This window comes from Limanda limanda, chromosome 12 (assembly GCF_963576545.1).
Source record: "Limanda limanda chromosome 12, fLimLim1.1, whole genome shotgun sequence".
NCBI lineage: Eukaryota > Metazoa > Chordata > Actinopteri > Pleuronectiformes > Pleuronectidae > Limanda > Limanda limanda.
This window is the reverse complement of record NC_083647.1, coordinates 24504169-24635774: the sequence shown is the minus strand read 5'-3', so window position 1 is coordinate 24635774 and position 131606 is coordinate 24504169. Positions and strand designations below refer to the sequence as shown.

At 42.9% G+C, this 131606-nt stretch overlaps 3 protein-coding genes across 3 annotated transcripts in view; all 3 read left to right on the top strand.

Moving 5' to 3' along the window:
• Window positions 1-34663: 34663 nt before the first annotated feature.
• Window positions 34664-107589, top strand: slc4a11 (solute carrier family 4 member 11). Its single transcript, XM_061083050.1, has 21 exons — window positions 34664-34735; window positions 57362-57412; window positions 62074-62190; window positions 70251-70294; window positions 74537-74765; window positions 79604-79636; window positions 83078-83159; window positions 83905-84028; window positions 87855-88064; window positions 90888-90972; window positions 91903-92028; window positions 92346-92459; window positions 94161-94293; window positions 94952-95025; window positions 97331-97592; window positions 99940-100046; window positions 101602-101767; window positions 104201-104374; window positions 105416-105611; window positions 106598-106767; window positions 107474-107589. The coding sequence occupies exons 1-21, from the start codon at window positions 34699-34701 to the stop codon at window positions 107538-107540; spliced, it is 2601 nt and encodes an 866-aa protein (XP_060939033.1). The 5' UTR covers window positions 34664-34698; the 3' UTR covers window positions 107541-107589.
• Window positions 107590-110862: 3273 nt separating this feature from the next.
• rpia (ribose 5-phosphate isomerase A (ribose 5-phosphate epimerase)) lies at window positions 110863-116011 on the top strand. The gene is made up of 9 exons (XM_061082471.1): window positions 110863-111242; window positions 111985-112045; window positions 112184-112239; window positions 112341-112400; window positions 112522-112586; window positions 113295-113363; window positions 113553-113694; window positions 114591-114690; window positions 114884-116011. Exons 1-9 carry the CDS (start codon window positions 110991-110993, stop codon window positions 114979-114981), a joined length of 903 nt encoding a protein of 300 aa, XP_060938454.1. The 5' UTR covers window positions 110863-110990; the 3' UTR covers window positions 114982-116011.
• Window positions 116012-118015: 2004 nt separating this feature from the next.
• eif2ak3 (eukaryotic translation initiation factor 2-alpha kinase 3) overlaps window positions 118016-131606 on the top strand; it is a 30933-nt gene continuing 17342 nt past the window's right edge. The window contains exons 1-2 of the mRNA XM_061082398.1: window positions 118016-118520; window positions 128560-128689. Of these exons, the coding sequence (XP_060938381.1) occupies window positions 118174-118520; window positions 128560-128689 (477 nt within the window). The 5' untranslated portion in view covers window positions 118016-118173. The remainder of the gene's footprint in view (window positions 118521-128559; window positions 128690-131606) is intronic.

Genomic DNA, 131606 nt, shown 5'->3' with positions numbered 1-131606 from the left:
CCCTTCTCCTTCACGCTATGAAATGAAAGAAGTGCAATTGTACCTTGTGCTTTTTATATATATATTCTACTTAGAGCTCCCCTCAAATCGCTCTTTAAGGACAAAGCCCAGCAAACCAAATGAGCTGCTGGATCCTCCGTCTCTCGCAGCTTGGGTTCCGTGGTCGGCCGCTCGTTCCTCAAATAACAAACATGAAGGGTCTTAACAGCAGGTGAAGGGTTTGGGTTGAGCAAATTGAGATGCTGCTGGATTGGGGTGGGGGGGGTGGGACGGGGGGACGACACACACGTTCCCTCCACTTGTGAATGACTGATGGACCAGAAAGCAAACAGCTTACTGTGCTTGTTCCTGAGAGCAGGATAACATGTAGCATAAATCCTTTGTTGACAAAATGATAACTCTTGTTGAAGCTGGATCCGTGGTTTAGTGATTCCGAGATGGCCTCTGCAAAAACCCCCCCCACCCCCCCGCTCTGAGCAACAGTTGCTGTCAGGCCCGTAGTTATGTAATACTACAGGGGCTTAGGCTGATTGACAGGCAGGCGGCTGTGAGGCGGACGTATGGACGAGTGAAGCTGCCACATGAAGAAGAGCGGAGGCAAATTATTTCTAATTGGACAAGAGACCAAAAGAATTGTCCTTAAAGAGTCGAGGGTTGTGTGAGATGTTTGTAAAGTTGAAATCAAATGACCACAAACACACACACACACACTTACACACACACACTACTACTACTACAAGTATTTCTATACTATTTTGCATGTGTTGCGATGTCATGTGACCATGATACCACGTATACTCTGAGAGAATTGCCTTTCACCAAACTGGTACAACCAAGAGAAAACTATCACATTTATTTTACATATCTGCTGCGGGAAAAAAAAATTTGAATTACCTCAAAAACGACAAAGAGTATTTTTGTAAAGACTGCGAATTGAGACGCGAGCGATAAACGTCTCTTCTCGCTACAAAGCTACAAAAAGGCAAAAAGCAGATGCAATTTTCTTTCTTTGTAAGAAGAGAATCTGATCGTTTGTGAGATGTCAGGTTTGTTTCTCTGATCCAGCAGTGCCTAAGAAACAAGAAAAGAGATTAAAAGCTGCATTCGGATCCTTCTCCTTCTCCCTGTCACAGGAGCAGCAGGAGGAGGAGGTGTTGTCAGGCATCCGTCCTTCAACAGTGTTGGTGAAAGGAATCCGTGGAGTGGTTCTCTACAGCAATGTGTTTTTTTAACTAAGCCAGAGGGTAAAGCAGAGGAGGCCACGGGGGGGGGGGGGGGGGACAGCCACTGGAGGGCTCGGGACCATTCAGGGTTTCTCGCAAAGAGAGAGAGGGAGGAACGAACCCAGTGTAGTTCTGATATTTAACAATGATTTATGTGTTTGCAACTGGTGCATTTCTTAGTGATTTATTTTGGACCAAATAGTGGATTTATTTAGCACGACTTAAAGGGAAGGTGCACTTCTGTCTGTTTTTGCTTTAAAGTCGAAAACAGGAACTCACTTCTCGTTGGGATGAGAATCCTCCGCGTTGATCAGAGTTCAGACGAGAGACTGTGAATAAATCAAGATGAACGACGCGTCTCCACTTCCTCACGTTCTACAAGAAGGAAGCTGGAATACCCAAAGGCGGCCATCTTGTGCTTTTGATGTTGTTGGAGGCATAGATATATATAAAGACTAGAGGTCTTGTCTGCGTTGCCGGCCAACGGATCTTGCTAGAGGCAGCTCGCTCACCCATAACATTGTGTTGGTAGTGGTTAATAACCATAACTTGCTCAATTTTTAAACCGATTTTTAAACGGTTTGGTTTGTTATAAACGTCAGAGATGTAGACACTGCATACTTGTGAATAATTATGTTATTTTCTAAAAAAATGAATACTTTATGCAGTGTCATAACTACATCTCTGACGTTTATAACAAACCAAACCGTTTAAAAATCGGCTGAAAATTGAGCAAGTTATGGTTATTTAAAAAGTAAGTACCACTACAACACAATGTTATTGGTGAGCAAGCTGCCTGTAGCAAGATGGCCGCCATGTGCGGACGTCCGGCTCCGTCGAGCAAGACATCTAGTCTTTATATAAATCTATGGTTTGAGGTACGGTCCCGTCACTCTCAGCCGTCAATCAAGATCAAAACCAAATGTAAAGCTCGGGTTGGTAGTAAACCTGTACTGCATCCAGCCACCAGGGGGATCGGGCGCCATCGAGTCGTTCATCTTTATTTAAAAAGTCTATGATTTAGACAAATACAAAAAAACGGGAGGATTGAGTTTGAGACTAAAGTTGGGTGACCCCCTACTCATTGCACAGGGGGGCCCCAGCGAGCCCTCCACAGGCCCCGCCCACTGTTACTGCTGCCACGCCCTCTGGCCGACCGAGCACCCGCGTGTCTTCATCCCGTGTGTGGAGGCTAACGACTTTGTAGCTGAAGTTATAGGACAAAAACAAAGTTTGGTGTTAATTGGTTTTTATGTGAAGTTCAGGAGACTTGATGATCTCGTACTGCGACGTGGAATGTACGAGCTTCTGGAAGTACGTTGGTATTCTTATGGGTTTTTTTTGTGTCCTTATTGGCGAAAGGCGGCTTGGAAAATGGATTTTTTAACTGACCAAATATTTCCCAGCCTCCAGGCGACTGTCGGGACTAATTGTTTGAGCCGTTCCGTCCCGACGAGGTTCAAGGGGAATCACCGGCTCGTCACCCGGGCGACAGGAAGCTTATTATTGCCCTTACCTGAAATTACACATTCGCCCCAATCGAGCCGAGTGTAGCCGACGGAGACGGGGGTGAAATTGTGGTTAATATCTCGCGTCTGTAGCCAGAGCCCGGCTGTCCGCTCAGCCGCGGGTAAAAATAGCACGTTGTTATTCGTGTCAAGGAACACTAACGACTGAAGTCGGGCGTGTTTGATGTCACGATGACAGAATTAGATCTGGGGGGTGGGGTGGGGGGGGGGGAGTGCTAATTTCTTCATCTGCAGGCCGTCCAAAAGCAAAAACGTCAAACTTCTCGTGGTTTATTGTGATGAGAAGCAAAAATAAACTTCTCAAGTGCCAAAATTCCACATGTTTCACAGAAAAGGAGCAAAACTGAACTGAAATGCGTTTGCACTGAACTACTGTAACTTGTGTTTTTTTCCTGTGACGGATGCTTTTATAATCTAATTGTATTTATTGCACCTGGTAATCCATTAAATATTTATATGGTTGATCCACGTGATGTGTCTGGTCTTTAAATGGATTAATGGAGTTCAAAGAAACACATTCTGTCTCTGGACTCTGGTTTGTGTGTGCGGAGTGTTTGTGAAAGTGTGTGTGTGTGTGTGTGTGTGTGTGTGTGTGTGTGTGTGTGTGTGTGTGTGTGTGTGTGTGTGTGTGTGTGTGTGTGTGTGTGTGTGTGTGTGTGTGTGTGCGGAGTGTTTGTGAAAGTGTGTGTGTGTGTGTGTGTGTGTGTGTGCGGAGTGTTTGTGAAAGTGTGTGTGGGTGTGTGTGTGTGTGTGTGTGTGTGTGCGGAGTGTTTGTGAAAGGGTGTGTGTGTGTGTGGGTGTGTTTGTGTGTGTGTGTGTGTGTGTGTGTGCGGAGTGTTTGTGAAAGTGTGTGTGTGTGTGTGCGGAGTGTTTGTGAAAGTGTGTGTGTGTGTGTGTGTGTGCGGAGTGTTTGTGAAAGTGTGTGTGTGTGTGTGTGTGTGTGCGGAGTGTTTGTGAAAGTGTGTGTGGGTGTGTGTGTGTGTGTGTGTGTGTGTGTGTGCGGAGTGTTTGTGAAAGGGTGTGTGGGTGTGTGTGTGTGTGTGTGTGGGTGTGTTTGTGTGTGTGTGTGTGTGTGTGTGTGCGGAGTGTTTGTGAAAGTGTGTGTGTGTGTGTGTGTGTGCGGAGTGTTTGTGAAAGTGTGTGTGTGTGTGTGTGTGTGTGGTTCAGTCATTCACACACTTTGTTACATTGAATGTTAGAGATTGTGTTGAGGAATCCTGCTCCGCATACATGTGGCTCAGTTTCAGCATTTCCTCATAGTGAGTGTTTCTCTCCCGCTCTGTGTGTGTGTGTATGTGTGTGTTTGTGTCTCTGCATGTGTGTGTGTGTGTGTGTCCTCATATTGTTGCCAGGCAGATCCTGTCCCCCACATGGCTGACCTCTGACATCAGCGTTTCCTTGCCTCTCTCCTGCCATCACCCCAGCGCCGCCACTTTCTCCCCAGCGACTCAAGGCAGGACACACACACCCATGCCCCCCCCCCCCCCCCCATGCCCCCCCGCCCAGACACACTCTTACCGTTACGCCTCCCCCGCCCTGTTTCTCCTTTACCGCCAAACGATTGTCGTATTTTTACTGAGGCAGTGAGCCGGGGCTATTTGTGGGCTATTATGACAGCCTCGTGTAAACAGTCCTCACGCTCAGCGGCGTGTGCCAGAGCCGGAGAGGACCAGGGTCACGGCAACAATACTCCAGTGTGCGCTGCTGGATCGGTTCACTTTCACTCAGTGCGGCTGTGGCACGGCTTCATTCTTTCCCCGGCCTTGACCGCAACTGAAGCCGTCCTCCGGGTCCGACTGTTTCCAGCTGCGTGAGACAATGACTTTGATTCTGTAGCCGATGTAAAGAAGGTTGTGTTTTCATCCCGGTTCCATGGTTTGTCCGTCGGTTGGTTTGTTTATTGTCGGAGTTACTCAAAAAATACGGATTTCCACAAAACTTGGTGGACCGATGAGACAGGGTTTAATTTAATGGGACTGTTGATAGTGTTCTGGCACTTTTAAGCCACATTTTCTATTGAAGTTATTGGAAAAGATATTAAAAGTTAATATAACGAGTTGAATAATGTTGTGGAAAACAGTTAAAAAAAGAAGTCTTTCATATTTTGATATTCTCAAAGTATTTCTTTAATAGCATGCTGACAAACTGAACATCATGATGCATATTTACTCGCTTATAACGTGAAAAACCACAAATACACCCGTCAGTCTGATATTTAGCACCACAGCTGAGCACCTCTGTCGATCTTAATAAATCCTGGATCAGATCACAGCTCTCTAAAGATCCAGAAACAGAAAAAGTTTAGTGTCACATTTCTACAAAATTACACACATACAAAGAATCAGAGATCATATCCATACTGTACACATCAGTGAGTGGCAGTGAAACCTGAAAGATTGTGTCTCTCCATATCAGAGTCTCCATAAGGCAGTGAACAGCTAGAATCACAAACGTGTCCATCTGGTTTCCTCCGGCCTCTCCCTTCACGCCTCTCTCTCCAGCTGCTTGATGTCAAAGGTCATCAGAACGGCCATGTCGCTGGACTCGCCCGTGGACGCCGCCAGCTTCAGTTGCTGGAGACCGTTCCCGCTGGAGACCTCGCCCTCCCAGACTCTGCTCTTGTTCAGCTTCAGATCAGTCCTGGTCTCTCCTCCCACCACGCTCACCCTCTGGGCCCCCGGGACCCTCACCCTGAAGCGCACCCAGGAGAGCGGCTCCAGCAGGCCCACGCGCGGCTCAAAGAGCACGCAGCCTTTCCTCCAGGCGGAGAACACGCAGGGGAACGGAGGCCCCGGCCGATCGCAGCTGTTCCTCAGAACAAAGTCACACATGGGGTTGAAGTCTCCACCGGGGGCGCTCCTGGCGTACAGGCCCAGCCGGTACACGCCGGCCTCGGGGAGGCTGGCGCTCACCGTCACCTTGCTGTCTGTGTACGTGCAGAACAGGTGGCGTGACAGTGGAATAGCTGCTGTTTGCTGCTCGTCTCGGCTGAGCACAGTGTGAAGCTCCAGGTCCCGCTGGTTGTGGAAGGTGACGTTGCACTTGCCTTGCTGCGTGCTCACCAGCGCCGTGGTGTGGCTGAACTTGGACAGCCCCGCCTCCGCCGTGCGGGTCCCGGGGCCGCACGCCGAGCCCAGGTTCGGAGGGAAGAGCTCCTCCGGTCCGACCACCTTCCCTTTGCAGTGCAGCAGGATGTTGGCGGCGTTCTGGAACTTGACCTCGGTTTTCTCGTAGTCCCGCACAAACACCGACAGGCGGTAGAAGCCGCGTAACGAGCACAGGACGTGGCAGGTCAGAGCGTCCGGCTGGATCTGAGTGGCCAGGCAGCGCTTGGCTCCGGCGGCTTCCAGCTCCGGATGAACCAGTTCACACAGCAGCACCAGAGGCCTGGACGTCTTCAGCACCAGCTCAAAGACGCCGTCCTCCACCTGCGCCACCTCGCTGCCCTGGCTGCTGCCGGTGATGCCCAGAGACCCGGCCACAGGCTGCAGGCCCCACGACAGGAAGGGGTTCTCCGGGATCTCCTCCCTGGCCCGGGGGGTCCGACACTCCAGCGTGAAGGAGCACACCCACGTCAGAGCGGTGACGGCTGCTTCAGGTCGGGCAAACACCTTCAGGTCGTACGTGCCGCTGGCAGGAGGCAGGAGCTGCAGCTTCATGTTCCGATGGGAGACGGTCAGGAGGCCGAAGGACGAGGTGCCGGAGTCTTTCTGCTCCGACGCTCCACGGTGGAGGAGGTCCTGGTGCTGGGTGATCTCATAGGTGAAGGTAGCAGGTCTGGAGAAGCCGAGGGACACGTTCGCCTCGCCTCCGTCTGCAGAGGAAGACAAAAGGAGAAAGATGATTCAAATCAGTTCACTGGAAAGACAGAAACAGAGGATTTGGTTTTGAGAACCTCGACAGAACTGAGGCCGACCTGTGACCAGGTGGAAGTGATGAGGCTGAATCAGCCTGAGGCCCATGGTGAAGAAGGCCGAGGTCTTGAAGACCCTCCTCTCAAACTCCTCCAGGGGGACGGGCGTCTCCAGGAGCTGCCACCTCTCCTCATCGGGGAAGTGCGACTCGATGAACTCCTCTGGGTCCGTGAGGAAATAGAACTCGTCGAACCTTGGGGGGGGGGGGGGGAACAGATGGAGAGAGAGAGAGAGAGCTGGTTTCAGGGGCATGAAAATAAACAAAAGGTCGAGCTGACAAACTTCTGCATCGATGTGATGCTTCTAACTTTGCAAGAAGAGGAAGGGAAGGTCAGGCTGGGAAATCTCAGTTTAGATTTAATAAGACACAGAAATATTTTCGTGATGAAGAGGGTTTGAATCTCTCCTCCTCCTCCTCCTCTTCCTCTTCTTTCCCAACCTTTTGACGAAGCTTTCATGTTCCATGTCCACGCGTCCTGCTCCCCAACAGGCGTCCAACAGGAACCACTGTCCTCCGAGGAGCACGGCGTTCCACAGGTGATCCGATTTCACATTGCTGAGGCTCTGGCCCTGGCGGTACCCGATGCCCTTGCTGTGGCCGGGCACTTCTTGGCACTCGATGCCCACCTCTCTGGAAACACAACCACAACAGAGCAATCACCACCGGTGGCCTTCAACTCCACGGATCTGAGAGCTCAACTCAATCCAGTGATTAGTATTTGTACGGTTGTAGTCCCTGTCTATTATCTTTATCTCCACTCAACCTCTCACCATAGCTGTATTTGTATTTTTATTTTTCTTATTTATTTTTTATTTTTTTACTCAGATCACTACCATGCACAATAATATTCAACACTTTACATCTATATTTATATCATGGTCACTTATAATGGTTACATTGCAATATTTATATTTTCCTTTATACTATCTTGTAGTATTATTTATATTATGGTCACTTACTTTTAATTATTTTTTCTGTATCATGGTCACTACTGTTGCAATATTACTTATAATACTTTTGTTTTCATTACAATAACACTCACATCACTCCACTTTCTCCCCAGTACCTGCTTTTGCACAGTGTCTGTTTTGCAGGTTGTTTTTGTTTTCTGTATATTTTTACTCTCATTATGTTTAGTTTAGTAGTGTATATATTTTGATCTTTCTTTTTTATTGTTGCTTCGGCACTGTTATTTAAATTCTGTTTTTCTCTTTTTGCTGTAACAAGTGAATTTCCCCGTTGTGTGGATAAATAAAGAAATCTAATCTAATCTAATCTTGTTTGGGCAGATGAACCAGTGATATGATCTGTGGAAAGTTGATTTATCTTGTCGTATATTCGTTGGAATAGATCGTTTTGACGTGTGTTTAAAACATAATGAACCGGCTTAGATTATGATGCCTGCCTTCTGGACTCTCAGACATTCTCAGAGAGCAGAGGTGTCAAAAGTATTCACATTCATTACTCAAGTAGAAGTATAGATACTAGGGTTTAAAAATACTTTTGTAGAAGTTGAAGCATCAACTCAAGGTTTTTACTTTAGTAAAAGTGTAAAAGTACTGGTTTCAAAACTACTTAAAGTATAAAAGTAATGTAAGGGAAAAAATATGTCCATTAAGGACAAACTCTTAAGCCCCTCCTCCAAAAAACACATTTTTCTAAAGGCCATTATGACTATAAAGTTATATTAAAATGTTATGTTGAAAAATGTGGGATGCACTAGGCTACCCGTTTGAACTGCAAATATGCCCATTGAAAATTATAACATTTTATTACAATACAAATACATATATTGTTGGAAGAGACCTTTGGACTCAACACTACCAATAATCAAACCTGACTATCTAGAGGAAGTAAAAGTCGTAACAAGGTCGTGTTGCCTTTTTTTGTGTGTGTTTTTGAACGATGACAAACCGGAATGAAAACAAGCCAAAATTAAATAGGAGTAACGAGGCTGTTTTTTAAATGTAAGGAGTAGAAAGTACAGATATTTGCGTGAAAATGTAAGAAGTAGAAGTAAAAAGTCGTCTGAAAAATAAATACTCCAGTAAAGTATAGATACCCAACATTTCTACTTAAGTAAGGTAACAAAGTATTTGTACTTCGTTACTTGACACCTCTGTCAGAGAGTCCTCCAGATGTTTGTCGTAGAAGTTCTCTCCCTTTTTGAAATGATCCTTGACTTTGGGAATGACCTCTGACCAGCTAATGGACGGCTGTAGAAGGAATGATCTTGACCAATGTGTCTTCATCTTCAGACACAAAAACATGTCCTTCTCAAGTCAGATTTCCCATGGGAGACGGCATTTACCTGAAGTCATGGGCGGAACCAATCTCTCTATATATATTGTGTGTTCAACCCCTGGAAGTCAGACTTTCACTATCTGGCTTGTGATTGTCTCCGGGTCGAACCATGGTGCCCGTCCTGCAGATCTTCTCTATAATAAACATATTATACAAACAAGAACGAGGTCCACTGAGATTCCTTCATCATCGTAAGATGAGATAAGATACACTTTATTTGTCCCACACACATGCACAACATGCAGAAACACGCTCATGCAATGAAGGGAAATTTGTCCTCTGCTTTTTTCCCATCTGGTGAAGGACACACAGAGCACTGAGCAGCCATGTACAGCGCCCAGGGAGCAGATGTTTGGGGAGTAAGGTGCCTTGCTCAGGGACACTAGGCAGGGTAAGGAGAATAGTCTTTTTGATTTTTGGACAAATCCAGGTTCGTTGTTAGTCGTTGTTAATCCATCCAGGTAAGTTTTTGTAGAACCTCCGTGGAGTCGAACCAGCATCGAACCAGAGACCTTTTCTGCCAGAAGACCAGATCTCGGCTGCCCAGAATATACCATAATCTAAAGAGGTTTTTTAGTTTCTCTGTGTTTACCTGCACATCTCGGAGCAGAGGCTGGAGTAGCCGCAGCAGACCCCCCGCCCGGCCGCGATCACTTCCTCGGGGGAGCTCAACTTCTCCGAGCGGCCGAGGTACCCGCTCACGTCGTACTCTGCAAAACACACAACGTTCCCCCAAGGTTTATAAATCTGCTCTGACACAGAAAGGACGACCATTATAGTCCAGGCAAAGTAGCGTTTTACGACCGACTAATTGTAAAAGAATTTTTTTCAGCAAAGATAATTTCTATGAGGTGTCCAGAACAACATACTAAAAGTCCTAAGAAATCCTAGTTGAGGAAATATGTTTAATTCTCATCAATGTGTGCCAATAAGGCAACAATACACCCCAAAAAGACTATTTTTTTCCTTTACTCCAATCAAAATGAAACTTTACACAATGAAAGTAACCATGAAACGTAACATTTTTTGTATTACAAGTTTCTTTGATAACGAATTTGAATATGCAAATGAGCTATACACTAATCGAATATGCCCCTAATACACCCAAATAGGCTTAATTTTTTCCTTTACTCCAATCAAAATAAAACTTTACACAATGAAAGTAGCCATGAAACGTAACATTTTTTGTATTACAAGTTTCTTTTGAAATTAATTTGACAAGCACATGAGCTCCACACTTATTGAATATGTCCTAATTTGCATAGGCAGAAACACCGTTCATATGTATGACAAATACATACATGAATTCATTTTCAAAGAAACTTGTAATACAAAAAATGTTACGTTTCATGGGTACTTTCATTGTGTAAAGTTTCATTTTGATAGGAGTAAAGGAAAAAAATAGTCTTTTTGGGGTGTATTGTTGCCGAGCCTTATTGGCACACATTGATGAGAATTAAACATATTTTCCTCAACTACGATTTCTTAGGACTTTTAGTATGTTGTTCTGGACACCTCATAGAAATAATCTATGCTGAAAAAAATTATTTTACAATTACTTCTATTTTTGGCTCCAAAATGGGCTACTTTGCGTGGACTATTACGGAATGATGGGATTCACATCCGTGTTTACGTAGCTCAGTAAACGCACCGATGTTGTGGCACAGCCAGACCCAGATGGCCCGGAGCCGCTCCAGCTCGGTCCGGACTCCCTGTGTGATGCTCTGCACGATGGTCTTCACATCAAACACACACTTATCCTTCAGCTGCAACACAAACACACAACAAAAGATATGCTGTTAGATAACATGTTGTTTTTTTTATTACGCTCATCAACCTATTTCCCAGAGTTCCTCAGTGTCATTCTCTGTATTGATCGACCCCCCCCCCCCCCCCCCCCCATACTCAAGGATGTGAGCTGTGCTGTTTGTTGTGGTTTTATTTATTTACCCTGCAGAGCTGAGCACAAAGAAGCGAGTCTGTTGTGGTTTGGTTTTGTTCGGCTCATGAGGCTTTGTGTGTCTTGAGGAGTGCTCGGGCCAAACATGAGGAACAAATGAACGGAGGAAGATTTTCTTTTCCTTTGGCGTTTAGAGCATTAGGTGAAAATGTTGAGAATTATGTGAGATGAGATTTGTTTCCTAGCGTCTCTGGTTTCTCCCTTATTCCACACAAGACCCACCACAGTTATAACACTCTTAACTAAATCTTACTAATTAAGTCACATTTAAAATATATTTCAAGGTTATTTTGACTTTGATCTCGACATTTAAAGTTAAATAAAATACATATTTTCATAGTTTTACTCTGCTGCAGATATTCTCTTATTTAGGTCACCTGGCCCTTTTCTTCAGTGTCTTCTTACATCGAAATCTCAAGTGTGGACTAATCGAGAATTGACCGTAACAGTTGTTTGAAGAGAAAGAGGTATTAGTCCCTGTTGGAGTGAAGATATAGTTTTGATAATAAGCAGGTGAATGTTGTGTTGAAGCGTCCTCACCTCTGCTCCGGCTCTTATAACATGAGCATCGACTCTGTGGAAAGCCTCTGTGTTGGTGAAGAGATCTTTCCGACGCTTCCTCCTTCCTGGTGCTGCAACGTGCGGCGTCACCTTCTGTCCCGGGTGGGTTTTCGGCTTCAGGAGTCTCTGCTCCTCGGCCTCCTTCCTCACCGCGCTCTTCTTCACCACGCTGATGGTCTTGGCCGCGCTCTCACACGACAGTTGTCTCTTGGCCGCAGGACGTTGATCCTCATTCTCCACAGTCAGTTTCTCAAAGACGCTTCGCCCGGAGAGCAGTGCACTCTGGGAAGCTTTGGCGCAGACCAGGACCTGGGCAGCGGCCACGCCTCCTCCAGGAGAAGCCGCTGGACGCTCCTGATGCTTCTTGTGCACGGGACCTACTATAACTGGACCAGAGCTTGGTTTGCTTAACGCTGGACTCTCCTGGAGGTCATGAAGCTCCAGGGCCTTCACCCGCACACATCCCTTCTGGGTCACCTCATCTTGCTGAGACAGACGCACAGCACAGGAGAAGGGGAAGGAGAACTTCTGAATCGCAACTTCCGCCGACATTATGCTGGAAGCATGGCGTCCTACAGCCAGAGGAAAGACAAACTATTCAAAACACAGTATCCACTTTCTCTCTGCTATTTTTAGCTCAATCCTGTGAGCAGGTACGGCTTCGGTGCTTTGTTCGGTAGCTTAACATGAGACACGTGGCTGCTGCGCCAACCCATCACAAAGAACCACGGCCCCCGATGCACAGGCTCCACTGAGGGAGGAGGAGAGGATATTCCATACAGTACGTTCAGTGTGAGACAGTGATGAAGAGGCAATTATATCATTTCTATTCATGACCCTAATGAACGCAAAGGTTGGACTCGTTAGTCACTGTCTCAGCGCAGAGAAAGTCAAAGCCTCCACTGCATTCATTTGACCTCACGGCTTCCTGTGTGTGATGAACTTGTGTATCGAGGATCATATTCAACACGTCTCGGAACTAAGCAACACGTGTAAACACATATTCTGGACTGAAACTTAGTAACCTGTTGAAAAATCAGAGCGGAGACACGAACCGTCCTTCCACCACATGACCCCATGGCCGCTGACAAGTATTCACCCAGCTCAAGTGTCCTTCAGCAGACCACTAGGTGCTATCAGCTCGGCCCTGCAGCTGACCCTGACCTCTGACCTTCCTAGAGTGCAACTCAAGTGACGGCCACGAAGGAGACGAGAAGGTATGATGGAGCACGTCCAAGACAAACGACAAAATATCAGAATAATACTTGTTTCCCTAAAAACATCATCACAAATTCATCCTTCAGTGTTTGTAATAACTTAACGCACTTCTAAATGATGATTTACCAGATTTAAACTGTGAAGAAAGAGGCGGGTAAAGTCTGCGGAGGTCGTTTGAAGCGTCTCCACATCCCTAAAAGTCGCCGAGGCTTCACTTACCCTGAGAGGATTGGAAATGCCTGCTGGATGTTTGCTGGAGTGTCGGACGGAGATGTTTCCACTGTGTGTTCTCAGTGGTCCCCACATGCAGGGGGAGCTTATATACTCTCCTAGTGGCCTGCCAGGACAGGCCCCAGAATATCAGACCTAAAAATACTACAAAGCAGTTAAGACCAGCCAATAGAGTAAGCCCCAACTGAGGAGCGTGACGTGTCTGTGTGTGTCTGTGTGTGTGTGTGTGTGTGTGCGTGTGTGTGTGGCTCACAGATGTATGGTATGATGTTTATTCTCTACATGCATTTGCTAATCAGTGCCGCGGCATATCAGGGCACAAGAGTGAGTGTGAACGTGTCATGTGGTGCTGGGCGGGCGGTGGGGGGGGGGGGGGGGGGGGGCTGGTTTCCACGTGTCGGCTGCGACGGGGGGGACGGATTCAGCGAAGAGTTGTTGGTCATTCGAAGAAAGCGACAGAAGGGTTTATGAAAAGAGGGCTGGCAGAGGATAACGTGCACGCTCACGTCCAACACACACTTCACCTTTGCCCCTGTCTCACACACACACACACACACACACATACAAACACACAAAGATATCATTTACCCTACTTTTGTGGATCAATAGACACATGTAGGTGAGCAAGTGACAATAGTATTTGCACCTTTTGAGTTCAAAGTAAAACCAAGTGTGAACAGGCCAGAATCTCCTGCATTGTCACAGTCAGACACGATCACCAGCTGGGGTTACAGATCCTAAACCCTCTCTCCACCATGTTAGTGGGCGGGACATGGATGGGACCTGAATACCACCGAAGGAAGCGAGCGCACCAGTCTGTGGCGAGCGGCTGCAGATCCTAACCAACACTCAAATAAAGAAAACACACAATCAATTACCGGTGATGTCAGCAGCCACAAGGTTTTGACAAGGAATTTGATTATGTGAAATTAGGGCTGGGCAACGATTAAAAGTTTTAATCGCGATTAATCGCATGATTTCCCTGATTAATCACGATTAATCGCATTTGTATACGTAAAATCCAATAATGAATTAAAAAGTAGTGTATAGCGCAATTTTACGAAAGTGCCATAACATTTGTTGTGCAAACACTTTTAACATCAGCATTTAATACAGTAGCAGTTAAATCAAATATTCATTGTAAATCTCAACTTAACAATGTTATCAAAGCAAATACAAAATTAAAGCTCAATGCCACTGCCAGGGCATTAATGTTATCCTCTTCGTTATGAAAAATCTATCCTCCTCCCTGCGTCTAACGTAGTCTGCCGAAGCCTCGCTCCACTCGCTGTTTCGTTGAGTGATTTGCTGATATCAACTGTGTGTTTTGCATTCAGGTGATATTTTAGACTGGAAGTGCTCCGGTGATAAGAAAATTCACCTTGGCAGTGGTTACAAATTACTTTGGTTCTGTCGACTCCGCCGTCTGGAAGAACTTTAAAATGAAAATGGCCACGTAAAAGCTCCGTACCCTTATCCACGGTTGTTTATCCACCAATTATTTTCTTTTTTCCGGTTCCACAGCAGTCAGCAATAGACATTTACAAAATAAAAGCCTGACTTTCACAATAAAACAATAAATAATCAAACCTGAGTTAATGCGAGATAAAATAATTGTCTGAGTTAAATAAGTGATGAGTTTACTCGAAATTAACTAGTTAACTTGCCCAGCCCTATGTGAAATACAACATGTGACGATATCTGTGCCGAACTGTTATTGATACTTTTTAAGCTGCTAAATGTTGCATTGCACACAATCTAAACTACTTGTGATTTAAAACTCTAGATCTCATTTTGTTTTAAACAAGTAAATAATGATTAGTTCAATTGAGTAAAAGCAAGAAAGACGAGAGTCAAGACATTGAAATAGTCATAAATGTGCACTTTAACTTTAAGAACGATCTCCTCTACTCTCCTCTGCCCACATTCACCACAGGTGCTTTGAACTTTAAGCATCAACCTGTTCCGTTTGCCTTTCAAGTTATTTCTTGAGGCTGTTTCCATCCAGCGGGAGCTGAGAGCATCAAGGTTTTCTCACCGTTACTGTCGACTCAACACTGGATCTGTCAGCTCAGCTCTGAATGTACACACTCCACATTAATACTGCAGGAAGCCAAGCAGCCTGAACCCAGCGTTTGTCAAAGGGCATCACCATAAAAAGCTGAGGCGAGAGGAGAAGAAGTTGTTGTTGGATGATCACTGCAGCACATCAGCCAACAGATTCCCCATTACATAACACTGTCATCTGCTGGAGTTGATACTGAAGCCTGGGCATGGCGAGGGGGCAGCCTCCTCCGCTGGTGGTGGGTCCTCAGCCAAGTGCCAGGGAGAGCGTGGAGGAATAATGCCATCTGGAACAGCTGTCGGGGCACAGAGAACTGGCCCTGGCTTATTAGGGAGAGCAGAGGGGGGGATTCTCTCCAAAGAGAGGTGAGACACATGGAGGAAGAGGGATGTGCAGCTCTGATGGCAGAGAGTGAAATGGAAATCACTTGAGGCCGAGGGGGGAGGATGTTCATCTGCTGCCAGGAGCCAGTGAGAAGATTGAAAGGGAGAAAGTATAGGTTTTTTCGATTTTTCTATTATATTTAGAAAACCATATAACTGTAGAGGAAACATCAACATACTATGTAATTTATTTTCACCACAGATTGAGATGATTGAAAGTGAGAAAATGTAGGTTTTTTGATTTTTCTATTGTATTTAGAAAACCATATAACTATAGAGGAAACATCAACATACTGCATCGTTTATTTTCACCACAGACACAAAAGAGCTTCGTCCCAAAGTCCTGTTTCCAAGGCCAAATAGGAACCTTCAGTCTGAGCTGACGCTGTATTATTAAAGTGTTTCCAATAAAAATTACAAAATGAGGGTTAAAAGTGGCCAAAGTTTGAATGGATCATCAGGTTGTTCTTGGTGTTTGTAGCATTTAAGGTAAATAAACCTTTACGGTGTTTGCTTGCGATTGGAGGCATGAGAAACTGTTTCCTGGAGATCTGAGGGAGCCACTGGGTTTAGATTCTACAAGCATTTCAAACATGTTTTGGCCTTTGGCTGTTATGCGATTTATAAAAACCCCAGTAGAAGCACTTTAAAATCTAATTTTATAACTATACCTCGGAGCTGGTGTGATGTGCTCCGTCTCCTGCTCATTACTGCAGCTACACAGTTGTCACAGTGCAGTTGTCTTTTGGGGGAGATGAAGAAGAGGAGAGCGTTGCACCCTGCTGGAGATGAGACATGAATAAGTTTTCTTTAAATCTCATGTGGACACCACACCTCTGATTCTAGATATTTTTAGACCATGAAAAGCTCGTAGTCTCTCGCTGTGGCAGCTACAGTCTGAGAGTCCATTAAAACGAAAACATTTCTAACCTGAGCCGTATAGCAGCGGTGAGAAGGAATGAGAAAGTGTCAGAGTACAGTTCGACTGATTTGATCAAAGGTTTGACTCCCACTTACAGATACCAAGAAAAACTTTGGGGGTCTCTGACACACAACCTCTGTAATAACGTGCTAACAAGGGTGTGCTGTATAAATCTCAGCTACCTGCAGGTTTCGCAGTAGGAAATAATGAAAGAACGCCTGAGAACTTTCATGTGCACCAACTTCCAGCTCTGAGATGAAGGCAGCTTTGTTCTCCTTTTAAAATCTGCTCAATGCAGCTTTAAAAAAAAGAGCATAATCTGGACAGCTGGAGTCTAAAAATAACTCTAATAACGGGTTATGCATTATAATTTGCACAGATAATAATCCATTCTTAAAAACCACCAATGGTAAAAATGCCCTGTGGTGATAATGAACTACTGGTACCCGGAGAATCACTATTCTGTAATAAAGAAAGTATTCATGTATGAAAGTTTGGTTACCTCCCCAAAGCTGTAGTTTTACCAGTTGAAAATAGAAAATGATTTCTGACATAGTAATAATGATAAGGATACTACTCCTACTACTACTAATAATAATAATAATAATAGTGACAATGATACTACTACTACTACAACTACTAATAATAATTATACCACTGCTACTCCCATCACTGCTACTACTACTGCTACTGCTAATTATTATACTACTAATACTACTACTACTATTACTGCTACACTACTACTACTACTGCTACAACTACTACTACTTCTACAAATAATAACAATAATTATACTCCTACTACTACTACCGCTGCTACAATACTGCTACTGCTACTAATACTACAAATAATAACAATAATGATACTATTACTACTACCACCACTGCTACTAATACTGCCACTTCTACTACTACTACTACTACTAATAATAATAATATTGACAATGATACTAGTACTACTGCAACTACTACTAATAATAATGATACCACTGCTACTAACATCACTTCTACTACTAATAATAATACTACTCATACTACTACTACAATTACTACTACTACTGCTACACTACTACTACTACTACTAATAATAATAATAAATTGATAGATGTACACATCTTGTAAATAATATCCTTGAACTAAACTAACTTATATTGGATCCAGTTCCTATTGGTTGTTCACTTCTCAGCAGGTGTCTCTTTATCCAATGAGAGAGCAGCATCCTGCCGGCTCGTACTCGTGTGGGTCGGCTTCCCGCCTTGTGGAACTTTATGGAAACTGCTAAAGACGATGGAGGAGGTGAATTTAAACCAACTCACTGCAGGTAAGAGTCATTTCACTTTTTAAAAACATGTCTGTTCACTGTTTCTTTACAAAAGCTGGAAACTCTCCTGACTTTTAATTACTAACTACTGAGCTAACTTGTGCTAAACGGCTAAGTTAGCTAGCTAGCTAGTTAGCTGGAGGGTGGTGCTAGCTAGTTGCTGCTGGTTCAACGTTAACTGGGTGAAAGATGGAGACTGAGGGTGAGTCTGAAACTAAACAAGACACGAGCTGCACCAGAGCGGAAGTAAAGTGTGGAAACAGATTTCATCTTTGACAAAACAGCCTCACTTATCTAATTTAGCTTAGCTTAAATTAGCCTTGTGTTTGTTAACGGTTTAAAAATAGTGGCTCTCAAACTTTAGCCCCTCAAGGAGCCAGGTACTGACACAAACTAGACCCTGGTCCTCCTTCAGGAAGGATCTTAGGTTTTAGATGAACTGTAGGAAATCCAGGACCACTGTAGTCACACATGAAATTATAGGATTTTCCATTTCTTTTGCTTGGGGACGACCTGGAACCCCTCAAGGATCCTCAGGTGCCGAGAGAGCTAAACGTACTTCAAATCAAAAAAACACTTGCAAATAGAACAAACACGTGCAAATCAAGAAAACAACAAAAAGTCACAACACATGCAAATACAGAAACACGCTGCAAATTGCGAAAACGACAATGGGAATGTTTCCAGGGGAGCCAGAAAAGGGATGAACCAGCTGTAGGTCAAAGCTTTGTGAAGATCCATCACTAGTGATGAGCAGAAGACTTTAATAACTTCACAAAGCATTGAACTACAGCTGGTTCATCACTTGTCGGGTCCCCTTGAAACATTTCCTTTGTCGAGAAACAAAATTTGGCGATTCATTCCTAAGTCTTTATGACAAATTAACGTAATTCAGGCTATATCATTTACAGTTTTACCATTTAATTTATCATAAAAAGCTATAAATAAAAAGATAACACAAAACAACCTAATGCTGTGCATGTCGAATTTAAAAATATAGATAATAAACATAGATTTTCTAAAATTGGTAGCACATCTTAAATAAATCAGTGTGGGTCTAATTGTTAAGTGACATCTTCACATTTTTAACTCGAACACATGTCGTGACAGCAGAACTCATGAACACAAGGATTGAGGAAATGTCGAACACATAAGCAGAGTAAACATCGTCATCTCTGCCAAAACACGTGTAAACAAGCAGCTTTAAATCCAACAAACAGTGAAATGTGGCTGAAAACATCCGTCCCTGCCTGCAGCCTCACTTTTACTTTCGAGGCAACAAGGGCATCGCACACGGAATTGTAGAATAAGTGTGACCTGCTAGAACATCAATATTTTATAGTGCGCTGACCAAAGCGGAAGGTGGCAAAAAAAATGAATTCCCATAACCCCATTACAATTTAGAAGAGAAATACAATGCTGCATAAAAGAGGAAATGGCTGAATTCTGAAAAGAAGTTCAACAGCATCACAGAAGCAAACAATGGGACATCTAACTATACATGCAACCCATAAAATTAGAAGATTTTTATAATTACAATACTTTAATATTAGGTAAAAAGAATTAGGGCAATAATGCAGCTCTGTTTGTGGATTGTACAGTAACCCGGCGCTGGTTCTGCAGCATCTTGTATATCATCAAATAGAAAAACAGAAGAGTTTATTATTTGGTCAGTTGCTCATAAACAAAATTGATCAGCAACAAATCCAATGACTTATAAAACATTGAAGCCATTTATTGAGCAGAAAGTGTCGATACTTGCTGCCTCCACCCTTTTAAATTTAGCTCAGCTTTAACACATTACAATAATGAATGTTTACAAGTGATAAAAGACAGACTTCACACTCTGTTATTATATAAAAAATAGTATAAAATCAAGTTAAACATTTTTTTGTCTTCTCCTTCTGCTCAATGTCTTCTTTAGAAAATTAAGGCTCTTGTAATTGGAACCGTTCACAGAAAGACACTATTAGCCTTTTGAACCTCCCTCTGCCTTATCTTGTATTTTTAATTGGACCTGGTGGAGCAGAAGCTTTATAGTCCCGAATCCTTGCAAAGTTCAGAGCCTTGGTTTCAGAAGAAGCTTGTATTCCTGTGACCTTGGAATTTCCTCAAACAAGCCCCCCCCCCCCCCTATCATCCAGTGTGTATTGAGTAACAATCCGTCTTAACCAGGATTACCTCTTTGTTTTATATATAAATATATATATGCCATTTGGCTGGCACTTTCATCCTGAGCCCCTGGTGGACTTGAGAGTGCCTACATGTTGTTTAGTTACCGGTGGGAGTGGAGCCTCTATCTCTGATGCTGTTAACGCCATGCTCTACATGTGGACGTGCCCAGGAGGATACACCCCCATGACCCTGATAATACTCTACACTTCACTTGAAGAAAAAAAACATTGCAAGGTTCATAGCACATGGGTTTTTAATGGTTGATTTCAGTTCGAATGAAACTCACTGTTGCCATGATTTATATTCTGTACATGGTGCACTACGGTTACTTAAATATCTGCAACTATATTTGAAATACTCTCTCTAACTTCTACTTTCCATCGCTTTGCATCTGATGCAGAAACTTGACTTGTGCAGATGATTGGTCTTCTCGAGTCGTGAAAATTATAGAAATATTAAGACTGTGAATAGCAACATAACAACCCCTTGGTGACTGTAGGGATGTAACAATACAGTCTTTTTAGTACAGTCCATTTGGTTTGAAACCTTCCTTCAGTTCCGAATGCCTCATGAAGCCACTGAATGACCTCTGACAGACCTTCGTCACAGCTCATCCTCGCAGGAAATGTGAAAGTGTAATTGATAGCGTTTAATACTAGAAGGTTACTCGGATTGTGCATCCCTTCTCCGGGGCTAACACCATATCTCGCCATCGTTAAAGAGAGTGGGAAAATAATATATAATGGATCTGCCTGTACATTCGGATTCGCTCCAAAGTTGAATGGGATCTTCTTTCCCGCCCCTCGACATAATGAGCGTCTCCATGACAAAATCAAAATGTGTGTCTGTGTCCTTGCAGGTGTGAGATAACAGTGTGTGCGGAACCATGTTAGCCTCTAGACGGTGTTCTTCCCGATATGGCTGGTGTCGTCCATAGAGTGAATGCAAATGAGGAACCAAGTTTTTTAGATCGGTTGTTTGGGAGCTTCACGGTTTTTCTAGTAAGTTACAGGAGCACTGGACAGAGAGTAGGACTGGACATGTTGTGTCTCGGTAACACAATAAAACATGAAAACAATCACAAGTTTTATTGATCACACAAGAATGAATTTACGTAAGGCTGATATTTGCCAATTCAGTAAAATAATTGTTGCAGTATTCCTTTCGGGCCATATAGTTATTCTGCTAATTTATTTAGACCAATTCACCTTTTCATTCAACAGGTTTTTGCAATTTAAAATAATTAACTTTCACAAAATGTCGCATCTACCTTGAAAAAAACGTTTATTTATCCAAAAATCCCATTGACAAGAACATCAGTCAACTCTAACTCAAGGTCTTGAATATATTCAGTGTTATAATTTTTTTTTCTCACCGATATAAAGAACATTGATTATGTAAGAATGTTCATATTTAGTTCACCGTCTCTGCCTTCAGTATCAGCCTGAAAGAACAGTGTCCGTGGTGTGTTCATGGGCCGATGGGAAGTTGGTACACAGTGTTAATTATTTGCTAAGTGTCTTTAATTGAGTGCTGTCTCGTGGGACTGCAGTGGACTCCAGTCACTGCTGGTGAAGCCATTAATCAATCAGCTCAGACACAGCGACTCTGGACAGTTAGAGCTCCCAGCGACCTGAGACACTTCTGAGAGCACTTCATTATCGTAGTGGTAATGGAGGATCCTTTGTCGCGTTGGCATCGGACGGTGGTGGACCACGACCGAGGCGGCGGCTGATGACGGATCCTAACTGGCGCCAGTGGACAATGACTGTGGACTAGTGGATCCTATCTTGATGCTGGATCGTGATCTTGCTGGCTGCTGACCAGAGACTATGATGCAGCAGGACTACTTGACATATAGTATTGAAGTTATCCTTCAAAAATGTTTACCCTCATCGATGCTGCTAAAAATCTTTAATCCCGATGATGTTTTCTTACACTTGACATCTGATGCACTTGTGTCCGTCCTGGGAGAGGGATCCTCACATGTGTCTCTCTCTGAGGTTTCTACATATTTTTACCTGTTAAAAGGGTTTTTAGTAGTTTTTCCTGACTCTTGCTGAGGGTTAAGGACAGAGGATGTCTCACCATGTTAAAGCCCCATGAGACGAATTGTTATTTGTGAATGTGGGCTATACAAATAAAATTTGATTGATTGATTGATTGATTGATTATTCAAGATATTTAAGGCTTTATTTAAACGGGGGATATTGAATATTTATTGTTTAAATATTCAACTTATAATATCTCAAAAGATCAGTTTAAAATCCTGTGGTGACGAAAAGGGACCCCGTTACTGGCAAGCTAACTATAGTATTATATTGGATATTTGATGTGAGTGGTGTGACCCAACCATACAGTCTACTGTGTGTGTGTCCTTCCAATGTTCATAAATGAAGCCCAAATTTCCAGGATATGGTGCCGCCATCTTGCCCTAGAGAATTTGGAGCCAGAGACTGCATTAAAAAAAATCCTTCACCAGTCTATTGTGACTAAAGAGGTCACGTGTTAAATTCACGATGACACAGGAATTTTGTATTTTACGTGGCAATGTTGCAAAACGATTTAACAACAATCACTCTAATTAATGGATATCATTATTATGTGACTATTTTGAAACAGATCAATCAATTATTATCAATCAAGAGGAAATTAATTTGACTATTATTCTAATGATCAATTGTCCCATCAAGCCAAAGTTTGCTGGTCCTAGCTTCTCAAATATAAATGTGTTTTTCTGTTTTTATCCGTCTCTGGGTTTTTTGATAGATTTCAAAATTACATCCTCAAACACACATCAGGATTTTTTTCATCAATAGGATTTTAGATTAATCGAGATTCATAGATTATCTCACTGAACAGCTATCTCGCTGGTCATTGGCTTTTCCCCTCAACACTTTATAAAAACAATCGCAGGAATTACCGTGATGTTAGTTTAGAACCGCGACCCGCTAATAAATCCCATCGACGCAACCTTGGAATGTGTCTGTATGAGGGAAAGCATTATTTTCAGTTTGTGCGTGATTCCATGACGGACGTGTTTTTGTTTAATCTCCTTGGCCAAGACCTGAAACGGACAATGTCAGGCAGGAGCCAGTCAGGAGCAGAGGAAACCCCACCCTGTGTTTGTCCACTGTGTCGCTGAGTCTTCCTGCTCGCAGCACAATACAACAAGGTGCCCTTTGCAGTTTATTGCAGTGTTTTTAATGCGTCTGTAGGTGCACAGAATTTTAACGCTCTCTGCGGCGTGACGTTTTTTTTCTTCTCCAGGAGCCGATCGCTCAAAGCAAAGGGGACGCGCTCCTTTTCAAAACCAGGCAGCTTAATCTATTTCGGTAATAGTGACATGCTCTCCATGCACTCTTGGAAAAAATATTAATATCACAAAGTAGGAGCCTGTAGTCCTCGCTGATTAAATGAAACACTTCTGCAGGAGGGATCCTGAATGATGAGCATCAGGAAATTGTAAATTCCTCCAAAAGAGATGGGTAGTGATTTCAAAATTAAATCCTTAAACTCACATCAGATAATGGGAGTAGCACATGCAGTGATATTGGATTCACCATGAGTATTAATCTACAATCACTTTGTTAAGGGTGGAGTGAAATATGCCACACACACACACACAAACACACACAAACACACCACTTGATGTCTGTAGTGTCTGTCAGAAGCCATCAGTGCAGTATTTGTTAATTATTCTGCATTATAAAGAGGCGTCAGCTCTACTCTTCTTTTCTTAGAGGACACTTCACGAGGAGTTTAAACTCGTAAACCGGACTTCGCCCTCATGAAGTGTTCGTCGTGTTTTGTCCAGGTTGTTGTTGTGCGAGTGATTTACAGCGTTTCACTCGCTCACATGAAAGGCAAAAGTGTCCGTGTCAGCATTGTGTCACCATAAGGACTTTTGGAAATTTAAAGACAAACAAACATTTCCTGTGCTGTGGGTCTTTGTGTGTGTGTGTGTGTGTGTGCGTGTGTGTGTGTGTGTGTGTTTGTGTGTGTGTGTGTGTAGAGTATCACAGGGGAAACATGTAGGGGAAGCTGGGGGTCAAAGGGTACAGCTGCTGTTTTTACTCGCTGCACATTTGTGTATCTCTGAGATAAACATCTTGTCCTTCTATGAGCTTTCTCACTTTACTTTTATTGTGATTGTATAGAAATGGATAGAGATTTAAATCATCTACTTATTTTCACACACTTTTGCTCTCAACAGACCTCCAGTGTTTAGAGTCTCTGAGGTTTCCAGCAGAGGGCAGTGTGTCTGTGTCTCACTGGACAACATCATTTCTCCTGTTGAATGTGATGCTGCTCATCATCCTGCTCAGAAATCCTCAGCCACTGGGATGACTGGGAGTCCTTCATCATTATTCTTTGATTACTTATGATGCACAGGATTATTATCAAATTATATAGAGTACAAAGAGGCCTTATATAAATCTATATGTATTTATCATTGCACTTGCATTAGTGGATGTGCATTTGGAATTACTGATCACATCTGCACATCTGTTGGTTGTATTTTAGTCTGTGGTCTCTTATATTCTGCTGAAGCCAACCTGGAGAAACCCTCATAATAAATACACCATCATTTTGTATTAGTGTCCCAGTGTAAGGTTTTCCCCTTGAGGATAAATTAATTCCACCTTTGTCTCGTTTTTATTTAAATATTATTTATCTTGTTTGGCAAACTGAACTTGCGAATAGTTGCTGGTTCAAAACTAATTAGCCTCTGGGAAGACCAAGGCGAAGAAAGTCAATAGCGTCCTTGAGGCCGTTGCCTGTACCAGCTCCAGTGTTGTGGGCGCGGAGGTGCAGAGAAATGAATGTGCTCAGTCGACCTTCCTCATTTAAATGAGCGTTGAAACTTCCACACTGCTCTTGTTGCACTCGTGTGTCTCTCCAGATGAGCTTACTTCAGGCGAGCAGTGGGATTCAGTGTTGCACCTCCCTGGGGCACGTGGTTGTTATTGGACACGTGAGGATTGATTCTGTCGGGCTGCACGCCAGCCTGGTATCCATAGTTACATTAACAAAGTCAACCACTACTAGCACGTTTATTAACTGTTCAAATCACTGGTTATACTCGTGACTGAGTTGTCGGCATAGGTCAAGTAAAATAACACTTCAATATATAATTCTCCTTTCTGTTTTGTCCTGATATTAGGTCAACGTTTAATACAGAAAAAGCACTTTGATAGTGTCCTGTTTACCAGTCAGAATTGGTACTGCACACCCAGTGATAATTGAGTGAGCGATTACAGGTAGATCAATCAAGCTGAAAGGCTACTCAGATACGTTGTGTTAGGGTTGAGGAGGTGGATCAGTTTGAGCCTGACTGATTGATCTGTTAGACGATAAAAAAATCAGCCGATCTAAGACTTTCCCAGACGTATCGGTATCTGCATGTGATGCTGATATGTGCCAATGCATCAAGATTGCAATATAAAAATAACAGATAAAGATTTAAATAAACCTTTTAAAATTATAGTTTTCACAATATATGTCAAGGTCATTGTTTTGTACCACATGTAATGCACCCTGTAATGTGCTATATCAATGTAATATGACAGGCACAGCTCGAGGCTGACCTGTATGAAGACAATATGTAAATAATACAGAGTGCAGCATTGTGTGTAAAGCGGGTTTGTCATGAGATCATATGATCCAGTCACGAGTGAGTCAGTGTAGTTCTGGTCACATTTGTTTGTCGTTCTGTGAGGCGACAGATCAGCCTCACGACCAAAGTGATGTGAGTGAACTGTCTGAGTGAGTGATTTGCTGAGGCAGCCAACTTGTAAAATTATAAAACAAAAATGAACCTTCAGAGGTTTCAAATAAATTGAAATCAAAGAAGATCATATTTACCCTTACAACAAGTCTGAGGTTTTTAGAAAAACATCATCTTCTTAGCTCTTCCCAGATTGTTTGGAAACAAGCTGGTGATTGGACTTTAATTGGATAATTTAATTGAACAGGACAAATTTGGAGCTCGAATTCTCACTAGTTTTTTGGTATTGTTTGTTCTCTACTTCTTCTAACTCAGCTGGTTCACTTCAAATCTATGGTTCCCGTCAGCTGTCAAAAAAATCTCCATCACAATATTTTAATTGTTATCATCGTATACACACGTGTTGTTTGTGGTTTATCACAACACACTCGGACTCACCGATGACATAAGCGCTTTGTGCTGATGTAATCCCTCACGTGTGTGAGTGATCGCACTGTGGTCCGTACAAAATAACATTAGTAAACAATACCCATAGTGAATGGATTTGATCGGCCATTATCTTTCTCTCTCATAGTCATCGGATAATGAAACAGGCGTTTGGCAGCTTCCCTACGTTTTCTACAGACGGCTCAATGTGGCCACTAGTCACCGCGTCGAGTCAATTCATGTCTCACCCGCTTTCCCACACACAATTATTTTCTCTGACATTTATCATATTTCATGTTTTCCACAAACTCTCTTTGAGCTCGTCCTTTGTGACAGGCACATTTCTTGGCTGTTTGACAGCTCGTCTATTTCATTTCTGCAGTAAAGACGTCAGGAGGACTTGTTTTTTCACTCGCCGGGAATTTGTTTCCTCTCTGGCAGCAGCACATGTTACACCAGCCCTCAGAGAGGCTGCAGCTTAGACTGGACAAAACCAAAAATTTCCTAAGACTTAATTAACTGACAGACTCATTATAGACACATTTGAAAAAAACACTTGCTAGCCTACAGCTACATTAAGGCTACAAACAACCCATAATGCATTATGTTATTATGTTTTAATATTTGGACACTGCAATATGAGACAACTCACATTGTTTTAATCCTAAATTTCATAAAGATTATTTTAATTAGACATTATGATGTTTACATGACTCGCTAACAGAATATATCATTCATATTCCTGTTGACATGTTACCGTCTATCCTTTTTGTCATACGTGCAACATTCCTGCCACAATCTTGCTATTGTACCTATTCAAAAAACTTCAATATATATATAAATATGTATGTATATTAGGGCTGGGCAAGTTAACTCGTTTCAATCGAGTTAACTCAAGTGATGAGTTAACTCGATTAATTATTTTATCTCGCATTAACTCAGGTTTGATTATTTATTGTTTTATTGTGAAAGTCAGGCTTTTATTTTGTGAAAGTCTGTTGCTGACTGCTGCAGAACAGGAAAAAATAAAATAATTGGCGGATAAACAATCGAGTTAACTCATCAATTGAGTAAACTCGATTAAAACGAGTTAACTTGCCCAGCCCTAATGTATATATTTATCTTGTTTACACTCGAATCAAGGACATGCATCATCACACAATAAGTAATTGTCGTATGTTGATGTCGCAAAATGTTGTAAAGACTCCAAGAGGACGTACAATAAGGAATATTATAATGAGCATGACGTGAGCATGTGCTTATAATTGGACAGTGACTGTACGACAACACTAATGTCACCACTGCCTCATCCGGGTGCACAAAATATTCACACAACAAACAAACTAGCAGTGCTAAAGTGTGCAACCACCCCTCGTGCACACAGTGTGTCTGATTGCACGTGCAGCTCCATGCCTGCACTGACGTGTGTGTTCACCTGTGTCGTCTCTGTTATATTTCCCTGAGCCAATTTTTTTACCGGAGAGAACATAATCAAGTTGTTCTTCTCCAAATTAAATCTGTAGCTAGTTTGTGACCTGAAATATGCCCTCATCCCCTCGGCAATACTTACAGCTCAGAACTGAATACACACACACAAACACACGCACACACACACACACACACACACACACACACACAGCGGTACCCGTAGAGAGGGAATTGCGGGAGGCTGTACTGATGTGTGCGGGCAGCAGCGTAACAAGAACCAGCTGCTTCCCCCTCATCTTCCTCCTCCTCTTCGTCTTCGTCCCCCTGTTTCCTTAATTTCTCTTCGGTCTTTTATTCCCCAGTATTATTATGATTAACACTGTGCCCCTCTCTCCTCTTGTGCTGGCGTAAACAACAACAACAACAACAAAGACGATGCTGAAGGAAGAAATGAAGAGACAGTGCTCCCTTAACGCATGCAAACACACGCACGCACACACACACACACACACACACACACATAAAGCTGACAGCTACACATGCTTATAAGCACAGACTAACAGAAAGAAAAAAGTGACGCCTACACAAAGTCACCAAGACGAGATAGACGCCTACACGTGTAGACACCGAGGTGTAGTTAACGCCCATGAACACACAGACCTACACACACATACACACTGACACACACAGCAGCTAATGAAGGTTATTCCCAGTCAAAAGGGAAGAGCAGGATTCCCTCAGTGATTGATGACTCATTGAGGCAATGGCTGTTTCTGCATCATTACTTGCTGTGGCGTATCACCATTATTGCTCGGCTACTGCAGACACACCTCAGGATCCCCGCGGCTTCTCGACACAGGGTCGACAGGCTTTCAAATCACCACGTGAAAAGTCTTAACTCCGGTTGCAGAGGCACGTTGGCATCCTGATGAGTTGTTCCACCACATCCTGACATCTGGCACAAGGACAAAAGGACGCTACGTAGACTGCAGCAGCAGGGTCCTGTGCAATACCAGAATGCAAAGCAGCTAAATCACATCATTTCTGCAGGTCTCATCAAGGCTCTGTTAGAAGAACCACCGCAGGGATTGGGTTGGCAAGAAGGACCATGCTCCAACGACTCGTACTGGGTTAAAGATGCAGTAACAACAGGAAACAACATCAGAATTCAGTGCAAATTGTGCAAATTGATCGAATTAAATGAGTAGAACTGTAGTTTGATAATGAGACATCATCTGCAACTGTTTTAATATTGGATTATTCCAGTTTTGCTTTATTTTTCAAGGAACAACACCAACATCTGGAAGGTTCTATACGCTCTGAAATGTGAGGAGCTTGTTCTTGTCCTGATTGATGGTAGAATTGAATATCTTTGGGTTTAAAACTAACCAAACATGAGATCTTTGGGATCTAGGTCGTTGTCGGTCATTGTTTTCAAACTCATTTGTTGGCTGCAGCCGTGCTTTTTGGTGTCTATATAATTTAAATCGATATTTATAGATGTTGTACAACACTGATCCTCCAGTTAGCTTTGTTCCTCAGATCGTTCACTTCACATTGAACGTTTCCCTCTAAAACACTTCACACACTCACTATGTTGACTTACTGTGCAGCTCTGTTTGCACTGTGGGACTTGCTGTGAAAGAAGGAGACTGTCAGCTCCGGCTCTGTTGTTTAGAAAAGGTGTTACACCGCAGATACCTGGCCCATCTTAATGATTGTTGAGTTTCACTGCAAACCATTTGGTGTTCATCAATCCACAGACGTTCTCTGAATGTTCCTAGTGAGAATGAATTGTATTATTTCACCTCTGTCTGTTTGTTTAACGTGTTGGCCGCCGCTTTGTGACAAAGGGTTGATCAGGAAGTTCTCACTCAGCACATTCTCTGTGTGTTTCTTCAAGACCTGCTGAACCTTTCATGTGCAACCACCCCCCATCAGTGAGTGTTACTCCTATTGAACACAAACCCTCTTATTTTTTTTTTGTGCTTTGCTTTCTTCTTCTTCTTTTTTTTCTATTGAAACAGCAGGAGGGCGGAGAGAGGGACAGTATGGACGGTTCTGGCAGGATTCAATCTCAGGCCAGTAGGGGGGTCTATTTGGTTCCCGAGGTGGGGGTCCCAATTGCTAAACTTTCTCTGTGCACTTTATTGCTTTTTAGTGGTTAAGGCAATTCACTAGTGGTGATTCATCACTCACTAACACACACACACACACACACACACACACACACCCAGCTGTGAGGCTCCCGGAGGCCATTCCCACCTCCAGCCTCATAACACCCGCTGATGACTAGTCACAGAGTAGCTTCAGGGTCATTCCAGATGCCTCCCTGCACACTCAGTCTCATCTCAACCTGAAATTTGATCTCTTGCTTTTACACATACACAGAAACCCCCCCCCCACCCCCCCACTCCATACATGTGGTGGAACTACCTTGTTTATGGCAATTGCTCTAAGCAGAAAACTGGGGACTAACTGGGTTCAAGACCTCAGCCGAGGCACAATGGAATCATTTTTTTTTTTCTAGAGCAGGAAAAGCATTCAACCAAACCAAGAATCAAAAAACTCAACTCTGAAAAATGTGTTCCTCCCGAAGCACTTACATGTTGTGAAGTGACAGGGGACACTTGAACACAACATATGGCTCTGGCACGTTATGTGATGCCACATGGTGTGGTACTCCTCCGATGCAACTGAACTACACCACATGTGACACAAACTCCAATACCACAGTCTAGAACTTTCTATAGAAGTATATTCCAAGGTCTGAGGGGAAAGTTGGTGTGGGATAAAGGGATAGTTCACCCCCCCAAAAAATATTTTTCACTCATAATCTTCTCACCACTATGCCGATGAAGGGTTTGAGTCCAGAAATCACTTTTGGAGTTTCAGGGGTGAACAGAGTTGCAGCCAAACGCAAAACAATTGAAGTAAATAGCGACCACTTCTTCAAACATATCATAAAATGCCTCCATTCTGCTCCTGTGGTGTCAGGATTCCACTGTTTGTCCCCAGTTACTGCTCTGCTGCGTTTTTCACATAGGGTTTGACTTGGAAATGGTCATAAATAACAACATTTAGTTTGTATTCCTGACTTTCAGAGAGAAAGAGAGAGAGAGAGAGAGAGAGATCCCACTGCCCAACACCTGAAGTTCTTTAGGTGAACTTTTAATATAACGAGCCCTTGTAGCTTTAAATGTCGACCCACAGCTTAACCGCTCTGTTTCATTCTCACTGCTTTCAAATCCTCATTTCTGGCCAAAGCAGACACGCCTCTGAAAACCCACAGAACATTACCTACAACCCAATCAGCAGACGGAGCATTTAGTGGCAAAAGAGCCCAAATCTCCCCACAGGAGTTGACGGGAAAACAAAAGCTGTGAGTCACATTCATCAGGTGGCTTCACATAATGATAATGGTGATCTGTAGTTTAACTTCCCAGCATCTGCACGAGTGAACTGACGCTGGCCTGCCAGCTGCCTCTGGCTCCAGGCTCGCTCCGACAGTTGACGTCAAACAGGACCTGCGTTTGCATTTTCTTTATTTAATGGGCTGATTCCTGCACATTAGTTTTTGTTTAAACGCGATGGGATTGGCTCGTGCAACGGAGCCACAATGCAGCGTATCCGCTGAAGAGTCAAGGTCACTGCCAAACACAGGCACACAACCCTGAGGCAGTAAATGCAGTTTCTTTACATTTCCACGCTATGGAGATTACATTTGACACCAAACTCAAACAACCTCAGCTTCCCCCAGGAGCCACCATGTCAATCAGATTTAGATTTTCAGGCTTCAGTGAATGACAGAGATCAAGGCACGTGTTAATCAACCTCAAGTCTTCAACGCGTCCCTTCAACAACCCGCTAGACACCAGCGTGTCTTTCAGATTGTCAGCTCGGTTGCTTTTGTTGTCACGACATTGGTTGTAGCGTTGCGATGCCGTTCAGTGTTTAACTAGAGCGCCGCCATCATGACACCTGGGTTTGTGGTGGATGAGAAGAAGGATCCTCCAGGGAGAATGCGCCCCGGCTCAGTGAGTGACGCACTTGCTCTCTCAGTGTGCAACAGTTCTTATGCAAAGCAGACCCACTGGCCATACCACACACAGTGATGTTATATATGCAGGCGTATGCAAATGAGTGACCTTTCGCAGAGCATTTTCATCAGGGTGGGAAATTAATTTTTGGGGGGATCAAGTAGCCTCCGTGTCTGGTGGATTTATAAAGTCAGTATCAAGAGAATACAGAATATATTCAGAAGTAAATGTGATCGTCATTCAGGGAAATTTGACAGGATCATCGGAACGTTGGATTTAAAGATGCAAATTTGAAGGAATGTTAAATATTTGCTAATGACAAAGGCAATGATGTGTTGATGGTATTATTTACATTTTTTCCCCATTCATTTAACTTAGTAAATGTAATTCTGTCGCTGTTCTCGTTTGCTTTGTGTTTGCCATCATTTAACAAATGGTCCACAAAATGTAAACATTCATGCATGTGCAGTGCACAAACTTTATGGTGCAACTAAATATAGTGAACAGAACTTCAGCCATTATTGATATGTACACAAAGGTTATGGAGAAGTGAACTGGCAGAGCGAGTCTCCTGACAGCAGTGGTTTTTATTTGTATGTCGGAAATACACTTTTAGAGCCTGATCGATTTAGCTGTTTGCCAATAATATGAGCGGATATGAGTCTTTCACAGACATATTGGTGATGGCATTTGCTGATATGAAAACATTCCTAATAAAGTCTAAGTTTAAAAACAGAAGGTGTCTAACATTGTACAGATTGTTCAGCCCCATGAGCCAAATTGTGATATGGGCTATGCATAAAAATAAATTGATTGATTGATCATGATGGATATCGGCATCAGCCCTGAAGATCCATATTAAAAGAGCTCTAATGAATATTGTAAATGGGGATTTAAAGAAGAGTCAGAAACACTGAACTTGATTTTTAGTATTATTTCTGGTTGTAGTTATTATCAGCATGATATTAATCAAGAAAATAAGATGCTTATTCAACACAGCAGCGAATGTTTAGTGAAGGTATTGTTCGCGAGAGCTGCAGTCAAAGTGTCTGGGATGAGTTGAGCTTTGCTGTGGCACAGTTTGTGGTCTTGAGAGTGAACACGCGTTGTTTTCGAAATAACTGGGTCATTCTGTGTCAAGACAGAGAGAATCCAGGAGAGTGGTTACAGCACCGTCTCGAGATGTTCGATTGAAGTTTGTTCTCAAAATGTTCGGATGCCAAATCTGAAGCCTCTGGTTTGTTATTACACACTTTGAAAATACCACATCTTGAAAAGTAGGATGACATGGCTATATTCCATCCATCCATCTATTGTTGCACTTACCCAGGGTATTCCAGACGTCCCATTCCTTAGCTCTGCTTTTCAGCTCATCCTGAAACTCGATATTTAGAGTCCAGACATCCAACAATCGTAGAGATACTGAGGCCAAAATCCTTAAAGTGACGTTTTTCTGACACAAAATATATCTCAAATCTATGTATTTTTGTGGGAAGGAAAAAATGTCAGAACATTGGCTCCTTGAACTCTCAATAACTGTACACCAAACAATTTCTATGTACAAATGAATGTTGCTCCTCGTTCTATTGTGTGACCTCATACGTTGGCATAGTTGCAGCAAACAAAGTTTCATGAGGGTAGAAATAAATCATCCCAAATAAAACATTTTGAGGCTATAAAAGCGAAATCAAGTCAAGGGCTGAATGAATATGAAAACAGTAATTAGTATCGTGTTGTTTCTGGTGCCATTTCCCTATAGATGCATTTGTTGAGGATGCAAGAATAAGATCATATTTGTGTTTTGCAGTTGTCGTTATAGTACAAACCTCGGGCAGGCTCCTGTGAAGAGAGCTGCGGTTACTTGTCAACATGCAACACTGGAGATTTTGTCAACTGAACACTGAAGTGCCAACACAGACCTAATCCCAGTCCCTGTCACTTCAGCTTGGCGTGATTGACTCGTCTGTGCTCTCGGCCATAATTCTCCCTCTTTGGTGTCAGTCGAGGGAATGTAGATTTGTTAGAATTAGCACCAGTGTTGACTGTGCTTTACTTTTCAGTTATTTTGTCATGCTTTGCTTTCTCTTACTGTCTCAAAGTTATTTTTTAGCAAAAGAATTCATGGATTCATGAAGTCAAATAGATCATAAATAACTAGTACTAGCCAATGAGTGCAGGTTACAGGTGTATGTGGGTGTGTAGTGTCCAAAAGCTCTCAGTTAGGCTCCACCCCTGCTCCTCCAAATATAGTCACATACATTTGGCTTCAAAACAGCTCGTAAACCATCGGGTGATGTCACAGTGGGTTTCCTCTTGCATGCGACAAAGGCCGGCATTGAAGCCACATGGTCCTGTATGGTTCAACCTCTCGTCCTCTGGCAACTGATAGATCATAAGAACAAGCAATTGTCACATTTGAGAAGTTGGAACGAGACCAAGATCAGAGCAAGACTATAGTTGGTTTATAGCTTGTTTGTCTGTTTTTAGACATGAACTCTGAAAATCTCGGAAAGGAGTAGGAGGACACCTGCGTTGGCCCTTATCACCAAAAGCTCTAGAATGTCATTGTCTTCCGTTGCGTGTCAGAAATATCTTCAACATGCCTTCTCAGAAAAATAGCTGGAGCAACTGACTCAGACTTATCTCTGAGACAGTCCTATTTTGTAAAAATAGACAAAGAAATACGTCCAAGATAACTGAGCATGAATGCATGCATTGTGACACGAGTGCACGACCACGACACGTGACGCCCTCGCCTTCACGCCATTCATGGTTTGCCTGCGTCCTAACACAAGCACGACGAGGGATTCAGCGTAGAGATGTTCCTCAGGCCGACATAAGTCACGCTGAGCTTGGAGAAAGCCTAACAGTGACCAGTTGGGTCAGTATGGCTGACAACAACGTGACATGTTGCAGGACGGCTGGGATGTGCTCAGAGGAGACTGACGGAGGGGGTGTGTCGTGACGTGAGGTTCGCCCTGCTGCACGCCGGCCTGCCATAGGCTGCTGTCTGGTGGGCTGGAGCAGAGGAATGGATGGAGAGGCGTGAAGGCACTAGGACCCAGAGGCGAGGCGGCGTGCAGGCAGGCAGAGTGGGGCTGAGTCACTGCATGTGTCTGAGCGGCAGTCAGAACCAAGAGAGAGCCGGAGAGCAGAGGTGATCTCACACTCATCAGCACAGGATAACACAACCATGATGGGTTGACTTGGGGGGGGGGGAAGCGGTCGGAGAGAGGAAGTGTGTATTCGCCCAACACTTGCTGAGCCATGGAGACCAACAAAGTTCTTCATTTCGTGCCCTCGGGTAAGTGAAGCAGCAAAGCTCTCTGCAGATCTGCTCCTCAGCTGTGCACTGGGAGAACCTCGGGGTTCACTGGGAGAACCTCGGGGTTCACTGGGAGAACCTCGGGGTTCACTGGGAGAACCTCGGGGTTCACTGGGAGAACCTCGGGGTTCCCTGCCTCCAGTGAAACCTGAGACCCTCCCCTGTGCTGAACATGTGCAGCCCACCTCCACCTCCACCTCCACCTCCACTCGGAGGGAAGGGCAGATGTTTGTGTGTGCATGTGTTCTCCTGTACATATTAGATGTTTTTTTGTAATTTTTTTCATGTTTGCTCTTTCTGCATACTTAGGAATGTGACTGCTTGTGACAGAAATCCTGTTTTCATGTCCCTTCTCAGGGGAGGTGCGGTTGTAGAAGCGATGTTTTGCTCACAGAAATAAGACCTCTTTTTTCTTTTTTTGCATTTTAGACTGAGCACTCTTTTGCCGTTTCTCTCTCTCTCTCTCTCTCCCTCTCTCTCCTCCTCCTTCTTGTTTATGTCTGGTATGCGACACAAGAGGTTCCTGCGTCTTCAGTTTTCTCAAGCTGAACCTTGAGAACAGATTGCATTGGAAACCTTTCGGGGGAGAAGCAGCCAGTATACCTGTCGAGCAGAGCACAGCTGGAATGCAGAGAACGCCCGGGCTCATAATGCACTTTCTCATGTGTCGCCTGCTAGACAGAGCGGGATCGACACAAGAACCACTGTGTGTGTGTGTGTGTGTGAATGTGTACAGCAACATGTGCGTGTGTCTGTGGCTGTACAGTTGTGTGTATGTGTGAATGTGTTTCTGTTCATGAGAAATTGAAGAGGAAAAAAATAACATTCAGCTTGTGTGTTTGTGTGTGTTTGTGTGTGTTTGTGTGTCTGTGTGCATGAGAGGGAGACAGACGGACAGATTAGTGTTGGTGACAGCCACAGGGGAGCAGCGAGTTCTCCCCTCACTCAAAGTCCTGAGAGCCTGCAGCCCATTCGGAGGTGTGATGCGGCTGCTTTCTCACTTTCATTTTCTCTGGAAAGGCAGAGCAGGATGCTGCGTCTTGGTGTGTGCGTGTGTGTGTCTGTGTGCGTGTGTGTGTGTGTGAGAGAGACCATTATATGGAAAATGCAAATGCCGGAATATTATCTGAGACTGTGTGTACGTGCATGAGTGTGTTTTGTTTGAGAGTAAATCCCCTTCTTGTGTGTGTGTGTGTGGGTATGGCTTAATATGCACGAATATCTGCCTGTGTATTTGTGCGAATGTGTTTGTCAGAGTTCAGTCGTGCTCTGGTGAGAGATGTGTGTGTGTGTGTGTGTGTGCGTTTGTGCACCACCGTCATACACTGTGCACACTAACTACATTTCCGAGTGTGTGTCGGGGCGTAATGGACACTGCTGTGGCTCGTCCTCTGAAGAGTAATTTGCATTCATTTGCTTAGGAGCTGATCAGAGGCGGAGAGAGGGCAGGTTTGATATTCACAGCAGAACAATTGTGTTCTGTGAACAGAAAGGTATTCCACAGGATTTCCATTGAGGAAAGGTTGAGATTTGGCTTGGTTGGTGGCAGCAGAGAATGTCTAATACCGTTGATTCAGTCATACCTAATCATTTTAATCCCATTCATTCTGTAGATTTCTCCGTCTCGTAACTTAACCTTGGATTTAGATGCACATGTGAAGGTTTAAATGCCCTGCAGACCAAGATAAAAAAAAAAAGATACAGTCTACCTGCAGGACTATGATTGAGATATTGATCCCCGCCAGCAGGGGTTGGTGATCTGAAGATTATATATCGTGATCGATTTTTAAGTCGTCCACAATCTTCTTTTTCAAGTGAATCCTAGAGGTTGTGGCATTTTATTACATTTACAGTCGGTCCAGCCCGATAACATGAATCTGCGTTACATAACTACGTAGGTGGCTGCTCCGGTTGGTCCAATTAGATCATGTGTCTCTTTCATGTGGGACATGTGAAAAAACAATTCAACTTGAGCCAGCAGCATGACTATATGTGCAAAGTTGGAAAGATACAATCAACTGTAAACATTCAAGAACAACACAATGTGGGAAATACAACACATCAACCACCCACAAAGGAAGCGTCTGAGGGAATGTGTCAGTGTGTCCTATAGACTGTGCATGAAGGTGGACGACATTAAAGCTCCTGAAGCTGAAAGCATCTGCAGCGCCCTCTGGTGGCCTGCTGCTGTATTGGTCATAACCTCTGCCTCCTCCATGTTAGCAGATGGCGCATGGACCAAAAGGTCAAAGTACCTGCAATGATTTGACACAAGATGGCAGCGTTTTGTATCTGAGATATTTTGGCTTCATTTCTAGATCGTGGAGTCCATCTTTGTTTTTTACTCCATTACGTGTCCTGGGTGCTTCACTGGGGTCGGGAACAACCCTGTTCATCTGTGTCACAAACGGTTATCACTGATCTGGAGGTTTCTTTAATGTAATATTGTGTTGAGATGGAGCCAATAGATTGTGGGCTGGTGGAAGTCTGGGTATTCTCAGCGGCACATTTCAAATATGGGGAAAGGGTCACAATACAAATCGTGATTAAATGGGATTTGTTTGTTTTTACGCGAGAGATCCCCCACTTCCCAAATTCTCTTTACTCTGGATTTCATATTGTTCTCATCCCACTGTACATAACAGAGCTGAATCTCAATGAACACACACAGGCCACAGAAGCTGTCTCTCACTGGTGTTTACGTCTCTGAGCATGAGCGATGCCTTATTGCAGCATATTGTGAGTAATCCTCCAGATTGTGTCATTATCAGTGGCAAGCTGTCGACAGGTGAAGGAGCAGCCGAAGCCGTGGGAGGAGGTCAGGTGATCTGGGATTCGCTTCATGGACTTGTAAATTATAACAGAGCTTCCTCGTATAATTACTCAATGTGATAATACCCCAGTTAGTTTTTTTAATATTCAAACCTGAGGTGTTGATGGTTTTTAACGTCCTGGACGAACCAACGCCTGCAGTGTGTTAACCCACTTCCAGAATATTGTTCATTAGTGAAAATGGGGAAAGGAAATAATTGACTTCATAGTTAATTGATGTTTAGTTGATTCGTAGTTTGATCACATTTTCCTCTCAACATGTCTGTGATCAGTTTCTATTATGCAGGTGACATTTAAATCCCAGTTACTTAAATTTCTTGTTTAATTGTTTTACACATTTCATTGTAATAATGTTATAAATAATCAAACTAACATCAAGTTTTATGCATTTTTGCCATAATATGATAGTATAACAATATATTCTTATCTCAGAAGATCAACTTAATTTAACTGCAATTAAATGAATAAATAAATTAAAAAATATTAAAACGCACGATTCAAAGATGCAATTAACAATTATTTCTTTATCAGACAATTTTAATTTCTGAATAAATAAATAATCTCTTCAGGAGAATGTCTGTGAACATAAGCAGTTTATTATCACTTTTTAGATTATCACCTAAAAATCAGCAAATACAAAAATTCTTAGAACCAGAAAGAGAATGTTCTGCAATTTTCCTTGAAATACAACTTGAAATTCAATAACCCCATTTTTTATCGATATACTCTCTAGAAGCTACTTAGAGAGTACAGATCCGGTTTAGGAAACAAAATACCAATGCTGTGTGTGTGGTGCTTGTTTTACACCGTCCTGATGAACTGAAGTCATTATGACATGAAGCTGAGATCTCCAGCAGCATCGAACTTCAGGTGTGATGGACGGCCTCATAACCAGCGTCAGCGCCGTGACCCGCGGAGCCAGAACCGATCAGCATGCCGGACACATAGTGGCTGTGTGAATTAGTAGTTCGACCCTGTGGAAGTGGAGGTGTGTGTGTGAAAGATGGATGACGTGTGGCGGTGTGTGTGTGTGTGTGTGTGAGAGTGTGTGTGTGTGTGCTGTAGATGTGACAGTGATCTCTGATCAGTATTCACCACTGGCAACAGATCTCAGAAGCTCCAGCGTCTGAGCCCAGCCATCTGGGCAGAGGAAAAAACACACATCGACACATACACATATACAAATTATTATACAGTAACACACTGAGATATCACAAAAGCGCGTGTCTATGCAAGACACGACACGACGGACACACACGCACAGGTATATTCACACAGAGAAATGCACACTCACACCAACTGTCACAGATATTGTTAGTATACCGCACGTAATTACCTACACAACTCACTCTATCTCCATAATTTGTTGGTTCACACGCAAAACAAATTATGTAGATGTGTCAAGACAGACACTCATCATGCACAGTTCAAGGAACACAGAGCGATGACCACACATTCATTACAATCGACACACACACACACACACACACACACACACACATTTGTCTTTATGTCTCTACCTTGCTCCATCTTTGTTTTGTGTATTTCGGTGTCCCTCTCCCACGCACACATTTACCTACATGGACTCTTTTTTATCTCACTTTGTGTTTTCTCTCTCCTCATATTTATTTTTTAAGATGATATTTGTCACAAATGTGGAGAAATTAGGGAAAATAATAAAATAATAAAAGCCTGGTCCCGTTCAGATGCAATGTGACCTCGCTGCTGTTTATTTACTGTGTCGGGAGTTTCGGAACAAACACCTCTTCTGTGACCGGTGTTTGTTTTGCGTTGTGGTTTTAATCACTTAGTGTGTCAGTGATAAAGGATTTTATCACTCTGACTTCAATGAGGTGCAATTACCAAAACAACAACAACTGCTGCTTCAAATAGAAGTACAAGTCAAGCTAAAAGGATTTCAGCAGCAGTGGTACCATGTGGATTATTTTGAGAATTATCTTCTCAACTGAAGTAGAAAACCACTCATGTGGAAAACCACATTTATGTTTTTAAAGTCCGAATACAAGAAAGCCTTTGAGCTTTAGCTTTATGAGTTCATTTCACAAAACATGAAATACGAAATACATAAATGAAATGTAAAAGTTTGTGTGGGAGATTTGGTAGAAACCAAATTTCATCGCAAAGCTTAAAAGCTTCGGAACATTTTGGCCCAAGTTTCCATCCTTTCAAACACACATCTATTATTCTGCATGTTCTTAATGAGAATTTGAATTTCCCTTTATAAAAATGGAATGTATTTATGAATGGGGTTAATCTAGTCCAAAAGCCTGGGGTCGAACCCTTTACCTTCTGGTCAGTGGATCACCCGCTCTACCTCCTGAGCCACAGTCTGTCCTTCATTTCCATTCTGTCAGCACATTGAAATAATCTGTAATGTTTAGTTTCTATATTTCTTATCTCACCAAGTTTCTACGTTCAGCAGAAAAAAAACCATCCATGTCCCGATAAGCATGAAGCTTGTTTTAAATGTGCTTCACACCACACACCTTGATACACAGACATTTTGATTAAGGTTAGGAGAGCGTAAAAAGAAGCTTTTTACAAAACAAACAGTGAGTTTTTTATCAGAGCAGTGGTTTGATAAATGTATTTGTTCTTCCTCACCGCTGGGTTTCCTCAATTCTGCAGCAATTTTCTGGTTCCTAAGTAGCTATTTCGTTCGATGTGTCTCGCTCGTCTTGTCTCTTTTGACTTTTGATTTTTTATTTAAATCGAAAGTCCGTGCTCGGCTCTTTCTGTGCACAGTTTGTGATCTGAAGTAACACACACTCGACTTTGGTTAATTCAGTTTGGGGGGCAGTTGGGACTGGGAGTGCTTGATTAGATGCACTGGGTCTCCCTGCAAAACGGACACTTGTCAGAATCTATTGTCACATTAAAAATGAAATCGCACAGAGGCATAAATCAAGATGTTAACACGATCGATCATGCCACCCTAGAATATATCACTTAGGTCAAAACCAGTCTAGCAAAATGTGATGCTTGATTGATTAAGAAAAAAGGTCAGATTCCTTTATTAGTAATAAATGTGACTTATGAGAGAAAGCAGTGAAAACGTCTAAAACAAAAGTAAAAACCATAGAGATAAATGCAAATCAAACTTATCAAAAGGGGTTTTGAGACAAGATTTTAAAAGAATCTCTTTTAGTGTACAAGAAGGTCTAAACTTGCATGTGTCAAAGAAAAAAGTACTAAGTGGGTGATTAAGACCAGGGACACAAGCATCAGAAGGTAAAAGCCCGGAGATATAAACTCAGCCACGCGTTTATGCACCAGATGCATCATGAGTGTAATTGTTCACGACACTCGAGGAGGTTAGCCTCTGGTTACTTCTGAAATCACGACAGAAAGAGGGATTCTGGTTTCATCGTGGACGGTATGAGAGGATCTTTAAATCAACAACTGCCCCTACCTTCATGTAGTTATTGTTTTATTGCGTTAATTTCAGAGGACGTGCACAATGGACACACTAAACAGATCCGTGAGCCAGGATTCGTGAACACGTGGTCATCAGTATGTTTCTCTCCAGCAGAAGAAGGATGTGAACTCAGATCAAATCAGTAATGAACTTTGTTGATGTCAAGAAACGAGCCAAACAACCACTAACTTAGTTGTATTATTATTAATAGTTTGTATTAGTACTGTATTGTAGTACAGTAGTATTTTCACCACAATGCAGACTCTATACTGCTCTCTAACAATCAGTATTCTGGTCTTCACAGTCAGCAGAACATACAATGTGAAGAGTTTGAATCTCTTCTCTCTTCCCTTGAAAAAATCTATTCTGAATTCCAGCCTAATGTAGATTTTACAAGCTTATTAAACGGGCAATATTTACCAGAAGCGAGTACAAAAACAGCTCTGTAGTTCCAACATGGTCTTTAACATGTGACTCCCCCAACCCTCTTAATTCCACATGTCAGTGCCTCATACCCTCCAGATGTGGATGTATAAAAATAATCTATTGTTGTAGGGATGAAAGCTTCTTCAATGGTCAGATCAAAATGGGGTTTTTGGGGTTTAAATACCAGTTTGCCGCCTCCTGGAAAAACAACCAGTGATCATGAATGGAGTTAGAGCACTGCAGTTATTTTAATCCCCCGATTGTTAAGGCAGAAAGTCTCAGAAGCTATTAGAGTTCAGTTTTATTCACAAAATCATATGGAAACACTTGTTTGTCCACAGTATTTAGTTGAGTTTCCTTTGTTTTGAGGAGCAGATGTGTTTGGATCTCAGTGTTTTAGAGGCCTGTCAGTTTCAGTCTCCACTGTGGAGGATGAGAGATTTGATGTCGGTGCAGATTTGATCCACTTTCATTTGACTTCTCACAGAGTTTCTGTCTTAATCTCATTCAACATATAATATAATCGATAATAATAATAATAATAATACATTTTATTTGGAGGCGCCTTTCAGAACACCCAAGGTCACCTTACATTAAAATAATACACGATAAAAAGATAAAAGCATAAAAGATAGAAACAACATTAAAACAGAACTTCAAAAATAAAAACAAGTGAAGTGCACAGGGTCCAGTTATAGAGAGTATGCCAGTTCGATGCTTTCACTTGGTAATAAAACACATTGTTGACTAATGAAGCTACTTTTACACACACAAATGCATGTTTAGAAAATAACACACACAATGTTGGTGGTCCCCTTGCCCTTGTTGGGTCATGAAATGCTGCTCTGCTTTGCTGTTGTGTAATCAGGCTGCAGTTTACCAGCTCGTGCACTGCACACCCATCCACTGCACATGAAGGCGTCCACCACAGGTTACAGGACAGGAAGTGCTAGGTGCTTGTTTCACTTCCTTCTCGAAGTCGCTCTGCACAGAGATGTGTGCTGTGCAGTTTACTCTCTCCACCCTTTGCAGTGAATTTAATTTAGAAACCAACAAACAGAACACAACAGAGCGGTAGAGATGGCACTCGGCTGCTCGGCTCCTCAATATATACCCCCACCGCACACATACACACACACACACACATAAACACACAAACACACACACACACATTACACAAGTAATTATTCCAGGATGTCAGAGGACGTCGATGAATTCCCAAATCTTGATTGGAAAGCTGTCTCCACGTGCCTGAGAAGAAATATCAATGTGCTAAGTAGAGTGTGGCAATATGTATTAGAGGTATGTGACACTCTCACACACACACACGGGCATGCAGAGACACACACACACACACGAGCATGCAGAGACACACACATGTCTTATCATGTATGACCCACCCAATTCAGGCAAGACGCATACTGAGCTGCAGAAACAAGTAGCCTCATGTAGGACCAGTTCAGATCGGGGTTTTTCATGCCGGCCTGCTATTTTCAAACAGCTGTTGAATGCAAAACACAGACACACACACACAGACACACGCACACAGACACACGCACACTAACATGTTTGGTTTTTATCCATGAGCGCTGATCCGCTCCTCCGTTCTTTCACACTAAGTCGGACGTCCTCTTTGTCCTTGCCGCATGTCGTACCAGTGTGATTTACATCCTCCATGTGCTGCAGTGCCAGACTTGAACTCGTATTCCAGCTCACGTTCTGTAGTTGATGATCTGTAGTTAAGGTCTGTGTGAGTAACTTTGTGTTGTAGAATAAATGTTGAACAACATGTGAACACAAACAGCAAAGTCCAGACTGAGTGACGTGCGAGGGCCAAAGGATTCTCAGCTCCGGTGTAAGAGGAAGACTCACAACGTCAAACAGACAAAAGAGGACACAACCCCCCTCCACCCCCAGTGTCAGGTGGAGGATTAAACACAGAGTAGCAGTGAGACATAGATCTGTAATCTGGAGAACAGCAGGAAGCCACGGTTCCTTAATTTAAATTCTGTCAGTGGCGGAGTGGGAAACCACCGAGCCAATCACAGAGACGGCTCCTCCACGGCTGAGGTTAGAGGTTTGATTCTCACCAGGGCCCATGCATACTAACAAGGCGCAAATACTCAACAATTAATTTTTACCTCTTTTAAAAAAATGTCCTGTCCTCTGTCTGCTACCGTGGGTGAAAGTCAATTATTTCCACATGAAACAGGCAGGGACCGGGGCACATTCTAAAGGAGGACCTCACAGATGCTGGAGACTGACAGCACGTCACATCTACATTAGAGTCTTCTTCTCCGCGGCCGCCTCACATCGATCCAGTGAGAACTGCGCCTGTGTAGTTTCAGTCGGGGGAACACCACAGAATGAAAAGCAGCGGCGTGTACAGTAGAGGGGCCGTGTGGAGAGAACAGCCGACTTTAGAAAACGAGATGGTGGCCTGGCTTTAATGGAGCCGGAGGAAGACGGGAATGTGCAAGCAATTAGCAGGAATCCCCCAGCACCGACTTTCTTATTTCTCTTCCCCCCCTCCTTCTATGAAAAACAAGACAGGCAATTGCTGCAGCCAGCGGTTGGCTTGTGTGCGTGCTTGTGTGTGTGTGTGTGTGTGTGTGTGTAGTGGAACAACCCTCTCAGTCACTTGCACACACACACACACATTGTGAGCACCTGAGCAGAATCCCATACCTGTGTGTGCCATTGTGGGAATGAGAGGATGGAAAATGAGACATGAAAAGAAACACAAGCAAAAGATGCTAAAAAATGTTAAATATCTCCAAAAGAAAGCCCAGGAATGGAGAGAGGATGGAAAAGGGGAAAACAGAGGAGGTGGGGGTTTGAGTTGAGGCACGTTCCTCCGCTCACCTCCGTCACGATGCCTGGTCTCGCCACGCCGCAGACGGAGGGGACGGATTTATCTGTGAACTGGCAGTAGCCAGCTCACTATAACTATCAATCCCTCTCAGGTGAAAGGAGCAGAGGATTACTGCAGAGCTGCTCGGTGCACAGGCCTGACACCGAAAGACACTCGGCTTAAATCCACGGAGAGAGAGAGACACAGACAGGCTGGGAAAACAAAAAACGTGTTTCTTGCAGGACTGATTTTGTTCCTTTTGCTCACATGTAGATTTTTGATTAGAAAAGAAATGAATTACATGGAGGGCACACTGGAGAGTTGTGTTTTGTTCTGTGGCTGAGGCCTGCTGCCCATCCGGCTGTCAATCACAGGATGAAATATTCTCGTAGAGTTCTAGTTCCTGAAAAATAATGAATTCTGTCTTGTTGAACTAGTTTTCGGATGGAGTCTTTGACACATTTACAGACACAAACATGTACCAGTAGCACATACATGTACCAGTAGCACATACATGTACCAGTAGCACATACATGTACCAGTAGCACATACATGTACCAGTAGCACATACATGTACCAGTAGCACATACATGTACCAGTAGCACAAACATGTACCAGTAGCACATACATGAACCAATAGCACAAACATGTACCAGTAGCACATACATGTACCAGTAGCACATACATGTACCAGTAGCACATACATGTACCAGTAGCACATACATGTACCAGTAGCACAAACATGTACCAGTAGCACATACATGTAGCAGTAGCACATACATGTACCAGTAGCACAAACATGTACCAGTAGCACATACATGTACCAGTAGCACAAACATGTACCAGTAGCACATACATGTACCAGTAGCACATACATGTACCAGTAGCACATACATGTAGCAGTAGCACAAACATGTACCAGTAGCACATACATGTACCAATAGCACAAACATGTACCAGTAGCACATACATGTACCAGTAGCACATACATGTACCAGTAGCACAAACATGTACCAGTAGCACATACATTTACCAGTAGCACATACATGTACCAGTAGCACAAACATGTACCAGTAGCACATACATGTACCAGTAGCACAAACATGTACCAGTAGCACATACATGTACCAGTAGCACATACATGTACCAGTAGCACAAACATGTACCAGTAGCACATACATGTACCAATAGCACAAACATGTACCAGTAGCACATACATGTACCAGTAGCACATACATGTACCAGTAGCACATACATGTAGAGACATATGTTTGAATGCACACCCTCCTACCTCCGTCCAGCATCACTCTCGCTCTTGGCCGGCTCTGTGGTCAAGGCTCTGCCGTGACATCATCAGCGTCAGACACCAGCCTGAGGACACAGCTGTCATCATCTAAATCAAACCATGTCCGAGTTTAGGTTTTCCTCTAAAATAATTCTTACCGGTATCTCCGGTGCAAATTTTTAAATACTGGGGCAATTGCTACAGAGTAAACATTTTCTACAGTGAATCCTGAAGAAGGAGGTTTTTATAATTATCATTTTTTAGCTGGTCAATTGTCACAAAGTGGCATTCAATTTCTTTAGATTTCCTTGTCAACAGAGTAGGCGTCCCTCAATGAAAACACATGGGGGAGGGGGGGGAGATGCGTGTTTCATAATACCCTTGAGTTCGAATAAGGACTTCTCGCAATCTTTTTACAAGGAGACACAGGGACGGACAAAAGTAGATTTTCTTTTACTGCAAATGCGAGTCATTGTATTTCAAGGCTCTTCGGATAAAAGCCTCCATCAAACAATCCTCCCCCGACCGGAGGACAGTACAGCACAAGCATGTTTACTCCAATGCAAGAAAAATCTCCCTCGGAAAATCAATTTATTGATCTTCGAATTAGTTGCTTATTCTGTGTTTATCGACAAAACAATTAATTAGACATCATGGCTGTAGGGTGGATTAGTTGATCAGCCTTTAAATGTGTTCGCTGTGTCCTAAGAATACTGATTTTGTGTGATAATAATCAAATTCAGTCTCATAATCTCCAGTAAACAAATGTGTCACCCCAAGAAAGGTGAGATTTAATTGAAATTGAAGGGTTACGTCTCAATTTGTGGCTGTTGTTAAAGATTCCACGTGAATAAACCTCCAGAGGCTTGTAACCTGCAGAAGGCTTTTTGGTCGACAGCTCTGATGAAACCAATCGTGGTTTCCTCCAGCCCTGGTGGAACCACTCACTGGTGTGGTTGTGTTCGGCTCAGTGAGCACAGCATGCTACAGAAACCCTCAGAATGTCAGGGTGGCTCCTCACCTTACATTTGATATTTAATTATAACAGAGCAGCCTCTTCTCCACCGGACTCCGAGACTTTCCCAGGTCAGCGTGACGTGGATTTGACTTCAGCTGGCGATGGAGGGGATAAGATCCCAAGTACACACGCTTGCAGTTTGGGGTTGTAGGAGCGACCTGAGAGATAGAGATGATGAGCGAGATGTCGGGAGGATCCCTGTCACATGTAGAGTTATTGTTTGACATGCTGTAACTTCACGTTCCACGTCTGAAACACTTGGTTTTAGCTCCTGTTGTGATTTCGGATTCAGCTTTACTTGTCAAGTCCAAAATACACAGATCAGGTTGCAGGTCACATTTAAACATTACATTAAAGTAGGGTGACCAGACGTCCTCTTTTTCCCGGACATGTCCTCTTTTCGAGACCTAAAAAATGCGTCCGGCAGGGATTCCAAAAACGTCCGGTATTTTGCCTCGTCGCAAAAAAACTATTAATAATTTTTCTTTTTTTTTTTTTGCCTCGTCATATATTTGTGTTTCTGGGTCTTTCACATAGCCTACTAGTTATTTCGGCCTTCCAAGTTCTGGAAATGGTACCACCCTTACGTTCCACCTTCTTGCGCGAGCTGACTGTAGAGAGAGTCTGTCATTGGGCGACCGATCTCAGGGTTGCCAGAGCCACGATATTTATCCTCCAAATACGACTATTTTGAGCCTTTGGAACGTTCCACTCCACTCCGTGCGCTGTTTACAACAGCACATAATATGGCCAACCACATGAGGAGGACTGAAAAGTGTCTTAATTTTCTTATTTTAATATGTGGCCATATAAGTAATTTATTATTTGGAATATTGTATTTGTTATCATTATTGCTTTAATATATGAGGAGGACTGAAAAGTTTCTTAATTTTCTTATTTTAATATGTTAATAAAGAATTTATTATTTAGAATGTTTTATTTGTTATCATTATTGACACATTTAAATGCCACAAAAAAGATTTGTTTTACATTTGCACTTTGCAATTTTGTTAAAGTTCAATAAATAGATGTTTATATATAGTAATAGTAATTTGTGTCATTTTTGTCATTTCATTTGTGACATTTGTATGCATTCACATGGTCATGGTGCGGCATGCTATACACTACACCCCCCCCCCCCCCCCCCCCCCGCGACGAAGTGTCCTCTTTTTTACAAACTCAAATCTGGTCACCCTAATTAAAGCACATTATCCACGTTACATAAAAAAGAGAGCAGCCTTAAAAGCATCATGTATTGGTGATTATGTCAGAGAATGCCACCAGATTGGGGAATACCCTGTGAACACATTGTGCAAATTCACAACATGTGTGTAATAAGCGTGCTAACTGAAGTTTCTTAAAGATTTCCGAGGTAATAAGAAGAAAACGGATAACGGCCAAAATGCCGACGTGCTGTTTTCAAAAGTGTCCACGTGCAAAGAGCTCGCCCAGAGCCGAGCGTTGGGAGGAATTCCCTTTCTGCCTGGGATCTCTCAACGACCACAGCGCCAGAGACGACGGGTGCCAAGAAGAGCCTGTGGGCACAATTAGCCAACAAAAGGCCCGGCCTCCTCCTTGGTGCTGTCCCAGCCCTCGTAGATTCCCCTATACAAACACAGCAGGGGCGCCTTTTAATCTCTTGCCCTCTTCACTCCAGACTATCAGCCTCACCTCCCCTGTAAATTCCACGGTGTGTCCCTCCTGGGGCGTCAGGCATCTGCTTTGCATGTACCTGCAGTGCACTGGGCTGCGATGGAGAAGAAGGTCGGAGCGGTTTCAGCCTGGCTGCTTTACACACACACACCCAAGGTCGTAAGAGTTGACTTCCTGTTGTCTTGGAGTATTTAAATAACATCAAAACGCTTTATTTGTCGCCGTTAAAGCCGAGTCTGCAGTGGGTTATAGTAATGAGTGATTTTTACCTGTAAAGTCGTTCCCAGGGGTTTATAGAATGTATGAGGTCCCTGCCTCTGCGTTGATTAAATACCTGCAGCCATCAAACAGCAGCGGGGATGTTTAGGTGTATTACATCTGCAGTGTTTCAGCAACACACTAATTAAATGCAGGTCACAGACCGTGGCTGCCTGAAATGCAAGCTATCTCAATACCATCTATACCATCTATAAGCAATTATTCTCAGGATGGTGAAATTATATAGTATTCCTTTATTTCTCAGTTGAATATAGTCCCTAATAAATTCACCTTTTGCGAAAAATAAAAGCACACAGCTTATGCAGGTCCTGTTTAGAAAGCTTTACATTTTAATGCCATAGACAGACTGAAAGCATAAAGACAATAACAAAAATGTCATCGTTCTTTATGCTAAGACAACGCATTTCCTGTTGTGTGAATAATATCTCAGTTTCTGCCTCTGAATCTCCTCCCAGTATTTGCCAAAACTATTCTATTTTGGCACATGTTAAATATGTTCGGACAAGAACTGAAATTGTTTTTAATCTCTCTCACTTAACAGCACAGACTGCAAACAGTAATAAAGTGTTGTAGCCAAAATACTTTATGTTGAGATGCTTTCAGGCAGCAGCTGAGGTCCTAACGTTGTCCTGAAACTTTCCACAGGGGCTGCGTGTGTGAGGCAAACTCCGGAAAAGATGTTTTTATGGATCGCTTTGTACCAGTATTTGGTGAAGTTGTATATTTGCTTCTTGCCACTCTCTAAAATATTAAATCATCTGCTGTTTTTAAAAGGGGATTAGAGGTGATTGCAGTTATTAAAGCTCCCTCCTGACTCCCCTCTTTCAGATTGTGCCAAACTTCACCAGGACTGCGTTTGTGCCTGTGGTCACCGAAATTGCTTAAAGTTGTCTTTTGACTTTCTGTTTTCTCTCATGTTTCTCATTAAATCTGTCAGTAAATTGGAAACTGGACCTTCAGCCTGCATTTATGATATTTTCTTCTCTCACTGAGAATCCTCTCTCTCGGCTTCACTCGCTGAAACAACCTGCCTGCAAACAGTTTTCTACTTCCTGTATGAATGTGTCTAGGCTTCCTGCAGTGTTTGCTTAATGATGCTGTGGCTTAGTAAGAGAGAGGTGGTAAATCAGATTAAATGGGAGCACGTACAAACACCTACAGGTCGTCAGTGCAGTTTTTGCCTCTGGCGTCTAAATCACTAACTCTCTCTCCCTGGATGTATTTCATCAGGACTGTGGGAAGTCACTTTCTTTTTCTCCCTTGACTACACAGAGATCAAAAAGGTGAATTCAGAGCAGAAGCCAGGGGTCGGCCGCTCTTTGATTTGCAGCCCACGTGTGTGTTTGTGTTTCTAGATTCTAGAAACGTTAGGAAACATCTCAGGTAACATTCTCCTCTCGCCGCCTGTGTCTCTGTCAAGCAGCTGCTAACTCGCTCGTGTCACATCACGAGATCTGGAACTGATGCAAAAACCGCAATCGCTGCAACGGCAACAAGCAGTCGCCTGCCATCTCTTCTGCAGATAGCTGGTATCAGACGACAGTTCTGGTTTATCAGGAAGAAAGAGTTTGTCGTGTGGCGTGTTCTGACACCAAATCAAGAGAAGAACGCAGCAGCTGCCTTGCTTGTGGGTTTGGGACACGGGAACTCGACTGACTGACACATATTCCCCTCATGTATATGATGAAAGGCCTGACTCTAAGTAAGAGGCTCACATACACACACACAAACACACAAACACACACACACACACACACACACACACACAGCGGATCAGTCAACGCAATGACACATGCGTGCGATACTATTCAAACCGACTTCCTGCTTACAAGAAGACAGCTTCCTCTTTCCTGCAGAGAGTTATCATATATAACATCCTTCTCTCTTACTAGTGTGTGACTTGGGTCTATTCTACCACTGTTTGTATTTATTTCATTTCTAAAATAATGTTCAGAGAATTGGTAGCAAACAGCTGATAAAATACATTACAAAATCTTAAAATCAGTAATCACACTAATGGAATTCTCTTTTTTCTCACGTATTGTTATTTATTTCCATTTGACATAATTCACAAGTGGCTCTAAAAGCATTTCACACATTTTCACCACGCTAACTTTTTTATAAATCCCTGTTTATGTGTTGGAAAACAAATAAGAAGTCCGTGTTCATCATTTTTACATCTTGCTCCAGGTTTGGGAAGTGAGTGATAAAGGCCATAATAATTACAAATAAATTACAATATAAGTCGCCATTAAAAAACGTTTGCCCTCGTGTAATGGAACACCTTTTACAAATGGTTATAAAACAGCTCACTAATTCATGTTTAATTTGACAATGAAATGAGGGATAATTAAAGGACCCTGCAGCATTAACAAACGTGTGTGAAGAACTGGGTGAAAGTAAAAATGGAAGCGTGTGGAGTGGAGGACGGTAATTGTTTCCAGAAGGAAAAAACATCTAGAGAACAGTGATGAAACAGGAGCTTGAGCACAGATCCGGATCAGATCTTTCTCAGACTTTGAAACGCTGCGGTTGCATCGTCTGCACTGACAGTGATCTGCATAGGGTGTTCATGTGGAATGCAACAAAAAGAGAAACACACACACACACAAGCACACAACGATCTCAGGATGCAAGATTCAAGATTCAAGATTTTTATTATCACATGCACAACAATAACATTAAGCAGTCGCTGGCAATGAAATGCTTGAGTCACAGGCTCTCTTCTACCAATGCTCAAGTAATTATAACCAAAATGTAAAAATAGAATATCAAAAATTTAAAATAGAAAATAAAATGTATATATCTAAAAATATATATATACACCTCAAGAGAAAAATAGAACAACAATAGTTCAATATTGTGCAATAGTGCAAATATGCCACGGTGCTGGTTTAGTGGAGTTATTGCAGTTCAGAGGAGTTTAAAAGTCTTATGGCATTAGTCAGGTTTTCATCCAAATGTAACTGGAATTTAACCAAATTTGCAACCAAATTGGCAAAAGAAAATGAGAAATCATGCATTTTCCCCTTATGATCAACTGCAAATATGTATTTAGTTGCTTTATGAGGATAAGCTGCAGGTGACACAACATGTAAAGAACGAATACATGCTGACATGCAAGCCCAGGTGTCCTCAGACCTCGCAGTTTTCATAGTTCACCTTTTCAGATTGTTTCAATTCACAAAATCAGAATCAGAATCAGAAGGTATTTATTGCCAAGTAGGTTAACACCTACCTGGAATTTGCTCTGGTTATTGGTGCATACAATGAACATAGAAACATAAAAACACAATAAATACAACACACATAAGAAAAACAATAAAAAATAATATATATTTACTCACTGTTTACTTTTTATTTACTCACTTTTTCTTATATGTATACAAAGTAACATTTATTTAGACATAAACATATCTATATAAAAATATATAAAAGATATAAAAAGTGAAGTAAAAAGTGAAATGCAAATAGAAGCGACCCTCCTTGTGACGGCACAACAGAATAACCCTGACGACTGCTAATGAAGCTTCTGGAAAAAGACCATCGGAGCATGAAGTATGTAACGCATCCTTAATCAGCTCTGTCTTCCAATTATCTGCATGTGCGATAATAACTCATAACCAAAACAAATCGCGTGGTCACAACGTGCAGCTCGTTTAACTTCTGCAGTCCGACCTCTTCTACACCGAGGATGAAGCGACTTCCTGCCAGGAGTGAAGTTTCATTCTCTACAGTCTCACTTGTAGAAAGCCGAGCTCTTGATTCGGTGGTGAAGTGAAGCCTGGTGTATTTCCATTGATCTGGTAAAGCCGGTAACATGGATAAGGTGCATTCCCCCCCGATCCCTCTAAATCTCTCCCCTGCGCCTGTCGTTGACAAACAGCTCGGTGTGATCTCAGCTCTCGGAGTAACACGTAGTTCACAGAAACCGCTTGAACAGGAAGCTGCCACATTAATATACGAGCAGGAGCCCATACAGGATGTTTACGTTCAAATATTTGTTTACTGGTTTCTTCACATCATTGTGTACTGACAATCTTTTTTTTTGTCGTACAGTAGTCTCAGACATTACTAGATATTTATGACGAAAGAAAAAACACAATTCACATTATTTGGCATTAAGAAAGAATGTCACCAATGCTACCACGTCCCCTCCACTAACATGGGTGAGGTGGGGTTTGAGACCTGTACTGCAGCCGGCCACCAGGGGTCGATAAAGAGGAGTTTGTCCTTATTAGCATCTTTATCTCTGTTCTAAGTCAGCTGTGATCGTTCCCATGCAAAAAGTTGCGACGTGCAAATTTCACATCATCTTTGTATTTTAGGTTGAATGTGCAGTAATAATATTATTGTCTTTATCATAACATAGATTAGTAAGCAGCTGTGAGAGAGACTGTGAGTTCAGTGCAGTAGCTGCAGGTCAGCAGGCTGATCGACCTGTGTGTGTGTGTGTGTGTGTGTGTGTTGTGTAGGAAAGTGAAGGGAAAATTGATGTTTATGTGACTGACATCACAATCAAACACACTTTGTAGCACAGAGGCAGCAGAGAAATACCCCCCCGCCCATGTTTGTGTTAACATGGCAGCTCGAATGAGGAAATTGATTTGAGGAACGTGGACGGAGAACACAATACTTCCAGAAATGTATATTTTTTCTGATGGTTTCTCATCGTCGTAAATCCTCGTGAAAACAAAACTCGACATTAACTTCCCATGGTTGCATTTCTTTTTATCTTTTGTATCAACAAATGGCCGCAGTGTAAACCAGACATCTCAAGGTAACTGGGAATATTCATTCACTCGTGAGAGGCTCAACACTTCCTGAAGCTCTCTCTCTCTCTGCGAGTCGTCAATCAGACTGATGCTGAAGGTCACTCCATCCATCTAAAAATTCAATTCATTCATTTTCAACTTGATAAGATTTTTAAAAAGACGTCAAAGGTGTTTTTCTTCTTCTTCTTAGAACGATTCTGTGATTTGGAAAAGCTCCATCATATAACCTATGACATAGCAGCAGTAATACAGTACCGTGTAAGTACATCAGGTCTGTTAGTACTATTACATTTAAAGTAATAGTTAATCATTATGGGATGCCTATGTGCTTTTGTGCTGGGAGTCAGACGACAAGGTCAAAACCACTTTTAATATCCGGTAGCTCAGTATGAAGGTGGAGCCAGAGGAGAGTTAGCTTAGCTTTAGCACTGTGGGTAAAAATAACATTGAACTGTTTAAATCTCGTTGGTTTTATTCTCACAAAAACCAAAGTGTTAAAACTAAGAAGTTTTCTGTCTTGAGAGAAGTTAGATAACTGACATAAACTGATAAGTTTCTTGGCCGGTGAGGGAATGACAGTGCCAAGAGACATCCAGGCACGTGACCCCATTAAAACCATCCCCTGCTTTTACAGTCAGGTTTATGAACATATTTAATAAATATGATAAAACGTGTTCATGAATGGGCTTTTTAAGAGGGGTTGAACGCAGCCTGGCTTCCTGCCCCCGGGCTTCCTGCCCCCAGGCCCATCTTTGTGCTACGCTAAGCTAACGGCTCAAGGTTGTGTCTTCACAGGGTTTTTTTTTTTACTGTACAGACGTAATAATCTTCTCAACAAAAGAAATACGCACGTTACACTATCCCCATGCATTTTTCTGTTTTCTTTTACAGTTTCAGAGAGAAAGCTGCAACTGGTATTACTGTATTATGTGTACTTATACTTGGCTTTATCATGAAATCTCCTTAAGAGGGGAGACTTCTACATGCTGACATCTCTCCTCTTTATCGAGTTCCACAGTCGGTTAAGATTCGACGTATTAAAGAAATGGATTTTTTCAATTCTGACATCTGACAGATAGCGGTTGTGTTTCTTTTCCTTATTCTGGACGACTGCGGGAAATACGCGCAAAAAAAGACGTGTTGTCGATCTTTTGTTATAGGACAAAATTTGAAAACATATTGGCTTAACGCTGAAGAAAGAGCCTCAGTGGATTCTGGTAGTGTGACAGCCCCCCCCACCCCTCCCTCCTCCCTTTATCCTCCTTCATCCCTCTTTTCTTCCAGCGTGAGCCCACAATGTCTCAGTAACCTTCAAAGTATCCCCGCTCCATATCTGCCTCGTCTTTGTGTGTCATCCGAATGCTACACACATCCACGACAAACACTCTGCAAAATGTTGCCCTGGAAAAGTCTTTGTCTGTGCTCTTTGGAGGAGAACTGCTCACCAGATTAAGTGTAAATTCAAAATGAGATATCCTCCATAAGGCTGTATACCCGACCGTTGCCTGGAAGCAGAACTCACTATGGATTATCGCTGAATGTATTAGCACAGATGAAAACAGTATGTATTGGTTCTAATCATTGCCTGTTAGCATTTCTTCCACCTAATGAGCATGTTATTTTTCTGATAACAACTCTCACCACTCTGAAGGGAATTCTTCTGTTTGCCCTCTGGTTAAATTACAGGATTGCCCAGTTTATTAAATTTTTTGGTTTGCTATATTTGACAGCTTTGGCCCAATTAGGAGAAAAAGTTTAATTTCCAAAACCTGTATTACACCGTTTAAATAGTCTGCTCACTGTTACCACTCTGGTTTTTTTCTGTCTTTAAGGTTATTTGCTCTCGAGGGCGTCACCGTTTTACGTTGTTTTAAATGTCGGTTCAAGGTCGCATTCGTCTTAACCTTTAGTCCAAATTGGAATTGGCAAAGATAAGATTCTTGTGACTTGTGCTGTTCACACTGTCGTGAGGACAAAAAAAGATTTGGGAACCTTGAGCCTCGCTGGCGAATGAATTCACAAAATACAACTTTTTCCTTTGACTCAAGCAAAGTTTAAACCGGAACATCAGCCACATTCATTTGGTGCTGAAAAGATTGATAAGCAACAATTTCAATTTCAAGTAAATTTGTCAAGAATAAAAGATTTCCCTGAAATTTGAGGATGTTTATTCCAGTTTCATATCGAATGTAGGTTTTAGACCTTTGCTCAGACGGAGCAAGAAATCAAAAAAACTTCACCTTGGGTTTTTTTTGGGAAACTTCTACAAGTTTCCTTGTTTAGACGAGACTTTGTTTAGACTGAAGAAACGCAGTCTAAATTAAAGTTGGAAAAATGCTGAAACTATGAAATCCAAATGATTGGCGCTGATTGGATGTTTTATTTCTGGTGTTTGAGGAAACCACAGGAAGTTAAAAAACCTTGAGGAGCTTTGTTTCACTCACTCTCTCCAGAAATGTCCAAAATGTCCAATGTTTGCATTCTTCAACCAAACTCAGCCATCTGAAGCCGAACTGATAGCATTTCCTCTTGTTTTCCATAACAACAGCACTGGAAACCATTCATTAGAAATTGGAAGATATAACCTTGAGCTGTGGGTGAAAACTCTCACGAGCATTTTCTGTATTTTCCAACATTTTCGTAGACAATTAGAAAATAATTAACATATAATTTCCACTGACATGTCCACTGCCCCCCGGTTACACTTCTACGTCTCCTCTGCATCACATCATTCTCTGGTGATATTCTCATCCCATCAGGCACAAAAAAACCCCGTGACCTGCATTTATTCCTGCCAGTATAACAGCTTTGGATTTTCATCACACTGCCTCTGACCTGCGGCTCTTGTTTGGCTTCGCGAGGTTAAACACAGCGTTTTTTATGTGAGTCGGCTCCTAATCATAGGGATTCAAAATGTAAATGTACCATCGGTCTATCAGCATCATTACAAACACAGCTCCCCCCCCACCACCTCCCACCTCCTTGGATACAAGACACAGAAAAAATACACAGTGTGATTTTTGCTGGAAAATTAAATTCATCCGTCAGAACATGAGCGGGTAAAGCTGCCGAACAAGCTTTATTATTGTCAACAAATACCATTACAAGACAACAAGGACACGAGATCACTGGCCTTTCATCACCGTAATGCAAGATAATATATTTTGTTATGTTAAAAAACATAATATACCACCTTCAACCACGTTACAAGAAACGTGCTCGAGTTGTTTTTGTGTTATTCTGCTGAAATACAGACAAGCTACAGTGACCAGTCAATCACGTGAACATGTCTCTCAAGGTTTAAGAGACACGCCACTTTGAAAATCGCAAACTTTAGCTTTTGAAAAAGCATATTTTTATTACTAGAGAACGTTCCTCATATAGGACTAAGTATAAACACCTTTAAAGGAGTATTTCCAGCTGTGGATTGATTCTCTTGCCGGGCGAGTGTCTCCGGCTCGACACAGAATAAACTACCCAGTGTGTGTTCATGGTAATAAAGGAGCGCGTCTCCCAGTGCAACCGTGTGAGTCACTGATGTGTTTGTAATGGTTTCTGTGGCTCAGAGGAATAATCTAATAATCTCAAGCTTCAGATACTCGGAGAATAACGAGATCAATTCACAGTCGGATTTGGTCTTTTCATGGAATTCTATCGACGAGAAGTAAAACAGAAAGAATTCACCGCACATTAAACGCTTCTGCACGCTTCTGTTTTCAGCGTGTCATGACCCGAGTCATCATTGCCACGCCCCCTTACGGCCTTTAGGGGGCCGATACTCTCGTGAGAATTAACAATTCACTCCGTATCCACACCGTCCTTTTTACGTTTTAATCCACTTTAACTCTCATTTCTATTCATAACCATCTCTCATAACAATAATTAAACACTTACAATAAAGAATAGAGTAATTATGACAAATAATGGGTATGGGGTTTCAAAATGCAAATGGCTCCCTGCAGGGCCTGATGTCCACCCCCCACCCTCACCCTCACCCTCACTGATGACTCTCTCTCTCTCTCTCTGTTTTCCTCTCTCCTGCAGAGGCGCCTCCCTCTGGGATGTCCAAGAATGGATACTTCTTTCAAGAAATGGGTGAGTCTGAGTCACCCGTCTGATGGATGCACTTTTCAACAGGAGACAGTTTTCCTCAACGTAAAAAAAAAATAAAATAAAACATAGCAAAGCAATAATCAGGATTAGTTGCCGACGCAGCGTTGATAAAACACTGAGATCCGCCCACCATGATGGGAAAGGAGGATATCTTGTTTTTTAGTTGAATGCTTCCAGTAATGTGCGTTACAGTAGATCCATAGTGAAAGATGTGACTTAAAGATTGCGGCTGCAGCACGGAGAAGAAACACTCTCACACTCTGCTGCATTTGGATATAAATAATGAACTTTGCTCGGGCTGTTGTGATAACAGCGGCTTCATTACCTTCAAGCCAAGGAGAGGAACCCAATTAGTATGTGCAGCACAAGCAGTCAGGACAGAATATGCTTGCATTGGATCTCCCTGTCTCCCCCAGCCAATTATTACCCTCCCTGTAACACACCAATTCACAGAAGGCCCCCCCGCTGCTCCTGAACATAACCGTCTTCATTAGGCAACCCTCTATCACGACATATTACTCCAGGCAAGTAGGCATCATCATCCACCATCTTAGAGGCTCATTAATGAATCTTGCCGGACGACCAAAGGTTGTGAGCCGGGTGACGTGGACAAAATATAACTGTTGTGCCTGTGTCATCTGCGTCATAATGTTCTTTGTGACCATTAACGTGTTCATTTTCTGTGCTTGGCGACCGAATCTGATTACAGCTGCACATGTCCGGATTAAATGGTGAATAGAGGACAAACTAGAATGAAAGTCAGTAGAGCACAAACCTCCACCGAGGCCCAACAGTCCCCTGAATTTGAAATTTCACACACTCACAGAAAGCAGGAGAAGGGGTTATCGCTAATGGATGGAAGCTCAAAAAACACCCATTTAGCTTTGATAATGTATATTAAGTTTAGTGGGAATTTGTAGTTGTTGTGTTATCCTGTCGACAAAGAAACAGACAGACAGACCTGAGGTGATGGATGAGAATCAAAATGGGAAAGATACAAGAAGTGAAAAGTCAGGCCATGAATCCACCTTCAGAAACCTTAACAAATGAAAACACACATTATGATGCACATACAAAGCCGTGCCAACTATTCCCATTGTGGTCCAGAATGGTTTGACAGATCATTTAGTTTACAAGTCGTGCAGCAGAGAAGCAACAACACAAATCAGTGGTTAACAGACACACGGCTCATAGAGGAACAAGTGTGTGTGATACAGAAATAACAGCATTCATAATAACGGACTGTGGACTGAGCCACAGAGAGAAGGCAGCAAACAGAAAAAAAGAGCCTGAAGCTGAGTCCTGCGTTCGCAATCTTAAAGAAAGTGAAGAAAATAAATTCCCGGATCTGGATATGCAACAGAAATTCCAAGTATTTCCTGACTAAATTTCAATTTCATAGCAATCATATCCATTAGCTCTTGTGTACAGCGGGTTCCAGTTTGATGGAGCCAGATGCATCATGGGGGTTGCAGGGTGTCTCTTTGACTTTGAAGTCAACGTTAAATCTCGTTTTATGGTTAAATCTGTTGTTTTATGGATGGATTCAGGGTGAAAATGTGTTTCGCAGATCCTGACGCAGCCCATCATGTGATTTAAAAAAAAAAAATTAAATTAAAGAAGACGTCTAAATGCTAGACACACTCATTAAACATGAAATAGTAACTCAGCTGTTTTCCTTGGAACTTAATGTCTCGCTTTATGACTGTGATTTTTTATTTATGGAACTGCTCCTCACTTCAGGGTTGGTGTTGGCAAACCTTAATTTAAAAAACTGTGGGAAAACCTATAATTTAGCTGTTATAGTCTTTTTCTACAAAGTATAAGAAGAGCCCTGGTTGCTATAGAGAGGGTTCGATAATCATGACAGTGCACTAATGCCCGGAATCACAGCTTTGAGTCTCTACTTGAAATTCAAGCTGAAACAATCATTGCAAACAGGTTTTTGCTTGTATTTTAAGTTGTGTTCAGGTAAAGTGCAACAGTTCAATTTCCTTAAGTTGTCGTTGATGTCGTGCTACTGCTTGTTGTGTCCGACAGCGAGGAGCAGAAAATCCTCACGAGGGAGAAGCTGGAAGTCACAAATATTCCTCAGTGTAGCTGCAAAGCGAATTAAATCATTAATCTACAATCAGAAGAGGAGCCAGTTCCATTCAATCTATTAATTGTCTTTTGTTTGTTATCTGACCCTCTTGAATTTAAAGACAAATGAATCAGAGCAGTAATCCGCAGACAGTGTTGAGAGGTTCAGATTGAAGAATATGTGCCATTAAATTCCATTGTTCACCCACAGTGAGTTCTGATTATTAACATACAGAAGTGTGCTGCTTCCCAAACACTGAACCCAGGAGTCGCTCTGATGGCAAAAAGGATTCAGACCCAATTTTTTCCCTCCGGCTTTTATTTTCCACAGCATCACGTAAGAGTGAAAACATGTAAACAAGCGAGAATAAAACTGTTTTCACTTTGTTGCCTCGCAACTAATCCTCTTAGAGTAAAAATAGCAGCAGAAAAAGGCAGAGATTTTAGCCCCAGCTTCAATTGGGTGAGAAAAAGACATAGATAATAAAAACCTATTATCCTCAACATTGTTTGAATATTAAATATCTATGAATCTTTGGTTTGTTGCAGCCTGCGATGATTTTAAATCAGTAAGAGAAGGTGAATGTAGAACTTTGATTAATTCTCACAGAAAGCATCTTTAATGATGAGACCGAGCACGTGTAGTGTTTCTGTCACAGCTCCTCACACATCTCAGAGGCTGCTGCAGAACACCAGAAGCACATCCATCATTCAGTGTTTTCATATCAAACCACCTCGTCCCTCGGCCCTTGTTCCCTCTACGTGTTGCTGGTTCTGACCCGTCACTGTTTCAGAGGAGGAGCTCGGCTTCATTTCTTCCATTTATTGCTCAAATGAAGCTGGATAAACAAAACAACAATACAAATCCCGATTCAGAGGTATATATATATATAAATGAATAGCCCATAATAGGTATAGAAATGTAATTTTTCTAAATGAATATCGATTTGCTTCTCCTGCTCGGCAGCCGCTGCTCTCTCTCTCTCTGTCCCAAGGTGATTTGAAAGTCAGAGCCCAGCCGGTGAGTCTGTGGCGCAGAGGGACGACACAGAAAGGTTCAAATAATGTCAAGTGCAGAGGGATGATCCCCACGCAAGACAAACTGAAGGAACTGAAATTGGGGCCCTCCTCGTGGATAAGGTCAGCCGATAAAGAGCACAAGTAGGAGATATTGTCCCGGTCGCATCAAGCCGATCGCTGGATGATATTTGGGAGCCGACTAGCGACGGCAGGATTGGATTTAAGGTGCTGCTGTGTCAGGAGCAGAGACTGGGATGAGTCATACCAACAGGCCCCAGGCTGAGTCCTGTGATGCTTCCTTCCAGAACAAAATCCTGACCAAAGAAAAACACCTTGGTCTCGCTCTGATTCGTGAGCAACTTCATATGAAAACATCAACTGACAAACGTCTGTCGGGATTATACGTATTTAAACATGATTAGTTTGTCTCGGCAGAACGTCTCTTTGCTTTCAGTGACATCGAGGTGATATTTATTTTGACAGCAACAGAGATAAGTGATCGGCAACGGAAAAACTGTATTAATTCTACTTTTTCAGATGACATACATCCATCAATGAATAATTCCACAGTAAAACACATGATTGTTAAAATCCCCCAAAATAAGGCGCAATAAAAACAGGTAGAGGAATATATTTTATTCTATCCTATTATCTCTCACGCCATCAAAACACAGTGAGTTTCATCTTTTCTTATTGATTTAGTAACTAAATCTATTACATCTACTGAATCAGCGACAATAAATAACTAAATCTAGATCATTGACACATCTAGATCCCTGCAAACAAACCTGCATCTGATTCAGCAGAATTTCAGAAATGAAAATAAACAAACAAATAATCACGTAGGTCATTTAAAAATAATGATTTTGTACATTTGGTCAGACAAACATGATTCTTTTTAAATGTCACCAACTTGCAATGTTTCTTTTTGCTATATAATGATATTCAATCGACCAAATGACTTATTAAATTAAAGGAAAAATTGGTAAAATGTGCAATTATTAAGATAATTCTTGCCTTCAAACCCAAATACATAGTAAAGCCTGTCACAGATGTTTATACATCTTTAGCAGACTGCATGGTTTCATTATAAACACACGGTTTGGTGAAAGGAAATGAAAAGGAGCAGCGAGTGAAACCTGAGCTGACAATTAGCTTCTGTGTAAAATCTTCGGGTGACACTAAACACAATATTTGCTCATAATTCTCCAGGTTTCTTTGTTTTGTTTTTTTGTGTTCAGCACCAGACTGCGCTGTCAGGACGTTTCACTGACTGTCGACTAAGCTGTTGTGGAAAAGCTGCATTTCTTCTAATAAAATCGTGTCACTTTGTGGGTTCTGTAATTATAGTTTCTACTCATGAAGTTTTTACATATTTAAAATATGTATTCCCTGTGTTCAAATGGGGCAATTATATTTGTGGACCTCAGACTGCCTCCTGGTATTTTTGACTTTGGTTTTTTAATCAGCTACTTGGGCCGAGGATAATGATTGTGAAGCCAGCGAGGATCAGGAGTGACCCTGTGCTGTTGTGTCCCCAGAGCAGCGGGAGGCGGAGCCCGAGGAGGGCAGCGAGGGCCGAGAGGAGGCGCAGGACTCGCCGATCGCCTGCGGAGATGACATCCACCTCTATGACAACCAGATCAGCCCCGGACCAGGTCAGTACCCAAACAGGGAGTGAGCGGGAGAAAAAGAGATGGAGAGCGGCCTGGGGAATAGAGCCTGTGTCGGAGAAGGCAGAAGATGAAAAGAGAAAGGAGAGAAGAGAGGGAGTTGTTTGCAAGAAAGAGAGATAAGGACATCTTATGCAAACGTTCTAGTCTTTAAAATACTTATTAGTTTCGATTGGTAGAATTCAAGAGGAGGAACCCTTAATTATTGAATATTTACAAATATTCATTTGGACTCACGAGGGAACAGCTCAGAATAATGTGGTCAAAAGTCATCGTCACTTTATAAAACATGTTTTCACTCCTGTTAACACAACCTCTCAGTTACTTGAGGGAATGTCTTTCAATTTTGGTACAAACATTCATTTAACTTGACTCAAATATGAACTGATAAGATTCTGGTGGTCAAAGGTCAAGGTCCCAGTGACCTTATGCTCCCGTGAATGTGATATATTACGAAAACCCACAGATAAATTAATAACATCTGGCACAAACACTCACTGGGACTCAAGGATGAGCTGATTAGAGTTCAGAGGTCAAGGTCACTGTGACCTTGTGATTCTTTCAGATTTGGCACAAATGTTCAGTTAGACTCACGGATTACATGGTGAGATATGGGTGGTCATAGGTCAAAGGTCACTATGGCCTCTCAAAACGATATCTCAAATCTGACCTGAGTGAATTTCTTTCAAAAGTTGACCAGTTGTCACTTTGACTCAAAGATGAACTGATTCCATTACAGTGGTCAAACGTCTCAGTGACCTTGTATGAGTCACACTGAAAGTTGGATTGGCGGAACCGCACAATTTAAGTTTTTGCAGCAGATTTGATTAAATTTCATTTGAGTCCAGAATTGATCAATTTTGATTCAATTCGGTTTGATTCAATTCTTAATGATTCAGTGACATCGCACACATTCCATCGCTGCTGAACGTGTTCTCAGAATTTATCCTGGGAACTTAAATCTGTTTCTCCAATTAGCAATTGAGCACCTCTGTCATTTCCTTGAATATATAATATAGTAACAGGCACATTATCAGCTGTAAACCGAGGTTTTATGGTCTTTGAAACATCTTACGTGTTCAAAAAGAGTTGAGCCGAAGTAAGAAGAAGCTGCACCACTTACAAAGGGCATCATCATTATCCTTATTTTAAAAAATAAATGCTTTCACGTAGAGCCGAGCACGAGGGCGTCAGGATGAAGGCTTCAACAAAGTTCAGACTCTGACTCTAATGATCACTTTGAACCCAGACAGGACAGAAACAGAAAGTCTGCTCTCTAATTTATCTGCTCTGTTTGTGTTGACAAGACATCGCGCTGAAGTCTGCAGACAGCTGGTTATCTGCCCCCCCCCCCCGACAAGGACAGACAGACTGAAGCAGGATCCTCACTCTGCTCAATCCTCCTCCACGGCTTCAGTGCTCACAACCAGAGATAATTAACACAAACCCAGAGCTCAGATCGGTTTGCAGAATCATTTTTCAGTGTTTATCTGCTTTCATGGACGTGAGATTCAGTCACAGAAGTCTGGTAAACTGCAGGAGATACACGTCGACTCTAATTGTTTACATTGCATCACCAAAAGCTCTTGAATCTCGTCGTCCTTCCTCCTCTTTTTCATCCTGGAGGTATTTGTGTTCTTCCAGTTTCACGACACCCTGGAAGTCGTCCTGCTCTATTTCCACATGGACTAACATTGTCTGGACCTTTTACAAGAGGTCTGGCAAAACAAGTTCCAGAAAATGTGCGAAGCCAATGACTCAGGCGTTTGCGTTCTCACATAAAGACCCTCTGGATAATTTCAGGAAAGTAGTGCTTGTCTGAAAGCGGCTTTCGCTCACCATGACCTCCTTCGATTCACCGGTGAACTTCGCCGAACCGCTAAACGTCTGAGGCTCATGGGGAATATTGTTCCTTGAAGATGCATTGGAGAGAGAAATATTCGTTAAACAACAAAATGCACCTGCTCTCACATTCAGGTGACAGGAAATGATTTTTTTCAAGGCTGCAGCTTTTGTCAGTCGTCAATGTTATTCGGATTTTGAATGAGATTTATATAAACAGGTCTATTCTTTCTCTGACTGATGGGAAGTGTGTCAGTGTAGAACCAGACATGCAAGAAGCTGATTAATAAGAATTTCTGATGCATATAGAATATAGACGTCCCTCTGCAACCTTTAACTCCTCCTCATTACAAGTGGGAATGTGTGTCACACTCAGTTTGCAGAGATATCTTTCTGAATTCGCCTGTTCCTGCTTTCGCCGCTGCCCAGTGATCAATATCCCAGATTCACTTATCTTTGTTCCTTGAGATTTCAGCAAAGTGCTTCTTTTTAAAAATATTTTTTATATCATAGCACAAGGCTTCTTCAAAGGGAGCGTGCGTCTGCAGTCATGGCAGATTTCTACGGCTTCAGTCACGAGGAGAAAACGAAAAGGGAGGGGGTTGAGAAAATCCTCACACAACTTTAAACTTATTTCAGTGGAGCTCTTTGGCACCCGGAGTCCAGCCGGAGCCCGATGGCAGGTGTTGACTTGACAGACAGCTTGTCGGCTGCAGCTGCAGATGATTTTGACCCCATTACCAGAAACCCGCGGGTCAACAGGTTACCATCGCCATGGCAACAGTCACAGGTGCACCATGGGGGGAGAGATGGAGAGGGAGAGAGAGAGAGATTCAGTCTGAATGTGACAGGTGAGCACGTCACTCGGGCTGATTCTCCGTACATAGTAACACTTAAGGCGTCTGACAAGAGCCGGGAACGAGTAGGAAAACAACAGCAGGAGGAACTCCCCTTCAGAATAAAACACCCAGTGGAAGGTGTCAGATCAAAGTCAGAGCTCAATGCCATGAAAGAATGATCTCTATGACAAAGATAAGGACATTATTTAAATAATTTAGGATATAAATAGTAATTGAATGGCACCACTTTTTCATATGTTTGACTATAAATAACTAAGCAGCAGATAAGTTATTTATTCAAACTTTATTTTATCCGTTTACAAGTGTAGCACAGACGCTCTGTCTTTAGTATCTCATCTCCCAATCTTTCAGGGATATATGTTAATAATAATTAAACATAGTTTTGTTATTTTCATCATGTAGGAGCCGGTAAAGAGTTTTGTATTATTAAAAATACGTGTTTTTAATGAATTCAAATATATACAATATCCAATCAATTCGAGAGATGGAATCCCAAAGTTCATCACTTCAGAATTACGAGTGGGTGGTATGGGTGACGTTTGGGAATTTGTAATTTTTTACATAATCCTAAAACACCAAACAATGTTAAAAGCAATAGTATGGTAATTTCTGACTGTAGCTAGATTAATATAATCTCAGTTGATATCTAATCCCAATCCATTGATACACACCTCTTGGTATTTGTACCATATTTCAGTCCATCTATACAGATATAAAATGTTGAATTGAAAATCCTCTGTTTTGTTTTCATTCCAGTCTTCACATACATTTGACGCCAGCATCTTTGGCTCTTCGCCCGTTTCAGCTTTTAATTCACGTGACAAATGATCATGTTGCTTTGTTATTCCACAGCAGCAGCAGACGTCCGCCTTTTTAAATCAGTGTAGGACTCTGAACGGGACTTTTAATCACGTCCTGTCGGCCTAAATCAGCGGCGGTTTGGAAAAAGCAAAGTCCTTCATGATTACATCAAACTCATAGAAGGCAGCTTCTATCGTAATGTAATTTCAATAACATCTGTCCGTTATAATTAATGAATTTTTCCTTCTTCTTTATTTAACGGTGACCTCTTCCATGAGAAATATCCAGTCCCGGCTGTGGCTGCTTTAATAATTCTTCGCTGTTGACCTTTGTGATATTATGCCTGTTGGATATTTAGCTGCACCATCCTAACGATATGTCTTTTAATGGCTTCCAGCGTCGGGAGTTATTTAAACGGCATTTTTAGATTCAATGTCCCAAATACGAGCTCTGTCGAGACCTTTCATTTTTTTTATTTTAACCAGAATGTCCTCATTTTCCTCTGGATGATGATTTAAAACACAGAATCGTTCTATCTCCTGAGTCCACAGAATCTGAACCTACAACCTTCATGAAGCTGTGACCTATGACAGGACTGTTTTATTTGACTGCATTAGTTCAAGCTGTAGACTATATTTAAAGATGGATGATATATTTAAAGTAGGGCTGGGCAAGTTAACTCGTTTTAATCGAGTTAACTCAAGTGATGAGTTAACTCGATTAATTATTTTATCTCGCATTAACTCAGGTTTGATTATTTATTGTTTTATTGTGAAAGTCAGGCTTTTATTTTGTGAAAGTCTGTTGCTGACTGCTGCAGAACAGGAAAAAAGAAAATAATTGGCGGATAAACAATCGAGTTAACTCATCACTTGAGTTAACTCGATTAAAACAAGTTAACTTGCCCAGCCCTAATTTAAAGTAAAGCCAAGATGTCTGAATCGCCCCCTGGTGGCTGGCTGCAGTATCAGTCACAAACCCTGTCTCTTCCATTTAGCTGATTGGACGTGGAAACAAACGGAAAAGTCAAAGTACCGTTGAATAATGAAGATAGTTCTGTCATGCTCTCAAACACGGACTATTGACCTCCTTCTGAATAAAACATTATTTTGACAATGATGCTCCAATGAGAATATTCCATTCATATTCCTATTTGTGCCCAGGAAGTGAAGATGCGTCGTCCATCTTTATTTTTCAGTCTGAGGAATCACAGTGTGCTCAGCATCGGTGTCAAAGTGTTATCAGACAAAGTGAATCCACGAACGCTCAATCCGAGCGAGTGCTAACGATGTGAAATGAGAAGAGTTTAGCCAAAATGTCGTTAGCCGGTAATTCGAAGGATTTGTTTGAGATCTTCCTCTGTTTTCTGAATCATTTTGACACGATCTCGTCCATTTTTCTCTCGTCAGAGAACTTTGTCCGGAAACTGTCGAAACTCTCTCCATTAATACAATTGATTCCACGATTATATTTCTGTCGGCGCTGGGCCCACTCGCACTCCGGTTCAATCAATGTGGCTGAAGGCTGAAAGTGGAAGAGTCAAGAGGAAGGACATCTGTCTCTCACACGGGAAAACTTCAGGACTTAGACTCTGACCAAGGTCACGACTTGACCTTGACAACCCCGAGTGTAGGACCTGCTTTATGAATTCACACAGTAAAGAAATGACTTGGGGCATATTTCTTGGTTTCATAGCCCATCAGGAAGGCAGAGCTCTGTTAAGCAGACTGATTCTTTTACATTTCAGAGAAGCATCAAAATGTAATTTCATACAAAACACTTTCTCTGGGTCGATAAGCAGCCCGACAGTAAAAAGCTGTGGGAGTCAACTTTTGAAATATTCACATTTTTGCCACGAAAGGTCAAGGTTTCTTTCATCAGGGCATTTTGAAGTATTCTACCTGTTTTTCCGTTTCGGGGAAAATATTGCAGTCGTCCTAAATTATTCTGCAACTGCTGTTTATGGTTACGATCCCGTAGGAGTGCCTCAGGGGCTTTTAACCCTCAAGATTAGGTGGAGTTATTAATATGTACATTTTACACTGAATTAGATGAGATACACACAGGCAGTAACACGAAAGGCCGGGTTTGGGAGATGGCTGAAATGTAGTCGGCTATTCTCAGAGTGAAAAAACACGAACCTGTGGTATTTTTACACCTCAGGTTCACGGTCTTTCCTTGTTTCCACATCGCCGAACCAATTATTTTCGATTTCAATCACATATTTGAAACGCAAACAGGCCGTGCAGCCTCCGCTCCAAGGGCACTCTCTCTCCATCACGCAGTAATTCAGCCGTCCAGCGTCACCGCCCCGCAACTCGTAATGAGTAAAATAATACAACACTCCACTCTGACATTATATAACACTTGTGTCTGGCTGAATGTAATCAACGGTTAAAGCAGCACATTGATCAGATAAGGAGCCGAGAGTGGAAACAAGCCCGTGTCACATCCTGACACCTCCTCTGCCTAATCCTAAAGCCTGAAATTCCCCCCCCCTGGATTATTTTAAGTCGACGTACAGAGGCCATTAGAAAGAGGTGATCATTGGGGACAAGGTAATCTTATATGAATATATGAATATCTCCTTCCTCTACGGCTGCAGCCTGGCAGCTATTAGAGCCGCAGCTCCCTCTCCCCCCCGTGGGAGCGGATCAGCCCGGCCGTGTGCGTTTTGATTGTGAGGCTTTGATGATCCAAATCCGCGGCACACGACACGTGCCCCCTGCCATCGTCTTCATCACGCCGAGGCAGGGGTGGGGACTCTCCTCCTCGCTCCGACGCCTGCAGGGCTTTGTGATGGCAAGGTGTTTGGTGTAGAGATCAAAGCCCACGCTCCCTCATCCCCCCCTCCCTTTTATGTTTTCTGCAGACTCACACATTTTCACTTGTGGCTGGATTATTGATATTACGATATCCTGTCGCTTTCCCCGGGCTGGCTGTATTGTTAAAGTGTATTGTGTGTTTGTGTTTGTCGGGTGGTGGGGTTCTTGCATTTCCGTCGCTGGAGGGTGGAGTTAAGCACCGATTGATTTCCAGACGGAGCCGACACAGTGCATCACGCGGATCAGAGGAGGAAAGCCCATGGTAACCTAATAACGTCCTCCCCACAGTAAACTGCGATAGCGGCGTTATGTAACCGTGGCGGCGGCGGCGGTTTGTTTTGTGAGAGTCAGCAGGGCGCTGGCAGCCCGGTGGTCACGGGACCGAAGTGTGTAGCAAAGCTCATTCCCGAGGTTTGTCCCCGTATTGTTCCCTCCTCACATAAAAGGGTTTTTTCCTTCTCTCTCTCCTCACAGGGAGAATCCAGACCTTTGTACTTTATCTGAGCGCCGGCGCCACAGACGTGTGTGTTAACGCCTTATCAGCGGAGAACTTCCAATCCCTGTTCAACGAGAGCATTTAGAGACTCGCCTCTTGACATTTTCCTCACTATTAAAAAAAAAGGGTCTCGGGGCTTCTTCGTCTTTACAGGCTGAGCGGTTTGTTGCTTGTGATCTTTGTGTTGGAATTTTTTTTCACCAGCGCTAATGAATGTTCTGTCGCTGAGAAGAAAAAATGCTTTTAAATGCAAATGCGGAACATTATAATTACAATGCTAGCACAGATTGGCATAAAAAATGAAGCGTTATGAGTTGTAATAATTTGATTTTTCCAGAAGTAAATGACTGTGTATTGTTTTGAGACGGAAGTCCTGTGGAGACCTCGTGGCCCCGGAGCAACGATACACAACCTCGCTGGTTTGAGTCATTTTCCGTCTGTCGCTTGTTTCCTGTCACTTCTCCACACTCTGTCATAAAGGCATTAAATACACAACTGTAACAATATGTAAGTTCACGGCAGGACAGTTTTTTCGTAAGAAAGGCTACCAGACTCATAATCAGGTTTCATGCTGTGGTGATGATAAAGCTGATGATTACACAAATTGTATTAAGTGTTAAATTCAAGTTGTGTAGGTCAAAAGGTTAAAGAAATAGACATTGAAATAGACTCAATGCAAAATAGAAAAACGGTGTAAAGACGACTCTCTGAGGCCGCATCAGATCTGCAGTTTGTTTTTGTGTAAAATAAAAAATTGATTTTGCATCAGACTTTGCTTCAGACTTTTATTTCATATCGAACAACTCACTTTTTGTTTGTGTATCGGTCATTTCACACAACTGTGGGTATATTTTCGATGACGGTAGATTAGACATTGACTTTTTCCATTTTCCAAGGCAGCACCACTCATTTACTACAACAGAAGATTTAACACCATCTGTCAGGGATACATGATGGAAAGAAGGGGATGGGGGGGGTGTGTGATGATGATAGTAATAAACTAAATCACTAAAATCTATACAGCACCTTGCAAAGCTGTGATTACAAAGTAGGACAAATAAAAACACAACCAAGCACCAGAACAAACCAAAAAAGTAAAACATGAAAAAATGTGTGTAATTTACTCACCCACATGACAGAGGTATAACATCTACAAAACAATACACACATAACGAAACACTTTGAAAGTCTAACTCTGCCTCTTGTTGTGTTTCTCCTCAGATACCGACGACTCTGGTTGTGTGTTGCTGAACACTTCGAGGAAGGCGAGTATCCACATCACTGAATTTCAATTGAATTCGTTATTCCAGTGTTTTGATTCCCAGTTTCCTGATAACGAGCTCAGCAACTCTCTTAAGCTGAATCCAGATCCTAATGGCTGTGTAGTACAGGATGTCTGATTCAAATCATTCACCTGAAGTCTGGTTTGGAAACATCCCATAAAAACAACTGCAATGCACCAAATGCTGAAATGGAGGAAAAAACTGACAAAATGTGGTGTAAAACTTCTCCTGTACTTGAAGCCAGTGCATGAGAGACACAACTCCAGTGGCGTCCGAACGGAGCCTCGGCACTAATCAGCATCCGACTCAACTTCCAGCAACTGAACAAGAAGTTGACTCCTCAGATCAGAGTGGGCAGCTCTGAGACCCCCGTGTTTATCCTGCGTCCCCCTGTGATAAACCCTGTGAACTCCATTCAGTGGAAATGGTCAGCTAGTGCCGATCGGTATTTTGGCTTTTTCTGAGGAAGCTCCATTACTCTAAACCCTGTGCAACCCAAGCTCAATGATCAATGCTGAATTTAAGTCACTTAAACAATAATTTAAATGATTAAATTAGTCTTATAGATTAAAAAAAATACATATTAAAAAGTTTTAAAAAAGGGTTTAAACCAGATTTGGCTAATAGACTCATTAAACACATCGGTTCAAAACATTTCTTAACTTAGAAACATGAACAAAATATGACTCTTCACACTCCAAGAGGGATTTAAACTATTATATTTTAGTTTATGAGAAATTAACATTTCTTTACCTTGTATTAATCTGGGGGGGGAAACGTGTATGCAGACTGAAACTGCACTGATTGGCCGAGCCTTACAACCGAAGTGTGGTCCTTCTATTCTTCAGGTTCCTGACCTACTCTTCCTTATCCAAAGCTTTATTACAACGGGGGTTTTCCTAATCAAGATTTTTGAAATTTAATACCGAGAGGCATTCAATCCACTGATGTTTGCAAAACCAATCGGATTGGTGTGAGATATGCCTGACAGCTGAATGGCTCTGCTGTCATTGTATATACTCTCTGTGAAAGTGCTGTCGGCTGCTGTTTATGTTTTCATGGCGCTCTGCTGGCAGCCGGCTCATATTTTAGGTTTTAGTGTTTTAGCCGCGGCGCGAGAAATCTCTTTACGACGGTGCGTTGTAAATCTGACCATTTTAAAATATGCCCGGAAAAAATCGGAAATCCCAGTCACGTCATTATTGTCCGCTGATGCCATTTTAAGCATTTTAGGATATAAAGAGTGGCTCTGGGGCTATAGAGCCACATGTCTCTATAAACCATCTGCCTGTTTGATGGCCCTGTGGGTTCTGATGGTCGCCCTGAGGTATGAAGTGTTTACCACGTCATTCTGTTTCCATCCTAATCTACTTTATGAATGAACACATCACATCACAGGCAGGAGGTTCCGGGCACGGAGAGACCAAACAAACACGAGGGCAGCTAATTGTTTCATGCTCACCCAGAGAGGAGCTACAACCTTCATTTTCATGACCTGTGGATTCACTTCTCAGCTAAAAATCGTAATGTTTTATTTCACTGTTAGGCCCTCAGGTGCTTTTGGTCCAGATTTAAGAGAGAGGACACGTCTCCGTAGGTCATAGAACTGACCTGGAGACCAGAATAGAGGATTATTCTGTACTATCAGACACTGAAGAGGAATTGAATGAATCAAACATCTCCTTGACAGAGGAAGTAATATTACTGTCTCAAACCTTTTGCAGGGCTACTCCTTATAAACTCCTGATATGCTGCACAAACAAGCCGCTTCTTGCTCGACAGGACAAATGGATTTCTCTCAACCTCCACAGTTGGAGGAGTTTGCAGCAGCACCCAGAGGGCAGTGGTTTTAAACTGGTGGCCGAGGCTGTCGGGGGGGGTTGACTTCCTCTGTACGAGGCCTGTCAGATATTTCAGTTTGTCAACAGCTTGCCTCTCGCTAAATCTCCCTGTTCTGTATCTCAGTTCTGTTTGTTTGCGCTCTCCTTCTGTTTTTTTTTTTTTTTTTTTTATCAATTTCACAATGATTCTCCGCCAAGAGTTTTGTTGTGGATCTGTTTTCTTTTGCAGTGCCCTATATTTAGATTTAATTTGGAAATGAGTATGTTTCTGCTGCAACAGCTGCGTACTTTGCATTTTTTCCTTATTTGGAACCAAAAGAAAATCTTCTTCGAACTGAGCGTCGGCCCAGAGCTGCGGCCTTCAAGAGACCACACTTGGAAATCCGTCTTACACAAAGCGAAATGAGCTCAGTTTAATATGAAACCTTTTAATCTCTCACAGACTCCCAGGCTGAAGGATTGACAGCTTCATACAAACAAAACAAAATCAAATTTATTTATACACCCTCGATATACACAAATAGCTCCAAAGACTGCAGACCCTCTCCCTGGTGTTTTATTTTGAAAAGAACAGCAGGGAATCCACTCGTCTTTAGAATTTCTGTCAGTCACACAATCAATTAAATCGAGGGCTGGTGGGAGTCTGCGGCTCCTGATCGAGTTCATGTCTCTGTCCATTCTTTCAGTCTGGGTTGCTGGTGATTGTTAGACACCACTGGTCCGAATCTGATTAACTCTGAAGGGATAAAGCGTGTTCTCCATGTTCTGCCATCTTTAAAAACCACATTAGTTGATTAAGTGGAGGAAGATAAAGGTTAAAGCATTAATCTTTTAACGTGGTGTAAACACAAACTGTGACATACACGTTTGTTTCCTCTCTGTAAGATTAAGTTGCACTCAGCCTAAAATGTTTTGCGTGCGTTGATCTGATCTCGTAATTAGTTCAACAACTCGTATCATAACAGCTGTTTCCACCGGCTGGAGCTCAGGAGGTAGAGAGAAGGTAGAAAAGCACCGTGGGAAGGATTGAATGCAACTTGTACTGTGAACCTGGTGGAGAAGACTGGAAACACAGGAGATACATACATTCCAGTTACCATAAAACCACAGCCTTCACTCAAGAGCAAAAGTGAGTCATTAGAAAATGATAATTATGACGATGTAATTGAAAATACAAATGTGACACTTACGAAACCTTAGATTGGATCGATGCAGGATCTGAATTAGGGCTGCAACTAACGACTATTCTGATTCGATTAATGAAGTATCGATTAGTCACCGTTTATTGAAACGATTAATCGACTAATCGGATTATGAATGACACAAATTCTCAATTGCTCTTCTTTAGCAAGCAGCTTTTAAATTTAGCTTGAGGTTGTTCGAGGCATGTGATGACTGGAAATAAAGGCAATAAATATTGATACTTCATTAAAAAAAAAATGTCTTTTAATAAACTTTGTTTCATATAAGGGTACTGTTGACCCAAAGGCAAAGACAAATCAAGTTTTTGTCCATTTAAAACCAAGGACAGGCAAAGTGCTAATAAAACAAATAAATTAAAAATCAAGTATTCATTTTTCCTGTTAACGAAAATAACAGGGAAAGTAACAGCAATAAAAACATCAACAAATGAAACTACAGTCTTCTTCTGACTAAATAATTGTGATTAAAAAAAGACGTTTGTCAGGCAATAGGATAACATAACGCTTTTAAACTCGTTAATAAAAAGTTTAAACCATATTTTTGTAATGGATGCTAGAATCCTGCGCGCAGGTATAAACGTGTATATATAACATCGCACGGAGGCGAGTCCGCATCGTCTCCGTTACGATGTCACACGTGACTCCTCCTCCTCACATGGGCGTGTCCTGCTTCCATGGAGAACAGGTCCTCTGTACAGATACTGCAGGTAGTTTTTTTCGGGCTGTTACGGGTGAAGTTCTCCGGAACTTTTTACTTTCTGGTGCGCGATGCTGCTGCAGCGGAGGCCGCCATTGCTCCGTGTTTTGACGCTATTGCACATGCGCGACTTTCAGAGATAGGAAGGGAGCGAGATGGCTTTCATCAGCTGCTTTCTTCAGCACCTCCGGTAAAACGATGTTTAGTTCAACTGCACGGCACGAGAAACACGCGCTATGACGTAACCAACGAATCATCGACGAGTAAATTCGTCGGCGACTATTCCTGTCATCGATTTTTGTCGATAACGTCGACTAATCGTTGCACCCCTAATCTGAATCCTTTGACCACATCTGCAGAACCTAAGGTGGATGCACTCTGATGATGGTTTTCAGTCTTTAAGATTCCTCTGATCGACCTGATCACCACCGACATCTGAAGTGAATCTAGTTCGGCCTTTAAAAGGATTCAATCTCCTCCGCAGTATGTGACGCTGATGAACTTCGAGGAGGAGATCCGGGCGCACCGGGACCTGGACGGCTTCTTGGCGAGGGCCAGCATCCTGCTGGACGAGACGGCCGCCTCCCTGGACGACGTTCTGAAGCGGATGTTGCACCACGTGGGTCAGGACAGCCACACGTCCGAGCCCAGCTGCAACTTCGAGGAGGTGATGAGCCTGCTTTTCACCGATGCAGGCGCCCAGGAGGTCAACGGTAAGCAGGCAGCTCGCCGATGTGCTTTTTTCTTTTCAACCAGCATGAGAGAAATGTGTGAAATAGACAGCAAACACAGAACGTGCAGCATCTGTGCCTGTCCACAATCAGACCAAGACCCCCTAACACCTGACACCCCACCTAAATACATGTGACGTCTGCACATGTCAACACCGATCTGAAAAAGAGCCTCTGCCTTTCTCAGGAAGGAGAAGAACCGTCAGATAGACGTGAGACTCCAGGAGCTTTTAGGACTCAAAGAAAAGTGCCATTTTTTAAGTGGAGGATAATGGATCTGGATATGTTGAGTCGCTCTGGCAGTGATTTGCATGTGCAGACGACAAACATACGGCACAAACACACACATTCTAATGCACGATCTGTAAATAACAACACAGCTGGTGGTCAAAACTAACACAATCCTGGTTTTTCCATTCAAGGCCGAGCTGTTGTTCATATTTAAGAGATGTTTTGGTTTGTTTTTTTCACAGCTTTAACCTCGTTTGACTGGTTTTATAAACTGGGGTTTTTATTCCAGATTGCAGACTTTAAATGGCAATTGTATTCATTTTGATTTCAGCGATTTTGCTGGTGAATCTGATCCCTGTCACATGAGTTCAGGTCTCGGGCTCAGAGCAGCAAAGCCTCTCGGTTAAGAAGAATCTCCTCCAGCCCGTTAGAACAGGAGAAATCCGTCTCCTTACATAACAGTGTGGATCCACTGTTAAACCCTCTGCTCTGCTTTTACAAAAGAAAATCATTTGGCAAATTGTTTGGCTTTCCTTCCAGTCGATGGCACAAAGATTATTTTTGTTTCCCGGGTACATTAATCTTTATATATCTGTGGATATGAAACGCTGGCTGCTGGTTGGAGGAAATAGAAAGCAAGAAAACAAGCAAAAGGGGTTTTTCTTTCTTTCCTCTGTGAGAGCACGTGAGGTAACGCAGTGTAAGCCCTTCCTGTCTCGTACATCTGTGTGCAGTGTTTTCCTGTCGGCGTCCGGTAGCTGTTGATGGTTAGTGAGAGGTGGGCGGCGTGCGAGCTCGCCCGGGCACAGCCGCCTCTGACAGATCGGCGAGGTGATAATTGACTTCTGTCATCGATCACTCACTTAGCTTTTCAAATGGCTCTCCAAGACTCTCGAGCGGCGGCGGCCGAAAGCTCCCGGACCGCTTCTCTTCCCACGAAGAGGCGAAGAGGGAGAGAGGGAGAGAGTTTTTTCTTTCTGTCTCTTTGTGGCCGTCGTGTAAAACAAAAAGGCTTCCCGCGCAGCTCTGGGCTGTTTTTTTAAAATCAATGCGCTTTCAGGGCTTTCACTGAATTTTGAAATCGCACAAAGCAATACAGAGAAACACAGGAAAATATTTTTGTATCAGCAATGGCTGTAAAAAAATCAACAACTATGAATTGATAGTCTTAGTTTGTGTAGAAGTCTTTCTCAAATGTCTTCAAATATTTACTGCGTCCAACTAGTTAAAAAGGGATCATAACTTGTTTTTGGAATTTTGTTAAAAATATATCGTGCAACAACAAGAGGAGCTTTGAATCATCTGAAAGTTGAGTTATCACTCCTGGGAAATTAATTACTTGCAGCAGAAGGAGCAGGATAACGCTAAATGAGAATTGGGTGATGGTTAATTGTACGGAGGATAAATGATGTAACGATGGTAAAATTATGCAACAAATTATCAGTGAGATTTACAGTTTGAAACATGCAAAATGAGCGGCGCCACTTTACTGTAGCTGTTCAATTATATTTACAGATCGAGCACAAAAGAAAAATCGTTCACAAAACATCGCAGAAAATCCAAAACTGCGATCAGGACTTTTTGATATGCAGGTGTTAGAATGTGGATCCCTCCGATGTGTTGTTTTGGAGTGAGTCTCTAGGGGAGGAACAAAGGCTCTTTCCCGGGGGAATACATTCATATTTTGCACGTGAGTATGTTATCATCGGGACATATCTCTTCAGGTATTAATTTCTCCCGGCTCTGCGCTGGCTCGGGCGCCTGTGATACTGTACAGCTGCGAGATAAAGAGAACAGGGCGAGATTATAATGGGCACGGAAAGAACAGAGAATTACAGAAATGAAAAAGATGAAAGCCCACGGAGATAATTAGTCTTGCGCCAACTTGTGTAGAGTCGATTTTTCAGTTTTTTCTTTTTCCGAGGCCAACTTGTGCTGTGTGTTTTTTACTCACTCGTGTCTTGGGATTCTGTGATGGAGCTGTAATGAACTGCATTACGCCGATGATGCAATGCATTGATAATAATATTACTTCACTCCCTTTAATATGAGTATTTGCTTTGCGTTAATCCTTCATTTGAACGTATAAATGATTTCAGGACGCTGGAGATGACGAGCAGCTGCCACGCCAATGACTCACTGTCAGTGTTTTGAGTAATGATGAACTGCTTAATTGTATTTTCCTCTCTTCCTCTGCGATGCTGTTTGCAGCGTCGGTGCTCGGGGGGGCCGTGCACGCTGCTGCTGATTGTGCGCCCTGGTTGTGATTGTACCGTAATCTCTCCCTAAATTGCTGTCACCTTTGATCGATCTCGACGGCTCTTCACTCTGCTGCATTTGCATAATTCGCCTGCGTTGGGTTGTTGTTGTTTCAGTTTTTTTTTTTAAATCAAACTGAAAAAACAGTCACATGTGTATAATTTTAAAGGAGCAAAGGTGAGACTTGTTCTGAAACTAGGTAATTGTGTAGCCAAAACGGCATATTATACCTATGCTAAGGCCCAATAGTCTCCTTAAATGCAATTAAGCTGCCCCAAATGGCTCAGTCCTCTAGATATGCCAGATTTTCTTCCTCTAGATCAGAGGTCTTCAACAGGGGGTCCGCGGCCCCTAGGGGGTCCGCGGAGGTACTGCAGGGGGTCCGCGAAATCTTTGGTTGATTAGACAATTTTTTTTTTTAATTATTATTATTATTTTTTTTTTTTTCCACGAATTTAAATGATGTTTCAATACACATTAACATGCATCCAACATATTGTGAGGCTGATTTTACCCTCTGCCTGACAACCTCCATCCTTCCAAGATTAGATAAGTTGTGTGCTACCCATCAGGGTCCGACATCTCACTAATGTGGGAGTATGTGTGCCATCCACAGATGAGGATTCACTGTCTCTTCTACATGTATGTTTAAAATAAAAACATGAATCTGTGAATTACTTTAATAGCTCAGTGTTGTATGCAAGATGTACAGTGGGTACGGAAAGTATTCAGACCCCTTTAAATATTTCACTCTTTGTTTCATTGCAGCAATTTGCAAAAATCAAAAAAGTTAATTTTATTTCTCATTAATGTACACTCAGCACCCCATCTTGACAGAAAAAAACTGAAATGTAGAAATGTTTGCAAATTTATTAAAAAAGAAAAACTGAAATATCACATGGTCATAAGTATTGTACATCAATGTACATAAGTGTACATTGATGAGCAAATGGCTGCAATGAAACAGAGTGAAAAATTTAAAGGGGTCTGAATACTGTATTACCCACTGTATGTTTATAAATGGCAGTGGCATGGCCACCCTATACCTTGCACATGTTTAAATTTAAAACATGAATATATGAACCCGTGTAATATTTGAATAGCTTAGTATTGAATGCACAATATCAGGGTAGTTATGTTTATACACGGCACTAGGCCCAGTTTAATATAAAACACAATTTTATACAATATAAATAGTAGGGGGTCCCTGCTCCATCTCTCCACCTGTTTGGGGGTCCTTGGCCTGAAAAACGTTGAAGACCCCTGTTCTAGATGGATTTATTATTGTTTGGGAAATTCCCAAAAATGTCAAAATCTTGCAATATTGAAGTAAGTGAACAATACACCCTGGAACCAGCCTCTTAATCGAATCGGTTCCAACAGTTTAAGTGTCCTTTCTTTGTCCCATCCTCCACCCTTCCACCAAATTAAAATAAAAATCATTTCAGTAGTAATTCTGCTAAAAGACAGACAAACCTTCTTGGCAGAGGTGAAAAAAACTACACACAGATTTCTACTGTCTGAGTTTTGATGCCCTTTTGAGTTCTCCTCCAACCTGCTTAATAACCTGTAACTATCACTAATGTGCATTCCCCTTTTTCTAAAGAACACGTGTGCAGATACGTGTTCGCCTTTCCTTCCAGGTTCTGTAAATATTCTGGGGAATCATAAGCTCCGTTCAACAGGAAAAGGTGCTGTGTATTTTTTGAATCAGCCAACTCTGTCTCTCAATTATAATAATACATCTCCTCCAGGCCGGCGGCGCGACTCTTCACTGTGAGAATCTCTCCGTAACGTTCTGAGGGAATGATCAGAATACTAAATGGGAGCCATTAATTCAAGCTCTTTACCGGATGAAAAATAGACGCCGTACGTGTCATTTCTCCCTCGTCGTGATGTCTTCATTGACATCGCTGGGTTCCTCTGCAACCGGCCGAACACAGAACCGCTATCAGAGATAAAATCCAATCTTCGGTAATAGCCTGTAGACGGTAATCAAGATAAGATCTCTCCTGCAGCCGACAAAGACGAGACATTGAGGGATTTTCTCTGGAAAATGATATTTAATATGCATGAGGTAAAGGAAGGCAGGAAATGAAGCTTCTGTTCAGCAGAGATATTTATGTGTGTGCCTGTCAACCAGGGAGTGTGTCTCTCTGTGTGTGTCTGTGTTGTACAGTGTGTATCTGAGTGTCCCTTTTCTCTGCGTGTGTTTTGTGTGAAGTCTTGAGGAAAGTGCTCGCCTGTCGAAGGCGACTGAACTGACTCTGTGGTCTCTCCTCTCTCCTCTTGGTTCTTCTCTCTCCTCCCTTCTCTTCCCCCCCATGCAGACAAGTCTCAAAGTTTCGTTTTCTTTGATGACGGTAAGCTGTGCTAATTGGATGAAAATGTCAGCATCAGCCGGCGTGAGGCTGCAATCAGTGGTTTGCTTCTGTACCAATCACCATCAGTGTGCCGTTTGTGCTCCTCTCCCCCATCACCACTCGGGACTGGGTCGATGCATCGAGTCATCAAATGATTACAGACGCCAGCAGTAACCTCCCCGGTCACAGATATCAATGCCTCTTCAGCCGGCCCTCCAATCAACCCCCCCTCTCCCCCTCCCTCCCTCCCTCCAGCGGACCCATTGTCCAGTTCTTTCTCAAAAAAAACCACTGCTGGTATTGTGTGAATACTTTGAGCTGGAAGTGACTTCAATTGCTTCTTCAATTTGATTGAGATTGAAGTGATAAGATTCTAGTTATTAAACAGTGATTTGGCTTTAAAACAATGTCCTTGGACGGGAAAGGAAAAACCATCCTCCCGTGTTTTAAACAATTTACACTCATGTAATTTGTTTTTTTGAAATACACTTCATCATATATAAAGCACTTGACTTTGCTCGTGCACTATATACCTGCAGGACTCAGGTTTATTTAGCTGTGATGTAATTTGTTTTAATGCAGGCGAGTGGGAGATTAGAATTAACAAGGTTTTCACCGTTGACCCAGTCCTAGTGCCCCCCCCCTTCATCGTTACGTGACAACCTCACATCTGTGTTATTGGCTATGATGGATACCTCATATACAGTAAGTGTGTCATCTGCCAGTGCTGTATGGAACCCTCTTGGATTTTAATCACCTCCTTCAAAGCTCCTTCCGCAGCTCGCGCTTTGAAGGCAACCCTTCATTTTACTTCCTGTGTGTGTGTCTGTGTGTGTGTGTGTGTGTGTGTGTGTGTGAGCAACGGTTGCTCAGTTAATCTCGTAGGCAGAACGAGATCAGGAGGTTTTTTTATTGAGGTCACCTCTGAGCATAATACGAGGAGTCTCTCGTCGCTAAAAGGGAATCGTGGTTTTTAACCTCCACATCAACCAGATTCAATATTAACATCCCTGTTACTTCCTGCATATTTATCGATTTGTGTCTTCTCGGTGGGCCACAGACTGCATTATCATGTGATTCGCAGAAATTTGCAATCTCCGACCGAACCGCGTGGATAATGCGGTTTAAAGAAATTCACCAACAATCCCCGAAGATCAAAGGAGCCGATGCAGCCGTCCGGTCACATTTTTCTCATCAGTTTCCATTGAAGTTTGTCACATTTGATTTGCTACGTGTGGGTTTTTTGTCTGTGGAAAGAGTTGTGTTTGCATAAAAAATCTGACGAAACTGTGCAGAAATATTCACACAACTGACAAGTATCGTGTGTGTGTGTGTGTGTGTGTTTGTGTGTGTGTGTGTGTGTGTGTGTGTGTGTGTGTGTGTGTGTGTGTGTGTGTCTTCCATTTAATTGCGTTGATCACAGCAGCGGCCGCTCAGCAGCAGCTAGTGTCCGCTCACATTCACTTCAGGTTTATTCACCTTAGCTGCTGATTTGATGTAATATCTCAAATATGATTAATCAGATTCATAAGATTCAGAATTCTTTAGTTTCTTTAATTTAGTAAATTACCAGATCAGATGTAAACAATGCAACAAACACAGGACTTACAGGTTGGATTAGTTGTTTTATTGTGAAGGTTTGATTCCTCCTGGTGGGACGTGGACATCCCCACACACTCCTTCTCTTTTTTCTATGTTTCCTTTCCTCCCTCACCTCCTTTTCATCCCTTCTTTATCTTTTAATCTTCTTTTTGTCTGTTTGCATCTCTCACTCCTTCTGTGTCTCTCTCCCCCCCCCCCCGACATCAATGAGAAATTGGATGGTTTTTGATTATTACATGGCTGTCAGGCTCACTGCTATTAATTGAATTGAATCCCAGTCCATCTCCTTCACCTCTCTGTCTCCCCCCCCCTCTCGCTCTCCTTTTCATCTTGTCTCTCTCTCTCATTTTTCTATCTTGTCCTTCGTATAGCTCTTGTCTGTCTTTCTCGAGCATTTTCCTTTCTCCGTTTGGTTCTCTCTCCCTCTCTCTCTCTGAATTTCTCCTCCTTCTCTCTCCGTGTCTCCCTATTCTCTCCTTTTCTCCCTGCCTCTCTCGCTCATCCACCCCCTTTCATTCTCCCTCTCTATAGGTTTCTTTTCATCCTTTCTTCGCCTCTCTCTATCTTCATGCCCTCTCTCACTCTCTCTCTCTCTCTCACTTATCCCTCTGTCTCTCTTGTTTGCCCCCCCCCCCTCTCTCTCTCGCTCAATCTCCGCTCCTGGCTCTCTCCCTCCTTGAGCACTGTGATACTGTTGTCATGGTGACGCCCATCATTTTCTGGCATGAATGGAGGATACTTTATTGATGAGATGGCATGGCAGAGGGAGAGAAAGGGAGAGTGATAGAGGGAAGGATAGACAGACAGACAGAGAGAGAGAGAGAGAGAGGGAGAGGGAGAGAGAGAGAGAGAGAGAAACCACCGGCAGGGAAAATCTGAATGATACGGAAATGATCGTCCCCGCTGCTTAAGATACAACCCTGTAATTTGCGGAGCACTAATGAGTCAAAGAGGACATTGCAAGCCAAAGCACGCTGAATCCTCTCTGGGGGTTCGGGACAGTCACCGCTGCTGAAGAATACCCCCCCCACCCACCCCTTAACCCCCAAAACCCTGTTATTCGTCTCTGTCTCCGCGAGAAGTCTGAGGGGAAATTCCTCTTATTAGGAAGCATGTTTTTTTTTTTTTTTTTTTACTCCGCTTTCCCGGGGTTGGATGGACATTTGTTATTAGCGTGTGGCGGTGCGTTGTGTTTGCACACAGAAGGCGAGCTCGTTAGACTCGTGTGATGGAGACGTCACATTGAGACTCTCGGCACAACAGATGAAGATCTGAATTTTGGCTGACACCATTAAACTAAAATAAAGAAATCACAGTCAGATTTTATTGTCAAATGCATAAATACTTTAAACAATAGAGGCTTCGACCACCTTGCTCAATTTGATGGAGATGTAGAGCAGCTATGAGACTCACAATAGGCCACTCACCTCTTTTTTTGATGTATTTTGTGTACTAGTGATGCATCAATACATTTCATTGTCTTGATTGTATTGTTTGTTTGTTTTTTGTTCTGTTTTTATGCCTTTATTTGATTTATTTTAATTGACTCTTTTTTCTTTCTTTCTCTTTTCCTTTCATTTTGGCAAAATGTCTTACATACTCCTAGTATTTGTCTGTCTGTACTTAACTACCTGAAAAAACCTAATAAACATATTGTTAAAAAAAACAAAAACAATAGAGGCTTTAAAACCTATATTACTTGGATCCTTAAGTCTTTCTCCTCTGATTAGACAGACAAGAAGGCGTTCATCATGTCGTGTGTGTGTGTGTGTGTGTGAAGATCAAACTGGACGTGAGGTCGATCCGACACGTGTTTGACCTCTGACCTTTGCTCCGCAGTTCACCTGCTGTCCGAGACCATCCAGGGGGTGACGGCCACGGCCACCGGGGTCCAGTACCAGCAGTCCTGGCTCTGCATCCTGTAAGCTGAGGCGCATGATGCATGTTGGAATCTGAAGACGAGCAGATTGAGTCAATAACAGATCAGCCAGTCGAGAGGAGATTTATGGGTTTAAATATGTAATGCAAGAAATAACGACACATACATACCTGCACTCACCCAAATGAGTAATGAAGTATGTTATTAAGTTAAGTAGGAAACCATATCTGAGGGAAATGTATTTAATGATTATTTAGATCTTTAGCTTAGTCAGTGTCCAATTCACTAACATGGAGGAGGCATGGGTTATGACTTCTAGTACAGGCAGCAACTAGGTGACAATGCATTTTAGAAACATTTAACATAAGCATTAAAACATAAAACTACAAAATACAGAATCATCGATGTAGAATGGGTGAATGTGTTAGTTCATGTTTTCATTAATTTAATATTTGACTCTTGTGTGAAGTATATTTTGGAATTTGTGTCTCCGCTGTACAACTAAGTATGTGCATGTATTAACATATACAGAGATATGTGTGTGTGTGTCTGTGTGTGTGTGTGTGTGTCTGTGTGTGTGTACAAGTAATAGCAGGCTTGCCCATGAATACTGTCTAACTGTTGCTGGAGAGAGAGAAAGAGGTTAATCTATGGAAATGAAGGGCGATGCCGGCAAGGTGAGGTGTTGACATTTATAAAACCGCTTCCTCCTCCTCCTCCTCCTCCTCCTCCTCCTCCTCCTCCTCCTCTCTCTCTCTCTCTCTCTCTCTCTCTCTCTCTGCTCCAGATGCAACGTGAAGCATCTCCAGAGGCGTCACGTGTGCATCTCCCGCCTCGACAGGCCTCAGAACTGGGGAGAGAACTGCTGCGAGGTCCGATATGTCATCTTGATACTGTCCCCACTCAAAATGGTAACTAACCCCCCCCCCCCCCCCCACTGGGAGCAAACGATATGTGTGATTTATCTGTCTTTGGTGGGTTTTTTTGTATATCAGCTAGTTCAATTAATTCATTATATTCTAGATCATTTGTTGTATGTACTCTCGCTTCTATCTGAAATATCTTTATTCAATTTATTAATTAGTTCCTTAGTGTATTTTTCCAGACGTCATGTTCGGTGCTTTTAGCTGCAGGTGCAAGGATGGATCGATGGAAGCATCCCGCTGCTACAGCATGAGTAATTGACCATTTGCATATCCTCCTCTTCTGCTTTCAGCGACTCTATTTCAAACCAAATGTAGTTAAAACCTGCGTTTGCACTTAAGGAGTCTTAAAAGCAAACTGAGCAATGTGATGCTTTTTAATCAACCCACTCAGATCGCCAGGTTACACAATAAACACAAAAAAACTGATCCCATTGCGACAAAGAAATGAAAAAGCCGCCAATTAAGTGCCACAGTAATTATAGTAATAAAAACATTAAAAACTCTGATCTACAATTATTTAATTTAAGTCGTTTGAATCTAAATACGTCTGATAAAGCGTCCAAGCTGCCAAATGGCTGCTGAGCACATTTCAACCCGAGAGCCTGTCGGCGTCTTGCGTGGGAACGAGTGCTCAGCCTGAACCACGAACCTGTCGGGTCACTGCCACGTGCAGGTCTGAAGAGCGCCGCTGCTGCCGATGGAAAGTGCCACAGATCCTGTAATACCCTTCCATCCATCCCATCATAACACAAACCCTGAGCACTTCCCATCCAAGCACTCAACCCTCCCGTCCGTCTCCGCTGCCTCATCAGCACACACTCACCTGTAGAAAGACACACACACACACACACACACACACACAAAACTCTCAGTCTTTTTGCCCAACACCTCCAATCACTGTTGCTACGGTTACGCCTGCCGTCCAAACCACACCAGAGTTTTTCTCGTTTTATTTTTTTTGTTTAAACTCCGGGGCTGCGTTTTTCCAGACGTACACGTTCGGAAACCGCCTCTGCCTCCTGATTGGTTCTCACGTGGCGATCGTCAAAGTCTCCGCTAATTGCGTCTTGTTTTCTGTTTGTTTGGTTAATTTGTTAAAACTTTTGGTGTTCTCTCCTTCATGTTTCACCCCCCCCCCCACACCCCCGCCAGTCTCACAGGCAGCAATCACAACCACTAATGACATTCTCAGACATTACTCTCGCCCCAAATAAACATAAATCACAATCGAGTCTCAATTGTTCTCGATGTGACTGCGTTCTGCGAGAGGAAAAGGAAATTCCTTGAAGGGGCCCGATGATGATGATAATGCTGCTGATGATGATGATGATGATAGGAATTCCTCTGGGTTGGTAAATGTATGTAATCGAGCATAAGTGTGGGTGGAAGCGGTTCCATCGCCCACCACTTACAGAGCTTTGCAGCATTTAGTGTTGTTGTTGTTGCTCTTCCTTCGCCCACAGTGAATGTTCTGAGCAGTCGTGACTCGGACAGAAAAACTCTGTTTCAAGTTCACTCCGTCAAACACACACTCACCTGAAAGTTCCCATCAACACATCCGTGCACCGTACTCACTTTCTACACATTCATCGAAACCAGTGATCTTCAGCTTTCGAATGAATCCTGCACCAAAAATCTGTTGAGTTTTTTAATTCTCAGACCTTGAACTTTGGGGTCGGTGCTAAATTCTAGCGAGATTAATTTCCTCTAAAGGAGACAAATGATTATTCTTCCATCAGGTGTGTGTGTGTTGTTTTTATTGTGAATGTAAAACTTCTGCAAAGTTTAAAAGAACCAGAGTCTGCGGTGCTAGAACCAAGTGGTTTTAGACAGAGGCTGAAAAGAGGAACTGCAGCAATGCACATCTGAGGCAGGAGCGTTTCAAAGGACTTTAGGGACCCCTGACAAAAGGGACCTTATCTGGTTCGATGAGGACCCCCCAAAAAACACATTGTACATGATGGACATTCTAGTCTTCATTTAAAAACTGACAGAAATCATGTGGGCGTCTTCTAAACAGAGATGATCTTGTATTTAAGGGGTTTAGGGTTATTCTTTGCACTGGATCAGCCACTCTCAGGGGCCCCTTCTTATCTTAAGGCCCCCCAGGGAATTGCCTGCTTCTGCCTGGATGTTGCAGCGCCCCCGGTGTGAGGAAAGTCATGTGAACCTGTGTGTGGGAATAACACTTCTCCTCCGCCTCTGAAGGTGGGGTTTCCCGTGCCTTCACACGGAATTAAATCCTCCAGATTAATCAAGATGAAAATCTCCCAGCTCTTCCAGCTCTGGTTAAAAATTCAGTTGCCACTTTGAACGAGCTTAAAGGCTTTAGCTCCTCTGTTTGCCGCAGCTGCTTCTGTGTGTGCGCTGAGCCGGCTACGTTGGTATCATCACCACCTGGATAACAAGGCTTCCCTGGCACCACGGGCACTCGCAGGCTGCCAGCGCCGTGTTAGCGTCACTCTGTTGCACTTTGTGACTCGGGACGCCATCATTTCGAACAGATGTGGGATTATTGACAGGAAGCCAGCTCCGAAACTGCCGACATAACCTGTCACACTTTCCATGGGAGGTAGCGGTAATTAAATGAGAAACAGGATTGAAATCTTTAACTAACGGAGAGAGCTTTTGGGGGATTTTTCTATTTGTTTATGACTTCCAGTACAGGCAGCAACTAGGTGGCGATGCATTTTAGAAACATTTAACTGAAGCTTTAAAACATAAAACTACAAAATACAGAATCATCGATTAAAATGAAAACCGGATTGAAATCTCTACGTAAAGGTGAGGGCTTTTGGGGGATTTTTCTGCCATATCGAGACCTCATCATGGATACATTTCAATTTATAAAGACGCAGTTTGTTGATAATAAGCATGGAATTATTCTCAGAATCTGCTCTGACGTTTTTCGTGTCCTTCAGAACTTTGTTTTGGTTTCACAATAAACCAGTGGCGATTTTAGCCTGAAATTTCTGGTGGGGGCAATTTTGTATGACGTCATGTCCCCGTCACAAAAATAGAGATAGCTGATTATTATAAGCAGTAGGCCTATATAGACCAGTAAGATATATTATGGGCTGCATTTTGAGTGCCAGCAGGCAGCAGAAATCCTATTTTAAATACATTTCACATGCTTTAGCTGTAAAGATGTTGCCTATAATACAGAATTAAAGTAAAATGATTGCAACAAAGTAAAAAGATTAGACGGACACAGCTCAAATAACTTGCATCATTTATTAAACAAAACTTTGTAAAAAAGTTCACTAAAAAAGGAAGTTATTAGAACAATGTTTATCTTTTGCTTTCTGATTTGATACACTTTAGATAAGAACCCAGTGTTTTATTTTTCTTCTTTGCCATAAGAAACAGAACATGTGTGTATATAAATATATGTATATATGTGTGTAAGGATATATACTGCAGTGCTCATTGTTAGTTTGGGGTGGGATTTTTGTTGTTGTTCTGTTTGTTTTGTTGTCTGTTCTGTTTTTCTAAAAAAAAAAAAAAAAAAGAAAAAGAAACAGAACATGGTCAGCACAGCTGTGTCCTGCAGGCTCGTCCGTCCCTAATAAAATGATAGGAAACATAAAAGTATGGCATTATTGTAGAGGGAGTGTTACTCATGAACAAAATTTGTATCTTTATTTTCTGTGGATATTCAACTACTGATTTTGAATATGGTTTTGGATTAAACTCTCTAGTTGCATCTTCTGCAGCTGCACAAGGTTTTGAGGACGATATTCATGAATGTGTAACTGTTTGCCATCGCGGTGGAAACTTCAACCACTCCTCTCGTTTGCTCTTTTTCCAGAAAAGCACCAAGACGGCGATGGAGCTGGGCCGGACGTTTGCCACCCTCTTCTCCGACATCTCCTTCAGGCAGAAGCTGCTGGAGACCAAGACGCAGGAGGAGTTCAAGGAGGCGCTGGTGTTCCAGAGGCACCAGCTGACGGCGGTCAACCAGCCGTCCACCGCCCTGGGGAAGGAGGAGACGGACCCCCACAGTCACAAACCCCTCAAGGTGGGCAGGAGCGTGTGTGAGACGCACAACCCGCGTGCACGACCTTTCAGTGTCGGGCGATTAGGCCCGTTTCCAACCCATGTATTCACTTGACAGCTTCGTGAGTCATCCCCAGCGGCCGGAGATGTTGCCTCTCACCACTTTTCCTCTACATGTTCAAATTTTTAGCTATTCTCCGAATGCGTCTCATCCTCATGTTCCTCCCTCACCTTTCACTCTCCTTTTATTATCTCATCTATTAAAGGCATTTAGACACTCAGATATCAGCAATAATACAATTTTGCAATAATAATAATGATACACTTTCATTTATGCAGCACAATTAATGCTTATAATTACATTCAAAAGCAGTTAAAACATTTAAAAGCAATAAAAGAAGCTATATTGAATAAATGAGACTACATTAAATGATTTTGGTGAAAGGAGAAGGGGACGCTTCAAAGATGTGTCTCAGGGTTTCTTTTGAGGTTTTGAAATCTTCAAGCATCAGCAGCTTCCTTCCTACTGGTTGTTATTTGACGTAGCAACAGTCACATGATGAGGTCGTCCTCCTGAAGGTTTGACCTTCCTCACAGTCCGACACCTGAACAACCACGGGCAAAGATATATCCCCTTAATTCCCTCCGTGTGAGCTCTGTAGAGAAATGAGACTATGCACATACATTTACATTTTTTTATTCTCCTCCATCTCGTTCTCCGCTCTTAACCACCCTCCTCTTCCTCCTCCTCCTCCTCCTCCTCCTCCTCTTCCTCGCCTGACTGGCCTGACTCGTCCATCTTTTCTCTCCCCCTAATCAATCAGCATCAACTCCTGCCAGGCCTCCTCAGTGGGTAAATGACCTTACATCTCTCACAGTCCTGTCAGAACTCGCCAGCCCTTGCTACACATGCATGTTCACACACACACACGTTAACACACACACACACACACACACACACACACACACACGTTAACACACACACCTCCAGAGGGGCTCTGCTCGATGCCGCGGACCCACATCTCCTCCTAATGTTGCCGCTGACAGACCGGGGCTCCCAGACATTTCCCGTTGTGTGTGTGGTTTCTTTTTTGTTGTATTTCTTGTTAGGTGTTTATCCCACGGCTTGAAAGGCTCAGTGCCACTCAGTGAAAAGAGGGATATATAGAAAAAGACAGATGGAGGGAGAGGAGAGTGAGGGGAAAGAGGGGTGGAGAGAGAGCAGGTGAAATCAAGAGGAAACAGGAAATGATAGAAATGAGGGGAGAGAGGCAGAAAAGGAGAAACTACCCACTTTTCGCCACCTCCTTCCACATCCGAAATTGACATGAGACCACCCGCGGCAGCGCACCACTTTACTGTACTTACAGAAACCAGGACAAATTGTTGTGTTTTTATGTTTTTTTAATGTTTTTTCCTCCATCCGTCGATTCCTGCAGAACGAAAACCCGGAAAACAGGTGGAGAGTAATTCCTCTCGAGACTTTTGTTCATCGATCCTGAGCCAAAAGCTGGTGATCAGGCTATACACACAAAGAGAGAACACACACACAAAGAGAGAACACACACACAGAGAGAGAACACACACACACAAACACACACACTCTGTTGTTATAATTATTTATGATTCCATGATGTGCACTAACGGATGAACAGTCCTTGTTGAACATGCATGTGTAGCTAAGTGAAACTAGCCAGTCTGCTCAGGCTGTTGTTTGTTTTCATGTCGTTTGATTTGAGATGAATTACTTTGTTCTGCCAAAAGCTGCCAGAACTTTTTACGATGACAAATGAGGCAGAAATTATTTTTTCCCCGAGAGCTATACGTACTCAAATTCCCCTCGTCGTCGTCGCCCGATCCACTTAATTGTATAATGCTGTGTTCAACAAGACACGGGTAAGTGGATAATTTACTTAATAAGCTCAGTCAGGGCTGCACATTTGTTCCCAATCTTCCATAACCTGAAAGCTCATCTTTTTAAGAAGCCCTTCATGTCCCCTCTCGAGTCACGTGGTCCTTTCCCACTCGTCCTCCTCCAGACTTCTCTAAAACTCGCTGATGCTGTTATCGCTCCGTCAGGGACGTTTAATAAATGCACATTTCAATCCGGCCGCGCTGCTCTGCTTACTGTGTTTTTTGCGTATTATGCAATTACAGATTTACTTGGATTTGATTGTTCAAGTCATCTTTGGGACAGAGAGCGCCCTGTGGCATCACCAGTGTCTTAGCAGAATCATCTAAAGCTATTTTTCCTTATCTTAATGTGTCATTGTCCACGATGCAGAGAGCAGAAGAAAGGAACACTTGGTCGGTTAAGCCTCTGGATATAAATGCTGTTTTTAGGAGCTCACTATTGCTAAATTAGCAAGATGCCTAAAAGCAAAATGTTACAATTACACCAAAAAATGTTTATGTAAACTAGAAGGCCCGAGGCCCAGCAGTCCTCTTACGAAACCACATTTATATTCAGTCAATCCAGGGGTTTTATTGTGGATCTGCATCAATTTGAATTATTGTCTGAGAAATCAATCAAAATATTGAAAAAAAGTCTTTCCCAGTGGACAAAATCAAATTTAATCAAAAACAAACTCCTTTCTCTGCAACTACAGCAGTAGAAAACACTGCAGTGGTCCCACTTCTGGCTGCAGGTGGCCCATGTGGCTGTTTCTTCCTTTGCCTGTAGATGGTGCACACTGTCACCCCCCCCCTCCCCCCCCCGCTGCTGTCACTTCTCTCGCCTCTAGGTGACGGAGGTTGGACTGATCCTGTTCTCAGTCATCTGGCATCAAGGGGAAACTCTCTGTGTCCTTGTTGAAACTCTGACCGTCTTCCTTCTGTCCTGCAGTGTCAGGATTTCTTCAAACCCGGCCGGGGGATTTACGAAGACCTGTGCCGCAGACTTCCTTTCTACCCCTCCGACTTCACCGATGGTAGGTTGGACTTGGACTTGGACTTGGACTTGGAGTGAAAGTGAATCATCTTCCTTATTATGCCACAACAGGGCGCCTCTGGCAGATCCTCCGTATATCTGTCACTTTGCCTCAGATGGATCTGTGCCTCATCTGTGTCACGTCCAGGATCTTCCACCTGCTAAAAACCACTGTCCCAGATGTTTTACTGCTTCCATATGTTCACATGTGTCCAATATTATTGTTTCACGTCCCGAGACCGTGGACAAGGACACTGGGATGAACATTCCCATCGCAAATTCGGCTTCTAGTGGTTTATTCTAGTGGTATTAATATTAAATAAGCAAACGTATGAAAGGGTTTCTGTCCTCAGGTATTTTAATTTGATAAAGAAGGAGGTGTATAAATCTGAGTAAAGTACAGTGAAGAAGAAGAAGAGGAAGAAGGAGAAGAAGAGGGGTTTCTCTCTGGATTCTCCTCCTCAGCTCCGCTCTCATTTCATGAAATCCAAACACATTCATTGAGCTGTAACAAAATCAAGATATTCCTGTCTTGTGAGTGTCATCAGATAATGATCATGTGATGAAGGTCACAGGACCAGAATCCCTGTGATCGCATTAGAGCCCAATTAAAGGGTTTTATTTCAAAAAGGAGTTATCCATCATTGGGAGGGACGATAACTTCTCTTAGAAAATGATGGATGGCACAAAACTGAAACAAATTACTGTTATTATTATTATTATTCCTTTTTTTCAAAGGGCCGACGGGCAGTGAAAGCCTTTTGTTAAATAGTTTTACAGTAACTGACTGGATGTTGATCGGCACTGAATGATGAAGTGCGCTAATGTTTCTGTCAGGTTTGAAATTAGAGTGTCGAGCCCCCCCCCCCTCTGCTCTACGATGAGATGGATATGACTCATGTGTTTGTTTGTGTTTATCTCTCTCTCTCAGGTATAGTTGGCAGTAACAAGACCCTGCTGAAGTACATGACCACGGCCATCTTCCTCTACATCGCCATCCTCCTGCCCGCCATCGCGTTCGGCTCGCTGAACGACGAGAGCACGCGTGGCGAGATCGGTACGAGCAGAGACTCTACACTTCCTGTTTGACAGATTGGTCTTTTGTTTTAAAACAGAAAATTAATATTGAAGCAAAAGCACCAGTGTTGTTTAGATGCTTTTTAAAGATGTGTAACAGTTGATTTGATGACGTCCCAGAGTTAATTAGTTAATTAGTTAATTAACAGCAAAAAGCACAAGTTCCTTAAGTGTTTAACTTTGACCTTGACCTCAGAGGAGCATTAGATATGATATGATATTATAATAATAATGTGCAGGTAGTGATGCACATTAATCCTCCCGTGTTTTCCCTCCGTGTGTCTCGTCTCTGCACAGATGTTCGGAAGACCATCATCGGCCAGAGCATCGGGGGGGTGATCTACTCGCTGTTCGCCGGCTCTCCCCTCGTCATCCCTCTGACCACGGCTCCGCTCGCCATCTTCATCAGCGGTAGGCTTCCCCTGTCGTTCAGCTCAGCCCCGCCAAAATAAAGTCTGGTTTTAGAAAGTAGGGCCTAAAGTGTTCCTGCTGCAGTAAAGTAAAAAGCATGTGTCTCTAAACATTTTAAGGAATAAGGAAACAACTTTTCCTCTCACTGACATTATTTCTTTTAAAGTAAAGTGCCTTGAGAAAATTTATATTTTCAAATCAGATTGAATGGAGTTATGCAATGTTTGGTTTCGGGGGCGTTCACATCAGGAAACTCGCTCGTTGTATGCAAGAACCTGCAAACCTAATATTCAGCTGCACATAAACATAGTACACGAGTTTTCACCCAATAGCGTCATTTTGTTTGTTGGAATCTGAACGATGTTGAAGGCTGGAAGCTGCAGAATCGGGCAGCGAAGGGGAAAAGCAGCGACTCTGCTGCCAAGATGTAGTTTTTATACCGGAGCTAGTTTGTTGGGTTTTGTGATGTGATGAAGTTTGAAGTAATTGGGTTAGAAGTGTTTAAAGTAAATCCTCACGGGGACGATTAGAGTCGATTTCCAGGAGCCGGTCTGAGCAGAACAGTGGCTGGTTTGTAAAGATGTAATTTATCTTTTGCACAAACATGCTCAGGATTACAACTTGATGTTTATAACTTAATAAAAACAATCGAAATACTTTTGTCTGGTACGTTTGAATGAAATGTGATTTTCCCTTTTGTGTGTGTGTGTGTGTGTGTGTGTGTGTGTGTGTAGTTGTAATCGTTATGCCTCTGCGTCTGTCTGTCTCATTTCTGTGAAGCTGGTATCTCAACGCCTTGAGGGAACACACTTACATTGCCTAAATGATGAACTGGCTATGCTGGTGGTCAAAGGTCAAAGGTCAAGGTCACTGTGGCCTTGCAGAACACAGTTTCTTCATCGTGAATTCATTATCTCAGGAACCCCTTCACGGAATTTCTTCTAATTTTGCACAAACGTTCAGTTGGCCTAAAAGATGATCTGATCTAATTTTGGTGGTCAAAGGTCAAGGTCACGGTGACCTTGTGTTCAAATGACTGTGAAATATCTGGCACAGGCACAGAGAATTTGATTCAATCTGATACGAACAGTTGCTTGGACTCGAGGATGAAGGTGAAATTACATCTGTGACCTTAAAAAACATGTTTTCTTCAAGTTTTAAGATCAAGGTCACATCGAACTCATATGACTTTAAAACAAATATATGCAGAATGAAACTATTCTGGTTATTAGAGGCAAACAGGCTGAAAATGTATTCAATAATTTGGAAAACATAATTTGTTCTTTTTATTATTTTCAAGGCGATACTTGGTACAAACAGGTGATTAATGCTGTTCCTCGTTAACCTCATTTCAATAAGTGATAATTTCAACATCACGTTTGTCTTCTTTTCTTTGTCATAAATAATTCTTCAAATGCTACGAAATGAATTTTGATTCATTTTGAGGGAAGGAGCTCATCATCACATAGTTTCTGTATTTTCAAGTTACAACAACTTCAACCGCAGCCACAACATGAGGCGACGACTTGTTTACTGCAGCCTCATTAGCAAAGAGAGGCTAAAGAAGCTGTCAATCAGCAACAGTTACACAAAGTCCTGAGGATGTGGGAGCACGTTGGTCACGATCAGACGTTTCATGGTTCTGTGTTTGTATTTCTGTCTCCCCGTGTGTGTGTGTGTTTGTGTTCTCGTGCCTCACAGTGATCCGAGGAATCTGCGACGACTACAACCTGGACTTCCCTGCGTTCTACGCCTGCATCGGTCTGTGGAACTGCCTCTTCCTCATCCTCGGAGGGATATTTAACGTCAGCCTGCTCATGAAGCTCTTCAAAAGGTGTCTCTCACGTTGGACTCACTTTAATTGTTTTCATTTTCAGCGCCCGTCCAAATTATCCAATCAATTCGTACACTTTCTTTCATCTGTCTGCATGCCTCCTCCTCCTCTGTCAAACTGAAAAATGTTTTAAATTGGGCGACAGCGTCTGCGGGAAAATCACCGGCACTCAGCAGGAAAAGTCTGTTTTGTGTAAGAAACCGTTTTTAAAGAAAGACGTGTTTTCCCTGTGACAACCACGGAGACATTCTATATATATTTATTTATTTATGTTTTTATCCTGCTCATAGTGTATTCATCGTCCTTATATCTTACAATTCCTGTTAATACTGCAATATTCCATATATATTTCTACTGTACAGATCTTATTTATTTACATTTTCACTTTAATTTGCACAATACTCTGCACTTTTACTGCCTTTTTTTGCACTTCTGGTTAGACGCTAACTGCATTTCGTTGTATATGTACTTGTACTGTGCAATGACAATAAAGTTGAATCCAATCTAATCTAATCTAATTCTACCAATCTACAAGGCTTAGCTAGCAGAACGTTAAATTAGCATGTTTCGAATCTTTTTCATGAGGGTTTGTTTATTATTTCTTACTGACTGATTTATTTACTATAACAGCCTAACTGTGGCTTCTGTTGTTCTCCAGGTCGACGGAGGAAGTCATCGCTCTGTTCATTTCCACTGCGTTTGTGGTGGATGCAGTGAAAGGCACGGTGAAGAGTAAGTTCCTGATGCTCCTCTTCCTCTTTTCTTCTTCTCTGTTCCTACAGCTCGGGCCCGCGGCTTGTTCACATCCCTGTTGTCACCGGGTCATGTGATTCTATGTTGTCTCAACTTCCTGTGATCGGCCCCGAAAGTCCAAACTATCCAAAAAAACGTCCCTAACTATCGTTGGGTTTTGAGATTAAAATTTCATTGCACATTGCTCAGTAATTACTCTGTCTATTGCTGACACGAGAATCTTGAATAGTAATAAAACTCGCCGTCCACCTGGTCGGTGGAACGACAGCAAACATGCATCACTTCCTCCGTCACTCTGTTGTGTCAGCAGAGCCGGAGAGAGATAGAGTATGCACCAGGTTAATCAATCCAGATTCCGAACCCCGGGCCTGCAGCCACATTACACCGGGCCCTGCCTGTCACCGCACCTCATCTTAGTACATCATAAATATTTTACACAATTTAATTTCCACAAAATGAGATGACGATAGCAGGATGTAATTTGTTTTGAATGCGATATCGTCCTGCTCTGGAGATTGCCCGTGCAGTAGTTCAATTTTCCAGGAACTATTTGTAAAAATATGCTCCGAGCTCATATGCCATTACCATAACATTAACCTGTGACATTTTGTCGACACTTTGGCTCCAAAATATTTTCTGGTAACAGGAATGAAAACATTCTGCCCGTGTGTTCAGTCTCTTTTTACGACTTTGTCTGCTCTACAACTCTCTCCTGGTTTGATCTATTTTTAAAAAGCCGGCAGTGAGAGCTGCATCCTGGACGTGTCAGACTCGGTATTGAAAGTGATGATAGAAGTGATGATCTACTTATGTTGGACTCTCATAAGGAAAAGGTTGTGCCCTTCGTCTTATTTAAAATATTTGGAGCAGTTCTGGAAAGAGTCTCGTGTCCCAGGAGGAGAAACTGATTGTGATTGGTGGGTGGTTCTTTCTGATCCGGTCTGATCTGGGTGTCGGGACTGGTTTCAGAGTCCAGTGTCTAATGATTCTCCCTGTTTGACCTCTGATCCAGTTGCAGAATCTTCTCTTCTGGATTATTTTTAAACATGTTCTATATTTATAACTATAATTAGGAACAATAGATAAAGCAAAACAAGCCCGTTTGCCTGCAGTGATTATTTTTCAGTTGATCAGGTTTTTTCTTGCAGGACCACAGCTCTGCAGGCTCATCTGATTTTTATGAAGTGAAGACTTTTCACCTAAATCTAGTATTTTTTCCTGTTTTTTCTGTTTCGAATGCGCCACAAACGACACAAACTCTTTGAGGCTGATTGCTTTTTGCTCTACAGTGAAGATTTCTTGCAGGATTTCTGGGGTTTACCAGGCAACAAGGCCACAATGGTCGTGGAAACCATGGTCCTCTGTATTTACTCAGTTGTTTAATTCCGGCTTCTCTCTGACTGAGAGGCTGCTGCCACATTAGCGGCTCGGCGAGGCTGTACTTAGGCGCAGCGGTGCTTTAAGTTAAAAGCACGTCTGGCTGGTGTAATGTTTACCACATTCACGGTCTTTAGTTGAGCCTTTTATCAGGACAACATTTGTTACTGAGCACGACACACGTCAGGCTGAGGCTCGCTGGATCTGGAATATGGAACAAGTTAAAGGGATTCGTCATTGAAAAACCACATTGAATCTCAGACAATAATTAATCGTGAAGATATTTAGTTTCTTTCTTTGTTTATTATAATTTTTTAATCACATTTTGGAGTTGTACAAGAGAAGTCGAAGCTCAGAGCCCAACCTGCCTGAAGCTTTGTGATTCAAGAGGTTTGGTTGAAGAACGTCTGAATGTGTGTGTGATGAGCCTGAGATGGTGCTGGACGTTTGTTCTACACAATTTTATTATTATTTATGTGTATTCACAGTCTGTCCTCATACAACCCTTTATAGATCTGATAATGAAAGATTAATTTAATAATTTATCTATTTGAACACCTTTACTTATATGACTGTCAAAACGAGAACAGATTAATCCATATACAATTTCAATACATAACTCACACACCTTTTCCCATAACAGCAGTATAAACTAAACATAGAACATCAGTAACACATCAAGTAACATCAGAGATTGAAATTATAGAATATAAACATCCAAGAACACTGTTTAACCATAACATCACTTTCTGAACTTGTAAAGAAATAAACTAATTATTATTATTATTACCACTTCCTATTTTGAAAGATTCATTTGAAGATTTGAGGGATTTGTCTTAAATCTTTGTCGGTCAATGTTCTTCTCGGTCGTTTCCCCTCTTGACTGAAAACTCTCCTTGTGATTCAGTCTTTCACAGATATTACCACGCGCCCACGCTGGCCAACAGAAGCACGGAGGCCAACAGGAGCATCATCGAGATCTTCCCGCTGGCCGGAGCCCTGTTGGGAGGAAACCGGAGCGAGGTGGTGGCGGCGGCGGCGGGGGGGCTGTCGCTCAACACCCTCCCGGAAACCGTGATCCACTGCAGCCGGGAGAGACCCCTCCTCTGCCTGCTGCTGATGCTCGGGACCCTGTGGATGGGCTACACCCTCTACCAGTTCAAACGCAGGTATGTGTGGCGTCCGCTGGAGAAGTCTGCTTCCTGTCGCCGGCCCAGGAGGAACGATGAAGGAGGAACTTTCCAGACAGGCTTTCACAAAACCCTCCTTTACCTCTCAAAGGGGTTTTTGTTCCAGCCTGTGATTCGATAAGCATTAATATTCTACTTCTGATTGCTCCCGGTAATCAAATCAAGCTCAAAGCCCGATTCAATTGTGTAAGCAAGAGGCAAAGAGGCCGACCTGGGTACTTACACTGTGTCAGGATTGCAGCCATTGTCCTTGTCTTGTCCATAGTAATTGTATTCCTTTATTATTTCTCTCTCTCTCTCTCTCTCTCTCTCTCTCTCTCTCTCTCTCTCTCTCTCTCTCTCTCTCTCTCTCTCTCTCTCTCTCTCTCTCTCTCTCTCTCTCTCTCTCTCTCTCTCTGTCTTTTGGGGAGTTCTCGAGTCTTGTACAGCTGACTTCTCCTGCAGTGATTGGAACTGCTAGTTGACTTGGCCATAGTATTTTATACTGACGAATTTTTTGTATACCTTGTATTACTGTATATATATATATATATATATATATATATATACATATATATATATGCATATTTATTTCATTCTTATTTATTCAATGTATTAACTCTTCAATGTATCAACTCGTCATTGTACCCTTGGCACAATGAGGGTCTTATTCCCCAATGTGTTTTCCGAGGCTTAAATAATTATTCAATCAATCAATCAATCAATCCCTCTTTCACTCTCTCTGTCTCTCTCTCTCTCTCTCTCTCTCTCTCTCTCCCCCTCTCTCTCTCTCTCTTTTGGGGAGTTCTCGAGTCTTGTACAGCTGACTTCTCCTGCAGTGATTGTAACTGCTAGTTGACTTGGCCATAGTATCTTATACTGACAAATTTTTTGTATACCTTGTATTACTGTATATATATATATATATATATATATATATATATATATATATATATATATATATATATATATGCATATTTATTTAATTCTTATTTATTCAATGTATCAACTCTTCAATGTATCAACTCCTCATTGTACCCTCGGCACAATGAGGGTCTTATTCCTCAATGTGTTTTCCGAGGCTTAAATAAATATTCAATCAATCAATCAATCAATCAATCCCTCTCTCTCTCTCTCTATCTCTGTCTGTCTCTCTCTCTCTCTCTCTCTCTCTCTCTCTCTCTCTCTCTCTCTCTCTCTCTCTCTCTCTCTCTCTCTCTCTCTCTCTCTCTCTCTGTCTCTCCCTTATACCTTATGTATTACTGTATATATATATATTTATTTCATTCTTATTTATTCAATGTATTAACTCTTCAATGTATCAACTCGTCATTGTACCCTCGGCACAATGAGGGTCTTATTCCCCAATGTGTTTTCCGAGGCTTAAATAATTATTCAATCAATCAATCCCTCTTTCACTCTCTCTGTCTCTCTCTCTCTCTCTCTCTCTCTCTCTCTCTCTCTCTCTCCCCCCCCTCTCTCTGTCTCTCTCTGGGGGAGTTCTCGAGTCTTGTCTCTTGTACAGCTGACTTCTCCTGCAGTGATTGTAACTGCTAGTTGACTTGGCCGTAGTATTTTATACTGACAAATTTTTTGTATACCTTGTATTACTGTATATATATATATATATATATATATATATATATATATATATATATATATATATATATATATATATATATATAGATATTTATTTCATTCTTATTTATTCAATGTATTAACTCTTCAATGTATCAACTCGTCATTGTACCCTCGGCACCATTGTAAATGAGGGTCTTATTCCTCAATGTGTTTTCTGAGGCTTAAATAAATATTCAATCAATCAATCAATCTCTCTCTCTCTCTCTCTCTCTCTCTCTCTCTCTCTCTCTCTCTCTCTCTCTCTCTGTCTCTCTCCCTCCCTCTCTCTGTCTCTCTTTGGGGGAGTTCTCGAGTCTGGTCTCATGTGCAGCTGACTTCTCCTGCAGTGATTGTAACTGCTAGTTGACTTGGCCGTAGTATTTTATACTGACAAATTTTTGGTAAACCTTATGTTTTACTGTATATATATATATATATATATATATATATATATATATATATATATATATATATATATATATATATATATGTGCATATTTATTTCATTCTTATTTATTCAATGTAATAACTCATCAATGTATCAACTCATCATTGTACCCTCGACACAATGAGGGTCTCATTCCTCAATGTGTTTTCAATGTGTTTTCAATATTCAATCAATCAATCTCTCTCTCTCTCTCTCTCTCTCTCTCTCTCTCTCTCTCTCTCTCTCTCTCTCTCTCTCTCTCTCTCTCTCTCCCTCTCCCTCTCTCCCTCTCTCTCTCAGCCCCTTCCTGCATGCCAAGATGAGGGAGGTGCTGTCGGACTGCGCCCTGCCGATCTCCGTGCTCATGTTCTCCTTCATCGGCTCCTACGTGTTCAGTGACATTGAGCGTGAGTTTCATTTGTGGCTTCACTGAACAGTTTGCACACCTCACTTTTTTCCTCCTGAGCAGAACCCAGCGACACCACTCGTTTAAGTTATTTACTCTCTGTTCACCTGGGAGTTTATAATTCACACATTACAGTCGGGTTCTTCTTCATTCTGTACAACAGCTAAACATTTGATTATAAGGTAAAAAATCGTCCGGATCGACTCAAACACATTAGTGAGACATTAATTAAACCTGTATGTGCATTATAAACTTTATTTTGAAGTTTAAAATACAATAATTTAGATTAAAAAGCTGTGTATAAATGTAATTATATGAAAGTATACAGTTTATAGTCTAACACACACATTACATCAGAATCAGAATTATTTTTATTGTCACGTATATTTTCATATATTGGATATTGCCATGGTGTGGTTGGTGCACTGTACATAAAAACAAAACAACAATATATACAATAAGACAATATATACATTAAGAAACAATACATTATGGCGATAAATTATGTGCGAGGGAAAGAGTTATAAAGTAATCAGCTGTTATAGGTGCACAGACAACGATATATAATCTGTTTTATTATCGGCCTCTGAAAAATATCATCTTTACTTTCAGCAACAGAATTTAAAACTTAATATCTGGAGGATTTTAACTGAAATGCACATGTGGGAGTTTTGTGATTTTCAGAGGGTTGTTGAAAAACAAGAGCGCATTCAAAATGTCCGACCTGGAGAGTCTCCTGCTGTGTTTGTTTTTCACATCCACACGAGTTTGTCTGTTTTTAGGTTTTTGTATCATGGCATCAATGTTAAAAATGTGTAAGTGTGTGGATCCAGACTAATGGTCTGTTCACCTCCTGCTGAGGTTTTGCTGCCTCCATTATTTCTCCACGTGTTGTTTCTTAATCAAGACACAGGCTGAAACCCACATTGGAGATTCCCAGTTCTCGTCCTCTATTGTTTAGCATCGTCTCCCGTCTCCATTCATTGTTGCCAAGGCAGTAGCTGTTCTCCACAAACACAGAGACGAGCGCCAGACCCTCAAGTGAATTTTGAATTTAAGTGCCGGGGCCCAATTTTCTGTTCTTTTACCTCCTGAGACAATAAGTCATAAAATAATAGACCCATTACTGTATTGTCCTAAATTTAACCAACAGCACTTAATTCAGCCGAACTGGAGGAGACACAGTTTTAGATAAGATATCAGGCATTTAAAATAAAAAAGAGAGAGAGAGAGAGAGAGAGAGAGAGAATCCAGCCGCTGCTGCTGTGAGAACATGAGTCATCATCACATTCTCATACGCAGTTTAAATCTGATGAGCTTTAGAAGTGGTTGTGAATGAAAACGGTTAATTCTAGTGGATTTTATTTCTCCCCAAAAACTGAAAGTACAATTACTGTGTCATGAGCAGATAGCAGAGGAACAATCAATTAACTCGTTAATTAAGAAAACGTTATCTAAAAGAAGAGCGACCTCCAGTCCTTTACCTGTAATTCCATGTGCAGTCACTAGGGGGGAGTGAATAAGTGACTTCATTAAATTTCTTCCCGTTTGAACAGTTCCCGTGTTTAAAGTTTACGACCGGCCCGTTTTCAAGGTGGCTCCGTTTGAGCGTCTGTCGCCCATGAACGTTGTGAGCGCCATGGGCCTCGGCTTCCTGCTCGCCCTCCTCATCTTCATCGACCAGAACATCGTCGTCTCGCTGACCAACGCACCGGAGAACAGGTAGCGGACAAGTTCCAGTATCCACTTCATCTTGGTTATATATCACTGTGTGTACAGAATTATAAAACTGTTGCTATATCTGGGGTAGGGTTGCAAAATTCCGGGAATATTCAAAGTTGGAATCTTTCCATGGTAATTAACGGGAATATACGGGAATTAACGGGAATTAATGCGAATTAACGGGAATTAACCGGGAATAAACTGGAAATGTTGTGGGTAATTTATACTAACTGTATTTACCTTTTCATATACAGACATAAATATAAACATTTTGTTTGTCATAGGCTGATTTGAGCCCTGAGGAAACTTTGGGCACTTGACTATATGCTTCTGCATCGTTGTGTCATTCTTAACATAGGTCTTTGCACAGTATTTGCAAATGTACACAGCCTTTCCTTCTACATTGGATGGGGTGAAATGTCTCCACACATGAGAGAGTGCACGTGGCATTGTTCTGTAGAATAAGATGAGAAAAAAGTTTGTAAAAAAACACTAATGCAATGCCAGAGATATAAATAGTTAGCCAAACAATTGGAATCGTCTGTGAAAATATTTTATAGTTGATGGATAAATGAATGGAAATAGGCTAGATGAACAGATGAACAATCCTCAATCAGCATGCTCATATATTTTCCCCAGTAATATCATGGAAACTTACCTGACTAGTCCTTCACTCTACAGCAGGCCTCAATAGCCCTGCTGTAGAGTGAAGGATGCTGGGAGTTATCTGTGCATGTGATGGAAGAATGCACAGTGGAGGGTTGAAAATCAACGTTCCATACATCTTTAAAATAGAGTTTTGAATGATGTTTTTATTGCTCAGTGTTTAATTTGCATAGTTTTATTTTTTTCAAAATTCCCAAAATTCGAGAGCTTAATATTCCCGTGGAAAGTTTCCGGAAAGTTTCCGGAAATTTACCGGAAACTTGCCACCCCTTTGCAACCCTAATCTGGGGTTCTGGTGCGTTTTCGTAGAACCTGTTTTGTCTGTGACCCTTTGGGAAAGCCATCAGGGATCTTCATCCCCTGGTCCCTGCTCTCTCCGATCCGCTGTGTGTGAGCGAGAGCAGCCGAGCAGATCCAGACACTTGACATCTGAGACCAATCGTCTCAGTGAAGCAGCTCAGAAGACGCCTTAGAGCCACAACACTGTGGAGCTTCTCCCCCGTTCTTCTAAATCTCCACCACACAAGCCAATTTATGACTTTATCCGAGTCCCACAGACGGACGCAGCTCCAACCAGCCTGCAGTGAAAATCTATGACGCTGGAATTTCAAACCCTTATCTTGTACATTTGTTGGGTAGAAAATTAATTGGATGTAAATGTCTGTTCTGCTCCGGAACAAGAAGGAATTCACCTCAAGGCAAAACAAACGGCTGCAGCAGCAGAAGAAGAAACTGAGCTTTCCTCTGAGCATCGATCCGTTCAACACTCTTTTGAATATTATTTTATAAACTAACTCAAACGCCGATAAGAAGGTCTGAGAACACGTTTCTCTGCGTTTGACCTTCACTGCATTAGTCAAGTGTCACAAACAGTCGGACAGAAGCTGGACAAACTTTCCCTTTTCTTTCTTATTATGGAAAATAAGATATTTATCGAACCATTTGGAAATTTGTCTACTTGCACTGGAGGTTCTCACATTTCTCAGATTTCATTCTCTTTTGTTTTGTTTCATTTATCTAAAACCTCGTCCGTCATCTTTAATAAGTGGAGGAAAAATCGAATAAAACTAAGAATAGATAAATACATGAAAATAAAGTGGGTGTTTTTACCGTTTAAACCTGCTTTTAACTTTATAGTGAAGCTACTTAATGAATTCAAGTTGTCATCCAGAGGGAATTAAAGCATTCAGTGTCAATGTCATGCTCAAGGGCACATCAGCAGGATTCATGGATAGTGTTTACAGAACAGTAACTCCAGACGTTTGCCCACAGCTACACAACCTATTCACACACACACACACACACACGAGCATCAGAAAGGTCACAGTCTTCCTCGTATATATATGTAAAGTTATGATGATGTCATCATTAGAGACATCGTGATTCTCTGCGTATGAAAACACAAATTCTCTCGTACGTTGATTGAGAGAATTTGTGAATCCCTGCAAGTTTATTCAGGTTGTGTTGAAGGGCGCTGATAACCTCAGGAGAACGATGCCCTTTGTGTGTGTCTGTGTGAGTGTGTGTGTCTGTGTGTCTGTGTGTGTGTGTGTGTGTGTGTCTGTGTGTGTGTGTGTGTGCACGTTGACCACTGTCACGTCTGCTCACTTTCAGACTCTACCGTATGCAAATATCCTCTCTGTGCCTCTGTTGTCTGCAAATTAACTTGTGTGTGTGTGTGTGTGTGTGTTGTGTTCTTTGTGCGACGTTGTGCTGTGTTGCTGCCTGTGTGCCGCCGCAGTGTGTAACGGTTGCGTTGCTCCCCAGGTTGCTGAAGGGCACGGCGTATCACTGGGACCTGATGCTCTCCGGGCTCATTAACATACTGATGTCGGTGCTGGGGTTGCCCTGGATGCACGCCGCCTTCCCCCACTCCACCCTGCATGTGCGCCAGCTGGCGTTCGTGGAGCAGCGCGTGGAGGGGGGGCACCTCTACGAGACGTGAGTTACCCGCCCTCTCGCCGCCGCCGCCGCCGCTAATCAGACGCCCAATTAAAGGTCTCCTTCAGAGCGTGCGGTGCCTGTAATTTCGTGTCGCGGGCTACTGTATCCTGCTCGTCTCTGATTGCATGATTACTGTGTAACTATCCATTTTCTCAGCGGGCGGGGGGGGCGGGGGTTGAAGGAGTTTTTGGAAAGAGATTAGAAGATGAACTTCGCTCTGTCCAAATGTGCCAGATTACAGTTTTGCATTTATTCAGGATTCCATACGTTGTCAAGTGGGATGAAAACAACCTCCTGTACGAGAGGAGGAGATCTCATTAGAGATTCAGAGATCGTGTTCTAAGTATGTTCTATGATATGAATAATGAATGTTCCAGATTTACATTTCTGATTGGGTCATAAAGTTCGCAAGTGGTTTTATTGGAAGCAGCGGTTTCCAGTGTTTTAATGTATTTCCCAATTTGATAAATAAGCAGCAGAAAAACCAGATTAATACAGAAGAGTTTAACGAAATGAGCTTTGAGATATGAAAACGTACTTTACACATTTTAACACTAATCTGCTTGTGACCTCTCAGATTCGTCTCGTGACCTCTTTGTGGGTCTTGACCACATGTTGACACACACACACAATATAACACAAACAACAGACAATGGCCTGTTCCTTATGTATTTAAAAGTTTAGACAATAACACGACTTTCATCACTTTTCTTGCAAAAATCAGGATCTGACCTCAGTTTGTTTACGAAGGAGCATTGAAGCTCTTCATGACTTTTCATTCTCTCTTTAACTGTAACTTTTGTATCTATTTATTTATTTGATATTCAAGCTTCTGGGCTCTTGTTATTTTATTTTGTTTGTTTTGATAACAGTTCACGTCTCTGGATATATTTGTCAGTATTTGTCAGTCGGAAAATGTGTGAGAACCCTGATAAGAAAATCCCAGTCAAACATTTGTCTGCTGCATTGTATAAATACAATTGTGTGCTTTCCAGTAACCCATCATTGTGTGTGTGTGTGTGTGTTATTGTGCGTCAGTATTGTGCAGGTGAAGGAGACCCGGCTGACGTCTCTGGCTGCCAACATCTTCATCGGCGTGTCGGTGCTGATGCTGCCCATCCCGCTGCAGTGGATCCCCAAACCCGTCCTGTACGGCCTCTTCCTGTACATCGCCCTCACCTCCATCGACGGGAACCAGATGTGTGACCGCATGGCGCTTCTCCTCAAGGAGCAGGTGTGTGTGTGTCTGTGTGTGTGTGTCTGTCAGTGTGTGAGTGTGTGAGACCATATGTCCGTTGCTCTGCAGATCAAACACTTGACCGGATGCCTGGAGCTGAAAGACCAGAACCTGAGTCAAATAATACTTGCAAATATAATCTTCTGGTGTTTGTTTTAATCACCTGTGAGCCCCAGGTGGGTGGGGTTGGGTGAGTAAAGGCAGCTCAGTTCGTTAATTTTACATTTTTATTACAGTTTCTGACACTCGTCTTTTATTCATTATCTCCTGAACTCAACATTATCAAATTAGATATCAAATCAAATACCCTAAAAAGATCTCTCTGTTTCTCCACTCGTCCGATTTAACCTTCGTTCTGTGTCAGTAAAGCAACAGAGCCTTTTCCTCTGCACTGTATTCTGTAACTTCACACACTAGCGCCTCCAAGTGGCAGAGAGAGGTAACGACATGAAGACAGTCAGTCACACAATTCAACACAAACAATCTCTGCATCTCTGTCTGTGGCTGATTGAAGGTTAAATTAAACATTTATAATATCTGCTCCCACAAAAAGCTTTTTGATGTTGGATTTCCAGCTCTCAGCTGTGAACAGACAGGTTTTATTGAGTCTGGTTTTGGTATTTTCTCTTCATACGTCATGTTTAACAGGATTGTGGAGCAGTTTTGTTGCAAACCAAACGAGAAGCTTCTGATTCAAAGACTCAAATGAAGTTTGTGCTGCAGCCAGATTCAGACTGGAAACATCCCCGAGTTGCAGCTTCAAATCCTTGGGCTATAAAAGCACTTATTGTTCTAACTTGCTGTTCTTTTTATTAATAATCTAAATCTCAGTCTGCATTTTTAGACGTGTGTGTGTGTCTGTGTGTGTGAGAGCGTGTGAGACGTCCTCTTCCCTTCATCAGTCCTCTAATGCTGCAGCAGACCCGAGGACAGCGAGGAGGAGATTGTATTTTAATCTGTCCTGATCCTCTCACCTCCCGCAGACGTCTTACCCGCCCACCCACTACATCCGCAAAGTGCCCCAGAGGAAGATCCACTTCTTCACCTTCCTGCAGATGATGCAGCTGCTGGTGCTGTGCTCGTTCGGCATGTACCCGATGCCCTACATGAAGATGATCTTCCCCCTGCTCATGATCATGCTAATCCCAATCAGGTACCAGTTTGTCCCCAGTAAATGATTTTCCTCCAGATGACTCTCAGTGTCTGACCTGAATCTGCCTGTGGACGTTTCTATTGTTAACGACAAATCTCTCTGAAGCCTCCTGCGAGTGGAGAATTACATTTTAAATGTCGGTGACTTCAAACATCTGGCAGTTCGGTGGAGATACACTCGGCTCAGTGTGAGACCAGTGGCAGCAGATGTGCATGGTGCATTATATATATCTGTGGTATTTTTAAATTCACAGAATAATTCACCACATTCTCCTCCACTTTCTTTCCGGGCATCAAACCGGTGGAATGTCTGAGATAAATAATGTAGGTTTCTCCTTTGAAAAGACGATCAACTTTATTTTTAACGCTGACTGGTGCTCGTCAAAGTTTAATCAGCGGGATTTTCATGTTTCTGCGAAGATTTGGTTTCAACTTTTCCTTCACCGAACATCGATCGGTGTTATTAAAGTTACGTTTTCAGAATCTCATACCAACACCAAGTCAGAGCCTCGGGACGTTTTCCAGAACTTTTGGAAAAGGTCAAACGTCCAAAACATGTGGGCGATTTCATATCCGAGAACAGTTTTACTTTACTTCTACTCTCTCTCTCGTTCTCGACTGAGGACACCACGAGTCTTCTGTCAGAGGATGAGATGTTGTGATGTTTCTCAACTGACCTGGATTCTCTCTCTCTCTCCTCTGTTCAGGAACAACGTGCTTCCTCGTATCATTGAGGCCAAGTACTTGGACATAATGGACGCCCAGCACATGTAGCGGCCGACGGGAAACACGCTCCGACACCGACCACCGACATGGGGGGAAATTATAGGGGAGAATAGTAATATTTAAAAAAGAGAGATTTAAGGATTTAAAAAAAAGAAAAAGCATATTTTTCAATGCAAGAAACTGTACGGAAGCAAAAAAGGAGATCGAAAAAAAAATCAAGACTGTTTAGATTTTTGTATCTGATAAGAACAGGTGAAGCACTGGAAACGTGGGAAGTCGTGTGAGGTAGAGAGAGAGAGAGAGAGAGAGAGAGAGAGAGAGAGAGAGAGAGAGATAGAGAGAGGACAGACAGAATCTCTCCATTGGGGGGGGGGGAGCTCCTGCTGTTAGAACCAGGCCGGTCCAGAGTTCCCTGGTTCACCTGCGTTTGACCCGGTCAGACACACCTCCGTGTTCTCCTCCTCCTCCTCACACTCCTTTACTTTCCAACACTTTACACTCTCCTCACTGCAGTGTGTGTACCCGTGTGTGAACCTGTGGGCGAGTGCTTCGAGTTCTTACTGATGCTGTGTAAGTTATCCAGCCTCTGCCCGGTTGTGTAGGACGTAGAAATGTGTGACGGCACGAGAAGGAAGCATCTCTCCCTCACACGCTGGTTCTACAAACCTCTTACTCACTTACACTGTGTTGATAAGTATTTAAACACTTTTCCATGTGTGAAATAACTGGTAGGAACTCTGCGTTTAGGCCGATGTGAAGTAAATCTTTACCTTTTTTTTTGTATTTCTGTCATTGTGCGACGTTCAGACCTTTGTTCGGTGTAGTTTTCCCATTTGTTCCGGACGTGTTTAGTTTTTAAGTCATTCCAACAAATGCCAGTGATCATTAAGCAGAGGAGAAAGGTGTGTGTGTGTGTGTGTGTGTCGGTTGTATGTGTGTGTGTGTGTGTGTGTGTGTGTGTCATGGGCACCAATCCGTCTCTAACCTCGCTTCCTGCCAGCTCTTTAGAAAACCTCATTTTTAAGGTGGAATTTAAGTGCTACGCTGACTAGAATATACATTCCACAGATATATATATATATATATATATGAAATATATATAATAAATGTCATTATATAGAACGACAGCACAAGCCAAAACATATAGTGAAATCTTTATCGAATTATTAAAGTATTAGAATATATTAAGGCAATATACAAAAAAATATTTTAGGTTAAATTGAAATAGAATATTTATTTATCATAAAGACAGTTTTATCTTTTAAGTACAAAATGATACTTTGTGTGTGTTGACCCTGAAACGTGATCGGTCATTGTGTGTCTCCTCCTTTACATTCCACATAGTGTGTTTTATGTGTTTCATGTCTTTGCTGCAGTGTTTACATATCAAAGTCCAGCTCCAGTTCTGGTGCATTGCTCGTGAAGAGTCGGGTTAAAGGTTAAAAAAAGAAGATAAAAACGTTTTGCGGGCTTTGGATCCAACGGAATGCATCCCAGGGTTTTTCCTTTTTCTTTGAGTGACGCGTTTTAGAATAATCCGGTCTTGTTTTCTCTTTAGATGTTATGATTAGATCGATGCTTGCGAAAACATTGTCATGTAATAATCCAGACGTCTGGACCTTGTTATCTACAGATCAAAAATATAAATATAAAAAAAATTACTTTTTCTAAGCAGCGGTTTGCTTACAGCATGTCTTATCTGGGTTGTTTTGATACGATGTGACGCCAACGGACATGTAACCGACACAAGAAGAAGAAAAAAGAGTCAAACCGTAACTTCTCAATAAACTGAATGCAACGCTCAATATTCAGCAATACTGTGTATACAAAACAGAAGCAGCAACAGGCCGGCTGTGTTTTTAACCACAGCAACTTTTCAGTCCATCCTCTCCAACTCTGTGCATCGTTCACTTACTGCACAGAGGAGCTAAAAAAGAAAAAGAAAAGTGTTTGCCTGTCGCATCCACGGATTCTCCTTGCGGTTTCGTTGCTTTTCCCAATAATCCAAATGGCAGCTCCCTCACGCAGCTCTGTTCAACTTTGTCTTACAGATGTGAGAAAGATGTCCGATTTAAGCAGATGTCTCGCGCCGAGATAGCGTGAAAAGGAAAAGCTTCGGCGGCATTTGCATAATCCGTGGCCTAAGCCTTAAGACAGCACTGGGTGAGGGAAGAGAGAGAGAGAGATTGTGAGTTATGAAGTAATATGTACAGTTTGCAATGCAAAGTTTAGTTTTTATCAACTATCCATTATAATCCCAGGCAAAGTGTTGGTTTCTGGCTTCGGGGCCGAGAGGTGAAACCGTCCTTCGCTACGTGACAGTATTGATGTTGTTCCTTGATATCTTCTCTGTACTGATGAGTTTTGGAATAGCAGCACATTTCTCTCAGAGGTCCTAACGTTGGGTTCAGAGTGAACGCCTCCGTTCTCCTCCTCCTCCTCCTCCTCCTCCTCCTCCTTCTCCCGATTGGATCTGTTTAAAAATTGCGTAACGTGGTGTTTATTTTATTCTCTTGCTCCCTGATTTCATATAGCCTACTTTTTCTATTCATGAATGTAAGATGTGTGGATTTTTATATAGCATAACTAATTTAGGTGTCAAACAGAATCTGTAATTTTGTCAAAAAGATCAGCTATATTTGTAAGCTGTAATATGTAAAAAGGAGAAAAAAATGGTTATCAAACAAAATGTGTTGGTTTACTATAGTATATATATACTGTACACTGAAAAGAGAAACTATCTCAAGCTGTTTGCCAAATAAAAAAGTAGTAGTGATGTAAAGATCCTGGTTTGTTGTGGTTATTGTGGATCCATATGTTTATAAAAATGTTTATAAAAGGTTGACGACATCAAAGCTCCTTAAAGTGAGGCCAAAAGAAGCTTGATCGCCCCCTGGTGGCTGGCTGCTGTACAGGTCATTAACCCCGCCTCCTCCACGTCATTAAATGAGACATCAATTATTATAATCAAAGTACACGTTCAGTTATTTGAATATTTGTTTTGGTTTATTTCATTTTCTTGTGGTACACACACGGTGCATTAATTATACACACATGTGCAACAGCTGTACATATTAATGTACAATAACTATACACACGTGCAATAACTTTACACACACACTCCATACAGTTAAAGTAACACTGCAACTTTGAACGTGTATAGTTTTACTTTTGTAATGTGTTTGACTTTTTAATATTAAACTCTTTCTATCCAGTTGTATTCTTATGTAACTGTTTATTCTTCATCTTTGACAAATAAAACTAAAAATTTGAAATATGGACAAAAACAAAAACAACCATGTGAGTGTAATTCCTCGTCTGTCCACGCGGGGTCGCTGCTGTCACATGGCAGCAGACACACAAACAGCTGATCGTCATGTTTTCCTTCAGGATTCGAACCCACGGTTAAACCCGCAGCTCCACAGCAGCTGACCCTCGTCCTGCAGCGGGACTCTGGTCCCCGGGTCCCGGTGTGTGTGTGGGTCTGTTGGCCGGGTCATGAGGCTCCTGGGCCGGGTCTCCTCCTCCTGTCACCTCGCTGCGGGGCTCCGCTCCGCCCGGAGGAAGCAGGCGGGGTCTCTGTTTTCCTTCAGCCAGAAACACGTGTGTGTCCCCGGTCACTCTGCAGCCGACACTACCGGCAACACAACCACCCACACTAAACACAACTTTACCCACAACTTGAACCACAACATGGCCGAGGAGGCGAAGAAACTGGCCGCTTACGCCGCAGTAAACAACCACGTCCAGGTACTGTGTGTAGCCAGATGTGCTAACTGTATGTAGCATCATGTGCTAACTGTATATAGCATCATGTGCTAACTGTATGTAGCATCATATGCTAACACGCTGCTAGCTTGCAGCTCGTAGTTTTCACTTGTTATAGATGGTTAGCTTCATGCTAGCAGAGTTAGCTCTAGTTCAAACCCTGTAGCATTAGCCACAGTTAGCTTGGTTATTATTATTACCGTTACCTTTCCTGCACGGTTTGAGTTAGCCCCGGGTCCTGAGCGTCTGTCCCGGGTCAGTGACCCCCCTAGGTCGGTGTTATATAAATAAACATAATATAACAATATGCAGCAGGTGTTAGCTTCTGATTTAGCTTTAGCATGAGCTAACAGCAGACAGGAAACATCACACAACATGTAAACTCTTCACATGTCTGATTTTTAATAAGATTTTTAGTTCATCTGCTCTTTAGTTGTTTTTAAAAAGGAATGATGCAATCCTACGTTTACAGAAGAATATGGATAATAATTCCAAAATAAAATCCATAAATAGGTTTAATAGAGAAACTAGTAAAGTAAATGTAAATGTTCTTACTGTATATATTGTTGTTTTGTTTGTATGTACAGTGCACCAACCACACCAAGGAAATGTCCAATATATGCAAATATACGTAGCAATAAAAATGATTCTGATTCTGATTTAATAGAAACCTTCCCTCTGCACTTGAGATGTGGTTGTTTGATTTCTTCTTCGTCTGTTGCAGAACAACCAGGTGGTCGGGGTGGGCAGCGGGTCGACCATCGTCTACGCTGTGGACCGACTGGGTGAGCGGGTCTCGAACATGTGGTTTTGTTTTTATATGATTTATTCCACCGATAAATTCACCAGACTGAAGATATGAATTATGGTGAAGGTTTAAAAAGTCTCTTCTTGCTTCTGTTGTGTGTTTGTTGTTGTTGCAGCGGAGCGAGTGCGTCAGGAGAAGCTCAACATCGTGTGTGTCCCCACGTCCTTCCAGGTCCGTCTGAAGCCTGGAGACACTTCAGTCCAACTCATATTCTGATGGTATAGAAATAGAAGAATATAAATAATAAATAAATGTTCCCCCCCCCCCCACAGGCTCGTCAGCTGATCCTGCAGCACGGCCTCACGCTGTCGGACCTGGACAGACACCCAGAGGTATGAGGACACAGCTGTGGACAAGTGGACGGGCCACAATACGATCGTGTTGGAACTCTGTCCTCTGGATGTAGAGTGAAGGTTGCACATGTGAACGTCTCCTGGTTCTGTGTCTTTACAGTTGGACGTAGCGATCGACGGAGCAGACGAAGTGGACAAGGACCTGACGCTGATCAAAGGTGGAGGGTGAGGACAGGACAAACACCAGCTTCTGTCTCACCGTTTCTGTCTCACAGCTTCTGTCTCACCGTTTCTGTCTCGCAGTCTCTGTCTCACAGCTTCTGTCTCACAGCTTCTGTCTCTGTCTCACAGCTTCTGTCTCAAAGCTTCTGTCTCACAGCTTCTGTCTCACATCTGTCTCATAGCTTCTGTCTCTGTCTCACAGCTTCTGTCTCACAACCTCTGTCTCATAGCTTCTGTCTCCCAGCCTCTGCTCACAGCTTCTGTCTCTGTCTCACAGCTTCTGTCTCACAGCTTCTGTCTGTGTCTCACAGCTTCTGTCTCTGTCTCACAGCCTCTGTCTCTGTCTCACAGCTTCTGTCTCACAGCATCTGTCTCACAGCTTCTGTCCCTGTCTCACATTTTCTGTCCCTGTCTCACAGCTTCTGTCTCTGTCTCACATCTTCTGTCTCACAGCGTCTGTCTCTGTCTCACAGCTTCTGTCTCACAGCTTCTGTCTCTGTCTCACAGCTTCTGTCTCACAGCTTCTGTCTCTGTCTCACAGCTTCTGTCTCACAGCTTCTGTCTCTGTCTCACAGCTTCTGTCTCACAGCTTCTGTCTCACACCTTCTGTCTCTGTCTCACAGCTTCTGTCTCACAGCTTCTGTCTCTGTCTCACAGCTTCTGTCTCACACCTTCTGTCTCCGTCTCACAGCCTCTGTCTCTGTCTCACAGCGGCTGCCTGACTCAGGAGAAGATCGTCGCCGGCTGTGCTAAACATTTCGTTGTCATCGCCGACTTCAGGTTTGTGTTTTGTCATTTAGCTGAAGACGTGTTCACACTGGAGACAGACGTGTCCCTCTGAGTTTGAGTCTCTCACTAGATTCATATAAACACAACTGCTGGTAGAGAAGCTGATTTTTGCCAGAACACAGGATTTGTAACTAGACGTGTTGAGTTTCAGTTCTTGTCTTTCATCGTGTCTCCACTCAGGAAGGACTCGGAGGCTTTGGGCCAGCAGTGGAAGAAGGGAGTTCCTATCGAAGTGATCCCGATGGCGTACGTCCCCGTCTCCAGGACGATCGCCAGACGCTTCGGGGGGGAGGCCACTCTGAGGATGGCCGTCAGCAAAGCAGTGAGTGGACGATTGGCTCCGGTTGTGTTTGTACCACTTCTCCTCATCTCTCTTTATGGCAGCTCCCTCTCTTCCCTCTGTCTCTGTCTCTCTGTCTCTTTCTCTCTCTCTGTCTCTTTCTCTCTCGGTCTCTGTCTCGGTCTCTCTCTCTCTCTCGCTCTGTCTATTTCTCTCTCTCTGTCTCTTTCTCTCTCGGTCTCTCGCTCTGTCTCTTTCTCTCTCGGTCTCTCGCTCTGTCTGTTTCTCTCTCTCTGTCTCTTTCTCTCTCGGTCTCTCGCTCTGTCTCTCTCTCGGTCTCTCTCTCTCTCTCTCTCTGTCTCTCTCTCTGTCTATTTCTCTCTCTCTGTCTCTTTCTCTCTCTCGGTCTCTCGGTCTCTCGCTCTCTCTCTCTGTCTATTTCTCTCTCTGTCTCTTTCTCTCTCTCTCGCACTGTCTCTGTCTCTCTCTCTGTCTCTTTCTCTCTCTCTGTCTCTTTCTCTCTGTCTGTGTCTCTCTCTCTGTCTTCCTCTGTCTGTCTGTCTGTCTGTCTGTCTGTCTGTCTGTCTGTCTGTCTGTCTGTCTGTCTGTCTGTCTGTCTGTCTGTCTGTCTGTCTGTCTGTCTGTCTGTCTGTCTGTCTGTCTGTCTGTCTGTCTGTCTGTCTGTCTGTCTGTCTGTCTGTCTCCCTCTCTCCCTCCCCTCTCTCTCTCTCTCTCTCTCTCTCTCCCTCTCACTCTCTCTTGTTGCTGCAGCATCACAATTATTTTCTCTTAGATCTTTTCTCTGTGTTGCTTTTCTTGTGTATTTCACATGTTTAGTTTTGGTCCTGGACTCTATTGTAAACATTTTGTGTAACCCCAGTCTGTTGTCGTCAGTAGTGAAGCTACAAGCTGCCTGTTTGTGTGTCTGTGACTCTCAGGGTCCTGTGGTCACCGACAACAGTAACTTCCTCCTGGACTGGAAGTTTGAAGGCGCTCAGAACTGGGAGGAGGTCAACACTGCGATCAAGATGATTCCAGGTGAGAAGCTCTGGGTTTGTAGAGATGAGGTGATGATGCTCCGAACCTTTCTCCAGGAGTTTGTCTTTCCCATATGCAGAATGTAGCAGGAGAAACTGACCTCTGTATTCTCACGTACAGAGAATGTCCAGGGATTCTCCAGAATCATAAAATGTGTGCAGACCCAGCAACGTGTCTCTCTATGTGTCCTCAGGTGTGGTGGAGACCGGCCTCTTCGTGGGCATGGCTGAACGAGCCTACTTTGGGATGGAGGACGGGAGCGTGCAGGTTCGTGACGCCCCCGTCCACTGAGGAGTTCGATTCCTCCTGACTGACCTCCCTTCTCCTTCAAGTGCCTTCAGAGGACAGACGGGATGGATCTGAACCAGGGACGTCTCCAATCATCTCATCTCACAACCGGACTTATTCTCCATCACTTGGTTTCTCTCACCGGTTCTTTATCATGTGGTGCTTCTGATTCTGTGAGTGTTAAAGTGCCTGATGAGTGAAATCGAATATACCAGATGTACTTTTTAGTAGTTTTTCTTTTTCCAGTTGTTGCTCAGCTCAGCCTCCTGGATCCTGGCTCACCCTGTCATTAGCAGGTTGGAGTAGTGTGGTTCTCAGGCAGAGTGCTGAGTCACTGCTGCAGGATAATATGTGCCTGTAGATTCTAAAGAGAAGTTTCATCTGAGCAGCTCATAGAAAAACCTCCTTCATCAAATCACCAAGTTAAAGTTTAGCAGTCAAGTGAAAACTCCAGTTGAGGTGAATTCTCGCCTCGGCTGCTGTGGACCAATGATTCGGTTTCCTGCTCTGAGTAAAGACAGAGTTTGAGAAATCGGTGGTTTCCTCTCAGTTTCAACACCAGTGGAGTGAGTCCACATTGTGTGAGTGTGTGTGTTTCTGTTAGTGCATGTGTGTGTCCACTGTGTTTCTTCTTCTGTGCCTGTGATCCACATGCATGACTCCTCTCTCATTCCTCACACAGGCTGTAGTGATGACCTGCAGATGTGCTGTAAATGTTTCATGTTTAATAATGAGCTGTGTAGATAAGATATGAACCAACATGTGTTATGTGCCTTGTCAAACAATAGAGATTCTTCTTTGTGTTGTAGTCAAAAACCTCAAACCTCACTGAGAGCTGCACGGTTCAGTTTTATAAAAGACGATTCAATATGTGAATCATTAATAAAAGCAGGCATGTGAAGCTGTTCTATTATGGGATGTTTTGCACCAGCGTTTCTTTTCTTCTTTTCTTTACCAACCGACTGTGATAATGATTTCTGCTGTGAAGGTACAATTTCTTTTTGCCAAACAATACAAGATCAAAACTCAAAAATGACTCCTTGTTTTATTTCTGATGATTCCTTCTCTTCACTGGTTCATAACGTTAGGGAGCTGAAGTGATAATAAACTGAACACCCTCAGTAACAGACTTAACCAGCACTTTTACTTAAGAACATAAATAAAACTGATTGTGTAATTCTCCTGTATGGCCGCCTAGGGGCGCTAGAAATACAGTCAGCTCAGTTGCTGCCGACACGTCAATGTTGTTTTTCAATGACGTCATGTTACATATCTGTAACGAGGCAGGTAACTTTAGGTTTAAAGTGACATTTAAAATGTGTATTCATAAAAAAACATTATTAATGAACTTTAAAGTCTCAGGGCAGTGATGCAGCTTTTTATAAATAAACTTATAATTTAAAATAATGAATGTTTATATTGCAGCTCACTGACATGTCATTTTACTTCCTGACTGTTTATCTAGAAGTATTTTCTCCACATGTTTATGCTTCTTGAATAAGTTGTTATTATTAATAAATGTTCTTCAGAGGAAATCCACCTCATGCATGAGAGGAAACCAAAGCACATAGGAGCCAGTCATCCTGATGGTGGCGCTATAACAACTGTCTTAAGTTTAAAACTTTGAACAATTCATAGCAGATCAAGTGAGGAAGAGCTGGAACTTTGTAAATTTCCCCTGAATTCTAGAACAAATTGAGCAAAACGTTTATTTACTCAGAATTGGCAGCAATTATTAATTATTAATAATTGCAATACTATACTAGTTAAATCCATCTCTTCCCACAAGCTGACAACTGACTCCTCACACTGTTCTGCACTAATGATCCAACCACTCAACATGTGTTTACTGTAAACAGATCAATTCTCAATAAATAAACAGTATAAAGAAAGTTCTCATGTCTTTGTAAATGCAATGTGAAAAGTTTCAAAGTTTTGTCTTGATAACAGAACCTTTGGAAATGTTTTGCAATGTTTCATCATGTCACAAATCTCAGTCAGTGGAAAAACCTCCTCTTTGAACTCATGAAGAAATCAAACTTTCAGAATAAATCACAGTTTCTCTTCACTAAATAAACAAAATGAAGGATTTAATCTAGGAATCTGATTCTTGGACAGAAGTCCAGTCAGCAGCTCTGCAGCCACAGTGAGATGTTACATCATCAGTGAGGAGAGGTCACCTGACAGGAAGCTGCTCAACATGACTTTCCTTCAGAGTCTGAGGGCTGTGAGTTCAAACTCCTGTCACTGTTTGAGTGTGTTCTAGAAAAATCCATCTTGAAAAGCTGGTTTTCCTCTTCCTCCTCCTTTCTTTCATTTTCCTCCCACACTTCCTCTAATTGACCCCTTGACCCTGTGATTTAGTTTATATTTTTACAGTTGTTGTTGTTCAACTCTTCAATCTGTAAATTAAAAATTATACTAAATAAATATTTTAGAATTTTTTTATTTGATTAAACCATTTTAATGATTGTTTACATGAAAGTAAAACCAGGAGCAGTAAACCGTCTTGTGACCAGAAGCAGGAAGTTTCTCTTCAGCCACGTTGGTCTTTTCATGTCGACTGTCTTGACAACTACTTTTGATTGACAGCTCGACTGTCCAATCCTGTGCTTACGAGTTGACCAATCGCTGCGCAGCCCAGTGACATCGCCTCTCCCATTGGACGGAGGACGACTTCGCCTCCGCCAATCACACGTCCTCCTCAGGGGAGGCGGGGTTGTTTTGCGTCACCGCTCAGCTCATGCTGTGTGGCACTCTCCAGTGCGCATGCGCCGCTTTGACAGACAGCTCACCCACCAATGGCGTGTGGTAGTGGAGTGGTCGGGCCCGTTGTGATCCCGCCTCCCAGAGTGACAGCACTCTAATCCAATCAGCTTCTGCTTAGTGTGCGAGCGCGTAACGAGTGACGTGTCGAGTGAGCCAATCAGCGGCGAGGGCAGGAGTTCGCCGACCAATCGTGGCGTAGCAACGAGGCGGGGCGTCGCGTCACCAGGGCAGGTGGCGTGAGGTATAAAGCGAACAACATGGAGTCCCAGCGGCTGTTGATGTTTACCTGACGTGCCCCCCCTGCTCCGCAGCGCCTCGACTCTTCTTCGGCTCCGAGAGGAAGTGGAACCCGTCTCAACCTCCGCGCTGTCCCCGGCATGTGACGCCCCCCCCCACGGCTTCACCCATGTGCCAGGCTCCTCTCAAATGGAAAGGGGGCTTCTCTCTGGACCCGTGAGCGCCCTCCCGCCGCTGCTGCTGCTGCTGCTGCTGCTGTTCCCGCTGGGCAGCTCCCTCCCTCCGCCGCCGCCGCCGCCGGCTGCTCGGGGCTCCGCCGGCCGCTGGGAGCCTCCGGCCCCGCCGCCGCCGCCGGCCCAGAGCCCGGCCGCCCGGGGCTCCATGCCGCCGGGGCACGGTGCTATGGAGCGAGCCCTGGAGAGCCTCGGCGGTCCCGGCACCTCCGCGGACGGTGTGGTGGAGGACGAGGACACCGGGTCCACCGGGTCCACGGAGGACAGCTACGGGGAAAGTAACGGAAGCCTCCCGCCGACCAGGTAACAGCGTGTGCGGTGTGACAGGAGCTAGGCATCCGTTATCGGACAGCAGGGAGCCCGCCCCCTGAGAAAAGTTTTTAAAGCTCCAGTATTTTGCCTTTGATTTAAAAGCTTTGAAAACTTTTCTAAGTTCAAAGCAACGAGCGGTTTTCTGTGTGAAAAGCTCGGACTCGAACCCTCCGACACTTTAAGCTTGTTGTGGATGCGGTCACTTGACCCCCCCCTCCTTCTCCCGCATAAGCCCGAGAGCCAAACATGCGTGTCCGATAATGGACGCAGTTGTGATATCAAAGTTTGGATGTGCTGATACGTGGAAGAGCCAGAGACGCGTTGTTGATTCGAGCTAGGTCGTTTTGAGTTGTCAGCTCTGGTTATTCAAAGTTTTAGTGTTTTCATATTCATTTTAAAATTAATTATTTAACCTTAATTAACTAACCTTTAATTAACCTTATTTCCAGGTGGTTTTGTTATTCTAAGTTTTTCTAGATTTTCTGTAACACATGGGAAGAACAGAGAGAGATATCAAAGAGTTAAAGGACAAGATTTGAATGATTCTCATATATTGATATAATAAAATAATTAAAGTCTGGAAGCCATGGTACTTTTTCTGAAGGTGATTTTTATTATTGTTATTGTCTCTGTTTGGCGTGTCAGGGCAGAACAGAAAGTTTCAGACTCAAAGTTTCCACAGTGGAAACACACGTGACAGGAACTGAACCGTGTTGTGGGTGAAAGTGTTATTAAAACCGTTTTGTGTGTGTTGTCACTCGGAGGTGACGTTAGAATCCTGTTAGAATCCGGTTCTGTAAACAAACTAGTTTCAGTTGAGACTCACATGTGACAGCTTTGTTTCCACTGCCTGTAAAAATCACTGCATGAGTGAATGAACATTCCTCATCACTTGACAACACACACATAATGTCTTCTCCTGATCAGTGAACCCCCCCCCCCCCGTCTTCAGAGACATGTGTGGAGACAAGTCAAGTTCACATATAGTAAGTCTGTGGACATGTCAGGGGGTTTAAAGTGGTCATTTCAAGTTGTGTACGTGCGTTTGGCTCCACATGTTGTGATGCTGCCTCCGTGCTGGTTTCTGTTAAAGTGTTGTTGTTGTGTTGTTGTGTTGTTTACTTACAAACCTGGAGAACAACTGAAACGTGTCAGTGTCATTCTGCTGGGAACATCTCCAGGAGGCTGCGGGTCAGAAGTTTTGACTGAACCCTCCTGGACTCGCTGCTGCTGCTGATGATGATGCTGCTGCTGCTGAGGATGAGGATGATGATGATGATGATGCTGCTTCTGCCCACAGTGAGAAGCAGGTCTTGGCGCAGAGGGCAGAGCATTGATTCTGTCTTCCCTGGTAAACAGGTTTGACGCCCACCTCAGATGTTTGGCGCAGTGGGTTCCTCATGATGCTCCTTCTCTCTCGGCCGTGTTGTTCTCTTTTCACTACACTCCACGTGTGTATCTGCTCCGACTCCAGCGTCTTGGATCATTGTTATTTCAGTGCCTTTTCCTTGTCGGAGCACGTCAGACCCCCTCGCTAAATTATTCTCTGTGTAGTCTTCTAAACGAGCCGTCTGCTCTGCGAGAGGGAGCCGGATCAAAGTGCAGCGTGAAATTGAAAACATTGTTGGACTTGATCCTTTTTTTTTAAGGTTTTCGGGGCCGTTTCTTATCATAACACTTGAAACTTGCTGATTCTGGAGCTGCTTGGTGGTACCCGGCTCCATTTAAAAGCTTCCTGACAACATCAGGATGGCTCTTATTTCGGATGCCATCAAGTTGTCCAGTCCAGTTTGTTGTGCATGTTGTCATTTCACCACCAAGGTCACAAACTTGAAGGAGGATGAGGTTTCCTACCTGTCACCTGCAGCACGGTATCAACAAGAAATCAAAAGTAATTAGCGGAGCGGTTTCAGCTCCGAGGGAAGCGGACAATTCCCTCGCCGGGCGCCTCCTCTGCAGCAGGAGAACTCTGGAGCAGTCGTCCTGCTGCTGGTCACACCCTGCCACTGCGTCTGTTCCTGTGCTGTGGATATATATAAATATATATATATATATATATATCTACACGTGTCTATCACTCTCTGCAGCGTCTGTCCGTTTGCATCCCTGACTTTTCTTTCTTTCCTTGTCTTTCCTGCACCTTCACAGTCTGTTTATCCCCATTTATTTCCTTTAAATCATCTTATTCCAATCACTTTTGGGGGTTAATTAATCAATTATAAATAATTAAAAGTTTTAATGATTCCCCTTGTTTTGTTTTTTTGGTTTAAAACAGGAGAAATATTGATATTCTTTACTCGGTGTTACTTCTCTTAGTACTTACTTAGTATACTATATATACTGTACTATTCTTATATACTGTCTAACAATACCATTACCATCATATCATCAGTACTTTTACCATCATCTGCACCTTATCTACCTATTTTATTGTATTTTATCTTGTGCTTCTGTTTTTTATTCTTTCTACCTCAATATTTTTAATTTTATTCTATTGTATTGTATTTTATTGTATTCAAATATACCGGCTGCTATGACAACTTAATTTCCCTTCGGGGATGAATAAAGTACTCTATCTATCTATCTATCTATCTATCTATCTATCTATCTATCTATCCATCTATCTATCTATCCATCTATCCATCTATCCATCTATCCATCTATCCATCTATCCATCTATCCATCTATCCATCTATCCATCTATCCATCCATCCATCCATCCATCCATCCATCCATCCATCCATCCATCCATCCATCCATCCATCCATCCATCTTCTCACGAGCTGCCACACAGAGCAGAGCAGGAACTTGCAAACCAGCACAATAACAAACAGTCGCTCTGATATGTAGAAGTCATTGAGATAAAGAATTAACAAGTAGCTTGTGAGGCAGGTGAATTATTCATTAAAAAGCCTGCGTGTAAAACAACAACAAAGATTTGTCGCTGAAATTAGAAAATTATGAACTCGAGGAGTTTTTTTCTGTTTTTCTCACAGATTTAAAAATCACACCTTGTCCGTCTCTGCTTGTGTTTTAATTCTCTCTTTTATTGGATTCATTGTCTCTCGCTCTCGTATCTTCTTCTTTCTTTACCGTCCCCGATGCTCTCTCTTCCTTTACCTCCACACGTACACATTAGCGTTTCCCCCCCCCTGAGTCCACACTCGTCTCCACGCTCTGTTTCCATCCATCTGTCAGGAGGATTGTTGTTGAACTTTAGAAATCTCACAAGCAACCAGACTGGATTTAGGCGCGTCTTCCTTTTTCCGAATTGGACCAATTTAAATGTACAGAAATACTTCCTAAATGTCAGAAAGCACATTTACAACAAGAGGAAAAACAATGTCTGAGAATCATTTAGTGTTTCTTCCTCAGCAGCACGACCTGCGTAAAGCAAACAAATAAGAGATTTGAAACGAGTGATTCAATGAAACTCAGCTTTCACTTCATCGTCCAGATTAATGAGTTCAGCCTTTTTTTTGAAAAACATATCCCCAGTTCCTTTTGTGACCGTACCATGCTGCTGTTTACCAAGTTCACCAGCGCCTGTGATAAGAGCCACCCAGTGACCGTAATGAGGTTAACACACCCTTCATCACACTACATGTTGTGAGATTCTTTTCTAAGTGAAGCGACGGCCCCCTTTTTCTTATTTGTTTCCAAATTAGATTTTTGTGGAGCAAACGCAAAATCAAACGCCGACTCTTGAAAACACTTCCTGCGGACAGCTTGAAAACCAGTCTCCTCTCAGATGTCAACGCTTTTTAGGTTTCTGTCAGTTGCAGATGTTTTTATTTCTTTCTTTCTTTTATTTTTTTAAATATTCCTGTTCCCTCCTCCGCCCCTGTATCCTGTCATCTATAAATATTCTAGATGTTGGCTTTGATCCGTCCCTGGGATTCTGACGCGAGCTGCTGTTATGTCGGCTGATGGCTGTCACCTCACTTTTAACTCTGCCGTCTATACGTTGCAAACGGCGCTCCTGAGGATTGGTGTTTACATCTGTCTGTGTGTGTGTGAGTGTGTGTGTGAGTGTGTGTGAGTGTGTGTGTGTGTGTGTGTGAGTGTGGGAATCATAAGTGACGCCGCTGCCGGGGTTTGATGCCTCCACCAGCTCGCGCTCCACCGGGGCCTCCGTCACCTCAGGGATCACTTGGAGGTGAGAGGAGAGAGGACAGCAGCTTTGTTTGAACTTGCAACCCCCCCACCACCACCATCACCAACCCCCCCCCGCCCTTTGTACCCCCCCCCCTCCCCGGGGCCCTGCAGGGGCAACAGCTCTTCTGGGCCGCCGCGCTCGCCGGCTGGCTCCCACCAGCCTACTGCTTAGCAACAGCCAATCGGCCGAGCCGGGCAACTTGTTGGCCAATGGCGTCGGAGAGACGGGCTAGTGCTCAGAATTTGAGTTGGTGGCCGCATGGGTCTGGCTATAGTTAGGTGAAGAGGGAGGAGGAGTTAGTCTTTTTTTTTTCGGGAGGGGAGAGATGGTTTCCTTGTTTTTTTCTCTTTTTTATTTTTCCCACCCTCCTCACTTTGTTTCAGCCGGCTGCTCCCTGTAACCAGGCAGGGAGATGTTGTGGGTTTTATTAATAGAAACTGTCCCCAAAATAACAGGTCAAGATGAAGTTGATTGAACTCCCTCTGGGAAGTTCTAATCGAGCACTTCAAACCCAGTTCTCTGATCTCAGGCCTGGTGCAGGGACATGTTTTATCTGAGTGTAAAACTAAAGCTTCACTTTGCATAAACCCATTTAATCTCATTTAACATGTTTTATCCTCTTTGGGTTTTACCTTTTACGTAACCATGTTGTTGTCTTTTTTTTTACGTCCTTACTCAATATCTTCTCATGTTGTTGTCAGAAAATATGTGTTATTGTGTAGTGTAAATAAGTTTGGGTGTGATGCCCTTTAGTGACTTTCTGTGCACTTCTGGGTCACAGAAGAGGTTAAGAAGTATTTGACAGGTTGTTTCATAACCCGCTGATCATAAATGTGTCTGGATTTCCATATAATTATCAGTAGTTGAGATTTTATTAGGTTGCTGGTTGTTTTGATAAGTCGGCAGGACACATCCTGCAGCACTGCAGTATGGGTGGGGCCGAAGCAGAAAGGTGGGCTACTCGGAGAGAGAGAGGGAGGGAGGGAGAGAGGGAGGGAGGGGAGGTTGAAAACGAGGAGTTAGCTGCTAGTTTGCAGGACCACGCTGTCTTGTTTTCACTCCGGATGGCTCCTCACTGCTTAGCAACAACGAATGAGATCCTCGGATCAGAGCTGCAGTCTGGCCAATCGCTGGCTGTCAGGGATGTGGCGCCATAGAGTTTGGATTTTACCACATGTGAGTCGGAGAGAGAGAGAGAGAGAGGGGGGAGAGAGAGAGAGAGAGAGAGCAATGCCTTTTAAATGAAGTGTGTTGTTTTTTTTCTGCTTTAACCACACCTTGTGCGCTCTGCTGCAGCGACCCTGACGGATGTGAGGTCGACGTCCTCATCGTTCAGTCGCCGAGACGCAATAAAATATCACTTGTTAATTCAACGGGTTCAGAGGACAGTCGCATAAACCTTCAAGTGACATTAATCTGCGTTTGAGTGCCCGAGTTATGTCATCTGTGATTATTAATGTCTCTTTAGGCTTTAATGGCTTTTCCTGGCTCACTGCTACCTTGTCAGTCACCAGTGTGAAACCCTTTAGGTTCAATGTAATCTGGTTGAGTGTTTATCTAAAGTCAGCACACAGGAGCAGACTCGTGTTTGCCAAAGAAAAGGAGTTCAGCCCTTGTTGTTTTCTCTTAATCCTGCACTGACTAATGGGATTAAACTGAAAGGTATAATGTGGAAGATTTAAAAACTTGTTCAGTGTCTGTTTGTTTGATTATCACCGTGACCAGGTTGCAATAACTGAATTCCGTATGAATAATAATATTCCATTTAATATTTAAAAGCTCCACTTTGTGTCCCGTGCTCAGTTTAAAGGAATGCACTTGACACTTGACTTGTTTTCCGCTCCTCCTCCTCCTCCTGCAGCTGGTGGTGGCGCTGGGTGCGGCCGGCTCCGAGCTGCATCCATAACTTTCACACCACGTGCTCCCCATGCTCTCGTATTTTTGTTCTGCCTCTCCATGGCTGCACGGGAGGCCGAGTGGCAGCTGCGCGGCAGCAGAACTCCACACGCCGGCGTGCGTTCAGGCTGCTCGCTGTTGCATGGTTACAGGCAGCGCTGCCCTACCGTTGGCTCCTCGTCTGCACAGCCACCCGCCCATTGGCCGAGAGAGGAGAAAAACAGCGCTCTCATTGGCTGCCGGGACGTTGCAAACCCATTGCCATTGGCCCGGCTCGGCGGCTCCCGCTCCTTGGAGACTCGGCCTGTGTAAACATCCTGGTTGTTTCTTTCAATGGAGTGTGTTTACCGGCAGCTGGGTTTTGCCGGTGTGTGTGCAGACCGAGGCGCCGAGTCTCGGAGGGGCCGGGGGTCTGGTGAGAGCACGGCTAATTGGCTCCCTGCTCCGCCATATACTCAGTGATTGAAGAAACACTCGCCACTGTTGTGACACTTTTGACAGAATAACAGGCGAGGACCCTTAACAACCCTCAGTCTGTCGGCAGCCCGATGCTCTCTCTCTCTCTCTTTCTTCCTCTTCACTCTCTCGTCCGACGTCTCTCTCAGCGTCTCTCCTCCGCCCGACAGGCCCCACGGGCGGCGTGTTCTCCCTTTGGTGACGAGCAGAGCGGCGGCGTCTCGGGGCGCAGCCGTGGAAAAAAATAAATTGCCTCCATTTGTAAATGATACAGTGAGGCTGTTTGTTTTGTTTGTGTTGTGTTTATTGATGGGATCTGTAGTATTTTGGGTTGCTGCTCCCCCCTCCTCTCCTCCGCTGCTCTTTTCACTCCATTATCATTAAAGTGCCTAAGTTGTACAGCCAAGTGTGGACCCCCCCCCCACCACCCACCCCTCTCTCTCTACTCCTCCTGATCCTTTATCTGGAGAACAAAGAGTCCACGGAAAGCTTTGATCACTCGTTTCAGAATGAAATTCCACTATCTCTCGCTCTCCTCCTTTCCGTCTCTGAAGTTGAACTCGATGCTCTCAGCGACTTCTTCTTCTTCTTCTTCTCTTCTACATTGGCAGCGTGACTCGGGGGGGGTGGGGGGGGGGCAGGGCCGGTCCCGGAGAAGGCCGCCAAAAGCTCCCACCCTCTCACAGAGCCGCCTGCTTAGCAACAACCAATCAGCCCAATATTTTTGGCAGGGCCTGGCAGCCAATGGAGTGGCTGAGAGCGGGCTCCAGCGCTGTGTTCCTATTGGCTGCCGAGAGGAACAACAATGTTTTTCTTTTAGCGCTCTGCACTTCAGCGCTAGTGGCGAGGCTGATAACGCTTCGAGCCGATTTGGGGAGATAATCTTGGCTTTGATGAGGCTGAAAGACACATGGCTCATTACTCTTAAGTGATCCGATTTGCATTTTTATTCAAACTTGCAGCGCCGAGTTGAGATGAAACAGCGAGCTGGTCCAGAGCAGCGGGTGCACGTGTCTGCGTCTGAAGTGAAACATCAGAGAAACCTTCCTCACATTGATTTGCCCGCCTCTGAAACAATCCATTTCCTAGTTGTCCTAAGGCTTAAACATCCGTGAACACGCTCCTTCTCCTCCGTGACGGAGGAATGTTCGATAGGTGGAATCAATAGGGATTACAGCCTGTCGATAGCAATTCACCCGCTCCGTCTGAATGACCGATGCTGCTGTTGATGCTTATATTAAATACACAACTCTAACGGATGCTGTTGAGAGGCGTCATTTGTCTGGATTGCCCCATTTTTCTTTTTCGGTCCGAGCTGGGAAACAAACAAGTTAAACATTTCTTCTTCCCTCCGCCGCTGCTGCTGCTGCTGCCTTGTTGCCCTCGAGGGAGGCAGTTAAAGCCCATATGCCCCAGTGGCCAACCCAGGGAAACTTGGGTCCCAGCTGTGTGGATGTTCGGCAGGATGTGCCCAGCGGCGGCGTGTGAGCTCAGCAGACCCTCGCTGGTTAAATAAAGCTAAAAGCCCAGTTGACAGCATCTTCTCTCGACAGATACAAATCCATAGTCCATAATGCGGCAGAAGCCCCTCCGAGTAACTCAGTCCTGATTCATTCAGCTTGGGCTGTTGTTTAGCCTGGAGTTACTCCGTGTGAGAGGAGAAGTGTTTACAAAACCTGCTGTGTGGGCACATTAATCAGGAATACATTATTCTTGGAGGAAAACCCTCCAAACGGGAGGAGAAATATTTAAAAACCAATCTTTACAATAGTTTTTAATTCTCTCCTCCGAGGTTAAGAGTTGTGGAGCTGTGAGGAATGAGCAGCTCGTACATCATCTCTGTCACCCCCTGCATGCTTTACCCTCCTCGTATTTTTAGCTGCTCGTTCTTTCTTGGTCATTAATGCCTCTGAATGAAATATGTGGAACACTATTCACTTTATTTTGCTGTAACAGCTTGTAGTATTCAAATATGTTCATTACATTATTATAATGCTGAATTATATATCATTTATTTCACTATATCCTCGAGGCCTGTGTTTTAAAACTTTAATAAAGTGAAGCAGAAGATCCGAAGGGTTTTGTTTTCGTATTTATTTCTGATATGGTATTTTTATGAGCTGTCATCTTTGGGGCTGTCAGGCCAATGTTTCAGTGCCGTTAAATTTCATTCACATTGAGCCAAACTCACCACACGCTTGTCATGTTGGTTGAACACAGATTTTCTGCCTGCGTTGCCGAGTCCGGACGAAAAAAGGCCGGGACGAATCAGAACATGTCACTCTCTGATTCCATGGAAATAACAGACACGTGAAATATCTATTTAAGGTTTTTACATATAATTTGGTGTAACGTTGTGGCAGGAATAACAGATTCAAGCCTGAGAAAAGTAACCATGGCAAATCCCCCTGTGTGCTCCTAACAGTGTCTCTTACCATCTGCCATTACAGTCAGTGTGCTCCTTCCCGACCTGAGGCACCAGACTCCCGTGTCTCTGCTGGAGAGGGTGGACGGCCATTAAGTTCACATTTATAAATCAGGAATCACACTCTGTAGGGCCAACAGTCCCCTGAACGTAGGCTGCAGCCAACTGCACACACTCGTAGACACAGTCTTCTATATGGGCCTGTTTCTTATCATCAAGATCCATGAATAGATCTTTGAAAAATCAAATCTTCCTTTTTAAAACAAATCCTATCTACACCAAAGTTTACTGGCTTCTCTCTTGGTCCATCTCCCGTCATTCCGACAAGTTTCACGGAAATCCGTAGTTTATTTGTTTAATCAACAAGCAGAAAACAGACGGAGGTAAAAACATAACCCTTCTGGCCGAGTTAAAGACATAAGATATCTGTTTTTAGATCATTTCAACCTTGCACGCATCACAGCTTTGTTTCTTGATCTTAGTTTAGATCTTAAATTCAGTCCCAGATGGTTTTAAGTTTATTTCTTCTCGATTCCTTCAGCTCCATCAGATCTATGTCAGTCTCTTCATTCAGCCTTTCAGCCATTGTTTGTCTTCTCCGTGCAAATCACAGCTTAAATGAACCTGGTGCATTTCGGTGGATTCCTGTTTGTTTCACCATCAACTCAAAATATATGGTCTCACATGTCCCGGCTGTATTTTCTATGGAAATAAGTCTTTGTGTGTGACGGGGACGTCTGGTCAGGTTTTAACAATCCTCCGATGTGATCTCAGCTTTAAGGATGAGGTCTGTCATGGCACAGGTGCGCTGGCGGCTGCACTTGAAGGTCACCCTGCTCGCTAATCAAGGGTAGACTCGAGAGGGAAAGACGACATCTGCACCACCGCACGTCTCTGCCCTTTACTGTCTTATCTGTGAAGGCATTAGACTCAAGCCCCCACTGGGAAAGTGGCGTTAAAGGATAACACAGGCGCACATTTGCAAAGTAGAAAAAAAAAACCCAGCCTGCTGATGCACGTTGCTGTTTTTACAAACCCCCGTCTGCAAACCCCTTCAGATGAGTGTGTTGAACTCTTTCTCTTCTTCCCCTCAGGTCTCTTGTGATCATCAGTACCCTGGATGGACGCATCTCTGCTCTGGACCCTCACAACCAGGGCAGGAAGCAGTGGGATCTGGATGCCAGGTCCGGGTGCCTGGTGTCATCAAGCCTCAGCAAACCGGAGGTAGAACCAAAGTCAAAGTGTCTGCTGTGTGTTTAATTCATCTGAAATGTACATACATAAACAAAACACACCTCATGTTGGAAATTTTTGATTTAATGCCCTTTCTGGTCATCCTATATCACAATGAAAGACATGACAGCTACCTTAAAGCGAAGTCAAAGAGTCGTGATCACCCCCTAGTGGCTGGCTGCAGTATGGCATAAGTCAAACCCTGCCTCCTCCATGTTAATAATGTTATGCAGTAAAATACAACAATCAAAACACTAAAACAGTCGGTTTTATGAAGCCTAACAACATCAGCCTCATCTGATAAACACCAAAGGCACTTAAACAAGTCAAACATCTACCCTAAAGTGAAGTCAAAGAGTCTTGATCGCCCCCTGGTGGCTTGCTGCAGTATGGCATATGTCAAACCCTGCCTCCTCCATGTTAATAGTGTTATGCAGTAAAATGCAACATTCAAAACACTAAAACAGTCGGTTTTATGAAGCCTAACAACATCAGCCTCATCTGATAAACACCAGAGTCGACCACAGGCACTTACACAAGTCAAACAGACATTGTTCAGCAGATTAACATCTACCACTGGATGAAAACTCAATTTCCACAGTCTCCACGTGTCGGTGGGAAGTTAAAGACGCGTCCTGGTCTCAAAACAAACCCCGTCCCTCCGGACTCGCTCTCCGTCGACCAGCAATTGAACTCTGTGCACTTTGAACAGCCGACCAAGGGTTGCTGTTGCTTACATCCATGGCATGGGCACACACACACAGACATACATACATACAGTACATACATAATACATTCCAGACATGGTGTACACCCCCACACAAATCTGAGAGTAGCTGTTTCGCCTGGAGGATTATCCTCTTTGTTGAAGGTGCTGGTTTACACACACGAGCGCAGCAAGACTCTCGCCTGTGCATGTACACAGAGGCTTAAACCGCCCACACCGACACGCTGCAAGTGAAGTGCAGCCCGGAGCCAGACCAGAGCGCCGCTCGCACAAATAAATACTAGAGATGTGCTCATGGTTCACTTTGATGTGGACTCACTCCACTTGAAAGTTTTGCCTCGGGGGGGGAAAAGAAGCCTGCGATACTAACGAGAGTCTGGGTGGCGGCTGATATCAGTTTAATTTTAGTTTGCCCGCGCTGGTTTGAGAGAGAACAAGTGTAATGAACTCGCTGCTTCTGTTATATAAGGACATGTCTGCTTTGTTCGGGTGGTGAAACGATTTCTGTTTAAGTTAAATTTCTTCTGACAGGTTGTGTTTTTTTTTCCAGAATAATGATCCAGGCTCATGGTTGTGATGTTTTTGTTTTGTTTTGTTTCCTACAGAAGTGGAATGATTGATTTTGGAATCAGTTGTTGGCAGCACAGACAAAACTGTTTTAATTTAAAAGCTTTGCTCAACAAGAGTGTGAAGTATGTTTATCAAATTAAAGCAGAATAGGAAGTGTTTAAGTATTTAGTGTTTATGTTTTTTTTACTCACTATGGAAGAATTTCATTGAAGTATCTAAAACCTCTCGTGTTAGAAGGTGAAGTGGTTCTCAAGTATCTGTAAATCAGTCTGAAAAGTCTTTTCCTTTCAGCTCAGCTCCACAGCAGCTGATCAGCAAACCTACAATTAGAAGGAGGGATCTAATCACTGAGATATCAGCTGCTGTCAGTGTGTGTCTGTGTGTGTGTGTGTGTTTGGCTTTTTACAAACCCGTCTGACTTGTTGTGCTCTGTGCCACGAGGTCTGGATGCAGGGGGGAAAAAAAATCTGAATTCATGAGCCTTTTGTTTCCAGGGTCCTCAGAGGTTCTAATGTGGAGAACCCCTAAAGGTTCCTCCGAGCTCTTAAGCTTTAAACAGCAGAGATCGAGTCAGAAGCTACGTTTGACCTTGAATATGAAGTTTGCTGCAAATTGCTGAAATACAAGATATCACACTTGATATGTGGGACCTGGGGTTTTGTTGAGATTGTTTTTGTACTTTGTGTTCAATCTGTTATTAGAATCTAAAGCAAACAAAAATCACATGCCATTAGTTTCAAATTATTCAATTTCACTTTTAAGTAGAAATAATCCTCCTATTAAAGCCACTGATTTTAAAATCAGTTAGAAATCCATTTACATCTTCCCTCTTTAATTAATTTTGTTTAGATTTTATTAGATAATGAAATGAAAGTGAAAGTAAAATATCAAACAAATAAAAATACCTCAGTACTCGATACAGTTTCTACATTTTTCTATTTTAGTAACTTTGACTTTTAATGTCTTTGACTCGTTTCCTCATCTTAACATCCCAAGTTGATTGTTGACACACACCCACACACACACACACACACACACACACACACACACACACACACACACACACACACGTGTAACATCCTCCTGTCAACCTCTAGTGTTGTGACAGACGATGCTGACTCTGTGTGTGTGTGTGTGTGTGTGTGTGTGTGTGTGTGTGTCTGTGTGTGTGTCTGACAAGGTGGAACATGGAGGGATGCCTGTCAGCTCTGAACCCAGTGACTTGCTGTGACGTCATTTGTTATGATCCCTTCCCTGTGTGTGTCTCTGTGTGTGTGTGTGTGTGTGTGTCTGTGTGTGTGTTGAGGTACAGTACTTTATGTAAGTTTAAACCCAGCCATGCCCTCTCTGCCCCCATAACCTGGGATGCCTGTCTGCTACCGACCCTGTGTGTGTCTGGGTATGTTTTGCTGAGGGTGGGTGGGGGGGCACTCCTGTCTCCTACCCCCCCCCCCCCCACTGCCTCCCTGGCACTAGGAAACGGTTTCATTGGCGCTTGCCGAGTCCCTGAGACACCAGTCTGCTCGGTGATTAGAGGCTATGGGGGTCTGCCGCCGTGCCATTGGCTGGCCTCGGCGTGCCGGGGAGGAAGCAGCCAGTCACCTGCTGCAT

What these genes read in the sequence shown, in the direction of transcription:
- rpia (XM_061082471.1), top strand. Translation starts at nt 110,991, where the DNA reads ATGAGGCTCCTGGGCCGGGTCTCCTCCTCCTGTCACCTCGCTGCGGGG. An exon ending in CAGTAAACAACCACGTCCAG is followed by an intron (nt 111,243 to 111,984) that starts GTACTGTGTGTA and finishes CGTCTGTTGCAG; the next exon opens with AACAACCAGGTGGTCGGGGT. An exon ending in CTACGCTGTGGACCGACTGG is followed by an intron (nt 112,046 to 112,183) that starts GTGAGCGGGTCT and finishes TTGTTGTTGCAG; the next exon opens with CGGAGCGAGTGCGTCAGGAG.
- slc4a11 (XM_061083050.1), top strand. Translation starts at nt 34,699, where the DNA reads ATGGAGACCAACAAAGTTCTTCATTTCGTGCCCTCGG. An exon ending in CCAGATCAGCCCCGGACCAG is followed by an intron (nt 62,191 to 70,250) that starts GTCAGTACCCAA and finishes GTTTCTCCTCAG; the next exon opens with ATACCGACGACTCTGGTTGT. An exon ending in GGGGGGCACCTCTACGAGAC is followed by an intron (nt 104,375 to 105,415) that starts GTGAGTTACCCG and finishes ATTGTGCGTCAG; the next exon opens with TATTGTGCAGGTGAAGGAGA.